Source organism: Phyllobates terribilis, unplaced genomic scaffold (assembly GCF_046119375.1).
Source record: "Phyllobates terribilis strain yellow unplaced genomic scaffold, ASM4611937v1 Scaffold_1__5_contigs__length_1240528914, whole genome shotgun sequence".
Taxonomy (NCBI): domain Eukaryota; kingdom Metazoa; phylum Chordata; class Amphibia; order Anura; family Dendrobatidae; genus Phyllobates; species Phyllobates terribilis.
In genome coordinates, this window is record NW_027362761.1 from 241,367,607 (window position 1) to 241,511,785 (window position 144,179).

A 144,179-nucleotide genomic window follows, 5' to 3' on the forward strand; every position below is an offset into this window, starting at 1 on the left:
TTATGGCCAAGCACTAACCAGCTATATCTGATAGTAGACTATGAGACATTTTACTTATGACCAAGCACTAACCAGCTATATCTGATAGTAGACTATGAGACATTTTACTTATGACCAAGCACTGACCAGCTATATCTGATAGTAGACTATGAGACATTTTACTTATGACCAAGCACTAACCAGCTATATCTGATAGTAGACTATGAGACATTTTACTTATGACCAAGCACTGACCAGCTATATCTGATAGTAGACGATGAGACATTTTACTTATGGCCAAGCACTAACCAGCTATATCTGATAGTCGACTATGAGACATTTTACTTATGACCAAGCACTAACCAGCTATATCTGATAGTAGACTATGAGACATTTTACTTATGACCAAGCACTAACCAGCTATATCTGATAGTAGACTATGAGACATTTTACTTATGACCAAGCACTAACCAGCTATATATGATATTAGACTATGAGACATTTTACTTATGACCAAGCACTAACCAGCTATATCTGACAGTAGACTATGAGACATTTTACTTATGACCAAGCACTAACCAGCTATATCTGATAGTAGACTATGAAACATTTTACTTATGACCAAGCACTGACCAGCTATATCTGATAGTAGACTATGAGACATTTTACTTATGGCCAAGCACTAACCAGCTACATCGGATAGAAGACTATGGGACATTTTACTAATGACCGATAACTAACCAGCTATATCTGATAGTAGACTATGAGACATTTTACTTATGACCAAGCACTGACCAGCTATATCTGATAGTAGACTATGAGACACTTTACTTATGGAAAAGCACTGACCAGCTATATCTGATAGTAGAGTATGAGACATTTTACTTATGACCAAGCACTAACTATCTATATATATTAGTAGACTATGAGACATTTTACTTATGGCCAAGCACTGACCAGCTATATCTGATAGTAGACTATGAGACATTTTACTTATGACCAAGCACTGACCGGCTATATCTGATAGTAGACTATGAGACATTTTACTTATGGCCAAGCACTAACCAGCTATATCTGATAGTAGACTGTGAGACATTTTACTTATGGCCAAGCACTAACTATCTATATATATTAGTAGACTATGAGACATTTTACTTATGGCCAAGCACTGACCAGCTATATCTGAGAGTAGACTATGAGACATTTTACTTATGACCAAGCACTAACCAGCTATATCTGATAGTAGACTATGAGACATTTTACTTATGACCAAGCACTAACCAGCTATATCTGATATTAGACTATGAGACATTTTACTTATGACCAAGCACTAACCAGCTATATCTGATAGTAGACTATGAGACATTTTACTTATGACCAAGCACTAACCAGCTATATCTGATAGTAGACTATGAGACATTTTACTTATGACCAAGCACTGACCAGCTATATCTGATAGTAGACTATGAGACATTTTACTTATGGCCAAGCACTAACCAGCTATATCGGATAGAAGACTATGGGACATTTTACTAATGACCAATAACTAACCAGCTATATCTGATAGTAGACTATGAGACATTTTACTTATGACCAAGCACTGACCAGCTATATCTGATAGTAGACTATGAGACACTTTACTTATGGAAAAGCACTGACCAGCTATATCTGATAGTAGACTATGAGACATTTTACTTATAGCCAAGCACTAACCAGCTATATCTGATAGTAGACTATGAGACATTTTACTTATGGCCAAGAACTGACCAGCTATATCTGATAGTAGACTATGAGACATTTTACTTATGGCCAAGCACTAACCAGCTATATCTGATAGTAGACTATGAGACATTTTACTTATGACCAAGCACTAACCAGCTATATCTGATAGTAGACTATGAGACATTTTACTTATGACCAAGCACTGACCAGCTATATCTGATAGTAGACTATGAGACATTTTACTTATGACCATGCACTAACCAGCTATATCTGATAGTAGACTATGAGACATTTTACTTATGACCAAGCACTGACCAGCTATATCTGATAGTAGACTATGAGACATTTTACTTATGACCAAGCACTAACCAGCTATATCTGATAGTAGACTATGAGACATTTTACTTATGACCAAGCACTGACCAGCTATATCTGATAGTAGACGATGAGACATTTTACTTATGGCCAAGCACTAACCAGCTATATCTGATAGTCGACTATGAGACATTTTACTTATGACCAAGCACTAACCAGCTATATCTGATAGTAGACTATGAGACATTTTACTTATGACCAAGCACTAACCAGCTATATCTGATAGTAGACTATGAGACATTTTACTTATGACCAAGCACTAACCAGCTATATATGATATTAGACTATGAGACATTTTACTTATGGCCAAGCACTAACCGGCTATATCTGATAGTAGACTATGAGACATTTTACTTATGACCAAGCACTAACCAGCTATATCTGATAGTAGACTGTGAGACATTTTACTTATGGCCAAGCACTGACCAGCTATATCTGATAGTAGACTATGAGACATTTTACTTATGGCCAAGCACTAACCAGCTATATCGGATAGAAGACTATGGGACATTTTACTAATGACCGATAACTAACCAGCTATATCTGATAGTAGACTATGAGACATTTTACTTATGACCAAGCACTGACCAGCTATATCTGATAGTAGACTATGAGACACTTTACTTATGGAAAAGCACTGACCAGCTATATCTGATAGTAGAGTATGAGACATTTTACTTATGACCAAGCACTAATTATCTATATATATTAGTAGACTATGAGACATTTTACTTATGGCCAAGCACTGACCAGCTATATCTGATAGTAGACTATGAGACATTTTACTTATGACCAAGCACTGACCGGCTATATCTGATAGTAGACTATGAGACATTTTACTTATGGCCAAGCACTGACCAGCTATATCTGATAGTAGACTGTGAGACATTTTACTTATGGCCAAGCACTAGCTATCTATATATATTAGTAGACTATGAGACATTTTACTTATGGCCAAGCACTGACCAGCTATATCTGATAGTAGACTATGAGACATTTTACTTATGACCAAGCACTAACCAGCTATATCTGATAGTAGACTATGAGACATTTTACTTATGACCAAGCACTAACCAGCTATATCTGATATTAGACTATGAGACATTTTACTTATGACCAAGCACTAACCAGCTATATCTGATAGTAGACTATGAGACATTTTACTTATGACCAAGCACTAACCAGCTATATCTGATAGTAGACTATGAGACATTTTACTTATGACCAAGCACTGACCAGCTATATCTGATAGTAGACTATGAGACATTTTACTTATGGCCAAGCACTAACCAGCTATATCGGATAGAAGACTATGGGACATTTTACTAATGACCAATAACTAACCAGCTATATCTGATAGTAGACTATGAGACATTTTACTTATGACCAAGCACTGACCAGCTATATCTGATAGTAGACTATGAGACACTTTACTTATGGAAAAGCACTGACCAGCTATATCTGATAGTAGACTATGAGACATTTTACTTATGACCAAGCACTAACTATCTATATATATTAGTAGACTATGAGACATTTTACTTATGGCCAAGCACTGACCAGCTATATCTGATAGTAGACTATGAGACATTTTACTTATGACCAAGCACTGACCGGCTATATCTGATAGTAGACTATGAGACATTTTACTTATGGCCAAGCACTAACCAGCTATATCTGATAGTAGACTGTGAGACATTTTACTTATGGCCAAGCACTGACCAGCTATATCTGATAGTAGACTATGAGACATTTTACTTATGACCAAGCACTAACCAGCTATATCTGATAGTAGACTATGAGACATTTTACTTATGGCCAAGCACTAACCAGCTATATCTGATAGTAGACTATGAGACATTTTACTTATGGCCAAGCACTAACCAGCTATATCTGATAGTAGACTATGAGACATTTTACTTATGACCAAGCACTGACCGGCTATATCTGATAGTAGACTATGAGACATTTTACTTATAGCCAAGCACTAACCAGCTATATCTGATAGTAGACTATGAGACATTTTACTTATGGCCAAGAACTGACCAGCTATATCTGATAGTAGACTATGAGACATTTTACTTATGACCAAGCACTGACCAGCTATATCTGATAGTAGACTATGAGACATTTTACTTATGACCAAGCACTGACCGGCTATATCTGATAGTAGACTATGAGACATTTTACTTATGACCAAGCACTGACCAGCTATATCTGATAGTAGACTATGAGACATTTTACTTATGGCCAAGCACTAACCAGCTATATCGGATAGAAGACTATGGGACATTTTACTAATGACCAATAACTAACCAGCTATATCTGATAGTAGACTATGAGACATTTTACTTATGACCAAGCACTGACCAGCTATATCTGATAGTAGACTATGAGACACTTTACTTATGGAAAAGCACTGACCAGCTATATCTGATAGTAGACTATGAGACATTTTACTTATGACCAAGCACTAACTATCTATATATATTAGTAGACTATGAGACATTTTACTTATGGCCAAGCACTGACCAGCTATATCTGATAGTAGACTATGAGACATTTTACTTATGACCAAGCACTGACCGGCTATATCTGATAGTAGACTATGAGACATTTTACTTATGGCCAAGCACTAACCAGCTATATCTGATAGTAGACTGTGAGACATTTTACTTATGGCCAAGCACTGAAGAGCTATATCTGAGAGTAGACTATGAGACATTTTACTTATGACCAAGCACTAACCAGCTATATCTGATAGTAGACTATGAGACATTTTACTTATGGCCAAGCACTAACCAGCTATATCTGATAGTAGACTATGAGACATTTTACTTATGGCCAAGCACTAACCAGCTATATCTGATAGTAGACTATGAGACATTTTACTTATGACCAAGCACTGACCGGCTATATCTGATAGTAGACTATGAGACATTTTACTTATAGCCAAGCACTAACCAGCTATATCTGATAGTAGACTATGAGACATTTTACTTATGGCCAAGAACTGACCAGCTATATCTGATAGTAGACTATGAGACATTTTACTTATGACCAAGCACTGACCAGCTATATCTGATAGTAGACTATGAGACATTTTACTTATGACCAAGCACTGACCGGCTATATCTGATAGTAGACTATGAGACATTTTACTTATGACCAAGCACTAACCGGCTATATCTGATAGTAGACTATGAGACATTTTACTTATAGCCAAGCACTAGCCAGCTATATCTGATAGTAGACTATGAGACATTTTACTTATGGCCAAGAACTGACCAGCTATATCTGATAGTAGACTATGAGACATTTTTCTTATGACCAAGCACTGACCAGCTATATCTGATAGTAGACTATGAGACATTTTACTTATGACCAAGCACTGACCGGCTATATCTGATAGTAGACTATGAGACATTTTACTTATGGCCAAGCACTAACCAGCTATATCTGATAGTAGACTGTGAGACATTTTACTTATGGCCAAGCACTAACCAGCTATATCTGATAGTAGACTATGAGACATTTTACTTATGGCCAAGCACTGACCAGCTATATCTGATAGTAGACTATGAGACATTTTACTTATGACCAAGCACTAACCAGCTATATCTGATAGTAGACTATGAGACATTTTACTTATGGCCAAGCACTAACCAGCTATATCTGATAGTAGACTATGAGACATTTTACTTATGGCCAAGCACTAACCAGCTATATCTGATAGTAGACTATGAGACATTTTACTTATGACCAAGCACTGACCGGCTATATCTGATAGTAGACTATGAGACATTTTACTTATAGCCAAGCACTAACCAGCTATATCTGATAGTAGACTATGAGACATTTTACTTATGGCCAAGAACTGACCAGCTATATCTGATAGTAGACTATGAGACATTTTACTTATGACCAAGCACTGACCAGCTATATCTGATAGTAGACTATGAGACATTTTACTTATGACCAAGCACTGACCGGCTATATCTGATAGTAGACTATGAGACATTTTACTTATGACCAAGCACTGACCGGCTATATCTGATAGTAGACTATGAGACATTTTACTTATAGCCAAGCACTAACCAGCTATATCTGATAGTAGACTATGAGACATTTTACTTATGGCCAAGAACTGACCAGCTATATCTGATAGTAGACTATGAGACATTTTACTTATGACCAAGCACTGACCAGCTATATCTGATAGTAGACGATGAGACATTTTACTTATGACCAAGCACTGACCGGCTATATCTGATAGTAGACTATGAGACATTTTACTTATGGCCAAGCACTAACCAGCTATATCTGATAGTAGACTGTGAGACATTTTACTTATGGCCAAGCACTAACCAGCTATATCTGATAGTAGACTATGAGACATTTTACTTATGGCCAAGCACTGACCAGCTATATCTGATAGTAGACTATGAGACATTTTACTTATGGCCAAGCACTGACCAGCTATATTTGATAGTAGACTATGAGACATTTTACTTATGGCCAAGCACTAACCAGCTATATCTGATAATAGACTGTGAGACATTTTACTTATGGCCAAGCACTAACCGGCTATATCTGATAGTAGACTGTGAGACATTTTACTTATGGCCAAGCACTAACCAGCTATATCTGATAGTAGACTGTGAGACATTTTACTTATGGCCAAGCACTGACCAGCTATATCTGATAGTAGACTATGAGACATTTTACTTATGGCCAAGCACTAACCAGCTATATCTGATAGTAGACTATGAGACATTTTACTTATGACCAAGCACTGACCAGCTATATCTGATAGTAGACTATGAGACATTTTACTTATGACCAAGCACTAACCAGCTATATCTGATAGTAGACTATGAGACATTTTACTTATGACCAAGCACTGACCAGCTATATCTGATAGTAGACGATGAGACATTTTACTTATGGCCAAGCACTAACCAGCTATATCTGATAGTCGACTATGAGACATTTTACTTATGACCAAGCACTAACCAGCTATATCTGATAGTAGACTATGAGACATTTTACTTATGGCCAAGCACTAACCAGCTATATCTGATAGTAGACTATGAGACATTTTACTTATGACCAAGCACTAACCAGCTTTATCTGATAGTAGACTATGAGACATTTTACTTATGACCAAGCACTAACCAGCTATATCTGATAGTAGACTATGAGACATTTTACTTATGACCAAGCACTAACCAGCTATATCTGATAGTAGACTATGAGACATTTTACTTATGACCAAGCACTAACCAGCTATATCTGATAGTAGACTATGAGACATTTTACTTATGGCCAAGCACTAACCAGCTATATCTGATAGTAGACTATGCGACATTTTACTTATGGCCAAGCACTAACCAGCTATATCTGATAGTAGACTATGAGACATTTTACTTATGACCAAGCACTGACCGGCTATATCTGATAGTAGACTATGAGACATTTTACTTATAGCCAAGCACTAACCAGCTATATCTGATAGTAGACTATGAGACATTTTACTTATGGCCAAGAACTGACCAGCTATATCTGATAGTAGACTATGAGACATTTTACTTATGACCAAGCACTGACCAGCTATATCTGATAGTAGACTATGAGACATTTTACTTATGACCAAGCACTGACCGGCTATATCTGATAGTAGACTATGAGACATTTTACTTATGGCCAAGCACTAACCAGCTATATCTGATAGTAGACTGTGAGACATTTTACTTATGGCCAAGCACTAACCAGCTATATCTGATAGTAGACTATGAGACATTTTACTTATGGCCAAGCACTGACCAGCTATATCTGATAGTAGACTATGAGACATTTTACTTATGGCCAAGCACTGACCAGCTATATTTGATAATAGACTATGAGACATTTTACTTATGGCCAAGCACTAACCAGCTATATCTGATAGTAGACTGTGAGACATTTTACTTATGGCCAAGCACTAACCGGCTATATCTGATAGTAGACTGTGAGACATTTTACTTATGGCCAAGCACTAACCAGCTATATCTGATAGTAGACTGTGAGACATTTTACTTATGGCCAAGCACTGACCAGCTATATCTGATAGTAGACTATGAGACATTTTACTTATGACCAAGCACTAACCAGCTATATCTGATAGTAGACTATGAGACATTTTACTTATGACCAAGCATTAACCAGCTATATCTGATAGTAGACTATGAGACATTTTACTTATGACCAAGCACTAACCAGCTATATCTGATAGTAGACTATGAGACATTTTACTTATGACCAAGCACTGACCAGCTATATCTGATAGTAGACGATGAGACATTTTACTTATGGCCAAGCACTAACCAGCTATATCTGATAGTCGACTATGAGACATTTTACTTATGACCAAGCACTAACCAGCTATATCTGATAGTAGACTATGAGACATTTTACTTATGGCCAAGCACTAACCAGCTATATCTGATAGTAGACTATGAGACATTTTACTTATGACCAAGCACTAACCAGCTTTATCTGATAGTAGACTATGAGACATTTTACTTATGACCAAGCACTAACCAGCTATATCTGATAGTAGACTATGAGACATTTTACTTATGACCAAGCACTAACCAGCTATATCTGATATTAGACTATGAGACATTTTACTTATGACCAAGCACTAACCAGCTATATCTGATAGTAGACTATGAGACATTTTACTTATGACCAAGCACTAACCAGCTATATCTGATAGTAGACTATGAGACATTTTACTTATGACCAAGCACTGACCAGCTATATCTGATAGTAGACTATGAGACATTTTACTTATGGCCAAGCACTAACCAGCTATATCGGATAGAAGACTATGGGACATTTTACTAATGACCAATAACTAACCAGCTATATCTGATAGTAGACTATGAGACATTTTACTTATGACCAAGCACTGACCAGCTGTATCTGATAGTAGACTATGAGACACTTTACTTATGGAAAAGCACTGACCAGCTATATCTGATAGTAGACTATGAGACATTTTACTTATGACCAAGCACTAACTATCTATATATATTAGTAGACTATGAGACATTTTACTTATAGCCAAGCACTAACCAGCTATATCTGATAGTAGACTATGAGACATTTTACTTATGGCCAAGAACTGACCAGCTATATCTGATAGTAGACTATGAGACATTTTACTTATGACCAAGCACTGACCAGCTATATCTGATAGTAGACTATGAGACATTTTACTTATGACCAAGCACTGACCGGCTATATCTGATAGTAGACTATGAGACATTTTACTTATGACCAAGCACTGACCAGCTATATCTGATAGTAGACTATGAGACATTTTACTTATGGCCAAGCACTAACCAGCTATATCGGATAGAAGACTATGGGACATTTTACTAATGACCAATAACTAACCAGCTATATCTGATAGTAGACTATGAGACATTTTACTTATGACCAAGCACTGACCAGCTATATCTGATAGTAGACTATGAGACACTTTACTTATGGAAAAGCACTGACCAGCTATATCTGATAGTAGACTATGAGACATTTTACTTATGACCAAGCACTAACTATCTATATATATTAGTAGACTATGAGACATTTTACTTATGGCCAAGCACTGACCAGCTATATCTGATAGTAGACTATGAGACATTTTACTTATGACCAAGCACTGACCGGCTATATCTGATAGTAGACTATGAGACATTTTACTTATGGCCAAGCACTAACCAGCTATATCTGATAGTAGACTGTGAGACATTTTACTTATGGCCAAGCACTGACCAGCTATATCTGAGAGTAGACTATGAGACATTTCACTTATGACCAAGCACTAACCAGCTATATCTGATAGTAGACTATGAGACATTTTACTTATGGCCAAGCACTAACCAGCTATATCTGATAGTAGACTATGAGACATTTTACTTATGGCCAAGCACTAACCAGCTATATCTGATAGTAGACTATGAGACATTTTACTTATGACCAAGCACTGACCGGCTATATCTGATAGTAGACTATGAGACATTTTACTTATAGCCAAGCACTAACCAGCTATATCTGATAGTAGACTATGAGACATTTTACTTATGGCCAAGAACTGACCAGCTATATCTGATAGTAGACTATGAGACATTTTACTTATGACCAAGCACTGACCAGCTATATCTGATAGTAGACTATGAGACATTTTACTTATGACCAAGCACTGACCGGCTATATCTGATAGTAGACTATGAGACATTTTACTTATGACCAAGCACTAACCGGCTATATCTGATAGTAGACTATGAGACATTTTACTTATAGCCAAGCACTAGCCAGCTATATCTGATAGTAGACTATGAGACATTTTACTTATGGCCAAGAACTGACCAGCTATATCTGATAGTAGACTATGAGACATTTTTCTTATGACCAAGCACTGACCAGCTATATCTGATAGTAGACTATGAGACATTTTACTTATGACCAAGCACTGACCGGCTATATCTGATAGTAGACTATGAGACATTTTACTTATGGCCAAGCACTAACCAGCTATATCTGATAGTAGACTGTGAGACATTTTACTTATGGCCAAGCACTAACCAGCTATATCTGATAGTAGACTATGAGACATTTTACTTATGGCCAAGCACTGACCAGCTATATCTGATAGTAGACTATGAGACATTTTACTTATGACCAAGCACTAACCAGCTATATCTGATAGTAGACTATGAGACATTTTACTTATGGCCAAGCACTAACCAGCTATATCTGATAGTAGACTATGAGACATTTTACTTATGGCCAAGCACTAACCAGCTATATCTGATAGTAGACTATGAGACATTTTACTTATGACCAAGCACTGACCGGCTATATCTGATAGTAGACTATGAGACATTTTACTTATAGCCAAGCACTAACCAGCTATATCTGATAGTAGACTATGAGACATTTTACTTATGGCCAAGAACTGACCAGCTATATCTGATAGTAGACTATGAGACATTTTACTTATGACCAAGCACTGACCAGCTATATCTGATAGTAGACTATGAGACATTTTACTTATGACCAAGCACTGACCGGCTATATCTGATAGTAGACTATGAGACATTTTACTTATGACCAAGCACTGACCGGCTATATCTGATAGTAGACTATGAGACATTTTACTTATAGCCAAGCACTAACCAGCTATATCTGATAGTAGACTATGAGACATTTTACTTATGGCCAAGAACTGACCAGCTATATCTGATAGTAGACTATGAGACATTTTACTTATGACCAAGCACTGACCAGCTATATCTGATAGTAGACGATGAGACATTTTACTTATGACCAAGCACTGACCGGCTATATCTGATAGTAGACTATGAGACATTTTACTTATGGCCAAGCACTAACCAGCTATATCTGATAGTAGACTGTGAGACATTTTACTTATGGCCAAGCACTAACCAGCTATATCTGATAGTAGACTATGAGACATTTTACTTATGGCCAAGCACTGACCAGCTATATCTGATAGTAGACTATGAGACATTTTACTTATGGCCAAGCACTGACCAGCTATATTTGATAGTAGACTATGAGACATTTTACTTATGGCCAAGCACTAACCAGCTATATCTGATAGTAGACTGTGAGACATTTTACTTATGGCCAAGCACTAACCGGCTATATCTGATAGTAGACTGTGAGACATTTTACTTATGGCCAAGCACTAACCAGCTATATCTGATAGTAGACTGTGAGACATTTTACTTATGGCCAAGCACTGACCAGCTATATCTGATAGTAGACTATGAGACATTTTACTTATGGCCAAGCACTAACCAGCTATATCTGATAGTAGACTATGAGACATTTTACTTATGACCAAGCACTGACCAGCTATATCTGATAGTAGACTATGAGACATTTTACTTATGACCAAGCACTAACCAGCTATATCTGATAGTAGACTATGAGACATTTTACTTATGACCAAGCACTGACCAGCTATATCTGATAGTAGACGATGAGACATTTTACTTATGGCCAAGCACTAACCATCTATATCTGATAGTCGACTATGAGACATTTTACTTATGACCAAGCACTAACCAGCTATATCTGATAGTAGACTATGAGACATTTTACTTATGGCCAAGCACTAACCAGCTATATCTGATAGTAGACTATGAGACATTTTACTTATGACCAAGCACTAACCAGCTTTATCTGATAGTAGACTATGAGACATTTTACTTATGACCAAGCACTAACCAGCTATATCTGATAGTAGACTATGAGACATTTTACTTATGACCAAGCACTAACCAGCTATATCTGATAGTAGACTATGAGACATTTTACTTATGACCAAGCACTAACCAGCTATATCTGATAGTAGACTATGAGACATTTTACTTATAGCCAAGCACTAACCAGCTATATCTGATAGTAGACTATGAGACATTTTACTTATGGCCAAGCACTAACCAGCTATATCTGATAGTAGACTATGAGACATTTTACTTATGACCAAGCACTGACCGGCTATATCTGATAGTAGACTATGAGACATTTTACTTATAGCCAAGCACTAACCAGCTATATCTGATAGTAGACTATGAGACATTTTACTTATGGCCAAGAACTGACCAGCTATATCTGATAGTAGACTATGAGACATTTTACTTATGACCAAGCACTGACCAGCTATATCTGATAGTAGACTATGAGACATTTTACTTATGACCAAGCACTGACCGGCTATATCTGATAGTAGACTATGAGACATTTTACTTATGACCAAGCACTGACCGGCTATATCTGATAGTAGACTATGAGACATTTTACTTATAGCCAAGCACTAACCAGCTATATCTGATAGTAGACTATGAGACATTTTACTTATGGCCAAGAACTGACCAGCTATATCTGATAGTAGACTATGAGACATTTTACTTATGACCAAGCACTGACCAGCTATATCTGATAGTAGACTATGAGACATTTTACTTATGACCAAGCACTGACCGGCTATATCTGATAGTAGACTATGAGACATTTTACTTATGGCCAAGCACTAACCAGCTATATCTGATAGTAGACTGTGAGACATTTTACTTATGGCCAAGCACTAACCAGCTATATCTGATAGTAGACTATGAGACATTTTACTTATGGCCAAGCACTGACCAGCTATATCTGATAGTAGACTATGAGACATTTTACTTATGGCCAAGCACTGACCAGCTATATTTGATAATAGACTATGAGACATTTTACTTATGGCCAAGCACTAACCAGCTATATCTGATAGTAGACTGTGAGACATTTTACTTATGGCCAAGCACTAACCGGCTATATCTGATAGTAGACTGTGAGACATTTTACTTATGGCCAAGCACTAACCAGCTATATCTGATAGTAGACTGTGAGACATTTTACTTATGGCCAAGCACTGACCAGCTATATCTGATAGTAGACTATGAGACATTTTACTTATGACCAAGCACTAACCAGCTATATCTGATAGTAGACTATGAGACATTTTACTTATGACCAAGCATTAACCAGCTATATCTGATAGTAGACTATGAGACATTTTACTTATGACCAAGCACTAACCAGCTATATCTGATAGTAGACTATGAGACATTTTACTTATGACCAAGCACTGACCAGCTATATCTGATAGTAGACGATGAGACATTTTACTTATGGCCAAGCACTAACCAGCTATATCTGATAGTCGACTATGAGACATTTTACTTATGACCAAGCACTAACCAGCTATATCTGATAGTAGACTATGAGACACTTTACTTATGGCCAAGCACTAACCAGCTATATCTGATAGTAGACTATGAGACATTTTACTTATGACCAAGCACTAACCAGCTTTATCTGATAGTAGACTATGAGACATTTTACTTATGACCAAGCACTAACCAGCTATATCTGATAGTAGACTATGAGACATTTTACTTATGACCAAGCACTAACCAGCTATATCTGATATTAGACTATGAGACATTTTACTTATGACCAAGCACTAACCAGCTATATCTGATAGTAGACTATGAGACATTTTACTTATGACCAAGCACTAACCAGCTATATCTGATAGTAGACTATGAGACATTTTACTTATGACCAAGCACTGACCAGCTATATCTGATAGTAGACTATGAGACATTTTACTTATGGCCAAGCACTAACCAGCTATATCGGATAGAAGACTATGGGACATTTTACTAATGACCAATAACTAACCAGCTATATCTGATAGTAGACTATGAGACATTTTACTTATGACCAAGCACTGACCAGCTGTATCTGATAGTAGACTATGAGACACTTTACTTATGGAAAAGCACTGACCAGCTATATCTGATAGTAGACTATGAGACATTTTACTTATGACCAAGCACTAACTATCTATATATATTAGTAGACTATGAGACATTTTACTTATGGCCAAGCACTGACCAGCTATATCTGATAGTAGACTATGAGACATTTTACTTATGACCAAGCACTGACCGGCTATATCTGATAGTAGACTATGAGACATTTTACTTATGGCCAAGCACTAACCAGCTATATCTGATAGTAGACTGTGAGACATTTTACTTATGGCCAAGCACTGACCAGCTATATCTGATAGTAGACTATGAGACATTTTACTTATGACCAAGCACTAACCAGCTATATCTGATAGTAGACTATGAGACATTTTACTTATGGCCAAGCACTAACCAGCTATATCTGATAGTAGACTATGAGACATTTTACTTATGGCCAAGCACTAACCAGCTATATCTGATAGTAGACTATGAGACATTTTACTTATGACCAAGCACTGACCGGCTATATCTGATAGTAGACTATGAGACATTTTACTTATAGCCAAGCACTAACCGGCTATATCTGATAGTAGACTATGAGACATTTTACTTATGGCCAAGAACTGACCAGCTATATCTGATAGTAGACTATGAGACATTTTACTTATGACCAAGCACTGACCAACTATATCTGATAGTAGACTATGAGACATTTTACTTATGACCAAGCACTGACCGGCTATATCTGATAGTAGACTATGAGACATTTTACTTATGACCAAGCACTGACCGGCTATATCTGATAGTAGACTATGAGACATTTTACTTATAGCCAAGCACTAACCAGCTATATCTGATAGTAGACTATGAGACATTTTACTTTTGGCCAAGAACTGACCAGCTATATCTGATAGTAGACTATGAGACATTTTACTTATGACCAAACACTGACCGGCTATATCTGATAGTAGACTATGAGACATTTTACTTATGGCCAAGCACTAACCAGCTATATCTGATAGTAGACTGTGAGACATTTTACTTATGGCCAAGCACTAACCGGCTATATCTGATAGTAGACTGTGAGACATTTTACTTATGGCCAAGCACTAACCAGCTATATCTGATAGTAGACTGTGAGACATTTTACTTATGGCCAAGCACTGACCAGCTATATCTGATAGTAGACTATGAGACATTTTACTTATGGCCAAGCACTAACCAGCTATATCTGATAGTAGACTATGAGACATTTTACTTATGGCCAAGCACTAACCAGCTATATCTGATAGTAGACTGTGAGACATTTTACTTATGGCCAAGCACTAACCGGCTATATCTGATAGTAGACTGTGAGACATTTTACTTATGGCCAAGCACTGACCAGCTATATCTGATAGTAGACTATGAGACATTTTACTTATGGCCAAGCACTAACCAGCTATATCTGATAGTAGACTATGAGACATTTTACTTATGACCAAGCACTGACCAGCTATATCTGACAGTAGACTATGAGACATTTTACTTATGGCCAAGCACTAACCAGCTATATCTGATAGTAGACTATGAGACATTTTAAGAAGGAAGGAACTTACCCTGATACTGGTTTTAAAGTAATGTTGAGGGAAACAGGATAAGTTAGGGGGTAGATGCAGGTGAGGTTGGCCGTGGCGTTATTCCTAGTGATGATCGTGTGCTGCTCAGCATAAATATGCAGGATATTGGAATAAATGGCGTGAGTTGCATTTACCTGGGAAGAAACGAATAATGGCTGTGTCATACATTTTATCTGGGGTGATGGAGAAATATTGGAATAGCGTTTCCTCATTACTATTGGCCTACATGTGAAATTATAATTACAATATAAAACTTAGCTGCAACATTACAAGTGTAAATAGGAACAAAGAAAATGTCAGTTCATCTTCCATCCAGTCTGTGTAATGTATCCGCAGGAACTCTCCCTACAGTACGGGCACATAGTGGTGTCACTGTACACCGGACTCGGGCACATTTATAAAGCCAAACAATTTAGGTTACTTATAAAATCCTACAGAATGACCTGCATTAGCTGCGGACACAGACAAGAAGGGAGCCGATAAAATGCAAGGTTAACCCCTTCACCCGATTTTACAGGTTTTGTTTTTGTTTTTGATTTTTATTGCTTGTGCTATACATAGCAGAGCATCAGGTAAAAGCCCAAATCATCATGACAAGCACGGAGGTCTCCAGCAGAACAATGGCTGCCATGGCAATCGGTCACGTCACGGGTGAGCCGATGGGCAATGGGGAATGACGCACCCTCTGCCGGAGTGTGATAACTGTTGCTGTCAGATATTCGCAGTGAATTTAACTGCTCTGCTTCACCCGCGGCTGTTAAAGGCACATGATGGCTGCTTAAATCAGCCATTAAATGATGGGAAAGATGTGGGCTCAGAGTACAAGCCTGCAATGAAGGCAGTGACATGACATATGATGTACATGTATATTGTGAAGGGGTTAATTGATGTAAAGTAATACACCAAGGCTCCAAAAATATTATTGCATATCAATAGAAGACATCTGTGTATACAAGACAGGAACCTGAGTCCTCTGCTTACAGGTAAGCTCAGCAGCAGTACTCAATGTCAAGCAGTAGCTGCAAAAGCAGTATATAAAAAGAGGACAAAAGCCTATTTACAAATGAAATATTACAAAAAATGTAAATGTGTATAAAACAGCAGAAGAAGATTTGCATTCTCTCCAATAATGAGAGGTCACAAATATTGGGCTTCCTAAGGTCAGAAAAATACATTTTAGTGGTGATCTAAATATGTGTACTTAATACAAAGAACGCAAACATCATTCATTACAGAACTGTACGGTGGACCAGGAATCATTGATGATGTGATGAAGAAAGGCAAATCAGACATCAATATATAACAAAGCAGCATTACAGTAACAGCAATCACATGATGGAATTCTGTACCACAAATTAGTAATTAAAGATACAATGTCAACATTGATAACAAGGCATCTTATCTATTGAAAAATGGCATTGAGGGTCCTACTTGAGCTTGGTAGACATGCGCCTGTTTTCATCATACATTGAAGCATGTTTTACTTGTACTCACTGTTAAACTGTTGCCGCACTTTGCGGAGCTCATTGGATTATGGAAGGCGACTTGAAACTCTCCATCTACCGAGTATTCTTTACTTGCACAGTCGGGATCAGTGTTATTAAGCAGTGCCAAGTTAGAGATGTTGAACAGGCTCGCTTCCAGTTGGCATTTTGAAATGTAAATGGTCATCACTCCATTTGAGCAGTTAATAGTTGGAGTTGGTGGTGTCACTAAATGGGGAAACAACGGATAAACTTCTTTTACACACAGAAATGCACACAGAAAACCATTCGAAGTCAAATACAAGCGGGTTCATTAACAATTTACAAGTGTATTATAAGATTATTTGTACTATAACCATCTTATCACTGGAATTCACCAATTATAACGAATTATAATGAATAATTAGATAATCCTCCGCCATGTGTAGGAGGTGGCATCAATGTTACATGGAGCTAAAAGGACTCCATGTGGGGCTCCATGGCCTTCTGTGGGGGCTGCAGAGATCTTCTTTCTTTGGAAGCAATGCTGCTGCAATGTAACAATTGCTGAGAACGCTCACGCTCTGTATTCCTTACCTGAAGAATTGTAGTTACTGAGGTCACAGGTACAATTGGCCGGTGGATCACAAGATTCGGTTACTGCATGCACTACATGAAGAGAAAATAATAATGTGGTAAGACATGTTACACTTCTACAATCCCCGCTAACACTTTGTGAAATGAATAAATCTTTAAATAAAATTTCCTTGATTTTATACAATATATGAATTTTTCTTACCTGATAAAAAAGCGCACAGCGCCAGAAGTAATCCTAGTAAAATCTTCATTGTGCCTACAAGACAAAGGAAACAGTTAATCATTAAGATTTGTTTTTAGTCCTTTGACAAATTGATTTAATTTCCCACTAAGTGTTAGAATAAGATGTGTCCTTCCTTTTTATTATCTTCACACAAGAAATCCTCCAAAGAGTGGTGTCAGATGGGCAGGTTTGGATAAAAGAGGTAAAGGAAGGAGGGATACGGCTGATGAATTCATCCTAGAAATCGTGCCCATACTGTACCGCGTCTAGAATATTACATGGGGAAATAAAATGTTTTTCTATAAGATGTGAACATGAGCTGCTTCATGTCCTGCCTCGCTCCTCCCGGCAGCTCCATCACACAGTGCTAGGCCTCTATACAGATTCATGCATGAAGGATTTTTTTCAGTAACATTAGGGGTTTGTTTTTCTTACAGCCACTGTGGATATGGAGGATATGATCTTGTCAATGATCTAAGAAAGATTTTGAAGTATTTCATTAACTTTAACAGTTCTGTCGCTGGTTCTGTCTCAATTCCATTGGAGATATTTAAGAAACCATGTTAAGAATATAAGATATTTGGATTTTCTCAAGTTACAGGTAAGTGGCTCCCTGTAAGGGCTCGTTCACATGAGCGTATACATCGGACGAGTGCTATCTAGTGTTTTATCGGATAGCGCTCAGCCCAATGTTATACTATGAGGCATTGCTGAAACCGATTCGACATGAGAAAAAAATTGCAGCATGTTAAAAGATTCTGCTCAAATCGGATCACACTAACCCATTCAAGTCTATGGGTGTGTTGAAACCTTTGGACTGCATTTGTATGACATCTGAGTGCAGTTCGATTTCTCCCGGATCACAGAATGGAGAAGATGGAGAAATCTTGATCTTGATCTTCTCCTCGCCTGTGTTATGATTCTCTCATTTAAGAAAATCAGATCACACTAAGTTGACACTTGGCTCAAGCTCTGTTCAGAGTTTGATCTTAGTGTCTTTTACATAATCAATCCAAATCTCTCACATGAGAGAATCTATGCTTGTGTGACCTGAAAGTATGTGCAAACAACATTATTGAGGACAGTGATTGGCTGCAGTAGTAACTTAAATGATGGATGAGACATCATCACAGCTGGATTGGAGGTCACCACTAAGTGACAACTCCAGAGCCGCTGCAAATCCAGCGCATACGTAATGGTTATGTATTTATTTTATAATATTACATACTTTTGGGCTGATTTTTTAAAATATGAGCAAACCTCTTATATAATGTACATTAACTAAACATTTATGGACTGCATTATGGGTATCTAAGTAATACAAACTAAAATGTATACAAACATAAGAACATCAATCAAGAAATACAAAGTTACCAACAGAAAAAATATTGCAGAATATTTGATGTGATTAGTTGCCATGCTTTATGTATTTGGAGTTTACAAACAAGAAAATGCAAAGTGATATCTCAGCATATAAATATTACTGTGCATTATAATACATACCCGTATATTTTATATGAAATTATCAAGAATATATCTAGAAAAATCTGTCCACCATATCAAACATGATCTAAAAGCATCATTGAATTAAACAAGTATGTAATAATAATAATAATAGTAGTAAAAAGGTATAATTCACATTAGTTTCTGAAACTATCTGCTTAAGAGTACTTAGTAGTCTGGATAAGCATGGAGAAGCTTGGTGGTTTACCTTGATGAGAAGATCAGGTGAAGCTTGTAGATGTTTAGGACTGGTTGGAGCTGCTTATATACTGCTTGTTCTTGTGCCGCTGGTCCAGCCAGAGGATGTACGGTGACAGGGTGTGTATGTGGTGACACAAGTGTCCGCGACAGTACCCAACCCTGATACTAAAAATTCAGCTATTTTAGCCTAAAGTGATTTTGTGGCACCCCAGGGGTCTGGTTTTCCACAGTAATGTAATGTTATGTCTGAGAGCAGGTGGGAGGTCCTTTGGTCAGGGATCCTGTGCATGCCACACCTCCTGCCCAGTCTTGGGAGGGGAAGAACTTCCCCTGTATAAACCCGGGGCTGAGGCAGGGTGAGTCAGACAAGGAGAGTGGAGAAGAGAAGCAGCATAGGAAACAGCAGAGTTACAAGGAGTCAGGGGCTGGCAGCTACAGAGCTCGCCCTGACTAAGAAGATTCTTTACCGGACCCGGAGTCCGAGGCTGTGGGGACTAACTCCTACCCAGCAGCAGAATCCGTCGGGCAGGGGATTTCAGGTCCTCTGGCCCAGAAGCCCGAAGGCACGGTCACACGCGTGGGACCAGCACCGCCATCGTGGAGCGGAAGCCATTAGAAGGCCCCGAGTCACCGGCCATACGGGTGAGCACCACACGGTACACTCAGGGACGTGGGCTACTTACATCAGCTTCTAGCAAGGTAGCCAGAAGAGTACAGTCAGTTTGGGAGGCCTACAACTACGCCTGGCCAGGGGAGATCCCATCTGCTCAAAGACTGACCAGGCCCCGTTTGCTAGCAAGTACTCCGGGAGGGTCTGTCGTTGTTACCAGTAAAGACCCTGAACTACACCGTACCGTCTCTGAGTGGTTCCTGCTACCCCCATCATCCACGTCGGCTGCCCTGAGGCCATACCCCTCCCGTTGGGGGTTATACTATCACGCTGCACAATCCTACCACCGGCCTCAGCGGTCTGCCCTGCAGCAGCAGCTTCCTGGCTGCACTCAACGGGTGGCGTAGTCATCAACTATTTACTACTAATAGACTGCTGTCTAGTTTGACTCCCTGGGCACGGACCGGGTCACCGCCACGAGATTACAACCCTCCACGGATCCGGCTCCGGGTAAGCTCCCGCGTGCGCACCGCAGCGCGACACAGGCCCAGGGGCGCGTCAACTTTGGCGTAGTCGGCAGGATTTCGTGCCCGCAACCACCGGGTACTGCGTGCCTGAAAAGCAAAGACTGTTCAAACTTACCAGTGGTGAAGATTCCCGCTATCCGTGGAGGTTTCCCGCCATCCGGCGCCATCTTCTACCTTCTTCCCGCCATCCGCGAAGTTTTCCCGCCATCCGGCGCCATCTTCGACCTTCTTCCCGCCATCCGTGGAGTTTTCCCGCCATTGGACGCCATCTTGAGGACGCCGCGCGGGAAGAAGAGGGGCGTGGACTCCGAAAGTGCGCGAGAACTGAAGCCCCGCCTCACGTCCGGACGTTGCGTAAGGTCCTGGAAGGAGCCCAGCAGACGCCGACGTCACAGGAGCGCGACGGAAGGTCCTCAACCCTGACGATCCACTGCAGAGCCGCGGCCTACGGAAGAGGATCATCGCAAGGTAGGCCACGGTCCACTAGGGGGGAGGAAGATGTCGGATACGGAGGAGAGCTTCACTGCCTCAACCCCCGCCAGCGCTACCGCTGCTGCAGTTATGCCCTTCACCATGCCCTATATCCCGGGAGCAGCTTGGCTACCCCAGTACTCAGGGGAGTCACATACCCTGCATGACTTTAGAGAAAAGCTGGATAGCCTCTTCCAGGTGTACCCCCTCACAGAAGAGCAAAAAGTGAGCATCCTGGTGGCCCAACTAACAGGGGCAGCCAAAAGGGAAGTAAAATCCTGGCCACCTGGGAGGAAGACTGTCGCAGGGATACTAACCCGGCTGAAGGACACCTTTGATACCCGCACCTCAGCCGAGATTAAGCTTAGATTCTACGGGTGCAAGCAGCGAGCGCATGAGAGTATAAGGGACTATGCACTAAACCTACAAGAGGCCCTGAGGGCCATAAAGCAGACCGACCCTGATGGGGTGGGAAACGAGGACAGGCTGTTGACTGAACAATTTATAGAGGGTTTATATTGCAATGCCCACCGAACCCAGTTGCGGGCAATGGCCTTACAGGATCCCCATCTGGACTTTGCACAGTTCAAGGACAGAGCCATCCGGGTGCTCCGAGAACCGGCACCAGGTGGCGTTGTGACCCACAGACGCCCCACTACCACTTACTACCAGGAGGCGGCGCCCTTGTCAGCAGGGCCTGTGGGAGCTGATGCGCAGGCTTTGGACAATGACCCGGCTCCAGACCTACACCATCAGGTCCAAGAGCTAGCTAAGAGCGTTGCTGCGCTAACCCGAACTGTGCAGTCTTTACAGGTTTCCACCCCAGGGAAGATCCAGCTGGCATCCGGACCGGAGGACATCCCGTGGCGTCGACCAAGGAGGACCCCACCGGCCAGAGGAAGACCCAGTGACCGATACAGTGAGGACGGACGACCCATCTGCCGCCGCTGCAATCAACCCGGACATATGGCAAGGTACTGTTCTTTAAACGGGCACAACCTGGGGTAGAGGGCCAACCCCCAGGAAAAAGATCACCAGGCCCATCGAACTGGCGCGACAGATATGTGGGAGGACGTCCAGTCTTGCCTGTGGTACTGGATGGCATTCCCATGAGTGCCCTACTGGATACCGGGTCACAGGTCACCACCATCCCGTACGTGCTCTTCAAGCAGTACTGGAATGACTCGGATATTACCCACTACCCTGACGACGACTTGAGTATCATCGCCAGCAATGGCCAGCCCGTGCCACAGATCGGATTTAAAGAGGTGGCCCTCAAAATCGGTAGAGTCGAACTGGCCGCACAGGGACTGATCATTGTAGATATTGATAAACATGAGAGTCACCCAAAAATAACTCTAGGAACTAACGTAATTGAAAATTGTCTTGCAGAGGTGATTTTCCTTTTACAGCAGGTTGCCAAGAACGCCAGCTCCGGCGAGCAGCGGGTGCTCCAGAAAGAGATCCGGGCACTGATGCAACGGCAACAAGTGGAACTCTCCGGCGGTGAGATTGGTAGCGTAAGAATGTGTGACCCTTTTCCTATTGCCATGCCCCCAAAAAGTGAAATGATGATTTGGTGCCGGGCAGCTATTGGTCTGATAGGAAGAGATTACCAGGCAATGGTAGAACCAGTTTACTCAGACAGTAGGCCCACCATTTTGACAGCACGGGGGGTGGTCAATGTACGCCATGGGAGGGTGCCCATTCGCATAATAAATATCGGGGAGAGGGAAGTGTACCTGCCCCGGTATGCCACGCTAGCCAAATTATATACCACTAATCAAAATTCTATACAATCTGTAGAACCCTTGCCTCCATCTCACCCGGAGGAAGGTAACGGCTCTAAGAAAGACATGGAGGACTGGTGTCAGCAACTACATTTGGGTACTGATTCCACTCCCTCACATCAGAAACAAGGAGTCTATCGGGTGGTTCAAGAGTATGAGAGAGTGTTTAGTAAACACCCGTTAGACTTTGGGCGGGTCAAGGGGGTAGAACACCGCATCCCCACGGGAGATCATCCTCCCATAAAAGAGAGGTATCGACCCGTACCCCCTGCACACTACCAACACGCCAAGGGGATGCTTCGAGACATGAAGGAGGCTGGGGTAATCCGGGATAGCTGTAGCCCCTGGGCAGCCCCACTAGTTTTAGTCAAAAAGAAAGACAACACCATGAGGATGTGTGTAGATTACCGGAAAATCAACCGTATCACACACAAGGATGCGTACCCCTTACCAAGGATAGAGGAGTCATTGGCTGCTTTAAGATCTGCTAACTTCTTCTCTACCTTGGATCTCACTAGCGGGTACTGGCAGGTTCCTGTAGCAGAGGCGGACCGGGAGAAGACCGCATTCACCACCCCGATGGGACTTAGCGAGTTCACCTGCATGCCGTTCGGACTCTGCAACGCCCCAGGAACCTTCCAACGATTAATGGAGTGCTGTCTGGGCCACAGAAACTTCGAGACGGTCCTGTTGTACCTGGACGATGTCATCGTATACTCCAAAACTTATGAGGACCACCTGAAACACCTGGCGGAGGTGTTCGAAGCTCTGGCGAGTTACGGCCTAAAGGTGAAACCCTCCAAGTGTCACCTCCTGAAACCAAAGGTGCAATACCTGGGACACGTGGTGAGCGCTGACGGAGTGGCTCCCGACCCCGATAAGATCACCGCAATTAAGGGATGGCCAAGCCCCTCCAGCGTAAAAGAAGTGCGGCAGTTCCTAGGGTTGGTAGGCTACTACCGAAGGTTTATTCCCGGTTTCACCAAAAAGGCAGCGCCTATGCAGGACCTCCTGATAGGCCAGTCCCGGAAGGCCAAGAACCAGAAGCCGCCCTTCAAATGGGAAGAGCTAAAAGAAGAGTCCTTCCGCCAGCTGAAGATGGCCCTCACGGGGGATGAAATCTTGGCGTACCCGGACTATAGCCAGCCCTTCATCCTCTACACCGACGCCAGTAACATCGGGCTAGGAGCCGTACTGTCCCAGATTCAGCAGGGGAGAGAACGAGTAATCTCCTATGCCAGCCGAAAACTGCGACCCACCGAAAGGAACCCCGAGAATTACAGCTCATTTAAGCTAGAGTTCCTGGCCGTGGTATGGGCAGTCACCGAGCGCTTTAGGCATTACCTCGCTTCTTCCCGGTTCACCGTATACACGGATAACAACCCGTTGATACACCTGGACACGGCAAGACTCGGTGCCCTGGAGCAGAGGTGGATGGCCCGTCTGTCCAACTACGAGTTCACAATCAAATACCGGGCAGGACGCTCCAATACTAACGCGGATGCCCTGTCCAGGATGCCCAACCTGCCGGACGAAGGAGAAGATCCGGAGGGACTGGAAGAAGTTGAACTCCCTGCGTTCCACCGTCATGGGACTATCCAGTATTCCCACCGGGTAAGGGGTAAGCAGGCTGCTACGTTGAACCCCTTACCCCACTACAACTGGGCGGAAACGCAAGACAGCGACCCTGCCGTCCGACTAGTGAAGGAGATGCTGACTCGGCCGGAGGCTCGCCTTGAACCAGACGCTCCGGAGGAAGCCAAACAACTATGGGCGGAGAAGAGTCGACTATTCCTTTACAAGGGGAAGTTGTGCCGCAGAATGGTCAACTCCCGGATGCATGAACTACTCTGGCAAGTAGTGGTGCCACGAAGAGACGCAGCCATGGTGATGGAGGCATACCACGACGGAGCTGGACACTTCGGGTGGAAAAAGCTGGAGTTCCTGCTGCGCGAGCGGTTCCACTGGGTAGGCATGAGGGGAACCATCGAGAAGTGGTGCAGAGACTGTGGCCCGTGCAATCTGAGAAGGAAGGACCGGGCCAGCCAGAAGACTCCCCTGCAGTCCATCGTCACCCGGCAACCGTTGGAACTGGTAGCCTTGGATCATGTAAAACTGACCCCAAGCAGAAGTGGCTACGTCTACGCGTTAACCATCGTGGATCATTACTCCCGGTTCTTGGTTGTCGTCCCCGTCAAGGACTTAACGGCTCAAACAGCAGCTAGAGCCTTCCAGCAGCACTTCTGCCGTCCACACGGGTACCCGGACCAAGTGCTGACGGACCAGGGACCTGCCTTTGAAGCGGAGGTCTTCCAGGAATTCTGCAATCTGTATGGCTGCCGGAAGATAAGGACGACACCCTACCATCCGCAAACTAATGGACTTTGTGAAAAAATGAACCAGGTGGTAATGGATCTTCTAAAAACATTGCCCCTGGAAGAACGCAGTCTGTGGCCTGAGAAGTTGCCCGATCTGGTGGACCTATACAACCACATCCCGGTAGGTTCCACCAACTGTACCCCGGCTTACCTAATGAGGGCGAGACCTGGTAAGTTACCTGTTGACCTGGAAATGGGAGTTCTGACACCTGAGGACACTTCACCAGAAACAGACTGGGACACAGAGAGGCAGCAGCAGTACCGGAGAGTACAAGAGAGCGTGGAGCGAAGTCTCTGTCAGGCTAGGGAAAGACAAGAGAAGACTTACAACCAGTATGCTCCCGCTGTTCCCCTGGTACCCGGAGAGCAGGTCTTGAAGAGGAAAAGACGGCTCCACAAGTTGGATGACCAGTGGGAGAAGGACCCGTACACCGTACTGCCCTCAAGCCACGAGAACCCGAAGGTCTGTACCATCAGTAAAGACGGAGGGGAAACCACAGCCATTGTGTCCCGGGACCACCTGAAGAAGTGTCCCGAACAACTGAGGAACCCTGAAGAGGAACAAGAAAACCATCGACCCGTGGGAGAAAGGGAAGATATGGTTAGTACCGTGCTCGGGGACTTCCCTCGGTCTTGGACTCAAGTCAATGGTGCAGTTGTGGTACCCGTACTCACCTTCCTCCAACCATCATCCCAAGAACTAACGGAGCAACGGGTAGAGCTGGAAGAACAGCCGGTCCAGGAGGCAGAAGACTCCACACGAGTAGAACAGGAGAATCAACCCTCTGCTTATAGTGAGCCTGCCGTACCCCTAGTGAGACAAAGAGCCGGTAGACAGCTGCCCAGTTTACCCTTGACAGCTCCTACACCCTGTAGTTCGGGGCCAGACAGTCAGCTCCGTAGGTCCACTAGGGCCACTAGAGGCCAGTTACCCGCACGCTGGAGAATTTGAAGTGTAAAAATAGTTTTATTTATGTTTATCTGTGTATTGTTGCTTGTGTATAATTTTGTGTTTCCAGTTGTTTTTAGGAAACCTTGGTGGATTTACCGGGAATCCTTGTATATAGTTGGAGCGTAACCCAGGATGGACTAGAGACTGTTAAGGACTCGGGGTAGGACAGACCCCTACCTGGTTACGTCTCCCTGTGTTGGTGAAATGGACACCTTTGCTTTTCTTCAAAGACTGCACCCGGTTGCGGACACGCCGTAACCATCTTATGTGTTTTTCTTATTGTGTTGTTATTGTTATACTTTGTTATGTTTTTCTAAATGTGTTTAGTCCCGGAGTACTAAATTTCACTAGGGGGGAATGTGGCACCCCAGGGGTCTGGTTTTCCACAGTAATGTAATGTTATGTCTGAGAGCAGGTGGGAGGTCCTTTGGTCAGGGATCCTGTGCATGCCACACCTCCTGCCCAGTCTTGGGAGGGGAAGAACTTCCCCTGTATAAACCCGGGGCTGAGGCAGGGTGAGTCAGACAAGGAGAGTGGAGAAGAGAAGCAGCATAGGAAACAGCAGAGTTACAAGGAGTCAGGGGCTGGCAGCTACAGAGCTCGCCCTGACTAAGAAGATTCTTTACCGGACCCGGAGTCCGAGGCTGTGGGGACTAACTCCTACCCAGCAGCAGAATCCGTCGGGCAGGGGATTTCAGGTCCTCTGGCCCAGAAGCCCGAAGGCACGGTCACACGCGTGGGACCAGCACCGCCATCGTGGAGCGGAAGCCATTAGAAGGCCCCGAGTCACTGGCCATACGGGTGAGCACCACACGGTACACTCAGGGACGTGGGCTACTTACATCAGCTTCTAGCAAGGTAGCCAGAAGAGTACAGTCAGTTTGGGAGGCCTACAACTACGCCTGGCCAGGGGAGATCCCATCTGCTCAAAGACTGACCAGGCCCCGTTTGCTAGCAAGTACTCCGGGAGGGTCTGTCGTTGTTACCAGTAAAGACCCTGAACTACACCGTACCGTCTCTGAGTGGTTCCTGCTACCCCCATCATCCACGTCGGCTGCCCTGAGGCCATACCCCTCCCGTTGGGGGTTATACTATCACGCTGCACAATCCTACCACCGGCCTCAGCGGTCTGCCCTGCAGCAGCAGCTTCCTGGCTGCACTCAACGGGTGGCGTAGTCATCAACTATTTACTACTAATAGACTGCTGTCTAGTTTGACTCCCTGGGCACGGACCGGGTCACCGCCACGAGATTACAACCCTCCACGGATCCGGCTCCGGGTAAGCTCCCGCGTGCGCACCGCAGCGCGACACAGGCCCAGGGGCGCGTCAATTTATTTCTGCAATATCAAGCAAAACTAAAGTTCAGTTTGCTTGTCCATGGCAACAATTGACAAACATGCTAATGTATGTCGTCAAGATCATTATGAAGACAATAGATTACCTCCCATAAGCATCATGTAGATCTACATACTTGAGATGTCAATAAAGAAAATAATGCTCACATCAAATAGAGCTATGAGAGCTCAGAGTTTTGCTAATTTTGGGTACTCATGAAAGGAAGATGATGTATCTATCTGCACTAGTGATGAGCGAGCACGAAAATGCTCGGGTGCTCATTGCTCGAGTCGAGCAAATTAAAATGCGCGAGTGCTCTGTCGAGTAACGAGCCCAATGTAAGTCTATAGGAAACTCGAGCATTTTTCTGGCGGCCCCCCCGGCGGTCTGCAGAGGGGACTAAAAATTGTCCAAATCGATGAGAACAGTGCTCAAATGACATGGGAACAGCATGGGGAAGACGCCTGGAAGCATTTCTGACTCCCAGATCACTGCTGTCAACAACGCTGTCAGAGTATTACGCCACTTTTACGGACTCACAATAAAACATACAAAAACGAAACCAAAATGGATTTTCCTGGGAAATATGTTAAGGAACATCCTTTCCAGGATAATGACTTGTATATAAGGCAAAATAAATAACCAAAAATAAAAATGCTCCTCCACACCTTGGGCTATGTTCACACGTAGTGTTTTTGATGCGTTTTTGCACTTTTGCATTGCTTTCAACCAAGACAAATGTATTCACCGGGAAATGTAATTTTAACATTTTACAACCTTATCTGGCCATGTGGTGTGTGAGATATCATCAGACATATCCTGTTTCATTTATGAAGGAAGGATTGTGAAAGTCACAAACACTATTTTTACAGCCTTACTATTCTTAAAGGGCCAGCAGTCGGCTATGCTCTGTTGCTCCCACTATTAAAGAGTGGGTCTCCTATACTGTTATTGCGTATGCAGAGACTGCAAGGGCTGCCAAAAATTTGCACGCACCCCACTACCTCTTTGAAGAGACATAGAGAAGGGTCTCAGTAAAAAAAATGTTCCCATTATAAAGGAGTGGGTCTCCTATAGTGGTAATACCAATGCAGTGACTTCAAGGGTTGCCAAAATTTGGAAAAAACCTCAATAACAATTTATAGACAAATAGAGGTGGGCCTCAGAAACAACATGTTCCCATTAGAAAGGAGCGGGTCTGCTATCCAGTTATAGGGTATGCAGTGAGTCCAACGGCTGACAAAATTTAGGAAAAACCCCACTAACAATTTAAAGACACATAGAGCTGGACCACAGTAATGACATGTTCCCATTAGAAAGGAGAGGGTCTGCTATCAAGATATAGGGTATGCAGTGAGTCCAAAAGCTGCCAAAATTTAGGAAAAACCCACTAACAATTTAAAGACACATAGAGCTGGGCCACAGTAAAAACATATTCCCATTAGAAAGGAGAGGGTCTACTATCCAGTTATAGGGTATGCAGTGAGTCCAACGACAGCCAAAATTTTGTAAAAACCCTACTAACAATTTAAAGACACATGGAGCTGGGCTACAGTAACAAGTACGACATATTCCCATTAAAAAGGAGAGGGTCTCCCATACTGTTTTCCTATAGAGTGAATGCAACGGCTGCCAAAAATTTGGAGGCATTTCAATGCCCCTTGCAAGAGACATAGAGGTCGGACGGCCTCCTGAAAACAATGTTCCCATTATTAGGAAGTGGGTCTCCCATACTGTTTGCCTATGCAGTGAATGCAACGGCTGCCAAATACTTGGAGGAACTCCAATGTGTCTCGCAAAAGACGTAGATATGGCAGATAAGGTGGTGATATGGAGGATGATGTGGAGGATGAGGAAAAGGAGGAGGACAAAAACAAATAGTCAAAATGAGGAAGCATATACCCATGTCTGGGTGTGAAGACAGAGGTGCATGGGAATAGAGTTAGACCTCCCAAAAAAAAAAACACTGTATTTGAGTTTTTGTTATGCTGCTACCATTCAGTGTTGTTGAGAAGTCTGGCTCAATCCAGCCCTTGTTCATTTTTATAAGAGTCAGCCTGTCAGCATTTTCAATTGACAGGCGGATGCGCCTATCGGTTAAAATTCCACAGCTGGCAATAAAAACCCGCTCAGACAAAACGCTAGCGGCAGGGCAGGCAAGGACCTACATGGCATAGAGAATCAGTTCATACCATGTGTCCAGCTTGGATACCCAATAATTATAAGGCACAGAGGAATCACGAAGGATGTTGGTACGGTCGGCAAGGTACTCTCACACCATTTTCCAAAACTTTTCCCTCCTTGCGAGAATACCCCACACCTCAGGGCCTGTGCGATGGAAGGGGTTGAGAAAATTCTCCCAGAACTTTGACAGTGTTCCCCGGCCTCTACTGGATTGCATTTGTGTCTCTCTCGCCTATGCTCCTTGGTTGTCCAACAAACTGTAACCTCTGTTGCCAGCATTTTCAGATGAGAATTTCTAAATAATTCCGGAACAAGGGCCTTCTCATACTGCACCATTTTAATAGGCCTTTCCTGCGCGGGAATAAGAGACAGAAAGCTCTCCTTGTAGCATGGATCTTGAAGTGTCACCAACCAGTAATGACTGTCACCCAAAATTTGGTCACGGGAAAGGCAGCGTAACATAAACTCAGCGACGTGTGCCACATTGCAAAGAGGCAAGACTTCTGTGTCCTCACCAAGAGGATGACTGAACATGCTCTCCTCCTCATCCTCCTCCTACTCCACCCTGTCCTCAGGCCATCCACGCTGAACAGACGGTATGACAGTTGTGCAGGTAGTACCATCTATAGCGCAGAAAACTAGCTCTTATTTTTCCTCCTCCTTCTCCTCTTTCTCATTGTCACCCAATCCACGTTGGGATGAGATGAGGCTGGGCTTTGTGGAATCACCCACTATGGCTCCATCTCATAGTTCTCCACCTGCAATGCATCCTCTTTAATTGTGAGTAGAGAGCATTTCAGAAGACAGAGAAGCGGAATGGTGATGCTAGTTATGGCATAATCGCCGCTCACCATCTTGGTGGAGTCCTTTTGGAGGATGGTACATATGTCTGACATCCATGTCCACTCCTAAGGTATTATGTCTGGAGTCTGACCTGACTACCCTCTTCTGATCACAAATCCTTCCTAACATCTGCATTGTAGAGTTCCAATGCGTGGGCAAGATCAGTCAGTGAGCTGGAAGCTGCAAAGAAGCTGAAGCACGGCAAGGGCGGCGGAAGCTGTAGCTGAGTCTCTAAAATGGGCACACAAGCGGCGTACTTTAACAAGCAGATCCAGCAGATCCAGGTAAGTTTTGAGAAACTGATTAACCACGTGGTTAAGCACATGGGCCAGGCATGGTACGTGTGTGAGCTCTACTCGCCTCAGAGCCGCCACCAGGTTCCGGAATTTGTCACACACGACCATGCCTGGCTGTATGGTAAGCGGTGTTAGCCACGGATCTGACTGCTCTTTCAGAGCTGTCCACAACTCTTTAGCATTGTGCGGTTTTTCACCTAAGCATATTAGCTTCAGCACAGCCTGTTACTGCTTGGCCGAGGCAGTGCTGCAGTGCTTCCAGATTGCGACTGATGTGATCATTTCAGAGATGGTGGCTGAAGAGGAGGAAGTGCAGGAGCTGTAGAATGTGGGGGCAACACTGATTTACCCAGGGCCTCCAATCCTCGGCGTCGGGAGGATGTGTTCCGTCCCAAGGTCTGATTCTGTCCCTGCTTCCACTATGTTAACCCAGTGTGCCATCAGCAAGATGTAACGTCCCTGCCCACAAACACTTGTCCACGTGTCCGTGGTTAGGTGGACTTTCCCAATAACTGCGTTGTTGAGGGCACGTCTAATGTTGTGGGACACGTGCTCTTGTAATGCGGGGATGGCACACCGGGACAAATAGTGGTGGCTGGGGACCGAGTGCCAAGGGACGGCCGCCGCCATCAGGTTGCAGAAAGCTTCCGTCTCTACGAGCCTAGAAGGCAACATTTCGAGCGCAAGCATTCACAAAATGTGTGAATTCAGTAGTGTGGCCTATGGGCCGTTGGCTGCGCATTTGCGCTTGCGTTCCAAGGACTGGAGTAGGGACAGCCGAACACTGCGCTGGGAAAAGGACGTGCTTCCTGATGGTGCTACTTGAGAGTGTGCAACGACAGGTGCAGGGCAGGAGGCATCATGGCTTGCACCATGGACAGGGGATTGGCGTGCACGCACAACAGCCGAAGAAGCAGTGGTGTCACCCGCAGACACTGTCGCTGGACCCTGGGGTTCGGCCCACAAAGTCGGGTGCTTTGCTGCCATGTGCCTTATCATGCTGGTGGTGGTCAGGCTGCTAGCTTTGCTACCCCTGCTGATGCTGGCCTGGCAGGTTGTGCAAATGGCCTTTTTGGGGTTATCTGCAGAGTCTTTAAAAATAACCAGACTTAGGAAGACCTAACAGTTGTACTGGCAACTTTCGTCGTGTTGGTGTTACGAGGAACACTTTCCCACCTTGTGTCTGTGGCCACCATGCTGCTTCTTCCTGCCTGTTGTGGTGCCACGCCACCCTCCCCCTGTCTGCTGCTTTCCTTGCTCTGTATGTCCTCCTGCCAGGTTGGGTCAGTTACTATATCATCCACCCGCTCGTCTTCCACTTCCGCACATTAGTCCCACTCCTGACTTTCTGGCAATTGTGTCTCATCATCATCATCATCCACCACCACTTGCAACAGTAATTGCACTTTCCCACCATCGCCTTCGTGTGTCCGTTGCTGCTCCAATATTTGGGCATTGCTACAAGCGTTCTCCTCTTGACTCACTTGATTCGCTGGCCGGGCGAGAGGCCCGAATCTACAAGTAGAAAAGTGAACAGCTCTTCTGAGTGTCCAAGTGTGGGATCAGCTGTCTCCGGGCACTTGGCATGGTGGGAGTAAGGAGGATCAGGGTGAGGAATATGCGGTCCATACTCACGGGTACTGAGACTTGACCGTGTGGAAGACAGGGTGGCGGTGGTGGCTAAGTGACTGGAAGCATTATCTGCTATGCAACCAATAACCTTTTGACACTGCTCTGTGTTCAATAGTGGTGTTCTGGGGTCCCCTAGTAAATGGAACAGGAATGTCGATCGACAAGATGTGGGTGTTTGTTGTGGCACAATTTCAGATGGGCTACGTCCTCGTTCTCTGCATGCACCATCACCATCACGTCCACTTCCCCGTCCCTTTCCCATTTTTAATGGAGGACAATATTTTCCACGTTCACGAGAAATGGCTGATTTTGGAATGCAGTTATATGTGATACCTCTGACAGAGAATCACGGTTTTAAAAAGCAGGCCTGTTATTTGCTAATATTATCCTTCACAGGCACCTGGTGTGAATAGCTTGACCGACACATTGCACTAGAATGGAAAAGGAGGAGAATATTTTCCACGTTCATTTTAAATTTCTGGATTTTTATTGCTGAAATATGGAACAGATCTGGCTTTATTCTGCAGTGAGAACAAGCAAATTGAGCAGAAAAATTGTGTACTCTGGATTGCTTTTTAAGCAAATAACCAGGATTAAGATAAAAAAAAAATTTGCCCTGGCACCTGATATCTGGGGCTATGTCTAAAAATATCTGTAAGAACAGCAGCAGCAGGAACTTTAAATGGACCCTTTTGCACTATATGCACTGCAGTCTGCCACATACACTGGTTGCCTGCCTAATTCCTGCTATCACCACTGAATATAAGCAGTTGGATTAGTCCTCAGAAGGACTGTTAGTTCATTTGGATATATATACAGTATGTTGTGGAATACCTATACTAACTATGAAGAAGCAAATCTCTCTATGACGCAGTAGCAACTCTCCCTACTCTGCCTGGTTCCGGAGTAGACTGTGACGAGCATGGCGGCACCCGGTCTTATATACACCTGATGATGCTGTGCGGCCAACCAATCACTGTAATGCCCACAACCAACATGGCTACGGCATTACAGTGCATGGCAGGCAATCCCTGCATGTTCATTGGCTTTCTAAAGAGCACCAAACATGCAGGAAGGGGACCCGAGATCCCGCCTGAGCAACCCGGAAATACTCGTCGAGAGCCGAGCTTGTCGATCACAGTGATGCTCGGGCGAGTACCAAGCAGTGGCAAGCGTGTTCGCTCATCACTACTAAGTTTCAATTTATATTGCAAACGTGTCCTGAAACATGAAACAATGCATCTGATTGACAAATTGTGAGCCACTTTTGTGAGCCATCAATCATTAGTAATGCCCTAATGCCGAAATGGTCAGTTAATCTCTGACTGAAATATTTTATTTGCTACATATTGAACAAAACTTTAACGTTCTTAAATCTAAAAAACAAATTTGTACTGAATAAAAACACAAACTATATTATTGCAGTGATATTTATTATATTGTAGAAAGCTTTACATTGGTTAATAAGATAAAAACATACATATGTATGTTGTATTTATATTTTTACAGGTCAAAGTGCACAAAGTGTTTTACAGGAGATATTGTAATGGTACAAAAAGAGCTCAGAGTGCAAAAGTGCTTAATATTAGTCAAATGCTACAAAAAAGTTCTATGTCCAAGTAGCTTAAAGCCAAAAGTTTCCATAGTCCATAAATAAGAATGGTGCAATAAGTAATAATGCTATATGGGGCCGGGTGCTTAGGTGCAATATACTGAAAAGCCACTCACACAGTTCTCATTAATGACGGGGGTGGGTGGCTTTATAGGGGACATGGTAACTTTTGACGCTCCATGTCAGCTTACAGTCTATTAGTAATGCACATACTGTTAGATCCAGTGGCGTTACGTGAAGCTCAATGGACCCAATGGAAAAGCTCCAACTTGGACCTCAATGATTGTAAATGTTTAATAGTCTTTAATAATATTAGTCTTTTCATATGGGTCATGAAAAGAGGCTCCAGGGCCCAGGTGCTATTTCAACCCCTTCACCTATCGTAGTTACGCCCCTGGTTAGATCTAAGAAGCTGACTAGCACCTTCCATGTGTTCTTCACAGAGTACTGTAGCACCTTCCTCCACCAGAATCACAAAGCCTAACTGTATCCCGTGAAATGATGAACATGAGGTGTTATTTAATATTTTGTCCAAAATACCCAACTGGCCTCATCTGTTCATCGGTATATTCCACCTCTGCCACCTCCATATACTAATGTAGTGTCTGCTTGCTGCTGGGAATCGGTGGATGTATCTGTAGTAATTATGGCCTCTTTCTGTGATCTTAGATACATTTGATTCCATATTCTGTTACTTAGACAGTTCTTATTTGTGCCTTATTTTTGAATTGTTTAATAATTTAGGAAAATAAAGAATAAAATCTAAGGAAAGCGCACAAAATCTTTAGCTATCCATTTGACAAAGCAGATTTCTCCTGTTTTCCGACTTTAGAGATGCGAAAGGGAAATTCTTTACATAAACTTGGCAATAAGCAGTGAGATGAGTGATACCAAGGTCCATGACATGGAGGAACCTACAGGAAAACATACAGAGCAGTTTTGTTAGTATCCATGGCTATGTAGGATCTGCTTACTTCTTAAATGACCATATAGGGAATATGAACATATTACCAAATTTGTAAAAAGGGCAATGACTACAAAACATTTTACCAAAAAAATTTTTGCAAAAATTACTGTAGCCAGGCTTTAACTAAAAGTCAGTACGAATGTAATAATAATAATAATTTTATAGGAATGCATTACAGCGTGTTTTTAAAGTTAGTTGTATGGGATTTTGTTTTACGTTTCTAAAGAGCAGTAAACTTTAGGTGTGTTTTTTGTTAATTTTATTCTCATAGGCTTTTATAAAGGAAGTAAAAAACAACATAAAAAATATATCTGACGAAAAAATCCAATTTCAAATTAAGCAAAAAAAAATAATGCTTTCAAAAAATAGTTTGCACTAAATCTAATATGGATAAAACTAATCAGCCAATAACTAAAACCTCTTTGGGCTCCTGTAATCCTAATTTAGAAACACATTGGATCAGAAATTATGAGGGGAAATATGAGAAAAATCTGTTGTGTAGTAAAAATGGCCTCAGGGATTACATATACACTCTTTTCCTCAACTTCTAAGCATTAATATAAATAATAAAAAAAATGAAAAACAAATATTTTCCTTGTAATGTGATTCAGAAAAATTAAAGTAATTTATAAATTGACAGATAACAAAACAGAATTAGAGCTTAAGGTTTCATTGTAAATGTATAAAAATATATAAAGTTACATTTTATATATGATCTTGAAAAATCACATCAGATATAAATAAAAACTTACAGCTCATGGCTCCAGAAAGAGGATTGCTGTCTGTAAAAAGGAAACACAACAAGGTTAATCAAGATACATTCATCACAAACTGATCCATCCAATATTAAACAAAGAAATGATGCTAAGCAATAAGAGAACAAAACAAAATAAAGTGTCCATACTGTGTCTGTATATATATAAATATATAGAGAAATAAGAGATTTAATATTGACCTGGGCCCTCTCACAATAGTCCATCTAGACCCAAGTGATCAGCGGAAAATATCCCTATTTAGGATCGGTTTGAGTCAATCACTGACACTAAAGTCTTTTTCTCTTGGGTGGATTCACGAGTTACCTATTAGAGGTCATTGATAACAGGTAATATTCTGTATGGAGGATAGGTGCTTAGAAACCTGAGCTCTGGTTGGCCTAAGAAAGTCTAGTCTGACACTGCAATACTATGGCTCAGCACACTTTAATGCATTATGGCCCCAATTCAATAACATATTTTCTACAGTTCCCTAATACACCTACAAGTGTCATAAAGTTTTTGTGCAACTTACAAGATGCGTTGAAATTTTGTGACTTTTGTTTTTTTCACGTCTGTACCAGTCAGATTCTTTAAAATGGGTGGAAGATGTGCAGGGCAGGGCATGAATGAGGCAGCATGAGGTAGTGGCTGAGGCACGGATTTCAGCTATGTCTCACTTATTAGGCTGTGTGCATTTGTTTCCATACAGTGAATGTTTTATCACTAGTACATTATCACTGCACAGATTAGCTCCCTGGTGCCAAGTTGTCAGACTCCGCCCCCCCTTCTCATACCCACTGTGAATAGACAATGTACATAGAGAGCCTGGTGTGGGTGGGGCTAGCTTTCTCAGCTCTGCTGCATTCTATCTATAAGAACTCTGATTGTGTCACAATAGCTGCACCCAGTAAACTGTGATACATCACTGGACTCGGGGTCTCTTTTCCTACATTACACTCCTGTTAGATGAGGCAGCAACAACCTGCTGACAGTTTCCCTTTAAGCCTGACGTGCACACCACCAGTCTCAACGATTCTGACCCATTGTTTCAGCACATATTATAGCAGTAAAATCTGGAGATTTTCCTTACCAGCAATTAGCTCCACGTTTAAAGTTGCCACATTATCTGGTGTTGATGATTTACCACTTTTTTGATTGCAGTTCTGCGCAAAGTAGAAAAGAACATTGTTTAATTGAGAATTTTTGAAAAGAGGAATGTAAGGGATCAATCACATGTTGTTGTACAGTCACAACTGATTTTTACTGAAGCAGTAAACTAAGGCCACATGCACAAAATGAGCATTTAGAGAGGTTTGGACCTCAGTATTTGTAAGCCAAAACCAGGATTATGTAAAAAATACAGAAGTGGTGACGAGTTTCTAATATACTTTTCCTCTGATTGTTCCACTCCTGGTTTTGCCTTACAAATACTGATGTAACATACTGACCAAATACTGACCGTGTACACGTGACCTATCAGTAATATAGGAGACATTTACAGTTATCTATGAAATAACAGCACTCCGCTATTGTTTTATCTCTTACTTTTGGCTTTACTGTATCAGAGCTTAGGATTCAGGAATAATGGATGAAACGCTCTTACCACTATGCAGGTCGAGTTGCAGATCGTGACATCGGCGTACAGCTGTACATAGTCATTGTTAGTGATCTTGAAGACTTTCATTGCGAATCTTGCTTCAGTGCCATTACCATTATTAAGGACAGAAATGAGGCCAACACCATATTGAGGGTCCGGGCACCTAAACATAATGGATGTAGATGTAAGAATCACAGAGTCCCTACTCATACTGGCGTCACTCATGCTTATTGAGTTGCAGCTCATTAGCCCTGTACAATGGCCTCTGTATCAGTGTAGGGTTATATTATTGGGAGTTAAGTATCTAGAAGTGATGGAACAGATTAATTTTTATTTTATGATGAAGGTGCTATATCACAATGAAAAAATGTTATGCTCCCATATTAAAGGGAATCTGTCACCAAGTTTTTCTACCCCATCTGAGAGCCGGATTATGTAAGGGCAGAGACCTTGATGTTCCACTTACTTTACTGGTTGCTGCAGTCGGATATTGATGCTATGGCAACTCCATTTTGTCTGCTTGCTTCAAAATCATGTTATTATACTCTTTCCATAACATACATTCTTTCCTTCTTTCCTCTTGATTCACATGCAACTTTCCCACACTAACCTTTTCTCTCAGGAACATTCTATGAGACACCCTGCTTCTATTATCTAGCTAGTCTGAGCCGGGATGTACGACCTTGTAACTTTCCACCATGCACCGAACTAACGATAACATGACCATATGTGCATTTCTGTAATAATTGTACTAACATTGGTTCAAGCTTGTAGTATGGTTGAAGGTGATTGGATATTAATAAATTCAAAACAATATAAAATGCTAAGTAGAAATAAACGGGGTTAGAGATTCTTTGAATCTCCCCATACAGAGCTTTGCCTCCGTCTGGTTTTCTATTGGATTGCGCAATCACCCTTGTAACATAATAATTTGACACTCACTTGGTCATCCGAGAAGGGTCATTACTGCCCTCCCTCAACACCACCACTGACTGACAGCTTTCTGTGTACACTGCATAGGCAGAAAGCTGCCAATCAGTGATGATGGCATGGCTGGAAAGCAGGTTTATTAGTCCACCAATAATAATCTCCTGCTGATAAAACTGTGTTTTTATAAAAACTATACTAAGTAGTCCAGTAAGTGACATATCAGAATATCTGCCCCTACATTATGCTGCTCTCACATTAGGAAGCAAAAACCTGGTGACCGATTCCCTTTAAGTAATATGGACTGAAAAAATAACCCCTTTATGTTGTCTCATTTTCTGGAACTATTTGAAATCTAAGTTTCTTTTATGTGAGCAAAATGTAATGGGAAATCTAACTATAACAAATAGTAAAGACTAGTGTACAAGAGTCCCCATGGCATTAATTTTTTCATTAAGTGTTTATATATATACAGTACAGACCAAAAGTTTGGACACACCATCTCATTTAAAGATTTTTCTGTATTTTCATGACTATAAAAATTGTTCATTCACACTGAAGGCGTCAAAACTATGAATTAACACATGTGGAATTTTATACTTAACAAAAAATGTGAAACAACTGAAAATATGTCTTATATTCTAGGTTCTTCAAAGTAGCCACCTTTTGCTTTGATGACTGCTTTGCACACTCTTGGCATTCTCTTGATGAGCTTAAAGAGGTAGTCACCGGAAATGGTCTTCCAACAATCTTGAAGGAGTTCCCAGAGATGCTTAGCACTTGTTGGCCCTTTTGCCTTCACTCTGCGGTCCAGCTCACCCCAAACCATCTCGATTGGGTTCAGGTCTGGTGACTGTGGAGGCCAGGTCATCTGGCGTAGCACCCCATCACTCTCCTTTTTGGTCAAATAGCCCTTACACAGCCTGGAGGTGTGTCTGGGGTTATTGTCCTGTTGAAAAATAAATGATGGTCCAACTAAATGCAAACCGGATGGAATAGCATGCCGCTGCAAGATTCTGTGGTAGCTATGCTGGTTCAGTATGCCTTCAATTTTGAATAAATCCCCAATAGTGTCACCAGCAAAGCACCCCCACACCATCACACCTCCTCCTCCATGCTTCACGGTGGGAACCAGGCATGTAGAGTCCATCTGTTCACCTTTTCTGCGTCGCACAAAGACACGGTGGTTGAAACCAAAGATCTCATATTTGGACTCATCAGACTAAAGCACAGATTTCCACTGGTCTAATGTCCATTCCTTGTGTTCTTTAGCCCAAACATGTCTCTTCTGCTTGTTGCCTGTCCTTAGCGGTGGTTTCATAGCAGCTATTTTACCATGAAGGCCTGATGCACAAAGTCTCCTCTTAACAGTTGTTGTAGAGATGACCTGGTCTCTAATCTGAGCAGCTGTTAACCTGCGATTTCTGAGGCTGGTCACTCGGATAAACTTATCCTCAGAAGCAGAGGTGACTCTTGGTCTTCCTTTCCTGGGGCGGTCCTCATGTGAGCCAGTTTCTTTGTAGCGCTTGATGGTTTTTGCAACTGCAATTGGGGACACTTTCAAAGATTTCCCAATTTTTCGCACTGACTGACCTTCATTTCTTAAAGTAATGATGGCCACTCATTTTTCTTTACTTAGCTGCTTTTTTCTTGCCATAATACAAATTCTAACAGTCTATTCAGTAGGACTATCTGCTGAGTATCCACCAAACTTCTGCACAACACAACTGATGGTCCCAACCCCATTTATAAGGCAAGAAATCTCACTCATTAAACCTGACAGGGCACACCTGTGAAGTGAAAACCTTTTCCGGTGACTACCTCTTGAAGCTCATCAAGAGAATGCCAAGAGTGTGCAAAGCAGTCATCAAAGTAAAAGGTGGCTACTTTGAAGAACCTAGAATATAAGAAATATTTTCAGTTGTTTCACACTTTTTTGTTAAGTATGTAATTCAACATGTGTTAATCCATAGTTTTGATGCCTTCAGTGTGAATGCACAATTTTCATAGTCATGAAAATACAGAAAAGTCTTTAAATGAGAAGGTGTGTCCAAACTTTTGGTTTGTACTGTATATATATATATATATGTAGCACCCTGAGGATTCGGCTGCTACAGGGGTATTGCACCTCAAACCAGAGGTGTGATATTCCACTCCCGGGTAAGGATGGAGTGTGGGACTGAGCCCAGAAAGCTGCATGCACTACACACATCCCATTTCCGAGGAACAGACCAACGGTACTCCCACTTAGAAATGTGCAGGTACGACCGAGTCTGTTCCTGGCTGGAGTGGGAGGGGGGTGGTACATCCCAGTAGTGTAGGGGCAGATAGGGGGAGCAGCCTGGGTAAAGATAGGAGCTCATTGGGTGCTGGTCACCTGAGCTCACACATAGAGGGAGTATTTAAGGTGGGCACCATCTAAGATCAGGGTCAGTCTTTGCAGAGGAGTCAGTCTGTCAGTCTTTGCAGAGGAGTCAGTCTGTCAGTCTGCCACAGTCGGTCAGTCTGTGAGAAGCCAGAGGAGGAGAGCAGAAGAGCAGAGCTGCCCCAGAGAGAGAGAGAGGAGAAAGAAAGAAAGACCCAGAGGGGGTGAAAGAAAAGGACTCTGAGAACCCAAAGTCCATCATCGGGTGAAGATTTGGCAAAAGGGTACCGGATCCCAAACTGGTGGGGGCTAAAGCACACCCTAGCCAGAGACCGGAGGCCATGGGCAGGATCTGCCACGGCCACCCACCACATCCACCCTGAAGGCAAACCACATGTAGGGTCAGGGAACCCAAGGCCAAGGGTTTCCCAACAGAAGGCCCGAGGGAGCTGGACCTAGGTGGATCCCTGGTGGGGACGGCCAGAAGACAGGACAGGAAGGAGGGCTCAGGGTCACGCTCCGGACTTGCTTGGGGGTTGGCTGAATCCAGGACCTGGTGGACGCAGCACGGCTCGGGTGGTCACTTGAAGCTGGAGTGACCGGAACATCAGCAGTAAGTAAATACCCTAAACTGCACAACCCGACTCTGTCTTTAATTACTACCTATGCTGCACCACCACAACCCCCATCCTCTGCACCTGACCCCCTGAGGCTATACCCTACCCGTTGGGGGTTATACTATCAAAAGCTGCACCAACACCATCAGCCTCAGCGGACCCTGCTGCAGCGGCGGCCGTAGTGACCGCAATACAACGGGTGGCGTAGTCGACATAAAGAACTTTATAACATCTGTAGGACTGCCACATACTCTGAGCTTGACACCCTGGGCACGGACCGGGTCACAGCCACTCGGAAGACTACAACTCCCATCTGATCCGGCTCCGGGTATTCCCCTAAAGAATATGGCCCAGGGGGCGCGTCATATATATATATATATATATATATATATATATATATACATATATATATAAATGTAGGCTGGGTTTTTGCAGCTTGGGCTTAGATCAAGACACTGGGTGCAGCATTCTTCAGTCACGTCATTGCGCCTATGAAGCCGGTTGTACGCTTCCCTGCTGCAGAGGCTCACTGCGCTGACCGGAAGTGCAGATGGAGGCTCACATACATCTTCAGTCATGTGCAGTGCGCCTCTGAAGGAGAGTGATAACTTGCAAAGTGGGACAACTATTCTGGGGAAACTAACGCCTCATCAGCTAGTCAGATTAATTTGCATACGAAAAAACGGAAATTATAGATACTTTTTTTCAACATGTGTTTGAGTGACTCATAGTATAAAGGGCTGGTTATGAAGCAAATTTAACAAGAAAGACACAAATACTGGTGGGTTGGAGGACATGGGGGACCTGCCACGTTCCCTTTACTCTTAACTTTTTATTTCTACATTATAGCAGTGAGAATGACTGAGAAGTTTTTGTGCCTCATTTTAAAGACAAGCAGAGCTTAGAAAGCAGGGGAAGCTTACCCATCTGATCCACTTGTTAGATTAAATACCGGCCCATTTGTAGGATCAACCCCACCTGGGGTGGCGTATAGTCTTATCACTTTAATGTTAAATTGGTTTGCATCCAATTCTGGCATCACTACTCGAATATAAACCGTTTGTTCCACGGTTAGCGATGTGTCGGCTGTAACTTGTTGGGTAAATGCATCATCTGTATACACTGTCATAATTACATTCATTGTTCCTGTTACTCCTGGCACTGCGATGTCTGTGCTCCTGAAAAATACACAAAACACATTAGTAGTATGGCATTTATTCATGGCCGAGCACTAACCAGCTATATCTGATAGTAGACTATGAGACATTTTACTTATGACCAAGCACTGACCAGCTATATCTGATAGTAGACTATGAGACATTTTAACATTGACCAAGCACTGACCAGCTATATCTGATAGTAGACTATGAGACATTTTACTTATGACCAAGCACTGACCAGCTATATCTGATAGTAGACTATGAGACATTTTACTTATGGCCGAGCACTAACCAGCTATATCTGATAGTAGACTATGAGACATTTTACTTATGACCAAGCACTAACCAGCTATATCTGATAGTAGACTATGAGACATTTTACTTATGACCAAGCACTGACCAGCTATATCTGATAGTAGACTATGAGACATTTTACTTATGACCAAGCACTGACCAGCTATATCTGATAGTAGACTATGAGACATTTTACTTATGACAAGCACTGACCAGCTATATCTGATAGTAGACTTTGAGACATTTTACTTATGGTCGAGCACTAACCAGCTATATCTGATAGTAGACTATGAGACATTTTACTTATGGCCAAGCACTGACCAGCTATATCTGATAGTAGACTATGAGACATTTTACTTATGACCAAGCACTAACCAGCTATATCTGATAGTAAACTATGAGACATTTTACTTATGACCAAGCACTGACCAGCTATATCTGATAGTAGACTATGAGACATTTTACTTATGACCAAGCACTGACCAGCTATATCTGATAGTAGACTATGATACATTTTACTTATGGCCAAGCACTAACCAGCTATATCTGATAGTAGACTATGAGACATTTTACTTATGACCAAGCACTAACCAGCTATATCTGATAGTAGACTATGAGACAATTTACTTATGACCAAGCACTGACCAGCTATATCTGATAGTAGACTATGAGACATTTTACTTATGGCCAAGCACTAACCAGCTATATCTGATAGTAGACTATGAGACATTTTACTTATGACCAAGCACTAACCAGCTATATCTGATAGTAGACTATGAGACATTTTACTTATGACCAAGCACTGACCAGCTATATCTGATAGTAGACTATGAGACATTTTACTTATGACCAAGCACTAACCAGCTATATCTGATAGTAGACTATGAGACATTTTACTTATGACCAAGCACTGACCAGCTATATCTGATAGTAGACTATGAGACATTTTACTTATGACCAAGCACTAACCAGCTATATCTGATAGTAGACTATGAGACATTTTACTTATGACCAAGCACTGACCAGCTATATCTGATAGTAGACGATGAGACATTTTACTTATGGCCAAGCACTAACCAGCTATATCTGATAGTAGACTATGAGACATTTTACTTATGACCAAGCACTAACCAGCTATATCTGATAGTAGACGATGAGACATTTTACTTATGGCCAAGCACTGACCAGCTATATCTGATAGTCGACTATGAGACATTTTACTTATGACCAAGCACTAACCAGCTATATCTGATAGTAGACTATGAGACATTTTACTTATGACCAAGCACTAACCAGCTATATCTGATAGTAGACTATGAGACATTTTACTTATGACCAAGCACTAACCAGCTATATCTGATATTAGACTATGAGACATTTTACTTATGACCAAGCACTAACCAGCTCTATCTGATAGTAGACTATGAGACATTTTACTTATGACCAAGCACTAACCAGCTATATCTGATAGTAGACTATGAGACATTTTACTTATGGCCAAGCACTAACCAGCTATATCGGATAGAAGACTATGGGACATTTTACTAATGACCAATAACTAACCAGCTATATCTGATAGTAGACTATGAGATATTTTACTTATGACGAAGCACTGACCAGCTATATCTGATAGTAGACTATGAGACACTTTACTTATGGAAAAGCACTGACCAGCTATATCTGATAGTAGACTATGAGACATTTTACTTATGGCCAAGCACTGACCAGCTATATCTGATAGTAGACTATGAGACATTTTACTTATGACCAAGCACTGACCGGCTATATCTGATAGTAGACTATGAGACATTTTACTTATGGCCAAGCACTAACCAGCTATATCTGATAGTAGACTGTGAGACATTTTACTTATGGCCAAGCACTGACCAGCTATATCTGATAGTAGACTATGAGACATTTTACTTATGACCAAGCACTAACCAGCTATATCTGATAGTAGACTATGAGACATTTTACTTATGGCCAAGCACTAACCAGCTATATCTGATAGTAGACTATGAGACATTTTACTTATGGCCAAGCACTAACCAGCTATATCTGATAGTAGACTATGAGACATTTTACTTATGACCAAGCACTGACCGGCTATATCTGATAGTAGACTATGAGACATTTTACTTATAGCCAAGCACTAACCAGCTATATCTGATAGTAGACTATGAGACATTTTACTTATGGCCAAGAACTGACCAGCTATATCTGATAGTAGACTATGAGACATTTTACTTATGACCAAGCACTGACCAGCTATATCTGATAGTAGACTATGAGACATTTTACTTATGACCAAGCACTGACCGGCTATATCTGATAGTAGACTATGAGACATTTTACTTATGACCAAGCACTGACCGGCTATATCTGATAATAGACTATGAGACATTTTACTTATAGCCAAGCACTAACCAGCTATATCTGATAGTAGACTATGAGACATTTTACTTATGGCCAAGAACTGACCAGCTATATCTGATAGTAGACTATGAGACATTTTACTTATGACCAAGCACTGACCAGCTATATCTGATAGTAGACTATGAGACATTTTACTTATGGCCAAGCACTAACCAGCTATATCTGATAGTAGACTGTGAGACATTTTACTTATGGCCAAGCACTAACCGGCTATATCTGATAGTAGACTGTGAGACATTTTACTTATGGCCAAGCACAAACCAGCTATATCTGACAGTAGACTGTGAGACATTTTACTTATGGCCAAGCACTGACCAGCTATATCTGATAGTAGACTATGAGACATTTTACTTATGGCCAAGCACTAACCAGCTATATCTGATAGTAGACTATGAGACATTTTACGTATGACCAAGCACTGACCAGCTATATCTGATAGTAGACTATGAGACATTTTACTTATGACCAAGCACTAACCAGCTATATCTGATAGTAGACTATGAGACATTTTACTTATGACCAAGCACTGACCAGCTATATCTGATAATAGACGATGAGACATTTTACTTATGGCCAAGCACTAACCAGCTATATCTGATAGTCGACTATGAGACATTTTACTTATGACCAAGCACTAACCAGCTATATCTGATAGTAGACTATGAGACATTTTACTTATGACCAAGCACTAACCAGCTATATCTGATAGTAGACTATGAGACATTTTACTTATGACCAAGCACTAACCAGCTATATCTGATAGTAGACTATGAGACATTTTACTTATGACCAAGCACTGACCAGCTATATCTGATAGTAGACTATGAGACATTTTACTTATGGCCAAGCACTAACCAGCTATATCTGATAGTAGACTATGAGACACTTTACTTATGGAAAAGCACTGACCAGCTATATCTGATAGTAGACTATGAGACATTTTACTTATGACCAAGCACTAACTATCTATATATATTAGTAGACTATGAGACATTTTACTTATGGCCAAGCACTGACCAGCTATATCTGATAGTAGACTATGAGACATTTTACTTATGACCAAGCACTGACCGGCTATATCTGATAGTAGACTATGAGACATTTTACTTATGGCCAAGCACTAACCAGCTATATCTGATAGTAGACTGTGAGACATTTTACTTATGGCCAAGCACTGACCAGCTATATCTGATAGTAGACTATGAGACATTTTACTTATGACCAAGCACTAACCAGCTATATCTGATAGTAGACTATGAGACATTTTACTTATGGCCAAGCACTAACCAGCTATATCTGATAGTAAACTATGAGACATTTTACTTATGGCCAAGCACTAACCAGCTATATCTGATAGTAGACTATGAGACATTTTACTTATGACCAAGCACTGACCGGCTATATCTGATAGTAGACTATGAGACATTTTACTTATAGCCAAGCACTAACCAGCTATATCTGATAGTAGACTATGAGACATTTTACTTATGGCCAAGAACTGACCAGCTATATCTGATAGTAGACTATGAGACATTTTACTTATGACCAAGCACTGACCAGCTATATCTGATAGTAGACTATGAGACATTTTACTTATGACCAAGCACTGACCGGCTATATCTGATAGTAGACTATGAGACATTTTACTTATGGCCAAGCACTAACCAGCTATATCTGATAGTAGACTGTGAGACATTTTACTTATGGCCAAGCACTAACCAGCTATATCTGATAGTAGACTATGAGACATTTTACTTATGGCCAAGCACTGACCAGCTATATCTGATAGTAGACTATGAGACATTTTACTTATGGCCAAGCACTGACCAGCTATATCTGATAGTAGACTATGAGACATTTTACTTATGGCCAAGCACTAACCAGCTATATCTGATAGTAGACTGTGAGACATTTTACTTATGGCCAAGCACTAACCGGCTATATCTGATAGTAGACTGTGAGACATTTTACTTATGGCCAAGCACTGACCAGCTATATCTGATAGTAGACTATGAGACATTTTACTTATGGCCAAGCACTAACCAGCTATATCTGATAGTAGACTATGAGACATTTTACTTATGGCCAAGCACTAACCAGCTATATCTGATAGTAGACTGTGAGACATTTTACTTATGGCCAAGCACTAACCGGCTATATCTGATAGTAGACTGTGAGACATTTTACTTATGGCCAAGCACTGACCAGCTATATCTGATAGTAGACTGTGAGACATTTTACTTATGGCCAAGCACTAACCAGCTATATCTGATAGTAGACTATGAGACATTTTACTTATGGCCAAGCACTGACCGGCTATATCTGATAGTAGACTATGAGACATTTTACTTATGGCCAAGCACTAACCAGCTATATCTGACAGTAGACTATGAGACATTTTACTTATGGCCAAGCACTAACCAGCTATATCTGACAGTAGACTATGAGACATTTTACTTATTGACAAGCACTGACCAGCTATATCTGATAGTAGACTATGAGACATTTTACTTATGGCCAAGCACTGACCAGCTATATCTGACAGTAGACTATGAGACATTTTACTTATTGACAAGCACTGACCAGCTATATCTGACAGTAGACTATGAGACATTTTACTTATGGCCAAGCACTAACCAGCTATATCTGACAGTAGACTATGAGACATTTTACTTATTGACAAGCACTGACCAGCTATATCTGATAGTAGACTATGAGACATTTTACTTATGGCCAAGCACTGACCAGCTATATCTGACAGTAGACTATGAGACATTTTACTTATGATCAAGCACTGACCAGCTATATCTGATAGTAGACTATGAGACATTTTACTTATGATCAAGCACTGACCAGCTATATCTGATAGTAGACTATGAGACATTTTACTTATGGCCAAGCACTGACCAGCTATATCTGACAGTAGACTATGAGACATTTTACTTATTGACAAGCACTGACCAGCTATATCTGACAGTAGACTATGAGACATTTTACTTATGGCCAAGCACTAACCAGCTATATCTGACAGTAGACTATGAGACATTTTACTTAATGAGAAGCACTGACCAGCTATATCTGATAGTAGACTATGAGACATTTTACTTATGACCAAGCACTGACCAGCTATATCTGACAGTAGACTATGAGACATTTTACTTATGATCAAGCACTGACCAGCTATATCTGATAGTAGACTATGAGACATTTTACTGATGGCCAAGCACTAACCAGCTATATCTGATAGTAGACTATGAGACATTTTACTTATGATCAAGCACTGACCAGCTATATCTGATAGTAGACTATGAGACATTTTACTTATGATCAAGCACTGACCAGCTATATCTGATAGTAGACTATGAGACATTTTACTTATGGCCAAGCACTGACCAGCTATATCTGATAGTAGACTATGAGACATTTTAAGAAGGAAGGAACTTACCCTGATACTGGTTTTAAAGTAATGTTGAGGGAAACAGGATAAGTTAGGGGGTAGATGCAGGTGAGGTTGGCCGTGGCGTTATTCCTAGTGATGATCGTGTGCTGCTCAGCATAAATATGCAGGATATTGGAATAAATGGCGTGAGTTGCATTTACCTGAGAAGAAACGAATAATGGCTGTGTCATACATTTTATCTGGGGTGATGGAGAAATATTGGAATAGCGTTTCCTCATTACTATTGGCCTACATGTGAAATTATAATTACAATATAAAACGTATCTGCAACATTACAAGTGTAAATAGGAACAAAGAAAATGTCAGTTCATCTTCCATCCAGTCTGTGTAATGTATCCGCAGGAACTCTCCCTACAGTACGGGCACATAGTGGTGTCACTGTACACCGGACTCGGGCACATTTATAAAGCCAAACAATTTAGGAGGTTACTTATAAAATCCTTCAGAATGACCTGCATTAGCTGCGGACACAGACAAGAAGGGAGCCGATAAAATGCAAGGTTAACCCCTTCACCCGATTTTACAGGTTTTGTTTTTGTTTTTGATTTTTATTGCTTGTGCTATACATAGCAGAGCATCAGGTAAAAGCCCAAATCATCATGACAAGCACGGAGGTCTCCAGCAGAACAATGGCTGCCATGGCAATCGGTCACGTCACGGGTGAGCCGATGGGCAATGGGGAATGACGCACCCTCTGCCGGAGTGTGATAACTGTTGCTGTCAGATATTCGCAGTGGAATTTAACTGCTCTGCTTCACCCGCGGCTGTTAAAGGCACATGATGGCTGCTTAAATCAGCCATTAAATGATGGGAAAGATGTGGGCTCAGAGTACAAGCCTGCAATGAAGGCAGTGACATGACATATGATGTACATGTATATTGTGAAGGGGTTAATTGATGTAAAGTAATACACCAAGGCTCCAAAAATATTATTGCATATCAATAGAAGACATCTGTGTATACAAGACAGGAACCTGAGTCCTCTGCTTACAGGTAAGCTCAGCAGCAGTACTCAATGTCAAGCAGTAGCTGCAAAAGCAGTATATAAAAAGAGGACAAAAGCCTATTTACAAATGAAATATTACAAAAAATGTAAATGTGTATAAAACAGCAGAAGAAGATTTGCATTCTCTCCAATAATGAGAGGTCACAAATATTGGGCTTCCTAAGGTCAGAAAAATACATTTTAGTGGTGATCTAAATATGTGTACTTAATACAAAGAACGCAAACATCATTCATTACAGAACTGTACGGTGGACCAGGAATCATTGATGATGTGATGAAGAAAGGCAAATCAGACATGAATGTATAACAAAACAGCATTACAGTAACAGCAATCACATTATGGAATTCTGTACCACAAATTAGTAATTAAAGATACAATGTCAACATTGATAACAAGGCATCTTATCTATTGAAAAATGGCATTGAGGGTCCTACTTGAGCTTGGTAGACATGCGCCTGTTTTCATCATACATTGAAGCATGTTTTACTTGTACTCACTGTTAAACTGTTGCCGCACTTTGCGGAGCTCATTGGATTATGGAAGGCGACTTGAAACTCTCCATCTACCGAGTATTCTTTACTTGCACAGTCGGGATCAGTGTTATTAAGCAGTGCCAAGTTAGAGGTGTTGAACAGGCTCGCTTCCAGTTGGCATTTTGAAATGTAAATGGTCATCACTCCATTTGAGCAGTTAATAGTTGGAGTTGGTGGTGTCACTAAATGGGGAAACAACGGACAAACTTCTTTTACACACAGAAATGCACACAGAAAACCATTCGGAGTCAAATACAAGCGGGTTCATTAACAATTTACAAGTGTATTATAAGATTATTTGTACTATAACCATCTTATCACTGGAATTCACCAATTATAACGAATTATAATGAATAATTAGATAATCCTCCGCCATGTGTAGGAGGTGGCATCAATGTTACATGCAGCTAAAAGGACTCCATGTGGGGCTCCATGGCCTTCTGTGGGGGCTGCAGAGATCTTCTTTCTTTGGAAGCAATGCTGCTGCAATGTAACAATTGCTGAGAACGCTCACGCTCTGTATTCCTTACCTGAAGAATTGTAGTTACTGAGGTCACAGGTACAATTGGCCGGTGGATCACAAGATTCGGTTACTGCATGCACTACATGAAGAGAAAATAATAATGTGGTAAGACATGTTACACTTCTACAATCCCCGCTAACACTTTGTGAAATGAATAAATCTTTAAATAAAATTTCCTTGATTTTATACAATATATGAATTTTTCTTACCTGATAAAAAAGCGCACAGCGCCAGAAGTAATCCTAGTAAAATCTTCATTGTGCCTACAAGACAAAGGAAACAGTTAATCATTAAGATTTGTTTTTAGTCCTTTGACAAATTGATTTAATTTCCCACTAAGTGTTAGAATAAGATGTGTCCTTCCTTTTTATTATCTTCACACAAGAAATCCTCCAAAGAGTGGTGTCAGATGGGCAGGTTTGGATAAAAGAGGTAAAGGAAGGAGGGATACGGCTGATGAATTCATCCTAGAAATCGTGCCCATACTGTACCGCGTCTAGAATATTACATGGGGAAATAAAATGTTTTTCTATAAGATGTGAATATGAGCTGCTTCATGTCCTGCCTCGCTCCTCCCGGCAGCTCCATCACACAGTGCTAGGCCTCTATACAGATTCATGCATGAAGGATTTTTTTCAGTAACATTAGGGGTTTGTTTTTCTTATAGCCACTGTGGATATGGAGGATATGATCTTGTCAATGATCTAAGAAAGATTTTGAAGTATTTCATTAACTTTAACAGTTCTATCGCTGGTTCTGTCTCAATTCCATTGGAGATATTTAAGAAACCATGTTAAGAATATAAGAGATTTGGATTTTCTCAAGTTACAGGTAAGTGGCTCCCTGTAAGGGCTCGTTCACATGAGCGTATACATCGGATGAGTGCTATCTAGTGTTTTATCGGATAGCGCTCAGCCCAATGTTATACTATGAGGCATTGCTGAAACCGATTCGACATGAGAAAAAAATTGCAGCATGTTAAAAGATTCTGCTCAAATCGGATCACACTAACCCATTCAAGTCTATGGGTGTGTTGAAACCTTTGGACTGCATTTGTATGACATCTGAGTGCAGTTCGATTTCTCCCGGATCACAGAATGGAGAAGATGGAGAAATCTTGATCTTGATCTTCTCCTCGCCTGTGTTATGATTCTCTCATTTAAGAAAATCAGATCACACTAAGTTGACACTTGGCTCAAGCTCTGTTCAGAGTTTGATCTTAGTGTCTTTTACATAATCAATCCAAATCTCTCACATGAGAGAATCTATGCTTGTGTGACCTGAAAGTATGTGCAAACAACATTATTGAGGACAGTGATTGGCTGCAGTAGTAACTTAAATGATGGATGAGACATCATCACAGCTGGATTGGAGGTCACCACTAAGTGACAACTCCAGAGCCGCTGCAAATCCAGCGCATACGTAATGGTTATGTATTTATTTTATAATATTACATACTTTTGGGCTGATTTTTTAAAATATGAGCAAACCTCTTATATAATGTACATTAACTAAACATTTATGGACTGCATTATGGGTATCTAAGTAATACAAACTAAAATGTATACAAACATAAGAACATCAATCAAGAAATACAAAGTTACCAACAGAAAAAATATTGCAGAATATTTGATGTGATTAGTTGCCATGCTTTATGTATTTGGAGTTTACAAACAAGAAAATGCAAAGTGATATCTCAGCATATAAATATTACTGTGCATTATAATACATACCCGTATATTTTATATGAAATTATCAAGAATATATCTAGAAAAATCTGTCCACCATATCAAACATGATCTAAAAGCATCATTGAATTAAACAAGTATGTAATAATAATAATAATAGTAGTAAAAAGGTATAATTCACATTAGTTTCTGAAACTATCTGCTTAAGAGTACTTAGTAGTCTGGATAAGCATGGAGAAGCTTGGTGGTTTACCTTGATGAGAAGATCAGGTGAAGCTTGTAGATGTTTAGGACTGGTTGGAGCTGCTTATATACTGCTTGTTCTTGTGCCGCTGGTCCAGCCAGAGGATGTACGGTGACAGGGTGTGTATGTGGTGACACAAGTGTCCACGACAGTGCCCAACCCTGATACTAAAAATTCAGCTATTTTAGCCTAAAGTGATTTATTTCTGCAATATCAAGCAAAACTAAAGTTCAGTTTGCTTGTCCATGGCAACAATTGACAAACATGCTAATGTATGTCGTCATGATCATTATGAAGACAATAGATTACCTCCCATAAGCATCATGTAGATCTACATACTTGAGATGTCAATAAAGAAAATAATGCTCACATCAATTAGAGCTATGAGAGCTCAGAGTTTTGCTAATTTTGGGTACTCATGAAAGGAAGATGATGTATCTATCTGCACTAGTGATGAGCGAGCACGAAAATGCTCGGGTGCTCATTGCTCGAGTCGAGCAAATTAAAATGCGCGAGTGCTCTGTCGAGTAACGAGCCCAATGTAAGTCTATAGGAAACTCGAGCATTTTTCTGGCGCCCCCCCCGGCGGTCTGCAGAGGGGACTAAAAATTGTCCAAATCGATGAGAACAGTGCTCAAATGACATGGGAACAGCATGGGGAAGACGCCTGGAAGCATTTCTGACTCCCAGATCACTGCTGTCAACAACGCTGTCAGAGTATTACGCCACTTTTACGGACTCACAATAAAACATACAAAAACGAAACCAAAATGGATTTTCCTGGGAAATATGTTAAGGAACATCCTTTCCAGGATAATGACTTGTATATAAGGCAAAATAAATAACCAAAAATAAAAATGCTCCTCCACACCTTGGGCTATGTTCACACGTAGTGTTTTTGATGCGTTTTTGCACTTTTGCATTGCTTTCAACCAAGACAAATGTATTCACCGGGAAATGTAATTTTAACATTTTACAACCTTATCTGGCCATGTGGTGTGTGAGATATCATCAGACATATCCTGTTTCATTTATGAAGGAAGGATTGTGAAAGTCACAAACACTATTTTTACAGCCTTACTATTCTTAAAGGGCCAGCAGTCGGCTATGCTCTGTTGCTCCCACTATTAAAGAGTGGGTCTCCTATACTGTTATTGCGTATGCAGAGACTGCAAGGGCTGCCAAAAATTTGCACGCACCCCACTACCTCTTTGAAGAGACATAGAGAAGGGTCTCAGTAAAAAAAATGTTCCCATTATAAAGGAGTGGGTCTCCTATAGTGGTAATACCAATGCAGTGACTTCAAGGGTTGCCAAAATTTGGAAAAAACCTCAATAACAATTTATAGACAAATAGAGGTGGGCCTCAGAAACAACATGTTCCCATTAGAAAGGAGCGGGTCTGCTATCCAGTTATAGGGTATGCAGTGAGTCCAACGGCTGACAAAATTTAGGAAAAACCCCACTAACAATTTAAAGACACATAGAGCTGGACCACAGTAATGACATGTTCCCATTAGAAAGGAGAGGGTCTGCTATCAAGATATAGGGTATGCAGTGAGTCCAAAAGCTGCCAAAATTTAGGAAAAACCCACTAACAATTTAAAGACACATAGAGCTGGGCCACAGTAAAAACATATTCCCATTAGAAAGGAGAGGGTCTGCTATCCAGTTATAGGGTATGCAGTGAGTCCAACGACAGCCAAAATTTTGTAAAAACCCTACTAACAATTTAAAGACACATGGAGCTGGGCTACAGTAACAAGTACGACATATTCCCATTAAAAAGGAGAGGGTCTCCCATACTGTTTTCCTATAGAGTGAATGCAATGGCTGCCAAAAATTTGGAGGCATTTCAATGCCCCTTGCAAGAGACATAGAGGTCGGACGGCCTCCTGAAAACAATGTTCCCATTATTAGGAAGTGGGTCTCCCATACTGTTTGCCTATGCAGTGAATGCAACGGCTGCCAAATACTTGGAGGAACTCCAATGTGTCTCGCAAAAGACGTAGATATGGCAGATAAGGTGGTGATATGGAGGATGATGTGGAGGATGAGGAAAAGGAGGAGGACAAAAACAAATAGTCAAAATGAGGAAGCATATACCCATGTCTGGGTGTGAAGACAGAGGTGCATGGGAATAGAGTTAGACCTCCCAAAAAAAAAAACACTGTATTTGAGTTTTTGTTATGCTGCTATCATTCAGTGTTGTTGAGAAGTCTGGCTCAATCCAGCCCTTGTTCATTTTTATAAGAGTCAGCCTGTCAGCATTTTCAATTGACAGGCGGATGCGCCTATCGGTTAAAATTCCACAGCTGGCAATAAAAACCCGCTCAGACAAAACGCTAGCGGCAGGGCAGGCAAGGACCTACAAGGCATAGAGAATCAGTTCATACCATGTGTCCAGCTTGGATACCCAATAATTATAAGGCACAGAGGAATCACGAAGGATGTTGGTACGGTCGGCAAGGTACTCCCACACCATTTTCCAAAACTTTTCCCTCCTTGCGAGAATACCCCACACCTCAGGGCCTGTGCGATGGAAGGGGTTGAGAAAATTCTCCCAGAACTTTGACAGTGTTCCCCGGCCTCTACTGGATTGCATTTGTGTCTCTCTCGCCTATGCTCCTTGGTTGTCCAACAAACTGTAACCTCTGTTGCCAGCATTTTCAGATGAGAATTTCTAAATAATTCCGGAACAAGGGCCTTCTCATACTGCACCATTTTAATAGGCCTTTCCTGCGCGGGAATAAGAGACAGAAAGTTCTCCTTGTAGCATGGATCTTGAAGTGTCACCAACCAGTAATGACTGTCACCCAAAATTTGGTCACGGGAAAGGCAGCGTAACATAAACTCAGCGACGTGTGCCACATTGCAAAGAGGCAAGACTTCTGTGTCCTCACCAAGAGGATGACTGAACATGCTCTTCTCCTCATCCTCCTCCTACTCCACCCTGTCCTCAGGCCATCCACGCTGAACAGACGGTATGACAGTTGTGCAGGTAGTACCATCTATAGCGCAGAAAACTAGCTCTTATTTTTCCTCCTCCTTCTCCTCTTTCTCATTGTCACCCAATCCACGTTGGGATGAGATGAGGCTGGGCTTTGTGGAATCACCCACTATGGCTCCATCTCATAGTTCTCCACCTGCAATGCATCCTCTTTAATTGTGAGTAGAGAGCATTTCAGAAGACAGAGAAGCGGAATGGTGATGCTAGTTATGGCATAATCGCCGCTCACCATCTTGGTGGAGTCCTTTTGGAGGATGGTACATATGTCTGACATCCATGTCCACTCCTAAGGTATTATGTCTGGAGTCTGACCTGACTACCCTCTTCTGATCACAAATCCTTCCTAACATCTGCATTGTAGAGTTCCAATGCGTGGGCAAGATCAGTCAGTGAGCTGGAAGCTGCAAAGAAGCTGAAGCACGGCAAGGGCGGCGGAAGCTGTAGCTGAGTCTCTAAAATGGGCACACAAGCGGCGTACTTTAACAAGCAGATCCAGCAGATCCAGGTAAGTTTTGAGAAACTGATTAACCACGTGGTTAAGCACATGGGCCAGGCATGGTACGTGTGTGAGCTCTACTCGCCTCAGAGCCGCCACCAGGTTCCGGAATTTGTCACACACGACCATGCCTGGCTGTATGGTAAGCGGTGTTAGCCACGGATCTGACTGCTCTTTCAGAGCTGTCCACAACTCTTTAGCATTGTGCGGTTTGTCACCTAAGCATATTAGCTTCAGCACAGCCTGTTGCTGCTTGGCCGAGGCAGTGCTGCAGTGCTTCCAGATTGCGACTGATGTGATCATTTCAGAGATGGTGGCTGAAGAGGAGGAAGTGCAGGAGCTGTAGAATGTGGGGGCAACACTGATTTACCCAGGGCCTCCAATCCTCGGCGTCGGGAGGACGTGTTCCGTCCCAAGGTCTGATTCTGTCCCTGCTTCCACTATGTTAACCCAGTGTGCCATCAGCAAGATGTAATGTCCCTGCCCACAAACACTTGTCCACGTGTCCGTGGTTAGGTGGACTTTCCCAATAACTGCGTTGTTGAGGGCACGTCTAATGTTGTGGGACACGTGCTCTTGTAATGCGGGGATGGCACACCGGGACAAATAGTGGTGGCTGGGGACCGAGTGCCAAGGGACGGCCGCCGCCATCAGGTTGCAGAAAGCTTCCGTCTCTACGAGCCTAGAAGGCAACATTTCGAGCGCAAGCATTCACAAAATGTGTGAATTCAGTAGTGTGGCCTGTGGGCCGTTGGCTGCGCATTTGCGCTTGCGTTCCAAGGACTGGAGTAGGGACAACCGAACACTGCGCTGGGACAAGGACGTGCTTCCTGATGGTGCTACTTGAGAGTGTGCAACGACAGGTGCAGGGCAGGAGGCATCATGGCTTGCACCATGGACAGGGGATTGGCGTGCACGCACAACAGCCGAAGAAGCAGTGGTGTCACCCGCAGACACTGTCGCTGGACCCTGGGGTTCGGCCCACAAAGTCGGGTGCTTTGCTGCCATGTGCCTTATCATGCTGGTGGTGGTCAGGCTGCTAGCTTTGCTACCCCTGCTGATGCTGGCCTGGCAGGTTGTGCAAATGGCCTTTTTGGGGTTATCTGCAGAGTCTTTAAAAATAACCAGACTTAGGAAGACCTAACAGTTGTACTGGTAACTTTCGTCGTGTTGGTGTTACGAGGAACACTTTCCCACCTTGTGTCTGTGGCCACCATGCTGCTTCTTCCTGCCTGTTGTGGTGCCACGCCACCCTCCCCCTGTCTGCTGCTTTCCTTGCTCTGTATGTCCTCCTGCCAGGTTGGGTCAGTTACTATATCATCCACCCGCTCGTCTTCCACTTCCGCACATTAGTCCCACTCCTGACTTTCTGGCAATTGTGTCTCATCATCATCATCATCCACCACCACTTGCAACAGTAATTGCACTTTCCCACCATCGCCTTCGTGTGTCCGTTGCTGCTCCAATATTTGGGCATTGCTACAAGCGTTCTCCTCTTGACTCACTTGATTCGCTGGCCGGGCGAGAGGCCCGAATCTACAAGTAGAAAAGTGAACAGCTCTTCTGAGTGTCCAAGTGTGGGATCACCTGTCTCCGGGCACTTGGCATGGTGGGAGTAAGGAGGATCAGGGTGAGGAATATGCGGTCCATACTCACGGGTACTGAGACTTGACCGTGTGGAAGACAGGGTGGCGGTGGTGGCTAAGTGACTGGAAGCATTATCTGCTATGCAACCAATAACCTTTTGACACTGCTCTGTGTTCAATAGTGGTGTTCTGGGGTCCCCTAGTAAATGGAACAGGAATGTCGATCGACAAGATGTGGGTGTTTGTTGTGGCACAATTTCAGATGGGCTACGTCCTCGTTCTCTGCATGCACCATCACCATCACGTCCACTTCCCCGTCCCTTTCCCATTTTTAATGGAGGACAATATTTTCCACGTTCACGAGAAATGGCTGATTTTGGAATGCAGTTATATGTGATACCTCTGACAGAGAATCACGGTTTTAAAAAGCAGGCCTGTTATTTGCTAATATTATCCTTCACAGGCACCTGGTGTGAATAGCTTGACCGACACATTGCACTAGAATGGAAAAGGAGGAGAATATTTTCCACGTTCATTTTAAATTTCTGGATTTTTATTGCTGAAATATGGAACAGATCTGGCTTTATTCTGCAGTGAGAACAAGCAAATTGAGCAGAAAAATTGTGTACTCTGGATTGCTTTTTAAGCAAATAACCAGGATTAAGATAAAAAAAAAATTTGCCCTGGCACCTGATATCTGGGGCTATGTCTAAAAATATCTGTAAGAACAGCAGCAGCAGGAACTTTAAATGGACCCTTTTGCACTATATGCACTGCAGTCTGCCACATACACTGGTTGCCTGCCTAATTCCTGCTATCACCACTGAATATAAGCAGTTGGATTAGTCCTCAGAAGGACTGTTAGTTCATTTGGATATATATACAGTATGTTGTGGAATACCTATACTAACTATGAAGAAGCAAATCTCTCTATGACGCAGTAGCAGCTCTCCCTACTCTGCCTGGTTCCGGAGTAGACTGTGACGAGCATGGCGGCACCCGGTCTTATGTACACCTGATGATGCTGTGCGGCCAACCAATCACTGTAATGCCCACAACCAACATGGCTACGGCATTACAGTGCATGGCAGGCAATCCCTGCATGTTCATTGGCTTTCTAAAGAGCACCAAACATGCAGGAAGGGGACCCGAGATCCCGCCTGAGCAACCCGGAAATACTCGTCGAGAGCCGAGCTTGTCGATCACAGTGATGCTCGGGCGAGTACCAAGCAGTGGCAAGCGTGTTCGCTCATCACTACTAAGTTTCAATTTATATTGCAAACGTGTCCTGAAACATGAAACAATGCATCTGATTGACAAATTGTGAGCCACTTTTGTGAGCCATCAATCATTAGTAATGCCCTAATGCCGAAATGGTCAGTTAATCTCTGACTGAAATATTTTATTTGCTACATATTGAACAAAACTTTAACGTTCTTAAATCTAAAAAACAAATTTGTACTGAATAAAAACACAAACTATATTATTGCAGTGATATTTATTATATTGTAGAAAGCTTTACATTGGTTAATAAGATAAAAACATACATATGTATGTTGTATTTATATTTTTACAGGTCAAAGTGCACAAAGTGTTTTACAGGAGATATTGTAATGGTACAAAAAGAGCTCAGAGTGCAAAAGTGCTTAATATTAGTCAAATGCTACAAAAAAGTTCTATGTCCAAGTAGCTTAAAGCCAAAAGTTTCCATAGTCCATAAATAAGAATGGTGCAATAAGTAATAATGCTATATGGGGCCGGGTGCTTAGGTGCAATATACTGAAAAGCCACTCACACAGTTCTCATTAATGACGGGGGTGGGTGGCTTTATAGGGGACATGGTAACTTTTGACGCTCCATGTCAGCTTACAGTCTATTAGTAATGCACATACTGTTAGATCCAGTGGCGTTACGTGAAGCTCAATGGACCCAATGGAAAAGCTCCAACTTGGACCTCAATGATTGTAAATGTTTAATAGTCTTTAATAATATTAGTCTTTTCATATGGGTCATGAAAAGAGGCTCCAGGGCCCAGGTGCTATTTCAACCCCTTCACCTATGGTAGTTACGCCCCTGGTTAGATCTAAGAAGCTGACTAGCACCTTCCATGTGTTCTTCACAGAGTACTGTAGCACCTTCCTCCACCAGAATCACAAAGCCTAACTGTATCCCGTGAAATGATGAACATGAGGTGTTATTTAATATTTTGTCCAAAATACCCAACTGGCCTCATCTGTTCATCGGTATATTCCACCTCTGCCACCTCCATATACTAATGTAGTGTCTGTTTGCTGCTGGGAATCGGTGGATATATCTGTAGTAATTATGGCCTCTTTCTGTGATCTTAGATACATTTGATTCCATATTCTGTTACTTAGACAGTTCTTATTTGTGCCTTATTTTTGAATTGTTTAATAATTTAGGAAAATAAAGAATAAAATCTAAGGAAAGCGCACAAAATCTTTAGCTATCCATTTGACAAAGCAGATTTCTCCTGTTTTCCGACTTTAGAGATGCGAAAGGGAAATTCTTTACATAAACTTGGCAATAAGCAGTGAGATGAGTGATACCAAGGTCCATGACATGGAGGAACCTACAGGAAAACATACAGAGCAGTTTTGTTAGTATTCATGGCTATGTAGGATCTGCTTACTTCTTAAATGACCATATAGGGAATATGAACATATTACCAAATTTGTAAAAAGGGCAATGACTACAAAACATTTTACCAAAAAAATTTTTGCAAAAATTACTGTAGCCAGGCTTTAACTAAAAGTCAGTATGAATGTAATAATAATAATAATTTTATAGGAATGCATTACAGCGTGTTTTTAAAGTTAGTTGTATGGGATTTTGTTTTACGTTTCTAAAGAGCAGTAAACTTTAGGTGTGTTTTTTGTTAATTTTATTCTCATAGGCTTTTATAAAGGAAGTAAAAAACAACATAAAAAATATATCTGACGAAAAAATCCAATTTCAAATTAAGCAAAAAAAAATAATGCTTTCAAAAAATAGTTTGCACTAAATCTAATATGGATAACACTAATCAGCCAATAACTAAAACCTCTTTGGCCTCCTGTAATCCTAATTTAGAAACACATTGGATCAGAAATTATGAGGGGAAATATGAGAAAAATCTGTTGTGTAGTAAAAATGGCCTCAGGGATTACATATACACTCTTTTCCTCAACTTCTAAGCATTAATATAAATAATAAAAAAAATGAAAAACAAATATTTTCCTTGTAATGTGATTCAGAAAAATTAAAGTAATTTATAAATTGACAGATAACAAAACAGAATTAGAGCTTAAGGTTTCATTGTAAATGTATAAAAATATATAAAGTTACATTTTATATATGATCTTGAAAAATCACATCAGATATAAATAAAAACTTACAGCTCATGGCTCCAGAAAGAGGATTGCTGTCTGTAAAAAGGAAACACAACAAGGTTAATCAAGATACATTCATCACAAACTGATCCATCCAATATTAAACAAAGAAATGATGCTAAGCAATAAGAGAACAAAACAAAATAAAGTGTCCATACTGTGTCTGTATATATATAAATATATAGAGAAATAAGAGATTTAATATTGACCTGGGCCCTCTCACAATAGTCCATCTAGACCCAAGTGATCAGCAGAAAATATCCCTATTTAGGATCGGTTTGAGTCAATCACTGACACTAAAGTCTTTTTCTCTTGGGTGGATTCACGAGTTACCTATTAGAGGTCATTGATAACAGGTAATATTCTGTATGGAGGATAGGTGCTTAGAAACCTGAGCTCTGGTTGGCCTAAGAAAGTCTAGTCTGACACTGCAATACTATGGCTCAGCACACTTTAATGCATTATGGCCCCAATTCAATAACATATTTTCTACAGTTCTCTAATACACCTACAAGTGTCATAAAGTTTTTGTGCAACTTACAAGATGCGTTGAAATTTTGTGACTTTTGTTTTTTTCACGTCTGTACCAGTCAGATTCTTTAAAATGGGTGGAAGATGTGCAGGGCAGGGCATGAATGAGGCAGCATGAGGTAGTGGCTGAGGCACGGATTTCAGCTATGTCTCACTTATTAGGCTGTGTGCATTTGTTTCCATACAGTGAATGTTTTATCACTAGTACATTATCACTGCACAGATTAGCTCCCTGGTGCCAAGTTGTCAGACTCCGCCCCCCCTTCTCATACCCACTGTGAATAGACAATGTACATAGAGAGCCTGGTGTGGGTGGGGCTAGCTTTCTCAGCTCTGCTGCATTCTATCTATAAGAACTCTGATTGTGTCACAATAGCTGCACCCAGTAAACTGTGATACATCACTGGACTCGGGGTCTCTTTTCCTACATTACACTCCTGTTAGATGAGGCAGCAACAACCTGCTGACAGTTTCCCTTTAAGCCTGACGTGCACACCACCAGTCTCAACGATTCTGACCCATTGTTTCAGCACATATTATAGCAGTAAAATCTGGAGATTTTCCTTACCAGCAATTAGCTCCACGTTTAAAGTTGCCACATTATCTGGTGTTGATGATTTACCACTTTTTTGATTGCAGTTCTGCGCAAAGTAGAAAAGAACATTGTTTAATTGAGAATTTTTGAAAAGAGGAATGTAAGGGATCAATCACATGTTGTTGTACAGTCACAACTGATTTTTACTGAAGCAGTAAACTAAGGCCACATGCACAAAATGAGCATTTAGAGAGGTTTGGACCTCAGTATTTGTAAGCCAAAACCAGGATTATGTAAAAAATACAGAAGTGGTGACGAGTTTCTAATATACTTTTCCTCTGATTGTTCCACTCCTGGTTTTGCCTTACAAATACTGATGTAACATACTGACCAAATACTGACCGTGTACACGTGACCTATCAGTAATATAGGAGACATTTACAGTTATCTATGAAATAACAGCACTCCGCTATTGTTTTATCTCTTACTTTTGGCTTTACTGTATCAGAGCTTAGGATTCAGGAATAATGGATGAAACGCTCTTACCACTATGCAGGTCGAGTTGCAGATCGTGACATCGGCGTACAGCTGTACATAGTCATTGTTAGTGATCTTGAAGACTTTCATTGCGAATCTTGCTTCAGTGCCATTACCATTATTAAGGACAGAAATGAGGCCAACACCATATTGAGGGTCCGGGCACCTAAACATAATGGATGTAGATGTAAGAATCACAGAGTCCCTACTCATACTGGCGTCACTCATGCTTATTGAGTTGCAGCTCATTAGCCCTGTACAATGGCCTCTGTATCAGTGTAGGGTTATATTATTGGGAGTTAAGTATCTAGAAGTGATGGAACAGATTAATTTTTATTTTATGATGAAGGTGCTATATCACAATGAAAAAATGTTATGCTCCCATATTAAAGGGAATCTGTCACCAAGTTTTTCTACCCCATCTGAGAGCCGGATTATGTAAGGGCAGAGACCTTGATGTTCCACTTACTTTACTGGTTGCTGCAGTCGGATATTGATGCTATGGCAACTCCATTTTGTCTGCTTGCTTCAAAATCATGTTATTATACTCTTTCCATAACATACATTCTTTCCTTCTTTCCTCTTGATTCACATGCAACTTTCCCACACTAACCTTTTCTCTCAGGAACATTCTATGAGACACCCTGCTTCTATTATCTAGCTAGTCTGAGCCGGGATGTACGACCTTGTAACTTTCCACCATGCACCGAACTAACGATAACATGACCATATGTGCATTTCTGTAATAATTGTACTAACATTGGTTCAAGCTTGTAGTATGGTTGAAGGTGATTGGATATTAATAAATTCAAAACAATATAAAATGCTAAGTAGAAATAAACGGGGTTAGAGATTCTTTGAATCTCCCCATACAGAGCTTTGCCTCCGTCTGGTTTTCTATTGGATTGCGCAATCACCCTTGTAACATAATAATTTGACACTCACTTGGTCATCCGAGAAGGGTCATTACTGCCCTCCCTCAACACCACCACTGACTGACAGCTTTCTGTGTACACTGCATAGGCAGAAAGCTGCCAATCAGTGATGATGGCATGGCTGGAAAGCAGGTTTATTAGTCCACCAATAATAATCTCCTGCTGATAAAACTGTGTTTTTATAAAAACTATACTAAGTAGTCCAGTAAGTGACATATCAGAATATCTGCCCCTACATTATGCTGCTCTCACATTAGGAAGCAAAAACCTGGTGACCGATTCCCTTTAAGTAATATGGACTGAAAAAATAACCCCTTTATGTTGTCTCATTTTCTGGAACTATTTGAAATCTAAGTTTCTTTTATGTGAGCAAAATGTAATGGGAAATCTAACTATAACAAATAGTAAAGACTAGTGTACAAGAGTCCCCATGGCATTAATTTTTTCATTAAGTGTTTATATATATACAGTACAGACCAAAAGTTTGGACACACCATCTCATTTAAAGATTTTTCTGTATTTTCATGACTATAAAAATTGTTCATTCACACTGAAGGCGTCAAAACTATGAATTAACACATGTGGAATTTTATACTTAACAAAAAATGTGAAACAACTGAAAATATGTCTTATATTCTAGGTTCTTCAAAGTAGCCACCTTTTGCTTTGATGACTGCTTTGCACACTCTTGGCATTCTCTTGATGAGCTTAAAGAGGTAGTCACCGGAAATGGTCTTCCAACAATCTTGAAGGAGTTCCCAGAGATGCTTAGCACTTGTTGGCCCTTTTGCCTTCACTCTGCGGTCCAGCTCACCCCAAACCATCTCGATTGGGTTCAGGTCTGGTGACTGTGGAGGCCAGGTCATCTGGCGTAGCACCCCATCACTCTCCTTTTTGGTCAAATAGCCCTTACACAGCCTGGAGGTGTGTCTGGGGTTATTGTCCTGTTGAAAAATAAATGATGGTCCAACTAAATGCAAACCGGATGGAATAGCATGCCGCTGCAAGATTCTGTGGTAGCTATGCTGGTTCAGTATGCCTTCAATTTTGAATAAATCCCCAATAGTGTCACCAGCAAAGCACCCCCACACCATCACACCTCCTCCTCCATGCTTCACGGTGGGAACCAGGCATGTAGAGTCCATCTGTTCACCTTTTCTGCGTCGCACAAAGACACGGTGGTTGAAACCAAAGATCTCATATTTGGACTCATCAGACTAAAGCACAGATTTCCACTGGTCTAATGTCCATTCCTTGTGTTCTTTAGCCCAAACATGTCTCTTCTGCTTGTTGCCTGTCCTTAGCGGTGGTTTCATAGCAGCTATTTTACCATGAAGGCCTGATGCACAAAGTCTCCTCTTAACAGTTGTTGTAGAGATGACCTGGTCTCTAATCTGAGCAGCTGTTAACCTGCGATTTCTGAGGCTGGTCACTCGGATAAACTTATCCTCAGAAGCAGAGGTGACTCTTGGTCTTCCTTTCCTGGGGCGGTCCTCATGTGAGCCAGTTTCTTTGTAGCGCTTGATGGTTTTTGCAACTGCAATTGGGGACACTTTCAAAGATTTCCCAATTTTTCGCACTGACTGACCTTCATTTCTTAAAGTAATGATGGCCACTCATTTTTCTTTACTTAGCTGCTTTTTTCTTGCCATAATACAAATTCTAACAGTCTATTCAGTAGGACTATCTGCTGAGTATCCACCAAACTTCTGCACAACACAACTGATGGTCCCAACCCCATTTATAAGGCAAGAAATCTCACTCATTAAACCTGACAGGGCACACCTGTGAAGTGAAAACCTTTTCCGGTGACTACCTCTTGAAGCTCATCAAGAGAATGCCAAGAGTGTGCAAAGCAGTCATCAAAGTAAAAGGTGGCTACTTTGAAGAACCTAGAATATAAGAAATATTTTCAGTTGTTTCACACTTTTTTGTTAAGTATGTAATTCAACATGTGTTAATCCATAGTTTTGATGCCTTCAGTGTGAATGCACAATTTTCATAGTCATGAAAATACAGAAAAGTCTTTAAATGAGAAGGTGTGTCCAAACTTTTGGTTTGTACTGTATATATATATATATATGTAGCACCCTGAGGATTCGGCTGCTACAGGGGTATTGCACCTCAAACCAGAGGTGTGATATTCCACTCCCGGGTAAGGATGGAGTGTGGGACTGAGCCCAGAAAGCTGCATGCACTACACACATCCCATTTCCGAGGAACAGACCAACGGTACTCCCACTTAGAAATGTGCAGGTACGACCGAGTCTGTTCCTGGCTGGAGTGGGAGGGGGGTGGTACATCCCAGTAGTGTAGGGGCAGATAGGGGGAGCAGCCTGGGTAAAGATAGGAGCTCATTGGGTGCTGGTCACCTGAGCTCACACATAGAGGGAGTATTTAAGGTGGGCACCATCTAAGATCAGGGTCAGTCTTTGCAGAGGAGTCAGTCTGTCAGTCTTTGCAGAGGAGTCAGTCTGTCAGTCTGCCACAGTCGGTCAGTCTGTGAGAAGCCAGAGGAGGAGAGCAGAAGAGCAGAGCTGCCCCAGAGAGAGAGAGAGGAGAAAGGAAGAAAGACCCAGAGGGGGTGAAAGAAAAGGACTCTGAGAACCCAAAGTCCATCATCGGGTGAAGATTTGGCAAAAGGGTACCGGATCCCAAACTGGTGGGGGCTAAAGCACACCCTAGCCAGAGACCGGAGGCCGTGGGCAGGATCTGCCACGGCCACCCACCACATCCACCCTGAAGGCAAACCACATGTAGGGTCAGGGAACCCAAGGCCAAGGGTTTCCCAACAGAAGGCCCGAGGGAGCTGGACCTAGGTGGATCCCTGGTGGGGACGGCCAGAAGACAGGACAGGAAGGAGGGCTCAGGGTCACGCTCCGGACTTGCTTGGGGGTTGGCTGAATCCAGGACCTGGTGGACGCAGCACGGCTCGGGTGGTCACTTGAAGCTGGAGTGACCGGAACATCAGCAGTAAGTAAATACCCTAAACTGCACAACCCGACTCTGTCTTTAATTACTACCTATGCTGCACCACCACAACCCCCATCCTCTGCACCTGACCCCCTGAGGCTATACCCTACCCGTTGGGGGTTATACTATCAAAAGCTGCACCAACACCATCAGCCTCAGCGGACCCTGCTGCAGCGGCGGCCGTAGTGACCGCAATACAACGGGTGGCGTAGTCGACATAAAGAACTTTATAACATCTGTAGGACTGCCACATACTCTGAGCTTGACACCCTGGGCACGGACCGGGTCACAGCCACTCGGAAGACTACAACTCCCATCTGATCCGGCTCCGGGTATTCCCCTAAAGAATATGGCCCAGGGGGCGCGTCATATATATATATATATATATATATATATATATATACATATATATATAAATGTAGGCTGGGTTTTTGCAGCTTGGGCTTAGATCAAGACACTGGGTGCAGCATTCTTCAGTCACGTCATTGCGCCTATGAAGCCGGTTGTACGCTTCCCTGCTGCAGAGGCTCACTGCGCTGACCGGAAGTGCAGATGGAGGCTCACATACATCTTCAGTCATGTGCAGTGCGCCTCTGAAGGAGAGTGATAACTTGCAAAGTGGGACAACTATTCTGAGGAAACTAACGCCTCATCAGCTAGTCAGATTAATTTGCATACGAAAAAACGGAAATTATAGATACTTTTTTTCAACATGTGTTTGAGTGACTCATAGTATAAAGGGCTGGTTATGAAGCAAATTTAACAAGAAAGACACAAATACTGGTGGGTTGGAGGACATGGGGGACCTGCCACGTTCCCTTTACTCTTAACTTTTTATTTCTACATTATAGCAGTGAGAATGACTGAGAAGTTTTTGTGCCTCATTTTAAAGACAAGCAGAGCTTAGAAAGCAGGGGAAGCTTACCCATCTGATCCACTTGTTAGATTAAATACCGGCCCATTTGTAGGATCAACCCCACCTGGGGTGGCGTATAGTCTTATCACTTTAATGTTAAATTGGTTTGCATCCAATTCTGGCATCACTACTCGAATATAAACCGTTTGTTCCACGGTTAGCGATGTGTCGGCTGTAACTTGTTGGGTAAATGCATCATCTGTATACACTGTCATAATTACATTCATTGTTCCTGTTACTCCTGGCACTGCGATGTCTGTGCTCCTGAAAAATACACAAAACACATTAGTAGTATGGCATTTATTCATGGCCGAGCACTAACCAGCTATATCTGATAGTAGACTATGAGACATTTTACTTATGACCAAGCACTGACCAGCTATATCTGATAGTAGACTATGAGACATTTTAACATTGACCAAGCACTGACCAGCTATATCTGATAGTAGACTATGAGACATTTTACTTATGACCAAGCACTGACCAGCTATATCTGATAGTAGACTATGAGACATTTTACTTATGGCCGAGCACTAACCAGCTATATCTGATAGTAGACTATGAGACATTTTACTTATGACCAAGCACTAACCAGCTATATCTGATAGTAGACTATGAGACATTTTACTTATGACCAAGCACTGACCAGCTATATCTGATAGTAGACTATGAGACATTTTACTTATGACCAAGCACTGACCAGCTATATCTGATAGTAGACTATGAGACATTTTACTTATGACAAGCACTGACCAGCTATATCTGATAGTAGACTTTGAGACATTTTACTTATGGTCGAGCACTAACCAGCTATATCTGATAGTAGACTATGAGACATTTTACTTATGGCCAAGCACTGACCAGCTATATCTGATAGTAGACTATGAGACATTTTACTTATGACCAAGCACTAACCAGCTATATCTGATAGTAAACTATGAGACATTTTACTTATGACCAAGCACTGACCAGCTATATCTGATAGTAGACTATGAGACATTTTACTTATGACCAAGCACTGACCAGCTATATCTGATAGTAGACTATGATACATTTTACTTATGGCCAAGCACTAACCAGCTATATCTGATAGTAGACTATGAGACATTTTACTTATGACCAAGCACTAACCAGCTATATCTGATAGTAGACTATGAGACAATTTACTTATGACCAAGCACTGACCAGCTATATCTGATAGTAGACTATGAGACATTTTACTTATGGCCAAGCACTAACCAGCTATATCTGATAGTAGACTATGAGACATTTTACTTATGACCAAGCACTAACCAGCTATATCTGATAGTAGACTATGAGACATTTTACTTATGACCAAGCACTGACCAGCTATATCTGATAGTAGACTATGAGACATTTTACTTATGACCAAGCACTAACCAGCTATATCTGATAGTAGACTATGAGACATTTTACTTATGACCAAGCACTGACCAGCTATATCTGATAGTAGACTATGAGACATTTTACTTATGACCAAGCACTAACCAGCTATATCTGATAGTAGACTATGAGACATTTTACTTATGACCAAGCACTGACCAGCTATATCTGATAGTAGACGATGAGACATTTTACTTATGGCCAAGCACTAACCAGCTATATCTGATAGTAGACTATGAGACATTTTACTTATGACCAAGCACTAACCAGCTATATCTGATAGTAGACGATGAGACATTTTACTTATGGCCAAGCACTGACCAGCTATATCTGATAGTCGACTATGAGACATTTTACTTATGACCAAGCACTAACCAGCTATATCTGATAGTAGACTATGAGACATTTTACTTATGACCAAGCACTAACCAGCTATATCTGATAGTAGACTATGAGACATTTTACTTATGACCAAGCACTAACCAGCTATATCTGATATTAGACTATGAGACATTTTACTTATGACCAAGCACTAACCAGCTATATCTGATAGTAGACTATGAGACATTTTACTTATGACCAAGCACTAACCAGCTATATCTGATAGTAGACTATGAGACATTTTACTTATGGCCAAGCACTAACCAGCTATATCGGATAGAAGACTATGGGACATTTTACTAATGACCAATAACTAACCAGCTATATCTGATAGTAGACTATGAGACATTTTACTTATGACGAAGCACTGACCAGCTATATCTGATAGTAGACTATGAGACACTTTACTTATGGAAAAGCACTGACCAGCTATATCTGATAGTAGACTATGAGACATTTTACTTATGGCCAAGCACTGACCAGCTATATCTGATAGTAGACTATGAGACATTTTACTTATGACCAAGCACTGACCGGCTATATCTGATAGTAGACAATGAGACATTTTACTTATGGCCAAGCACTAACCAGCTATATCTGATAGTAGACTGTGAGACATTTTACTTATGGCCAAGCACTGACCAGCTATATCTGATAGTAGACTATGAGACATTTTACTTATGACCAAGCACTAACCAGCTATATCTGATAGTAGACTATGAGACATTTTACTTATGGCCAAGCACTAACCAGCTATATCTGATAGTAGACTATGAGACATTTTACTTATGGCCAAGCACTAACCAGCTATATCTGATAGTAGACTATGAGACATTTTACTTATGACCAAGCACTGACCGGCTATATCTGATAGTAGACTATGAGACATTTTACTTATAGCCAAGCACTAACCAGCTATATCTGATAGTAGACTATGAGACATTTTACTTATGGCCAAGAACTGACCAGCTATATCTGATAGTAGACTATGAGACATTTTACTTATGACCAAGCACTGACCAGCTATATCTGATAGTAGACTATGAGACATTTTACTTATGACCAAGCACTGACCGGCTATATCTGATAGTAGACTATGAGACATTTTACTTATGACCAAGCACTGACCGGCTATATCTGATAATAGACTATGAGACATTTTACTTATAGCCAAGCACTAACCAGCTATATCTGATAGTAGACTATGAGACATTTTACTTATGGCCAAGAACTGACCAGCTATATCTGATAGTAGACTATGAGACATTTTACTTATGACCAAGCACTGACCAGCTATATCTGATAGTAGACTATGAGACATTTTACTTATGGCCAAGCACTAACCAGCTATATCTGATAGTAGACTGTGAGACATTTTACTTATGGCCAAGCACTAACCAGCTATATCTGATAGTAGACTATGAGACATTTTACTTATGGCCAAGCACTGACCAGCTATATCTGATAGTAGACTATGAGACATTTTACTTATGGCCAAGCACTGACCATCTATATCTGATAGTAGACTATGAGACATTTTACTTATGGCCAAGCACTAACCAGCTATATCTGGTAGTAGACTGTGAGACATTTTACTTATGGCCAAGCACTAACCGGCTATATCTGATAGTAGACTGTGAGACATTTTACTTATGGCCAAGCACTAACCAGCTATATCTGATAGTAGACTGTGAGACATTTTACTTATGGCCAAGCACTGACCAGCTATATCTGATAGTAGACTATGAGACATTTTACTTATGGCCAAGCACTAACCAGCTATATCTGATAGTAGACTGTGAGACATTTTACTTATGGCCAAGCACTAACCAGCTATATCTGATAGTAGACTATGAGACATTTTACTTATGGCCAAGCACTGACCAGCTATATCTGATAGTAGACTATGAGACATTTTACTTATGGCCAAGCACTGACCAGCTATATCTGATAGTAGACTATGAGACATTTTACTTATGGCCAAGCACTAACCAGCTATATCTGATAGTAGACTGTGAGACATTTTACTTATGGCCAAGCACTAACCGGCTATATCTGATAGTAGACTGTGAGACATTTTACTTATGGCCAAGCACAAACCAGCTATATCTGACAGTAGACTGTGAGACATTTTACTTATGGCCAAGCACTGACCAGCTATATCTGATAGTAGACTATGAGACATTTTACTTATGGCCAAGCACTAACCAGCTATATCTGATAGTAGACTATGAGACATTTTACGTATGACCAAGCACTGACCAGCTATATCTGATAGTAGACTATGAGACATTTTACTTATGACCAAGCACTAACCAGCTATATCTGATAGTAGACTATGAGACATTTTACTTATGACCAAGCACTGACCAGCTATATCTGATAATAGACGATGAGACATTTTACTTATGGCCAAGCACTAACCAGCTATATCTGATAGTCGACTATGAGACATTTTACTTATGACCAAGCACTAACCAGCTATATCTGATAGTAGACTATGAGACATTTTACTTATGACCAAGCACTAACCAGCTATATCTGATAGTAGACTATGAGACATTTTACTTATGACCAAGCACTAACTATCTATATATATTAGTAGACTATGAGACATTTTACTTATGGCCAAGCACTGACCAGCTATATCTGATAGTAGACTATGAGACATTTTACTTATGGCCAAGCACTAACCAGCTATATCTGATAGTAGACTGTGAGACATTTTACTTATGGCCAAGCACTGACCAGCTATATCTGATAGTAGACTATGAGACATTTTACTTATGACCAAGCACTAACCAGCTATATCTGATAGTAGACTATGAGACATTTTACTTATGACCAAGCACTGACCGGCTATATCTGATAATAGACTATGAGACATTTTACTTATAGCCAAGCACTAACCAGCTATATCTGATAGTAGACTATGAGACATTTTACTTATGGCCAAGAACTGACCAGCTATATCTGATAGTAGACTATGAGACATTTTACTTATGACCAAGCACTGACCAGCTATATCTGATAGTAGACTATGAGACATTTTACTTATGGCCAAGCACTAACCAGCTATATCTGATAGTAGACTGTGAGACATTTTACTTATGGCCAAGCACTAACCAGCTATATCTGATAGTAGACTATGAGACATTTTACTTATGGCCAAGCACTGACCAGCTATATCTGATAGTAGACTATGAGACATTTTACTTATGGCCAAGCACTGACCATCTATATCTGATAGTAGACTATGAGACATTTTACTTATGGCCAAGCACTAACCAGCTATATCTGGTAGTAGACTGTGAGACATTTTACTTATGGCCAAGCACTAACCGGCTATATCTGATAGTAGACTGTGAGACATTTTACTTATGGCCAAGCACTAACCAGCTATATCTGATAGTAGACTGTGAGACATTTTACTTATGGCCAAGCACTGACCAGCTATATCTGATAGTAGACTATGAGACATTTTACTTATGGCCAAGCACTAACCAGCTATATCTGATAGTAGACTGTGAGACATTTTACTTATGGCCAAGCACTAACCAGCTATATCTGATAGTAGACTATGAGACATTTTACTTATGGCCAAGCACTGACCAGCTATATCTGATAGTAGACTATGAGACATTTTACTTATGGCCAAGCACTGACCAGCTATATCTGATAGTAGACTATGAGACATTTTACTTATGGCCAAGCACTAACCAGCTATATCTGATAGTAGACTGTGAGACATTTTACTTATGGCCAAGCACTAACCGGCTATATCTGATAGTAGACTGTGAGACATTTTACTTATGGCCAAGCACAAACCAGCTATATCTGACAGTAGACTGTGAGACATTTTACTTATGGCCAAGCACTGACCAGCTATATCTGATAGTAGACTATGAGACATTTTACTTATGGCCAAGCACTAACCAGCTATATCTGATAGTAGACTATGAGACATTTTACGTATGACCAAGCACTGACCAGCTATATCTGATAGTAGACTATGAGACATTTTACTTATGACCAAGCACTAACCAGCTATATCTGATAGTAGACTATGAGACATTTTACTTATGACCAAGCACTGACCAGCTATATCTGATAATAGACGATGAGACATTTTACTTATGGCCAAGCACTAACCAGCTATATCTGATAGTCGACTATGAGACATTTTACTTATGACCAAGCACTAACCAGCTATATCTGATAGTAGACTATGAGACATTTTACTTATGACCAAGCACTAACCAGCTATATCTGATAGTAGACTATGAGACATTTTACTTATGACCAAGCACTAACTATCTATATATATTAGTAGACTATGAGACATTTTACTTATGGCCAAGCACTGACCAGCTATATCTGATAGTAGACTATGAGACATTTTACTTATGGCCAAGCACTAACCAGCTATATCTGATAGTAGACTGTGAGACATTTTACTTATGGCCAAGCACTGACCAGCTATATCTGATAGTAGACTATGAGACATTTTACTTATGACCAAGCACTAACCAGCTATATCTGATAGTAGACTATGAGACATTTTACTTATGGCCAAGCACTAACCAGCTATATCTGATAGTAAACTATGAGACATTTTACTTATGGCCAAGCACTAACCAGCTATATCTGATAGTAGACTATGAGACATTTTACTTATGACCAAGCACTGACCGGCTATATCTGATAGTAGACTATGAGACATTTTACTTATAGCCAAGCACTAACCAGCTATATCTGATAGTAGACTATGAGACATTTTACTTATGGCCAAGAACTGACCAGCTATATCTGATAGTAGACTATGAGACATTTTACTTATGACCAAGCACTGACCAGCTATATCTGATAGTAGACTATGAGACATTTTACTTATGACCAAGCACTGACCGGCTATATCTGATAGTAGACTATGAGACATTTTACTTATGGCCAAGCACTAACCAGCTATATCTGATAGTAGACTGTGAGACATTTTACTTATGGCCAAGCACTAACCAGCTATATCTGATAGTAGACTATGAGACATTTTACTTATGGCCAAGCACTGACCAGCTATATCTGATAGTAGACTATGAGACATTTTACTTATGGCCAAGCACTGACCAGCTATATCTGATAGTAGACTATGAGACATTTTACTTATGGCCAAGCACTAACCAGCTATATCTGATAGTAGACTGTGAGACATTTTACTTATGGCCAAGCACTAACCGGCTATATCTGATAGTAGACTGTGAGACATTTTACTTATGGCCAAGCACTGACCAGCTATATCTGATAGTAGACTATGAGACATTTTACTTATGGCCAAGCACTAACCAGCTATATCTGATAGTAGACTATGAGACATTTTACTTATGGCCAAGCACTAACCAGCTATATCTGATAGTAGACTGTGAGACATTTTACTTATGGCCAAGCACTAACCGGCTATATCTGATAGTAGACTGTGAGACATTTTACTTATGGCCAAGCACTGACCAGCTATATCTGATAGTAGACTGTGAGACATTTTACTTATGGCCAAGCACTAACCAGCTATATCTGATAGTAGACTATGAGACATTGTACTTATGGCCAAGCACTGACCGGCTATATCTGATAGTAGACTATGAGACATTTTACTTATGGCCAAGCACTAACCAGCTATATCTGACAGTAGACTATGAGACATTTTACTTATGGCCAAGCACTAACCAGCTATATCTGACAGTAGACTATGAGACATTTTACTTATTGACAAGCACTGACCAGCTATATCTGATAGTAGACTATGAGACATTTTACTTATGGCCAAGCACTGACCAGCTATATCTGACAGTAGACTATGAGACATTTTACTTATTGACAAGCACTGACCAGCTATATCTGACAGTAGACTATGAGACATTTTACTTATGGCCAAGCACTAACCAGCTATATCTGACAGTAGACTATGAGACATTTTACTTATTGACAAGCACTGACCAGCTATATCTGATAGTAGACTATGAGACATTTTACTTATGGCCAAGCACTGACCAGCTATATCTGACAGTAGACTATGAGACATTTTACTTATGATCAAGCACTGACCAGCTATATCTGATAGTAGACTATGAGACATTTTACTTATGATCAAGCACTGACCAGCTATATCTGATAGTAGACTATGAGACATTTTACTTATGGCCAAGCACTGACCAGCTATATCTGACAGTAGACTATGAGACATTTTACTTATTGACAAGCACTGACCAGCTATATCTGACAGTAGACTATGAGACATTTTACTTATGGCCAAGCACTAACCAGCTATATCTGACAGTAGACTATGAGACATTTTACTTAATGACAAGCACTGACCAGCTATATCTGATAGTAGACTATGAGACATTTTACTTATGACCAAGCACTGACCAGCTATATCTGACAGTAGACTATGAGACATTTTACTTATGATCAAGCACTGACCAGCTATATCTGATAGTAGACTATGAGACATTTTACTGATGGCCAAGCACTAACCAGCTATATCTGATAGTAGACTATGAGACATTTTACTTATGATCAAGCACTGACCAGCTATATCTGATAGTAGACTATGAGACATTTTACTTATGATCAAGCACTGACCAGCTATATCTGATAGTAGACTGTGAGACATTTTACTTATGGCCAAGCACTAACCGGCTATATCTGATAGTAGACTGTGAGACATTTTACTTATGGCCAAGCACTGACCAGCTATATCTGATAGTAGACTATGAGACATTTTAAGAAGGAAGGAACTTACCCTGATACTGGTTTTAAAGTAATGTTGAGGGAAACAGGATAAGTTAGGGGGTAGATGCAGGTGAGGTTGGCCGTGGCGTTATTCCTAGTGATGATCGTGTGCTGCTCAGCATAAATATGCAGGATATTGGAATAAATGGCGTGAGTTGCATTTACCTGAGAAGAAACGAATAATGGCTGTGTCATACATTTTATCTGGGGTGATGGAGAAATATTGGAATAGCGTTTCCTCATTACTATTGGCCTACATGTGAAATTATAATTACAATATAAAACATATCTGCAACATTACAAGTGTAAATAGGAACAAAGAAAATGTCAGTTCATCTTCCATCCAGTCTGTGTAATGTATCCGCAGGAACTCTCCCTACAGTACGGGCACATAGTGGTGTCACTGTACACCGGACTCGGGCACATTTATAAAGCCAAACAATTTAGGAGGTTACTTATAAAATCCTTCAGAATGACCTGCATTAGCTGCGGACACAGACAAGAAGGGAGCCGATAAAATGCAAGGTTAACCCCTTCACCCGATTTTACAGGTTTTGTTTTTGTTTTTGATTTTTATTGCTTGTGCTATACATAGCAGAGCATCAGGTAAAAGCCCAAATCATCATGACAAGCACGGAGGTCTCCAGCAGAACAATGGCTGCCATGGCAATCGGTCACGTCACGGGTGAGCCGATGGGCAATGGGGAATGACGCACCCTCTGCCGGAGTGTGATAACTGTTGCTGTCAGATATTCGCAGTGGAATTTAACTGCTCTGCTTCACCCGCGGCTGTTAAAGGCACATGATGGCTGCTTAAATCAGCCATTAAATGATGGGAAAGATGTGGGCTCAGAGTACAAGCCTGCAATGAAGGCAGTGACATGACATATGATGTACATGTATATTGTGAAGGGGTTAATTGATGTAAAGTAATACACCAAGGCTCCAAAAATATTATTGCATATCAATAGAAGACATCTGTGTATACAAGACAGGAACCTGAGTCCTCTGCTTACAGGTAAGCTCAGCAGCAGTACTCAATGTCAAGCAGTAGCTGCAAAAGCAGTATATAAAAAGAGGACAAAAGCCTATTTACAAATGAAATATTACAAAAAATGTAAATGTGTATAAAACAGCAGAAGAAGATTTGCATTCTCTCCAATAATGAGAGGTCACAAATATTGGGCTTCCTAAGGTCAGAAAAATACATTTTAGTGGTGATCTAAATATGTGTACTTAATACAAAGAACGCAAACATCATTCATTACAGAACTGTACGGTGGACCAGGAATCATTGATGATGTGATGAAGAAAGGCAAATCAGACATGAATATATAACAAAACAGCATTACAGTAACAGCAATCACATTATGGAATTCTGTACCACAAATTAGTAATTAAAGATACAATGTCAACATTGATAACAAGGCATCTTATCTATTGAAAAATGGCATTGAGGGTCCTACTTGAGCTTGGTAGACATGCGCCTGTTTTCATCATACATTGAAGCATGTTTTACTTGTACTCACTGTTAAACTGTTGCCGCACTTTGCGGAGCTCATTGGATTATGGAAGGCGACTTGAAACTCTCCATCTACCGAGTATTCTTTACTTGCACAGTCGGGATCAGTGTTATTAAGCAGTGCCAAGTTAGAGGTGTTGAACAGGCTCGCTTCCAGTTGGCATTTTGAAATGTAAATGGTCATCACTCCATTTGAGCAGTTAATAGTTGGAGTTGGTGGTGTCACTAAATGGGGAAACAACGGACAAACTTCTTTTACACACAGAAATGCACACAGAAAACCATTCGGAGTCAAATACAAGCGGGTTCATTAACAATTTACAAGTGTATTATAAGATTATTTGTACTATAACCATCTTATCACTGGAATTCACCAATTATAACGAATTATAATGAATAATTAGATAATCCTCCGCCATGTGTAGGAGGTGGCATCAATGTTACATGGAGCTAAAAGGACTCCATGTGGGGCTCCATGGCCTTCTGTGGGGGCTGCAGAGATCTTCTTTCTTTGGAAGCAATGCTGCTGCAATGTAACAATTGCTGAGAACGCTCACGCTCTGTATTCCTTACCTGAAGAATTGTAGTTACTGAGGTCACAGGTACAATTGGCCGGTGGATCACAAGATTCGGTTACTGCATGCACTACATGAAGAGAAAATAATAATGTGGTAAGACATGTTACACTTCTACAATCCCCGCTAACACATTGTGAAATGAATAAATCTTTAAATAAAATTTCCTTGATTTTATACAATATATGAATTTTTCTTACCTGATAAAAAAGCGCACAGCGCCAGAAGTAATCCTAGTAAAATCTTCATTGTGCCTACAAGACAAAGGAAACAGTTAATCATTAAGATTTGTTTTTAGTCCTTTGACAAATTGATTTAATTTCCCACTAAGTGTTAGAATAAGATGTGTCCTTCCTTTTTATTATCTTCACACAAGAAATCCTCCAAAGAGTGGTGTCAGATGGGCAGGTTTGGATAAAAGAGGTAAAGGAAGGAGGGATACGGCTGATGAATTCATCCTAGAAATCGTGCCCATACTGTACCGCGTCTAGAATATTACATGGGGAAATAAAATGTTTTTCTATAAGATGTGAATATGAGCTGCTTCATGTCCTGCCTCGCTCCTCCCGGCAGCTCCATCACACAGTGCTAGGCCTCTATACAGATTCATGCATGAAGGATTTTTTTCAGTAACATTAGGGGTTTGTTTTTCTTATAGCCACTGTGGATATGGAGGATATGATCTTGTCAATGATCTAAGAAAGATTTTGAAGTATTTCATTAACTTTAACAGTTCTATCGCTGGTTCTGTCTCAATTCCATTGGAGATATTTAAGAAACCATGTTAAGAATATAAGAGATTTGGATTTTCTCAAGTTACAGGTAAGTGGCTCCCTGTAAGGGCTCGTTCACATGAGCGTATACATCGGATGAGTGCTATCTAGTGTTTTATCGGATAGCGCTCAGCCCAATGTTATACTATGAGGCATTGCTGAAACCGATTCGACATGAGAAAAAAATTGCAGCATGTTAAAAGATTCTGCTCAAATCGGATCACACTAACCCATTCAAGTCTATGGGTGTGTTGAAACCTTTGGACTGCATTTGTATGACATCTGAGTGCAGTTCGATTTCTCCCGGATCACAGAATGGAGAAGATGGAGAAATCTTGATCTTGATCTTCTCCTCGCCTGTGTTATGATTCCCTCATTTAAGAAAATCAGATCACACTAAGTTGACACTTGGCTCAAGCTCTGTTCAGAGTTTGATCTTAGTGTCTTTTACATAATCAATCCAAATCTCTCACATGAGAGAATCTATGCTTGTGTGACCTGAAAGTATGTGCAAACAACATTATTGAGGACAGTGATTGGCTGCAGTAGTAACTTAAATGATGGATGAGACATCATCACAGCTGGATTGGAGGTCACCACTAAGTGACAACTCCAGAGCCGCTGCAAATCCAGCGCATACGTAATGGTTATGTATTTATTTTATAATATTACATACTTTTGGGCTGATTTTTTAAAATATGAGCAAACCTCTTATATAATGTACATTAACTAAACATTTATGGACTGCATTATGGGTATCTAAGTAATACAAACTAAAATGTATACAAACATAAGAACATCAATCAAGAAATACAAAGTTACCAACAGAAAAAATATTGCAGAATATTTGATGTGATTAGTTGCCATGCTTTATGTATTTGGAGTTTACAAACAAGAAAATGCAAAGTGATATCTCAGCATATAAATATTACTGTGCATTATAATACATACCCGTATATTTTATATGAAATTATCAAGAATATATCTAGAAAAATCTGTCCACCATATCAAACATGATCTAAAAGCATCATTGAATTAAACAAGTATGTAATAATAATAATAATAGTAGTAAAAAGGTATAATTCACATTAGTTTCTGAAACTATCTGCTTAAGAGTACTTAGTAGTCTGGATAAGCATGGAGAAGCTTGGTGGTTTACCTTGATGAGAAGATCAGGTGAAGCTTGTAGATGTTTAGGACTGGTTGGAGCTGCTTATATACTGCTTGTTCTTGTGCCGCTGGTCCAGCCAGAGGATGTACGGTGACAGGGTGTGTATGTGGTGACACAAGTGTCCACGACAGTGCCCAACCCTGATACTAAAAATTCAGCTATTTTAGCCTAAAGTGATTTATTTCTGCAATATCAAGCAAAACTAAAGTTCAGTTTGCTTGTCCATGGCAACAATTGACAAACATGCTAATGTATGTCGTCATGATCATTATGAAGACAATAGATTACCTCCCATAAGCATCATGTAGATCTACATACTTGAGATGTCAATAAAGAAAATAATGCTCACATCAAATAGAGCTATGAGAGCTCAGAGTTTTGCTAATTTTGGGTACTCATGAAAGGAAGATGATGTATCTATCTGCACTAGTGATGAGCGAGCACGAAAATGCTCGGGTGCTCATTGCTCGAGTCGAGCAAATTAAAATGCGCGAGTGCTCTGTCGAGTAACGAGCCCAATGTAAGTCTATAGGAAACTCGAGCATTTTTCTGGCGCCCCCCCCGGCGGTCTGCAGAGGGGACTAAAAATTGTCCAAATCGATGAGAACAGTGCTCAAATGACATGGGAACAGCATGGGGAAGACGCCTGGAAGCATTTCTGACTCCCAGATCACTGCTGTCAACAACGCTGTCAGAGTATTACGCCACTTTTACGGACTCACAATAAAACATACAAAAACGAAACCAAAATGGATTTTCCTGGGAAATATGTTAAGGAACATCCTTTCCAGGATAATGACTTGTATATAAGGCAAAATAAATAACCAAAAATAAAAATGCTCCTCCACACCTTGGGCTATGTTCACACGTAGTGTTTTTGATGCGTTTTTGCACTTTTGCATTGCTTTCAACCAAGACAAATGTATTCACCGGGAAATGTAATTTTAACATTTTACAACCTTATCTGGCCATGTGGTGTGTGAGATATCATCAGACATATCCTGTTTCATTTATGAAGGAAGGATTGTGAAAGTCACAAACACTATTTTTACAGCCTTACTATTCTTAAAGGGCCAGCAGTCGGCTATGCTCTGTTGCTCCCACTATTAAAGAGTGGGTCTCCTATACTGTTATTGCGTATGCAGAGACTGCAAGGGCTGCCAAAAATTTGCACGCACCCCACTACCTCTTTGAAGAGACATAGAGAAGGGTCTCAGTAAAAAAAATGTTCCCATTATAAAGGAGTGGGTCTCCTATAGTGGTAATACCAATGCAGTGACTTCAAGGGTTGCCAAAATTTGGAAAAAACCTCAATAACAATTTATAGACAAATAGAGGTGGGCCTCAGAAACAACATGTTCCCATTAGAAAGGAGCGGGTCTGCTATCCAGTTATAGGGTATGCAGTGAGTCCAACGGCTGACAAAATTTAGGAAAAACCCCACTAACAATTTAAAGACACATAGAGCTGGACCACAGTAATGACATGTTCCCATTAGAAAGGAGAGGGTCTGCTATCAAGATATAGGGTATGCAGTGAGTCCAAAAGCTGCCAAAATTTAGGAAAAACCCACTAACAATTTAAAGACACATAGAGCTGGGCCACAGTAAAAACATATTCCCATTAGAAAGGAGAGGGTCTGCTATCCAGTTATAGGGTATGCAGTGAGTCCAACGACAGCCAAAATTTTGTAAAAACCCTACTAACAATTTAAAGACACATGGAGCTGGGCTACAGTAACAAGTACGACATATTCCCATTAAAAAGGAGAGGGTCTCCCATACTGTTTTCCTATAGAGTGAATGCAACGGCTGCCAAAAATTTGGAGGCATTTCAATGCCCCTTGCAAGAGACATAGAGGTCGGACGGCCTCCTGAAAACAATGTTCCCATTATTAGGAAGTGGGTCTCCCATACTGTTTGCCTATGCAGTGAATGCAACGGCTGCCAAATACTTGGAGGAACTCCAATGTGTCTCGCAAAAGACGTAGATATGGCAGATAAGGTGGTGATATGGAGGATGATGTGGAGGATGAGGAAAAGGAGGAGGACAAAAACAAATAGTCAAAATGAGGAAGCATATACCCATGTCTGGGTGTGAAGACAGAGGTGCATGGGAATAGAGTTAGACCTCCCAAAAAAAAAAACACTGTATTTGAGTTTTTGTTATGCTGCTATCATTCAGTGTTGTTGAGAAGTCTGGCTCAATCCAGCCCTTGTTCATTTTTATAAGAGTCAGCCTGTCAGCATTTTCAATTGACAGGCGGATGCGCCTATCGGTTAAAATTCCACAGCTGGCAATAAAAACCCGCTCAGACAAAACGCTAGCGGCAGGGCAGGCAAGGACCTACAAGGCATAGAGAATCAGTTCATACCATGTGTCCAGCTTGGATACCCAATAATTATAAGGCACAGAGGAATCACGAAGGATGTTGGTACGGTCGGCAAGGTACTCTCACACCATTTTCCAAAACTTTTCCCTCCTTGCGAGAATACCCCACACCTCAGGGCCTGTGCGATGGAAGGGGTTGAGAAAATTCTCCCAGAACTTTGACAGTGTTCCCCGGCCTCTACTGGATTGCATTTGTGTCTCTCTCGCCTATGCTCCTTGGTTGTCCAACAAACTGTAACCTCTGTTGCCAGCATTTTCAGATGAGAATTTCTAAATAATTCCGGAACAAGGGCCTTCTCATACTGCACCATTTTAATAGGCCTTTCCTGCGCGGGAATAAGAGACAGAAAGTTCTCCTTGTAGCATGGATCTTGAAGTGTCACCAACCAGTAATGACTGTCACCCAAAATTTGGTCACGGGAAAGGCAGCGTAACATAAACTCAGCGACGTGTGCCACATTGCAAAGAGGCAAGACTTCTGTGTCCTCACCAAGAGGATGACTGAACATGCTCTCCTCCTCATCCTCCTCCTACTCCACCCTGTCCTCAGGCCATCCACGCTGAACAGACGGTATGACAGTTGTGCAGGTAGTACCATCTATAGCGCAGAAAACTAGCTCTTATTTTTCCTCCTCCTTCTCCTCTTTCTCATTGTCACCCAATCCACGTTGGGATGAGATGAGGCTGGGCTTTGTGGAATCACCCACTATGGCTCCATCTCATAGTTCTCCACCTGCAATGCATCCTCTTTAATTGTGAGTAGAGAGCATTTCAGAAGACAGAGAAGCGGAATGGTGATGCTAGTTATGGCATAATCGCCGCTCACCATCTTGGTGGAGTCCTTTTGGAGGATGGTACATATGTCTGACATCCATGTCCACTCCTAAGGTATTATGTCTGGAGTCTGACCTGACTACCCTCTTCTGATCACAAATCCTTCCTAACATCTGCATTGTAGAGTTCCAATGCGTGGGCAAGATCAGTCAGTGAGCTGGAAGCTGCAAAGAAGCTGAAGCACGGCAAGGGCGGCGGAAGCTGTAGCTGAGTCTCTAAAATGGGCACACAAGCGGCGTACTTTAACAAGCAGATCCAGCAGATCCAGGTAAGTTTTGAGAAACTGATTAACCACGTGGTTAAGCACATGGGCCAGGCATGGTACGTGTGTGAGCTCTACTCGCCTCAGAGCCGCCACCAGGTTCCGGAATTTGTCACACACGACCATGCCTGGCTGTATGGTAAGCGGTGTTAGCCACGGATCTGACTGCTCTTTCAGAGCTGTCCACAACTCTTTAGCATTGTGCGGTTTGTCACCTAAGCATATTAGCTTCAGCACAGCCTGTTGCTGCTTGGCCGAGGCAGTGCTGCAGTGCTTCCAGATTGCGACTGATGTGATCATTTCAGAGATGGTGGCTGAAGAGGAGGAAGTGCAGGAGCTGTAGAATGTGGGGGCAACACTGACTTACCCAGGGCCTCCAATCCTCGGCGTCGGGAGGACGTGTTCCGTCCCAAGGTCTGATTCTGTCCCTGCTTCCACTATGTTAACCCAGTGTGCCATCAGCAAGATGTAATGTCCCTGCCCACAAACACTTGTCCACGTGTCCGTGGTTAGGTGGACTTTCCCAATAACTGCGTTGTTGAGGGCACGTCTAATGTTGTGGGACACGTGCTCTTGTAATGTGGGGATGGCACACCGGGACAAATAGTGGTGGCTGGGGACCGAGTGCCAAGGGACGGCCGCCGCCATCAGGTTGCAGAAAGCTTCCGTCTCTACGAGCCTAGAAGGCAACATTTCGAGCGCAAGCATTCACAAAATGTGTGAATTCAGTAGTGTGGCCTGTGGGCCGTTGGCTGCGCATTTGCGCTTGCGTTCCAAGGACTGGAGTAGGGACAACCGAACACTGCGCTGGGACAAGGACGTGCTTCCTGATGGTGCTACTTGAGAGTGTGCAACGACAGGTGCAGGGCAGGAGGCATCATGGCTTGCACCATGGACAGGGGATTGGCGTGCACGCACAACAGCCGAAGAAGCAGTGGTGTCACCCGCAGACACTGTCGCTGGACCCTGGGGTTCGGCCCACAAAGTCGGGTGCTTTGCTGCCATGTGCCTTATCATGCTGGTGGTGGTCAGGCTGCTAGCTTTGCTACCCCTGCTGATGCTGGCCTGGCAGGTTGTGCAAATGGCCTTTTTGGGGTTATCTGCAGAGTCTTTAAAAATAACCAGACTTAGGAAGACCTAACAGTTGTACTGGTAACTTTCGTCGTGTTGGTGTTACGAGGAACACTTTCCCACCTTGTGTCTGTGGCCACCATGCTGCTTCTTCCTGCCTGTTGTGGTGCCACGCCACCCTCCCCCTGTCTGCTGCTTTCCTTGCTCTGTATGTCCTCCTGCCAGGTTGGGTCAGTTACTATATCATCCACCCGCTCGTCTTCCACTTCCGCACATTAGTCCCACTCCTGACTTTCTGGCAATTGTGTCTCATCATCATCATCATCCACCACCACTTGCAACAGTAATTGCACTTTCCCACCATCGCCTTCGTGTGTCCGTTGCTGCTCCAATATTTGGGCATTGCTACAAGCGTTCTCCTCTTGACTCACTTGATTCGCTGGCCGGGCGAGAGGCCCGAATCTACAAGTAGAAAAGTGAACAGCTCTTCTGAGTGTCCAAGTGTGGGATCACCTGTCTCCGGGCACTTGGCATGGTGGGAGTAAGGAGGATCAGGGTGAGGAATATGCGGTCCATACTCACGGGTACTGAGACTTGACCGTGTGGAAGACAGGGTGGCGGTGGTGGCTAAGTGACTGGAAGCATTATCTGCTATGCAACCAATAACCTTTTGACACTGCTCTGTGTTCAATAGTGGTGTTCTGGGGTCCCCTAGTAAATGGAACAGGAATGTCGATCGACAAGATGTGGGTGTTTGTTGTGGCACAATTTCAGATGGGCTACGTCCTCGTTCTCTGCATGCACCATCACCATCACGTCCACTTCCCCGTCCCTTTCCCATTTTTAATGGAGGACAATATTTTCCACGTTCACGAGAAATGGCTGATTTTGGAATGCAGTTATATGTGATACCTCTGACAGAGAATCACGGTTTTAAAAAGCAGGCCTGTTATTTGCTAATATTATCCTTCACAGGCACCTGGTGTGAATAGCTTGACCGACACATTGCACTAGAATGGAAAAGGAGGAGAATATTTTCCACGTTCATTTTAAATTTCTGGATTTTTATTGCTGAAATATGGAACAGATCTGGCTTTATTCTGCAGTGAGAACAAGCAAATTGAGCAGAAAAATTGTGTACTCTGGATTGCTTTTTAAGCAAATAACCAGGATTAAGATAAAAAAAAAATTTGCCCTGGCACCTGATATCTGGGGCTATGTCTAAAAATATCTGTAAGAACAGCAGCAGCAGGAACTTTAAATGGACCCTTTTGCACTATATGCACTGCAGTCTGCCACATACACTGGTTGCCTGCCTAATTCCTGCTATCACCACTGAATATAAGCAGTTGGATTAGTCCTCAGAAGGACTGTTAGTTCATTTGGATATATATACAGTATGTTGTGGAATACCTATACTAACTATGAAGAAGCAAATCTCTCTATGACGCAGTAGCAGCTCTCCCTACTCTGCCTGGTTCCGGAGTAGACTGTGACGAGCATGGCGGCACCCGGTCTTATGTACACCTGATGATGCTGTGCGGCCAACCAATCACTGTAATGCCCACAACCAACATGGCTACGGCATTACAGTGCATGGCAGGCAATCCCTGCATGTTCATTGGCTTTCTAAAGAGCACCAAACATGCAGGAAGGGGACCCGAGATCCCGCCTGAGCAACCCGGAAATACTCGTCGAGAGCCGAGCTTGTCGATCACAGTGATGCTCGGGCGAGTACCAAGCAGTGGCAAGCGTGTTCGCTCATCACTACTAAGTTTCAATTTATATTGCAAACGTGTCCTGAAACATGAAACAATGCATCTGATTGACAAATTGTGAGCCACTTTTGTGAGCCATCAATCATTAGTAATGCCCTAATGCCGAAATGGTCAGTTAATCTCTGACTGAAATATTTTATTTGCTACATATTGAACAAAACTTTAACGTTCTTAAATCTAAAAAACAAATTTGTACTGAATAAAAACACAAACTATATTATTGCAGTGATATTTATTATATTGTAGAAAGCTTTACATTGGTTAATAAGATAAAAACATACATATGTATGTTGTATTTATATTTTTACAGGTCAAAGTGCACAAAGTGTTTTACAGGAGATATTGTAATGGTACAAAAAGAGCTCAGAGTGCAAAAGTGCTTAATATTAGTCAAATGCTACAAAAAAGTTCTATGTCCAAGTAGCTTAAAGCCAAAAGTTTCCATAGTCCATAAATAAGAATGGTGCAATAAGTAATAATGCTATATGGGGCCGGGTGCTTAGGTGCAATATACTGAAAAGCCACTCACACAGTTCTCATTAATGACGGGGGTGGGTGGCTTTATAGGGGACATGGTAACTTTTGACGCTCCATGTCAGCTTACAGTCTATTAGTAATGCACATACTGTTAGATCCAGTGGCGTTACGTGAAGCTCAATGGACCCAATGGAAAAGCTCCAACTTGGACCTCAATGATTGTAAATGTTTAATAGTCTTTAATAATATTAGTCTTTTCATATGGGTCATGAAAAGAGGCTCCAGGGCCCAGGTGCTATTTCAACCCCTTCACCTATGGTAGTTACGCCCCTGGTTAGATCTAAGAAGCTGACTAGCACCTTCCATGTGTTCTTCACAGAGTACTGTAGCACCTTCCTCCACCAGAATCACAAAGCCTAACTGTATCCCGTGAAATGATGAACATGAGGTGTTATTTAATATTTTGTCCAAAATACCCAACTGGCCTCATCTGTTCATCGGTATATTCCACCTCTGCCACCTCCATATACTAATGTAGTGTCTGTTTGCTGCTGGGAATCGGTGGATGTATCTGTAGTAATTATGGCCTCTTTCTGTGATCTTAGATACATTTGATTCCATATTCTGTTACTTAGACAGTTCTTATTTGTGCCTTATTTTTGAATTGTTTAATAATTTAGGAAAATAAAGAATAAAATCTAAGGAAAGCGCACAAAATCTTTAGCTATCCATTTGACAAAGCAGATTTCTCCTGTTTTCCGACTTTAGAGATGCGAAAGGGAAATTCTTTACATAAACTTGGCAATAAGCAGTGAGATGAGTGATACCAAGGTCCATGACATGGAGGAACCTACAGGAAAACATACAGAGCAGTTTTGTTAGTATTCATGGCTATGTAGGATCTGCTTACTTCTTAAATGACCATATAGGGAATATGAACATATTACCAAATTTGTAAAAAGGGCAATGACTACAAAACATTTTACCAAAAAAATTTTTGCAAAAATTACTGTAGCCAGGCTTTAACTAAAAGTCAGTACGAATGTAATAATAATAATAATTTTATAGGAATGCATTACAGCGTGTTTTTAAAGTTAGTTGTATGGGATTTTGTTTTACGTTTCTAAAGAGCAGTAAACTTTAGGTGTGTTTTTTGTTAATTTTATTCTCATAGGCTTTTATAAAGGAAGTAAAAAACAACATAAAAAATATATCTGACGAAAAAATCCAATTTCAAATTAAGCAAAAAAAAATAATGCTTTCAAAAAATAGTTTGCACTAAATCTAATATGGATAACACTAATCAGCCAATAACTAAAACCTCTTTGGCCTCCTGTAATCCTAATTTAGAAACACATTGGATCAGAAATTATGAGGGGAAATATGAGAAAAATCTGTTGTGTAGTAAAAATGGCCTCAGGGATTACATATACACTCTTTTCCTCAACTTCTAAGCATTAATATAAATAATAAAAAAAATGAAAAACAAATATTTTCCTTGTAATGTGATTCAGAAAAATTAAAGTAATTTATAAATTGACAGATAACAAAACAGAATTAGAGCTTAAGGTTTCATTGTAAATGTATAAAAATATATAAAGTTACATTTTATATATGATCTTGAAAAATCACATCAGATATAAATAAAAACTTACAGCTCATGGCTCCAGAAAGAGGATTGCTGTCTGTAAAAAGGAAACACAACAAGGTTAATCAAGATACATTCATCACAAACTGATCCATCCAATATTAAACAAAGAAATGATGCTAAGCAATAAGAGAACAAAACAAAATAAAGTGTCCATACTGTGTCTGTATATATATAAATATATAGAGAAATAAGAGATTTAATATTGACCTGGGCCCTCTCACAATAGTCCATCTAGACCCAAGTGATCAGCAGAAAATATCCCTATTTAGGATCGGTTTGAGTCAATCACTGACACTAAAGTCTTTTTCTCTTGGGTGGATTCACGAGTTACCTATTAGAGGTCATTGATAACAGGTAATATTCTGTATGGAGGATAGGTGCTTAGAAACCTGAGCTCTGGTTGGCCTAAGAAAGTCTAGTCTGACACTGCAATACTATGGCTCAGCACACTTTAATGCATTATGGCCCCAATTCAATAACATATTTTCTACAGTTCTCTAATACACCTACAAGTGTCATAAAGTTTTTGTGCAACTTACAAGATGCGTTGAAATTTTGTGACTTTTGTTTTTTTCACGTCTGTACCAGTCAGATTCTTTAAAATGGGTGGAAGATGTGCAGGGCAGGGCATGAATGAGGCAGCATGAAGTAGTGGCTAAGGCACGGATTTCAGCTATGTCTCACTTATTAGGCTGTGTGCATTTGTTTCCATACAGTGAATGTTTTATCACTAGTACATTATCACTGCACAGATTAGCTCCCTGGTGCCAAGTTGTCAGACTCCGCCCCCCCTTCTCATACCCACTGTGAATAGACAATGTACATAGAGAGCCTGGTGTGGGTGGGGCTAGCTTTCTCAGCTCTGCTGCATTCTATCTATAAGAACTCTGATTGTGTCACAATAGCTGCACCCAGTAAACTGTGATACATCACTGGACTCGGGGTCTCTTTTCCTACATTACACTCCTGTTAGATGAGGCAGCAACAACCTGCTGACAGTTTCCCTTTAAGCCTGACGTGCACACCACCAGTCTCAACGATTCTGACCCATTGTTTCAGCACATATTATAGCAGTAAAATCTGGAGATTTTCCTTACCAGCAATTAGCTCCACGTTTAAAGTTGCCACATTATCTGGTGTTGATGATTTACCACTTTTTTGATTGCAGTTCTGCGCAAAGTAGAAAAGAACATTGTTTAATTGAGAATTTTTGAAAAGAGGAATGTAAGGGATCAATCACATGTTGTTGTACAGTCACAACTGATTTTTACTGAAGCAGTAAACTAAGGCCACATGCACAAAATGAGCATTTAGAGAGGTTTGGACCTCAGTATTTGTAAGCCAAAACCAGGATTATGTAAAAAATACAGAAGTGGGGACGAGTTTCTAATATACTTTTCCTCTGATTGTTCCACTCCTGGTTTTGCCTTACAAATACTGATGTAACATACTGACCAAATACTGACCGTGTACACGTGACCTATCAGTAATATAGGAGACATTTACAGTTATCTATGAAATAACAGCACTCCGCTATTGTTTTATCTCTTACTTTTGGCTTTACTGTATCAGAGCTTAGGATTCAGGAATAATGGATGAAACGCTCTTACCACTATGCAGGTCGAGTTGCAGATCGTGACATCGGCGTACAGCTGTACATAGTCATTGTTAGTGATCTTGAAGACTTTCATTGCGAATCTTGCTTCAGTGCCATTACCATTATTAAGGACAGAAATGAGGCCAACACCATATTGAGGGTCCGGGCACCTAAACATAATGGATGTAGATGTAAGAATCACAGAGTCCCTACTCATACTGGCGTCACTCATGCTTATTGAGTTGCAGCTCATTAGCCCTGTACAATGGCCTCTGTATCAGTGTAGGGTTATATTATTGGGAGTTAAGTATCTAGAAGTGATGGAACAGATTAATTTTTATTTTATGATGAAGGTGCTATATCACAATGAAAAAATGTTATGCTCCCATATTAAAGGGAATCTGTCACCAAGTTTTTCTACCCCATCTGAGAGCCGGATTATGTAAGGGCAGAGACCTTGATGTTCCACTTACTTTACTGGTTGCTGCAGTCGGATATTGATGCTATGGCAACTCCATTTTGTCTGCTTGCTTCAAAATCATGTTATTATACTCTTTCCATAACATACATTCTTTCCTTCTTTCCTCTTGATTCACATGCAACTTTCCCACACTAACCTTTTCTCTCAGGAACATTCTATGAGACACCCTGCTTCTATTATCTAGCTAGTCTGAGCCGGGATGTACGACCTTGTAACTTTCCACCATGCACCGAACTAACGATAACATGACCATATGTGCATTTCCGTAATAATTGTACTAACATTGGTTCAAGCTTGTAGTATGGTTGAAGGTGATTGGATATTAATAAATTCAAAACAATATAAAATGCTAAGTAGAAATAAACGGGGTTAGAGATTCTTTGAATCTCCCCATACAGAGCTTTGCCTCCGTCTGGTTTTCTATTGGATTGCGCAATCACCCTTGTAACATAATAATTTGACACTCACTTGGTCATCCGAGAAGGGTCATTACTGCCCTCCCTCAACACCACCACTGACTGACAGCTTTCTGTGTACACTGCATAGGCAGAAAGCTGCCAATCAGTGATGATGGCATGGCTGGAAAGCAGGTTTATTAGTCCACCAATAATAATCTCCTGCTGATAAAACTGTGTTTTTATAAAAACTATACTAAGTAGTCCAGTAAGTGACATATCAGAATATCTGCCCCTACATTATGCTGCTCTCACATTAGGAAGCAAAAACCTGGTGACCGATTCCCTTTAAGTAATATGGACTGAAAAAATAACCCCTTTATGTTGTCTCATTTTCTGGAACTATTTGAAATCTAAGTTTCTTTTATGTGAGCAAAATGTAATGGGAAATCTAACTATAACAAATAGTAAAGACTAGTGTACAAGAGTCCCCATGGCATTAATTTTTTCATTAAGTGTTTATATATATACAGTACAGACCAAAAGTTTGGACACACCATCTCATTTAAAGATTTTTCTGTATTTTCATGACTATAAAAATTGTTCATTCACACTGAAGGCGTCAAAACTATGAATTAACACATGTGGAATTTTATACTTAACAAAAAATGTGAAACAACTGAAAATATGTCTTATATTCTAGGTTCTTCAAAGTAGCCACCTTTTGCTTTGATGACTGCTTTGCACACTCTTGGCATTCTCTTGATGAGCTTAAAGAGGTAGTCACCGGAAATGGTCTTCCAACAATCTTGAAGGAGTTCCCAGAGATGCTTAGCACTTGTTGGCCCTTTTGCCTTCACTCTGCGGTCCAGCTCACCCCAAACCATCTCGATTGGGTTCAGGTCTGGTGACTGTGGAGGCCAGGTCATCTGGCGTAGCACCCCATCACTCTCCTTTTTGGTCAAATAGCCCTTACACAGCCTGGAGGTGTGTCTGGGGTTATTGTCCTGTTGAAAAATAAATGATGGTCCAACTAAATGCAAACCGGATGGAATAGCATGCCGCTGCAAGATTCTGTGGTAGCTATGCTGGTTCAGTATGCCTTCAATTTTGAATAAATCCCCAATAGTGTCACCAGCAAAGCACCCCCACACCATCACACCTCCTCCTCCATGCTTCACGGTGGGAACCAGGCATGTAGAGTCCATCTGTTCACCTTTTCTGCGTCGCACAAAGACACGGTGGTTGAAACCAAAGATCTCATATTTGGACTCATCAGACTAAAGCACAGATTTCCACTGGTCTAATGTCCATTCCTTGTGTTCTTTAGCCCAAACATGTCTCTTCTGCTTGTTGCCTGTCCTTAGCGGTGGTTTCATAGCAGCTATTTTACCATGAAGGCCTGATGCACAAAGTCTCCTCTTAACAGTTGTTGTAGAGATGACCTGGTCTCTAATCTGAGCAGCTGTTAACCTGCGATTTCTGAGGCTGGTCACTCGGATAAACTTATCCTCAGAAGCAGAGGTGACTCTTGGTCTTCCTTTCCTGGGGCGGTCCTCATGTGAGCCAGTTTCTTTGTAGCGCTTGATGGTTTTTGCAACTGCAATTGGGGACACTTTCAAAGATTTCCCAATTTTTCGCACTGACTGACCTTCATTTCTTAAAGTAATGATGGCCACTCATTTTTCTTTACTTAGCTGCTTTTTTCTTGCCATAATACAAATTCTAACAGTCTATTCAGTAGGACTATCTGCTGAGTATCCACCAAACTTCTGCACAACACAACTGATGGTCCCAACCCCATTTATAAGGCAAGAAATCTCACTCATTAAACCTGACAGGGCACACCTGTGAAGTGAAAACCTTTTCCGGTGACTACCTCTTGAAGCTCATCAAGAGAATGCCAAGAGTGTGCAAAGCAGTCATCAAAGTAAAAGGTGGCTACTTTGAAGAACCTAGAATATAAGAAATATTTTCAGTTGTTTCACACTTTTTTGTTAAGTATGTAATTCAACATGTGTTAATCCATAGTTTTGATGCCTTCAGTGTGAATGCACAATTTTCATAGTCATGAAAATACAGAAAAGTCTTTAAATGAGAAGGTGTGTCCAAACTTTTGGTTTGTACTGTATATATATATATATATGTAGCACCCTGAGGATTCGGCTGCTACAGGGGTATTGCACCTCAAACCAGAGGTGTGATATTCCACTCCCGGGTAAGGATGGAGTGTGGGACTGAGCCCAGAAAGCTGCATGCACTACACACATCCCATTTCCGAGGAACAGACCAACGGTACTCCCACTTAGAAATGTGCAGGTACGACCGAGTCTGTTCCTGGCTGGAGTGGGAGGGGGGTGGTACATCCCAGTAGTGTAGGGGCAGATAGGGGGAGCAGCCTGGGTAAAGATAGGAGCTCATTGGGTGCTGGTCACCTGAGCTCACACATAGAGGGAGTATTTAAGGTGGGCACCATCTAAGATCAGGGTCAGTCTTTGCAGAGGAGTCAGTCTGTCAGTCTTTGCAGAGGAGTCAGTCTGTCAGTCTGCCACAGTCGGTCAGTCTGTGAGAAGCCAGAGGAGGAGAGCAGAAGAGCAGAGCAGCCCCAGAGAGAGAGAGAGGAGAAAGGAAGAAAGACCCAGAGGGGGTGAAAGAAAAGGACTCTGAGAACCCAAAGTCCATCATCGGGTGAAGATTTGGCAAAAGGGTACCGGATCCCAAACTGGTGGGGGCTAAAGCACACCCTAGCCAGAGACCGGAGGCCGTGGGCAGGATCTGCCACGGCCACCCACCACATCCACCCTGAAGGCAAACCACATGTAGGGTCAGGGAACCCAAGGCCAAGGGTTTCCCAACAGAAGGCCCGAGGGAGCTGGACCTAGGTGGATCCCTGGTGGGGACGGCCAGAAGACAGGACAGGAAGGAGGGCTCAGGGTCACGCTCCGGACTTGCTTGGGGGTTGGCTGAATCCAGGACCTGGTGGACGCAGCACGGCTCGGGTGGTCACTTGAAGCTGGAGTGACCGGAACATCAGCAGTAAGTAAATACCCTAAACTGCACAACCCGACTCTGTCTTTAATTACTACCTATGCTGCACCACCACAACCCCCATCCTCTGCACCTGACCCCCTGAGGCTATACCCTACCCGTTGGGGGTTATACTATCAAAAGTTGCACCAACACCATCAGCCTCAGCGGACCCTGCTGCAGCGGCGGCCGTAGTGACCGCAATACAACGGGTGGTGTAGTCGACATAAAGAACTTTATAACATCTGTAGGACTGCCACATATTCTGAGCTTGACACCCTGGGCACGGACCGGGTCACAGCCACTCGGAAGACTACAACTCCCATCTGATCCGGCTCCGGGTATTCCCCTAAAGAATATGGCCCAGGGGGCGCGTCATATATATATATATATATATATATATATATATATATATATATATATACATATATATATAAACGTAGGCTGGGTTTTTGCAGCTTGGGCTTAGATCAAGACACTGGGTGCAGCATTCTTCAGTCACGTCATTGCGCCTATGAAGCCGGTTGTACGCTTCCCTGCTGCAGAGGCTCACTGCGCTGACCGGAAGTGCAGATGGAGGCTCACATACATCTTCAGTCATGTGCAGTGCGCCTCTGAAGGAGAGTGATAACTTGCAAAGTGGGACAACTATTCTGGGGAAACTAACGCCTCATCAGCTAGTCAGATTAATTTGCATACGAAAAAACGGAAATTATAGATACTTTTTTTCAACATGTGTTTGAGTGACTCATAGTATAAAGGGCTGGTTATGAAGCAAATTTAACAAGAAAGACACAAATACTGGTGGGTTGGAGGACATGGGGGACCTGCCACGTTCCCTTTACTCTTAACTTTTTATTTCTACATTATAGCAGTGAGAATGACTGAGAAGTTTTTGTGCCTCATTTTAAAGACAAGCAGAGCTTAGAAAGCAGGGGAAGCTTACCCATCTGATCCACTTGTTAGATTAAATACCGGCCCATTTGTAGGATCAACCCCACCTGGGGTGGCGTATAGTCTTATCACTTTAATGTTAAATTGGTTTGCATCCAATTCTGGCATCACTACTCGAATATAAACCGTTTGTTCCACGGTTAGCGATGTGTCGGCTGTAACTTGTTGGGTAAATGCATCATCTGTATACACTGTCATAATTACATTCAATGTTCCTGTTACTCCTGGCACTGCGATGTCTGTGCTCCTGAAAAATACACAAAACACATTAGTAGTATGGCATTTATTCATGGCCGAGCACTAACCAGCTATATCTGATAGTAGACTATGAGACATTTTACTTATGACCAAGCACTGACCAGCTATATCTGATAGTAGACTATGAGACATTTTAACATTGACCAAGCACTGACCAGCTATATCTGATAGTAGACTATGAGACATTTTACTTATGACCAAGCACTGACCAGCTATATCTGATAGTAGACTATGAGACATTTTACTTATGGCCGAGCACTAACCAGCTATATCTGATAGTAGACTATGAGACATTTTACTTATGACCAAGCACTAACCAGCTATATCTGATAGTAGACTATGAGACATTTTACTTATGACCAAGCACTGACCAGCTATATCTGATAGTAGACTATGAGACATTTTACTTATGACCAAGCACTGACCAGCTATATCTGATAGTAGACTATGAGACATTTTACTTATGACAAGCACTGACCAGCTATATCTGATAGTAGACTATGAGACATTTTACTTATGGTCGAGCACTAACCAGCTATATCTGATAGTAGACTATGAGACATTTTACTTATGGCCAAGCACTGACCAGCTATATCTGATAGTAGACTATGAGACATTTTACTTATGACCAAGCACTAACCAGCTATATCTGATAGTAAACTATGAGACATTTTACTTATGACCAAGCACTGACCAGCTATATCTGATAGTAGACTATGAGACATTTTACTTATGACCAAGCACTGACCAGCTATATCTGATAGTAGACTATGATACATTTTACTTATGGCCAAGCACTAACCAGCTATATCTGATAGTAGACTATGAGACATTTTACTTATGACCAAGCACTAACCAGCTATATCTGATAGTAGACTATGAGACAATTTACTTATGACCAAGCACTGACCAGCTATATCTGATAGTAGACTATGAGACATTTTACTTATGACCAAGCACTGACCAGCTATATCTGATAGTAGACTATGAGACATTTTACTTATGACCAAGCACTGACCAGCTATATCTGATAGTAGACTATGAGACATTTTACTTATGACAAGCACTGACCAGCTATATCTGATAGTAGACTATGAGACATTTTACTTATGGTCGAGCACTAACCAGCTATATCTGATAGTAGACTATGAGACATTTTACTTATGGCCAAGCACTGACCAGCTATATCTGATAGTAGACTATGAGACAATTTACTTATGACCAAGCACTAACCAGCTATATCTGATAGTAGACTATGAGACATTTTACTTATGACCAAGCACTGACCAGCTATATCTGATAGTAGACTATGAGACATTTTACTTATGACCAAGCACTGACCAGCTATATCTGATAGTAGACTATGAGACATTTTACTTATGACAAGCACTGACCAGCTATATCTGATAGTAGACTATGAGACATTTTACTTATGGTCGAGCACTAACCAGCTATATCTGATAGTAGACTATGAGACATTTTACTTATGGCCAAGCACTGACCAGCTATATCTGATAGTAGACTATGAGACATTTTACTTATGACCAAGCACTAACCAGCTATATCTGATAGTAAACTATGAGACATTTTACTTATGACCAAGCACTGACCAGCTATATCTGATAGTAGACTATGAGACATTTTACTTATGACCAAGCACTGACCAGCTATATCTGATAGTAGACTATGATACATTTTACTTATGGCCAAGCACTAACCAGCTATATCTGATAGTAGACTCTGAGACATTTTACTTATGACCAAGCACTAACCAGCTATATCTGATAGTAGACTATGAGACAATTTACTTATGACCAAGCACTGACCAGCTATATCTGATAGTAGACTATGAGACATTTTACTTATGGCCAAGCACTAACCAGCTATATCTGATAGTAGACTATGAGACATTTTACTTATGACCAAGCACTAACCAGCTATATCTGATAGTAGACTATGAGACATTTTACTTATGACCAAGCATTAACCAGCTATATCTGATAGTAGACTATGAGACATTTTACTTATGACCAAGCACTGACCAGCTATATCTGATAGTAGACGATGAGACATTTTACTTATGGCCAAGCACTAACCAGCTATATCTGATAGTCGACTATGAGACATTTTACTTATGACCAAGCACTAACCAGCTATATCTGATAGTAGACTATGAGACATTTTACTTATGACCAAGCACTAACCAGCTATATCTGATAGTAGACTATGAGACATTTTACTTATGACCAAGCACTAACCAGCTATATCTGATATTAGACTATGAGACATTTTACTTATGACCAAGCACTAACCAGCTATATCTGATAGTAGACTATGAGACATTTTACTTATGACCAAGCACTAACCAGCTATATCTGATAGTAGACTATGAGACATTTTACTTATGGCCAAGCACTAACCAGCTATATCGGATAGAAGACTATGGGACATTTTACTAATGACCAATAACTAACCAGCTATATCTGATAGTAGACTATGAGACATTTTACTTATGACCAAGCACTGACCAGCTATATCTGATAGTAGACTATGAGACACTTTACTTATGGAAAAGCACTGACCAGCTATATCTGATAGTAGACTATGAGACATTTTACTTATGACCAAGCACTAACTATCTATATATATTAGTAGACTATGAGACATTTTACTTATGGCCAAGCACTGACCAGCTATATCTGAAAGTAGACTATGAGACATTTTACTTATGACCAAGCACTGACCGGCTATATCTGATAGTAGACTATGAGACATTTTACTTATGGCCAAGCACTAACCAGCTATATCTGATAGTAGACTGTGAGACATTTTACTTATGGCCAAGCACTGACCAGCTATATCTGATAGTAGACTATGAGACATTTTACTTATGACCAAGCACTAACCAGCTATATCTGATAGTAGACTATGAGACATTTTACTTATGGCCAAGCACTAACCAGCTATATCTGATAGTAGACTATGAGACATTTTACTTATGGCCAAGCACTAACCAGCTATATCTGATAGTAGACTATGAGACATTTTACTTATGACCAAGCACTGACCGGCTATATCTGATAGTAGACTATGAGACATTTTACTTATAGCCAAGCACTAACCAGCTATATCTGATAGTAGACTATGAGACATTTTACTTATGGCCAAGAACTGACCAGCTATATCTGATAGTAGACTATGAGACATTTTACTTATGACCAAGCACTGACCAGCTATATCTGATAGTAGACTATGAGACATTTTACTTATGACCAAGCACTGACCGGCTATATCTGATAGTAGACTATGAGACATTTTACTTATGACCAAGCACTGACCGGCTATATCTGATAATAGACTATGAGACATTTTACTTATAGCCAAGCACTAACCAGCTATATCTGATAGTAGACTATGAGACATTTTACTTATGGCCAAGAACTGACCAGCTATATCTGATAGTAGACTATGAGACATTTTACTTATGACCAAGCACTGACCAGCTATATCTGATAGTAGACTATGAGACATTTTACTTATGGCCAAGCACTAACCAGCTATATCTGATAGTAGACTGTGATACATTTTACTTATGGCCAAGCACTAACCAGCTATATCTGATAGTAGACTATGAGACATTTTACTTATGGCCAAGCACTGACCAGCTATATCTGATAGTAGACTATGAGACATTTTACTTATGGCCAAGCACTGACCATCTATATCTGATAGTAGACTATGAGACATTTTACTTATGGCCAAGCACTAACCAGCTATATCTGATAGTAGACTGTGAGACATTTTACTTATGGCCAAGCACTAACCGGCTATATCTGATAGTAGACTGTGAGACATTTTACTTATGGCCAAGCACTGACCAGCTATATCTGATAGTAGACTATGAGACATTTTACTTATGGCCAAGCACTAACCAGCTATATCTGATAGTAGACTATGAGACATTTTACTTATGGCCAAGCACTAACCAGCTATATCTGATAGTAGACTGTGAGACATTTTACTTATGACCAAGCACTGACCGGCTATATCTGATAGTAGACTATGAGACATTTTACTTATGACCAAGCACTGACCAGCTATATCTGATAGTAGACTATGAGACACTTTACTTATGGAAAAGCACTGACCAGCTATATCTGATAGTAGACTATGAGACATTTTACTTATGACCAAGCACTAACTATCTATATATATTAGTAGACTATGAGACATTTTACTTATGGCCAAGCACTGACCAGCTATATCTGAAAGTAGACTATGAGACATTTTACTTATGACCAAGCACTGACCGGCTATATCTGATAGTAGACTATGAGACATTTTACTTATGGCCAAGCACTAACCAGCTATATCTGATAGTAGACTGTGAGACATTTTACTTATGGCCAAGCACTGACCAGCTATATCTGATAGTAGACTATGAGACATTTTACTTATGACCAAGCACTAACCAGCTATATCTGATAGTAGACTATGAGACATTTTACTTATGGCCAAGCACTAACCAGCTATATCTGATAGTAGACTATGAGACATTTTACTTATGGCCAAGCACTAACCAGCTATATCTGATAGTAGACTATGAGACATTTTACTTATGACCAAGCACTGACCGGCTATATCTGATAGTAGACTATGAGACATTTTACTTATAGCCAAGCACTAACCAGCTATATCTGATAGTAGACTATGAGACATTTTACTTATGGCCAAGAACTGACCAGCTATATCTGATAGTAGACTATGAGACATTTTACTTATGACCAAGCACTGACCAGCTATATCTGATAGTAGACTATGAGACATTTTACTTATGACCAAGCACTGACCGGCTATATCTGATAGTAGACTATGAGACATTTTACTTATGACCAAGCACTGACCGGCTATATCTGATAATAGACTATGAGACATTTTACTTATAGCCAAGCACTAACCAGCTATATCTGATAGTAGACTATGAGACATTTTACTTATGGCCAAGAACTGACCAGCTATATCTGATAGTAGACTATGAGACATTTTACTTATGACCAAGCACTGACCAGCTATATCTGATAGTAGACTATGAGACATTTTACTTATGGCCAAGCACTAACCAGCTATATCTGATAGTAGACTGTGATACATTTTACTTATGGCCAAGCACTAACCAGCTATATCTGATAGTAGACTATGAGACATTTTACTTATGGCCAAGCACTGACCAGCTATATCTGATAGTAGACTATGAGACATTTTACTTATGGCCAAGCACTGACCATCTATATCTGATAGTAGACTATGAGACATTTTACTTATGGCCAAGCACTAACCAGCTATATCTGATAGTAGACTGTGAGACATTTTACTTATGGCCAAGCACTAACCGGCTATATCTGATAGTAGACTGTGAGACATTTTACTTATGGCCAAGCACTGACCAGCTATATCTGATAGTAGACTATGAGACATTTTACTTATGGCCAAGCACTAACCAGCTATATCTGATAGTAGACTATGAGACATTTTACTTATGGCCAAGCACTAACCAGCTATATCTGATAGTAGACTGTGAGACATTTTACTTATGACCAAGCACTGACCAGCTATATCTGATAGTAGACTATGAGACATTTTACTTATGACAAGCACTGACCAGCTATATCTGATAGTAGACTATGAGACATTTTACTTATGGTCGAGCACTAACCAGCTATATCTGATAGTAGACTATGAGACATTTTACTTATGGCCAAGCACTGACCAGCTATATCTGATAGTAGACTATGAGACATTTTACTTATGACCAAGCACTAACCAGCTATATCTGATAGTAAACTATGAGACATTTTACTTATGACCAAGCACTGACCAGCTATATCTGATAGTAGACTATGAGACATTTTACTTATGACCAAGCACTGACCAGCTATATCTGATAGTAGACTATGATACATTTTACTTATGGCCAAGCACTAACCAGCTATATCTGATAGTAGACTATGAGACATTTTACTTATGACCAAGCACTAACCAGCTATATCTGATAGTAGACTATGAGACAATTTACTTATGACCAAGCACTGACCAGCTATATCTGATAGTAGACTATGAGACATTTTACTTATGACCAAGCACTGACCAGCTATATCTGATAGTAGACTATGAGACATTTTACTTATGACCAAGCACTGACCAGCTATATCTGATAGTAGACTATGAGACATTTTACTTATGACAAGCACTGACCAGCTATATCTGATAGTAGACGATGAGACATTTTACTTATGGCCAAGCACTAACCAGCTATATCTGATAGTCGACTATGAGACATTTTACTTATGACCAAGCACTAACCAGCTATATCTGATAGTAGACTATGAGACATTTTACTTATGACCAAGCACTAACCAGCTATATCTGATAGTAGACTATGAGACATTTTACTTATGACCAAGCACTAACCAGCTATATCTGATAGTAGACTATGAGACATTTTACTTATGGCCAAGCACTAACCAGCTATATCTGATAGTAGACTATGAGACATTTTACTTATGGCCAAGCACTAACCAGCTATATCTGATAGTAGACTATGAGACATTTTACTTATGACCAAGCACTGACCGGCTATATCTGATAGTAGACTATGAGACATTTTACTTATAGCCAAGCACTAACCAGCTATATCTGATAGTAGACTATGAGACATTTTACTTATGGCCAAGAACTGACCAGCTATATCTGATAGTAGACTATGAGACATTTTACTTATGACCAAGCACTGACCAGCTATATGTGATAGTAGACTATGAGACATTTTACTTATGACCAAGCACTGACCGGCTATATCTGATAGTAGACTATGAGACATTTTACTTATGACCAAGCACTGACCGGCTATATCTGATAATAGACTATGAGACATTTTACTTATAGCCAAGCACTAACCAGCTATATCTGATAGTAGACTATGAGACATTTTACTTATGGCCAAGAACTGACCAGCTATATCTGATAGTAGACTATGAGACATTTTACTTATGACCAAGCACTGACCAGCTATATCTGATAGTAGACTATGAGACATTTTACTTATGGCCAAGCACTAACCAGCTATATCTGATAGTAGACTGTGATACATTTTACTTATGGCCAAGCACTAACCAGCTATATCTGATAGTAGACTATGAGACATTTTACTTATGGCCAAGCACTGACCAGCTATATCTGATAGTAGACTATGAGACATTTTACTTATGGCCAAGCACTGACCATCTATATCTGATAGTAGACTATGAGACATTTTACTTATGGCCAAGCACTAACCAGCTATATCTGATAGTAGACTGTGAGACATTTTACTTATGGCCAAGCACTAACCGGCTATATCTGATAGTAGACTGTGAGACATTTTACTTATGGCCAAGCACTGACCAGCTATATCTGATAGTAGACTATGAGACATTTTACTTATGGCCAAGCACTAACCAGCTATATCTGATAGTAGACTATGAGACATTTTACTTATGGCCAAGCACTAACCAGCTATATCTGATAGTAGACTGTGAGACATTTTACTTATGACCAAGCACTGACCAGCTATATCTGATAGTAGACTATGAGACATTTTACTTATGACAAGCACTGACCAGCTATATCTGATAGTAGACTATGAGACATTTTACTTATGGTCGAGCACTAACCAGCTATATCTGATAGTAGACTATGAGACATTTTACTTATGGCCAAGCACTGACCAGCTATATCTGATAGTAGACTATGAGACATTTTACTTATGACCAAGCACTAACCAGCTATATCTGATAGTAAACTATGAGACATTTTACTTATGACCAAGCACTGACCAGCTATATCTGATAGTAGACTATGAGACATTTTACTTATGACCAAGCACTGACCAGCTATATCTGATAGTAGACTATGATACATTTTACTTATGGCCAAGCACTAACCAGCTATATCTGATAGTAGACTATGAGACATTTTACTTATGACCAAGCACTAACCAGCTATATCTGATAGTAGACTATGAGACAATTTACTTATGACCAAGCACTGACCAGCTATATCTGATAGTAGACTATGAGACATTTTACTTATGACCAAGCACTGACCAGCTATATCTGATAGTAGACTATGAGACATTTTACTTATGACCAAGCACTGACCAGCTATATCTGATAGTAGACTATGAGACATTTTACTTATGACAAGCACTGACCAGCTATATCTGATAGTAGACGATGAGACATTTTACTTATGGCCAAGCACTAACCAGCTATATCTGATAGTCGACTATGAGACATTTTACTTATGACCAAGCACTAACCAGCTATATCTGATAGTAGACTATGAGACATTTTACTTATGACCAAGCACTAACCAGCTATATCTGATAGTAGACTATGAGACATTTTACTTATGACCAAGCACTAACCAGCTATATCTGATAGTAGACTATGAGACATTTTACTTATGACCAAGCACTGACCAGCTATATCTGATAGTAGACTATGAGACATTTTACTTATGGCCAAGCACTAATAGCTATATCGGATATAAGACTATGGGACATTTTACTAATGACCAATAACTAACCAGCTATATCTGATAGTAGACTATGAGACATTTTACTTATGACCAAGCACTGACCAGCTATATCTGATAGTAGACTATGAGACACTTTACTTATGGAAAAGCACTGACCAGCTATATCTGATAGTAGACTATGAGACATTTTACTTATGACCAAGCACTAACTATCTATATATATTAGTAGACTATGAGACATTTTACTTATGGCCAAGCACTGACCAGCTATATCTGATAGTAGACTATGAGACATTTTACTTATGACCAAGCACTGACCGGCTATATCTGATAGTAGACTATGAGACATTTTACTTATGGCCAAGCACTAACCAGCTATATCTGATAGTAGACTGTGAGACATTTTACTTATGGCCAAGCACTGACCAGCTATATCTGATAGTAGACTATGAGACATTTTACTTATGACCAAGCACTAACCAGCTATATCTGATAGTAGACTATGAGACATTTTACTTATGGCCAAGCACTAACCAGCTATATCTGATAGCAAACTATGAGACATTTTACTTATGGCCAAGCACTAACCAGCTATATCTGATAGTAGACTATGAGACATTTTACTTATGACCAAGCACTGACCGGCTATATCTGATAGTAGACTATGAGACATTTTACTTATAGCCAAGCACTAACCAGCTATATCTGATAGTAGACTATGAGACATTTTACTTATGGCCAAGAACTGACCAGCTATATCTGATAGTAGACTATGAGACATTTTACTTATGACCAAGCACTGACCAGCTATATCTGATAGTAGACTATGAGACATTTTACTTATGACCAAGCACTGACCGGCTATATCTGATAGTAGACTATGAGACATTTTACTTATGGCCAAGCACTAACCAGCTATATCTGATAGTAGACTGTGAGACATTTTACTTATGGCCAAGCACTGACCAGCTATATCTGATAGTAGACTATGAGACATTTTACTTATGGCCAAGCACTGACCAGCTATATCTGATAGTAGACTATGAGACATTTTACTTATGGCCAAGCACTAACCAGCTATATCTGATAGTAAACTGTGAGACATTTTACTTATGGCCAAGCACTAACCGGCTATATCTGATAGTAGACTGTGAGACATTTTACTTATGGCCAAGCACTAACCAGCTATATCTGATAGTAGACTGTGAGACATTTTACTTATGGCCAAGCACTAACCAGCTATATCTGATAGTAGACTGTGAGACATTTTACTTATGGCCAAGCACTAACCGGCTATATCTGATAGTAGACTGTGAGACATTTTACTTATGGCCAAGCACTGACCAGCTATATCTGATTGTAGACTGTGAGACATTTTACTTATGGCCAAGCACTAACCAGCTATATCTGATAGTAGACTATGAGACATTTTACTTATGGCCAAGCACTGACCGGCTATATCTGATAGTAGACTATGAGACATTTTACTTATGGCCAAGCACTAACCAGCTATATCTGACAGTAGACTATGAGACATTTTACTTATGGCCAAGCACTAACCAGCTATGTCTGACAGTAGACTATGAGACATTTTACTTATTGACAAGCACTGACCAGCTATATCTGATAGTAGACTATGAGACATTTTACTTATGGCCAAGCACTGACCAGCTATATCTGACAGTAGACTATGAGACATTTTACTTATTGACAAGCACTGACCAGCTATATCTGACAGTAGACTATGAGACATTTTACTTATGGCCAAGCACTAACCAGCTATATCTGACAGTAGACTATGAGACATTTTACTTATTGACAAGCACTGACCAGCTATATCTGATAGTAGACTATGAGACATTTTACTTATGGCCAAGCACTGACCAGCTATATCTGACAGTAGACTATGAGACATTTTACTTATGATCAAGCACTGACCAGCTATATTTGATAGTAGACTATGAGACATTTTACTTATGATCAAGCACTGACCAGCTATATCTGATAGTAGACTATGAGACATTTTACTTATGGCCAAGCACTGACCAGCTGTATCTGACAGTAGACTATGAGACATTTTACTTATTGACAAGCACTGACCAGCTATATCTGACAGTAGACTATGAGACATTTTACTTATGGCCAAGCACTAACCAGCTATATCTGACAGTAGACTATGAGACATTTTACTTATTGACAAGCACTGACCAGCTATATCTGATAGTAGACTATGAGACATTTTACTTATGACCAAGCACTGACCAGCTATATCTGACAGTAGACTATGAGACATTTTACTTATGATCAAGCACTGACCAGCTATATCTGATAGTAGACTATGAGACATTTTATTTATGATCAAGCACTGACCAGCTATATCTGATAGTAGACTATGAGACATTTTACTTATGGCCAAGCACTGACCAGCTATATCTGATAGTAGACTATGAGACATTTTACTTATGGCCAAGCACTAACCAGCTATATCTGATAGTAGACTGTGAGACATTTTAAGAAGGAAGGAACTTACCCTGATACTGGTTTTAAAGTAATGTTGAGGGAAACAGGATAAGTTAGGGGGTAGATGCAGGTGAGGTTGGCCGTGGCGTTATTCCTAGTGATGACCGCTTGCTGCTCAGCATAAATATGCAGGATATTGGAATAAATGGCGTGAGTTGCATTTACCTGAGAAGAAACGAATAATGGCTGTGTCATACATTTTATCTGGGGTGATGGAGAAATATTGGAATAGCGTTTCCTCATTACTATTGGCCTACATGTGAAATTATAATTACAATATAAAACGTATGTGCAACATTACAAGTGTAAATAGGAACAAAGAAAATGTCAGTTCATCTTCCATACAGTCTGTGTAATGTATCCGCAGGAACTCTCCCTACAGTACGGGCACATAGTGGTGTCACTGTACACCGGACTCGGGCACATTTATAAAGCCAAACAATTTAGGTTACTTATAAAATCCTTCAGAATGACCTGCATTAGCTGCGGACACAGACAAGAAGGGAGCCGATAAAATGCAAGGTTAACCCCTTCACCCGATTTTACAGGTTTTGTTTTTGTTTTTGATTTTTATTGCTTGTGCTATACATAGCAGAGCATCAGGTAAAAGCCCAAATCATCATGACAAGCACGGAGGTCTCCAGCAGAACAATGGCTGCCATGGCAATCGGTCACGTCACGGGTGAGCCGATGGGCAATGGGGAATGACGCACCCTCTGCCGGAGTGTGATAACTGTTGCTGTCAGATATTCGCAGTGGAATTTAACTGCTCTGCTTCACCCGCGGCTGTTAAAGGCACATGATGGCTGCTTAAATCAGCCATTAAATGATGGGAAAGATGTGGGCTCAGAGTACAAGCCTGCAATGAAGGCAGTGACATGACATATGATGTACATGTATATTGTGAAGGGGTTAATTGATGTAAAGTAATACACCAAGGCTCCAAAAATATTATTGCATATCAATAGAAGACATCTGTGTATACAAGACAGGAACCTGAGTCCTCTGCTTACAGGTAAGCTCAGCAGCAGTACTCAATATCAAGCAGTAGCTGCAAAAGCAGTATATAAAAAGAGGACAAAAGCCTATTTACAAATGAAATATTACAAAAAATGTAAATGTGTATAAAACAGCAGAAGAAGATTTGCATTCTCTCCAATAATGAGAGGTCACAAATATTGGGCTTCCTAAGGTCAGAAAAATACATTTTAGTGGTGATCTAAATATGTGTACTTAATACAAAGAACGCAAACATCATTCATTACAGAACTGTACGGTGGACCAGGAATCATTGATGATGTGATGAAGAAAGGCAAATCAGACATCAATATATAACAAAGCAGCATTACAGTAACAGCAATCACATTATGGAATTCTGTACCACAAATTAGTAATTAAAGATACAATGTCAACATTGATAACAAGGCATCTTATCTATTGAAAAATGGCATTGAGGGTCCTACTTGAGCTTGGTAGACATGCGCCTGTTTTCATCATACATTGAAGCATGTTTTACTTGTACTCACTGTTAAACTGTTGCCGCACTTTGCGGAGCTCATTGGATTAAGGAAGCCGACTTGAAACTCTCCGTCTACCGAGTATTCTTTACTTGCACAGTCGGGATCAGTGTTATTAAGCAGTGCCAAGTTAGAGATGTTGAACAGGCTCGCTTCCAGTTGGCATTTTGAAATGTAAATGGTCATCACTCCATTTGAGCAGTTAATAGTTGGAGTTGGTGGTGTCACTAAATGGGGAAACAACGGACAAACTTCTTTTACACACAGAAATGCACACAGAAAACCATTCGAAGTCAAATACAAGCGGGTTCATTAACAATTTACAAGTGTATTATAAGATTATTTGTACTATAACCATCTTATCACTGGAATTCACCAATTATAACGAATTATAATGAATAATTAGATAATCCTCCGCCATGTGTAGGAGGTGGCATCAATGTTACATGCAGCTAAAAGGACTCCATGTGGGGCTCCATGGCCTTCTGTGGGGGCTGCAGAGATCTTCTTTCTTTGGAAGCAATGCTGCTGCAATGTAACAATTGCTGAGAACGCTCACGCTCTGTATTCCTTACCTGAAGAATTGTAGTTACTGAGGTCACAGGTACAATTGGCCGGTGGATCACAAGATTCGGTTACTGCATGCACTACATGAAGAGAAAATAATAATGTGGTAAGACATGTTACACTTCTACAATCCCCGCTAACACATTGTGAAATGAATAAATCTTTAAATAAAATTTCCTTGATTTTATACAATATATGAATTTTTCTTACCTGATAAAAAAGCGCACAGCGCCAGAAGTAATCCTAGTAAAATCTTCATTGTGCCTACAAGACAAAGGAAACAGTTAATCATTAAGATTTGTTTTTAGTCCTTTGACAAATTGATTTAATTTCCCACTAAGTGTTAAAATAAGATGTGTCCTTCCTTTTTATTATCTTCACACAAAAAATCCTCCAAAGAGTGGTGTCAGATGGGCAGGTTTGGATAAAAGAGGTAAAGGAAGGAGGGATACGGCTGATGAATTCATCCTAGAAATCGTGCCCATACTGTACCGCGTCTAGAATATTACATGGGGAAATAAAATGTTTTTCTATAAGATGTGAATATGAGCTGCTTCATGTCCTGCCTCGCTCCTCCCGGCAGCTCCATCACACAGTGCTAGGCCTCTATACAGATTCATGCATGAAGGATTTTTTTCAGTAACATTAGGGGTTTGTTTTTCTTACAGCCACTGTGGATATGGAGGATATGATCTTGTCAATGATCTAAGAAAGATTTTGAAGTATTTCATTAACTTTAACAGTTCTATCGCTGGTTCTGTCTCAATTCCATTGGAGATATTTAAGAAACCATGTTAAGAATATAAGATATTTGGATTTTCTCAAGTTACAGGTAAGTGGCTCCCTGTAAGGGCTCGTTCACATGAGCGTATACATCGGATGAGTGCTATCTAGTGTTTTATCGGATAGCGCTCAGCCCAATGTTATACTATGAGGCATTGCTGAAACCGATTCGACATGAGAAAAAAATTGCAGCATGTTAAAAGATTCTGCTCAAATCGGATCACACTAACCCATTCAAGTCTATGGGTGTGTTGAAACCTTTGGACTGCATTTGTATGACATCTGAGTGCAGTTCGATTTCTCCCGGATCACAGAATGGAGAAGATGGAGAAATCTTGATCTTGATCTTCTCCTCGCCTGTGTTATGATTCTCTCATTTAAGAAAATCAGATCACACTAAGTTGACACTTGGCTCAAGCTCTGTTCAGAGTTTGATCTTAGTGTCTTTTACATAATCAATCCAAATCTCTCACATGAGAGAATCTATGCTTGTGTGACCTGAAAGTATGTGCAAACAACATTATTGAGGACAGTGATTGGCTGCAGTAGTAACTTAAATGATGGATGAGACATCATCACAGCTGGATTGGAGGTCACCACTAAGTGACAACTCCAGAGCCGCTGCAAATCCAGCGCATACGTAATGGTTATGTATTTATTTTATAATATTACATACTTTTGGGCTGATTTTTTAAAATATGAGCAAACCTCTTATATAATGTACATTAACTAAACATTTATGGACTGCATTATGGGTATCTAAGTAATACAAACTAAAATGTATACAAACATAAGAACATCAATCAAGAAATACAAAGTTACCAACAGAAAAAATATTGCAGAATATTTGATGTGATTAGTTGCCATGCTTTATGTATTTGGAGTTTACAAACAAGAAAATGCAAAGTGATATCTCAGCATATAAATATTACTGTGCATTATAATACATACCTGTATATTTTATATGAAATTATCAAGAATATATCTAGAAAAATCTGTCCACCATATCAAACATGATCTAAAAGCATCATTGAATTAAACAAGTATGTAATAATAATAATAATAGTAGTAAAAAGGTATAATTCACATTAGTTTCTGAAACTATCTGCTTAAGAGTACTTAGTAGTCTGGATAAGCATGGAGAAGCTTGGTGGTTTACCTTGATGAGAAGATCAGGTGAAGCTTGTAGATGTTTAGGACTGGTTGGAGCTGCTTATATACTGCTTGTTCTTGTGCCGCTGGTCCAGCCAGAGGATGTACGGTGACAGGGTGTGTATGTGGTGACACAAGTGTCCACGACAGTGCCCAACCCTGATACTAAAAATTCAGCTATTTTAGCCTAAAGTGATTTATTTCTGCAATATCAAGCAAAACTAAAGTTCAGTTTGCTTGTCCATGGCAACAATTGACAAACATGCTTATGTATGTCGTCATGATCATTATGAAGACATAGATTACCTCCCAAGGGCACCAGGTACCTCCCAAGGTTTGTAAAAACCCTACTAACAATTTAAAGACACATGGAGCTGGGCTACAGTAACAAGTACAACATATTCCCATTAAAAAGGAGAGGGTCTCCCATACTGTTTGCCTATAGAGTGAATGCAACGGCTGCCAAAAATTTGGAGGCATTCCAATGCCCCTTGCAAGAGACATAGAGGTCCGACGGCCTCCTGAAAGCAATGTTCCCATTATTAGGAAGTGGGTCTCCCATACTGTTTGCCTATGCAGTGAATGCAACGGCTGCCAAAAATTTGGTGGAACTCCAATGCTTCTTGCAAGAGACGTAGATATGGAGGAGGATGTAAAGGATGAGGAGAAGGAGGAGGACAAGAGCAAATAGACAAAATGAGGAATCATATACCCATGTCTGGGTGTGAAGACAGAGTTGCATGGGAATAGAGTTAGACCTTCCAAAAAAAACCACTGTATTTGAGTTTATGTTACGCTGCTATCATTCGGCGGTGTTGAGAAGTCTGGCCTATTCCAGCCTTTGTTCATTTTTCTAAGAGTCAGCCTGTCAGCATTTTCAGTTGACAGGCGAATGCGTCTATCGGTTATAATTCCACTGGCGGCACTAAAAACCTGCTCTGACAAAATGCTAGCGGCAGGGCAGGCAAGGAACTCCAAGGCGTAGAGAGCCAGTTCATGCCACGTGTCCAGCTTAGATACCCAATAAATATAAGGCACAGAAGAATCACAAAGGACGTTGGTACGGTCGGCAAGGTACTCCCTCAACATTTTCAGAAACTTTTCCTTCCTTTGGAGAGTACCCCACACAGCAGGGCCTGTGCGATGGGAGGGTCTGAGAAAACTGTCCCGGAACTTTGACAGTGTTCCCCTGCTTCTGCTGGATTGCATTTGTGTTTCTCTTGCCTGTACTCCTTGGTTGTTCAACTAACTGTGACCTCTGCTGCCAGCGTTTTCAGATAGGATTTTTTTAAATAATTCTGCAACAAGGTCCTTCTTGTACTGCACCATTTTATTAGGCCTGTCCTGTGCGGGAATAAGAGACAGAAAGTTCTCCTTGTAGCATGGGTCCAGAATTGTCACAAACCAGTAATGACTGTCACCCAAAATTTGAACAACGCGAGAGTCACGGGAAAGGCTGCGTAACATAAACTCAGCCATGTGTGCCAGACTGCTAACAGGCAAGACTTCTGTGTCCTCACCAAGAGGACGACTGACCATGCTCTCCTCCTCATCCTCCTCCTACTCCTCCCTGTCCTCAGGCCATCCACGCTGAACAGACGGTATGACAGTTGTGCAAGTAGTACCATCTATAGTGCAGGAAACTAGCTCCTGTTCTTGCTCCTCCTCCTCTTCCTCATTGTCACCCACTCAACGTTTTGATGAGATGAGGCTGGGCAGTGTGGAATCACCCTCTATGGTTCCTTGCTCCATCTCATCGTGCTACTCCTGCAATGCATCCTCTTTAATAGTGAGCAGACATCGTTTCAGAAGACAGAGAAGCGGGATGGTGACGCTAATTATGGCATCATCGACGCTCACCATCTTGGTGGAGTCCTTTTGGAGGATGGTACATATGTCTGACATCCATGTGCACTCTTGAGGTTTTATGTGTGGAGTCTGACATGACTACCGACGGCCTTGTTGATGCTGGTACTCAACAACTGCCCTCTTCTGCTCACAAATACTTCTCAACATCTGCAATGTAGAGTTCCAACGCGTGGGGACATCACAGATCAGTGAGCTGGAAGATGCAAATGCTGCTGAAGCACGGCAAGGACAGCGGAAGCTGTGGCTGACCCTCTAAAATGGACACACAGGCGGTGTACTTTAACAAGCAGATTAGGCAGATCCAGGTAGGTTTTGAGAAGCTGCTGAACCACGAGGTTAACTACATGTGCCAGGCATGGTACATGTGTGAGCTCGCATCACCTCAGAGCCGCCACTAGGTTCCAGCCATTGTCACACATAACCATGCCTGGCTGTAGGGTCAGCGGTATCAGCCACGGATCCGCCTGCTCTTTCAGAGCTGTCCACAACTCTTTAGCATTTTAGTTTCAGCACAGCCTGTTGCCGCTTGGCCGAGGCAGTGCTGCAGTGCTTCCAGTTTGCAACTGATGTGGTCATTTCGGAGATGGAGGCTGAAGAGGAGAAGGAGGTGCAGGAGCTGTAGAATGTGGGGGCAACCCTGATTGACCCAGGGCCCGCAATCCTCAGTTTGGGGAGGACGTGTTCTGTCTCAAGGTCCGACTGGGTCCTGGCTTTCTCTATATTAAACCAGTGTTCCATCAGCGAGATGTACAGTCCCTGCCCACAAGCACTTGTCTATGAGTCCGTTGTTTGGTGGACTTTCCCAGTAACTACTTTGTTGAGGACATGGCTTTTGTTGTGGGACACATGCTTGTGTAATGCAGGGATGGCATACCAGGAGAAATAGTGGCGACTGGGGACCGAGTACCAAGGGACGGCTGCCGCCATCATGTTGCGGAAAGCTTCCATCTCCACGAGCCTAAAAGGAAACATTTCAAGCACAAGTATTCGCAAAATGTATGAATTTAGTAGTGTGGCCTGTGGGGCGTTGGCTGCATGTTTGCACTTGCGTTCCAAGGACTGGGGTAGGAACAACTGAACGCTGCGCTGGGACAAGGAAGTGGACGCACTTGCTGATGGTGCTAGTTGAGAGTGTGCAATGACACTTGCAAGGCGGGAGGAATCTTGGCATGCGCCATGGACAAGGGATTTGCGTGCACGTACCACAGCGGAAGAAGCAGTGGTGACACCCACAGACACTGTTGCTGGACCCTGGGGTTCGGCCCACTTAGTCGGGTGTTTTGCTGCCTGATCATGTTGGTGGTGGTCAAGCTTCTGTTTTGCTACCCCTACTAATGCTGGCCTGGAAGGTGGTACAAATGGCCTTTTTTGGGTTATCTGCGGAGTCTTTAAAAAACAATCAGACTGGGGAAGACCTAACAGTTGTACTGGCAACTTCCGTCGTGTTGGCGTTACGAGGAACACTTTCCCACCTGCGGCCACAGCACTGCTTCTTCCTACCTGTTGTGGTGCTACGCATCCCTCCCCCTGTGTGCTGCGGTCTTCGCTATGTATGTCCCCCTGCTAGGTTGGGTCAGTTACTATATCATCCACCACCTCGTCTTCCACTTCCGCACCCTAGTCCTCCTCCTGACTTTCTGACAATTGTGTCTCATCATCATCATCATCCACCTCTTGCAACCGCAATTGCACTTTCCCACCGTTGCCTTCATGTGACCATGGCTGCTCCAATATTTGGGCATCGCTACATGCGTTCTCCTCTTTACTCGCTTGAAGCTGGCCGGGACAGGGCCCAAATATACAAATAGAAAAGTGAACAGCTCTTCGGAGTGTCCAAGTGTGGGATCAGTTGTCTCTGGGCACTCGGCATGGTAGGAGGAGGGAGGATGAGGGTGAGGAATATGCAGTCCAGACTCACAGCTACTGAGACTGGACCATGTGGAGGTGGTGGTGGTGGCAAAGTGACTGGAAGCATTATCTGCTATCCAACCAACAACCTTTTGACACTGCTTGGGTTAAAAAGAGGTGTACTGCGGTCTCCTAGTAATTGGGACAGGAAGGTCGAGAGACAAGATGTGGGTGTTTGTTGTGGCACAATTTCAGCTTGCCCACGGGAACGTCCTTGGCCTCTGCGTGCACCATCACATCTACTTACCCGTCCCTTTCCATGCACCTTGCGCATTTAAAATGGAGGACAATATTTTCCACAATAACGAGAAATTTCTGATTTTGGAACACTCTTATAGGTGATATGTCTGACAGAGAACCACAATTTTAAATAGCAGGCCTGTAATTTACTAATACTTTTCTTCACAGACAACTAGTGCGAATAGCTTGACCGACACACTGCAACAAAATGAAAGTTGAAGAAATGGCTGATTTTGGAACACTCTTATAGGTGATATGTCATAGAATCATAGAATCATAGAATCATAGAATGGTAGAGTTGGAAGGGACCTCCTGGGTCATCTGGTCCAACCCCCTGCTCAAAGCAGGATTCACTAGATCATCTCAGACAGATGTCTGTCCAGCCTCTGTTTGAAGACGTCCATTGAAGGGGAACTCACCACCTCTCGTGGCAGCCTGTTCCACTCATTAATCACCCTGTCAAAAAGTTTTTTCTAATATCTAATCTGTGTCTCCTCCCATTTAGTTTCATCCCATTGCTTCTAGTCTTTCCTTGTGCAAATGAGAATAAAGATGATCCTTCTACAATGTGACAGCCCTTGACATATTTGTAGACAGCTATTAAGTCTCCTCTCAGTCTTCTTTTTTGCAAGCTAAACATTCCCAAATCCTGCAACCGTTTCTCATAGGACATGGTTTGCAGACCAGTCACCATTCTGGTCGCTCTTCTCTGAACTTGCTCCAGTTTGTCTATGTCTTTTTTAAAATGTGGTGCCCAAAACTGTACACAGTATTCCAGATGAGGTCTGACCAAAGAGGAGTAAAGACCGATAATGACTTCACGTGATCTAGACTGTATGCTTCTGTTAATACATCCCAGAATTGTATTTGCCTTTTTTGCTGCTGCATCACACTGTTGACTCATGTTCAGTTTATGATCTATTAGTATACCTAAGTCTTTTTCACATGTACTGTTGCTTAGCTCTATTCCTCCCATTCTGTATATGCTTTTTTCATTTTTATTGCCCAGATGTAGTACTTTGCATTTTTCCCTGTTAAAAACCATTCTGTTGGTTGCTGCCCACTGCTCCAGTTTATTTAGGTCTTTTTGAATCCTCTCTCTCTCTTCTCTAGTATTAGCTATCCCTCCTAGCTTTGTGTCATCAGCAAATTTAATCAGTTTACCCTCAATTCCTTCATCTAAATCATTGATAAAGATGTTGAACAATACAGGTCCCAGGACGGAGCCCTGTGGTACCCCACTTGAGACAATCATCCAGCTGGATGTGAAGCCATTTACAACCACCCTTTGAGTCCGATCACTAAGCCAGTTATGAATCCACCTAACAGTTGCCTGGTCCATTGCATACTTGGTCATTTTTTCAATAAGGATGGTGTGAGATACTTTGTCAAATGCTTTGCTGAAGTCAAGATATACTATATCTACAGCATTTCCCTGATCCACCCAGTCAGTGATTCTGTCATAGAAGGAAATTAAGTTAGTCTGACATGACTTGTTAGTTACAAACCCATGCTGACTCTGGTTAATCACTTCATTCTTATCCATGTACTTACATACATGTTGTTTAATAATTTGTTCAAAGATCTTTCCTGGTATAGAAGTCAGACTCACCGGCCTATAGTTCCCTGGGTCCACCTTCTTCCCCTTTTTGAAGATAGGAACAACATTTGCTCTTCTCCAGTCTTCTGGGACTTCTCCTGTTCTCCAAGAATTTTCAAAGATTATGGAGAGTGGTTCTAAAATTTCTTCTACGATCTCCTTCAGTACTCTGGGGTGTAATTCATCTGGACCTGGAGACTTGAACTCATTTATGTTAGCTAAATATTCCCTCACAATCTTTCTGTTTACAGATAACTTGGATTCCTCTATTCCTTTAAAAGGACAGTGAAGATCAGTTGATGTTACATTTTCTTTCTGAGAGAAAACAGATGCAAAATAGGAATTAAAAAGTTCGGCCTTCTCAACATCCTCTCTTACCATTTCTCCATTTTCATCCTGTAAAAATCCTATAGCATCTTTGACTTTTCTTTTACTTTTGACATACCCCCAAAATCCTTTTTTATTGCTTTTGACATCTCTTGCAAGCCTTAATTCATTGTCAGCTTTAGCTAACCTGATACGTGCCCTACAGGATCTGCAGACTGCATTATAATCTTCTTTAGATATGCCTCCCTCTTTCCATTTAATAAACATTTCTTTCTTTCTTTTTAGCATGTGTTTAAGTTCTGTGTTCATCCATCCTGGTTTCCTTAAATGCTTCCCATTCTTCCTACTTTTCGGGATTGTTAACGATTGTGCTTTGAGAATTTCATTTTTAAAAATTTCCCATCCTTCCTGGACATTTTTGTCCTTAAGGACATCCAGCCATTGGATCCCTCCTATTCTCTTTCTGAGTCTCTTAAAATCTGCCTTTCTAAAATCTAACCTTGAAGTTTGAGTCTTCACATGTCTTCCTCCTCTAGTTATCCAAAATTCTATAATAGCATGATCGCTGCCTCCTAGGGTCCCAGCCACCTTTACCTCCTCAACCATTTCCTCCCTGTTTATAAGGATTAGATCCAAAGTAGCAGATCCCCTTGTTTTCTCCCCTACCTTTTGGAAGATAAAGTTGTCAGCAAGAGAGGATAAGAATTTGCTTGACCTGTTAGTTTTACTTGAGAGAGATTCCCAACAAATGTCTGGATAGTTGAAATCTCCCATGACCACTACGTCATATTTTTTGGAGAACTTGGTCATTTGATACATAAAGAGTTCATCCATATCTTCAGCTTGCCCAGGTGGCCTGTAGTAAATGCCTACAATGGTGTCCTTTCCGTTGTTCTCTCCTTGTATTCTTACCCAAACAGTTTCCACAGAACTCCCAGTCTCTGAAGCTTCAATCTCTGTGCAGATATACACTTTTCTAACATACAATGCAACACCTCCTCCTCGTTTATCAAGTCTGTTTCTTGCAAATAAGTTGTATCCTTTTAGCCTTTTATTCCAATCATGTTTATCGTCCCACCAAGTTTCAGTGATTCCAATGACATCATATTCCTTTTCCTGCATTAGTAGTTCCAATTCTCCTTGTTTGTTGCCCATGCTTTGTGCATTTGTATAAAAACATTTTAGTTTGTGATTGGTTTCTCTTCCTCCCATATTTTTATTATTTAAATTGTTTTGTCTTTGTTCTTCCTTTCCACTTCCAGTAGCAGAGATCTCAATAGTATTTGTCAGCTGTATGGCTTTTTCTGGCCTTTTGCTTCCCTTCCCACATTGTTCTAGTTTAAAGCTTTTCTGATGAGTGTAGCAAGGCGACTTCCAAATACATGTTTTCCAGTCTTCGTAAGGTGCACCCCATCTCTAGCAAGTAGTCCATCGTATAGGTAATTCATTCCGTGATCCAGAAATCCAAATCCTTGTTGACGGCACCATCGACGTAGCCAGTTGTTCACCTGTAGAATCTTATTCCACCTCATTGTTCCATGGCCATCCACTGGGAGGATGGATGAGAAGACCACCTGCGCTCCCAATTCTTTCACTTTCTTGCCTAAGCCTTCAAAGTCACTGCAGATGGTTTCCAGGTCCTTTCTTGCGGTGTCATTTGTCCCCACATGTATTAACAGGAATGGGTAGTGATCTGTAGGTCTGAAGAGTCTTGATATCCTGTCAGACACATCTTTAATTTTTGCTCCTGGAAGACAGCACATTTCTCTTGAGGTTATGTCTGGTCTGCAGATAGCGGCCTCTGTTCCTCTTAACAGGGAATCCCCCATGACTAGAGATGAGCGTTGTTCTACTCGAACTGTTCGCCAATCTCAAATTCGAGCTGTTTTGGGCGGTGTTCGAGCCGGTCGGCGAACACGAACAATTTGAGAAAAATTCGGCTGTTCGAGGTTATGTTCGATAACTGTTCGTGCACCAAAATCATAACTGGATTTTTTCTCAGTAATGATGAAAATTAATGTTAATACGCAGTTTGAGTGTACAGCGGGGTGGGGGGAGGGGCAGGGGATGGATCTCTGCAGGAACAATGAAGATCTCCATTTTTTTTTCTCTTTCCCGCATTTGCAGTGGGGAGGTGCAATCTGTCAGCCTATCAGCAGCGCACACACGGAGCGAAGTGCTTTTTTTCACACAAGCAAGGGCATGTGTGATTGGCAGTGTATGTCACATGTCCTTGCCCTATAAGACCAAGCCATTTTCCCCGTCGCCACCATTTTCTCACTGCTGCAGCTGCGTGTTAGACGGCACCACTGTTGCTGTGTGCGCTATACCTTGTTAATTTCAAGCCAATTTTCGCACAAATATACAGATAGCTTGGGAGTAGGGAATAGTTGTGATTGCAGTCCTTTTAAGGACTAGGTTACAGCATTTCCTACGACTTTTATCAGGCAGGTCTGTGCTCTTAAATAGATAGATCGTGGGAGTAAAGACTAATTGTAATTGGAGTCCTTTTCAGGACTAGGTTACATCAGTTCCTATCAGTTTTTGCCAGGCAGGTCTGTGCCAGTGCTGTGCAAGTTTTTTTCACAGCATTTGGCTGAATCTAGCAAAGCTAATCCTTTTTGGCCTATTGCAGAGTGTGTTAGTCAGTGGAGTAGCCTATCTGTGTTGCAAGATATACCACCTGTGTATAGAATACCAATTTTTTTACTGTACCTAGTGAAGTAAAATCTTTTGGGCATAGCATCATTCTATTAGTCCATCTATACTGACCTCCATCAGGTTGCAAACTGAATATAATTTTTTTCTGCATCTAGCTCTGAAAAAATATTTGGGCTTCTAGCAGTGTGTGGGACTTGGTCTATTAGTCCATCTATACTGACCTCCATCAGGTTGCAAATTGAATAAAAAAAATTTCTGCATCTAGCTCTGAAAAAATATTTGGGCTTCTAGCAGTGTGTGGGACTTGGTCTATTAATCCATCTATACTGACCTCCATCAGGTTGCAAATTAAAAATAATTTTTTTCTGCATCTAGCTCTGAAAAAATATTTGGGCTTCTAGCAGTGTGTGGGACTTGGTCTATTAGTCCATCTATACTGACCTCCATCAGGTTGCAAATTAAAAATATTTTTTTTCTTCATTTAGCTCTGAAAAAATATTTGGGCTTCTAGCAGTGTGTGGGACTTGTTCTATTAGTCCTTCTATACTGACGTCCAGCAGGTTGCAAATTGAATATAATTTTTTTCTGCATCTAGCTCTGAAAAAATATTTGGGCTTCTAGCGGTGTGTGGGACTTGGTCTATTAGTCCATCTATACTGACCTCCATCAGGTTGCAAATTAAAAATAATTTTTTTCTGCATCTAGCTCTGAAAAAATATTTGGGCTTCTAGCAGTGTGTGGGACTTGGTCTATTAGTCCATCTATACTGACCTCCATCAGGTTGCAAATTAAAAATAATTTTTTTCTGCATCTAGCTCTGAAAAAATATTTGGGCTTCTAGCAGTGTGTGGGACTTGGTCTATTAGTCCATCTATACTGACCTCCATCAGGTTGCAAATTGAATAAAAAATTTTTCTGCATCTAGCTCTGAAAAAATATTTGGGCTTCTAGCGGTGTGTGGGACTTGGTCTATTAGTCCATCTATACTGACCTCCATCAGGTTGCAAATTAAAAATAATTTTTTTCTGCATCTAACCCAGCCAATAGTTTTGGCCTAATACCACAGTTTGGCCACTCAGCTCTGCTCGGTTACCATCCATTGTTTTTTTGTGCAAACAACTCCAGAGTTGTGAATTAGTTAACCACCAAAATGAGTGGAAAAAGGCCTGCTGCTGGTGGAAAGGGGAATAGGCGTGTTGGGAAGGGGAAAAAAGGTTGTGTCCGTGGGGTAGGTGCAGAAGAAAGACCATCTTCCAGCCAAACTAAAATGTCTACTTCTTTTAGCGGACAATGTGATAAGATCCCTTTCTTACGGCCACGCCAATCGCTACAAATTCCAGATGAGGCACAAAAACAGCAGGTGCTTCAACGGATATCAAGTGCTCCTTTAAGTGGGCTCTCCTCCACATCAACTTCAACATCACAAATACTCCAGTCCTCAAAGGTGTCACCCAAATCGCACTTGCTTCCTCACAGCTCCCAAATCTCCAGCTGCCCGTCTGAGTATGAGGTAGAACAGATGGTTGAGTCTGCAGAGCTGTTTACTCATACTATAGCCTGGGAATCAGAGGTCGACTCCAGCGCTTCTGTGAATCCAGACGAGGAAATGATCTGCACTGATGCCCAGAATCTTTATGAGTCGGATCCAGGACCAGACGCAGAAGGTTCTGACCATAATGTAGACCCTCATTCCCAAACTGTAACTCCTGTTGGTGGAGACAATGAGGAAGACGATGATAAGACTCAAATACCTGATTGGAGCGACAACTTTAGTTTTTTGTCAGGGCAGGAACAGGCTCTGAGGACGACGGGTGTGATAACGCACAGGGTGATGATGATGAGGTCGGAGATCCCACTTACTGTCAACCCACAGTCAGCCAAGAGATGAGGTCAGCAGAGGAGGTGGAGGAAGATGCTAGTGACGACGAGGTCAGGTTGCGCCTTCCTGGACAGAGACGTAGTACTGGAAGCACGTCAACAACTGCATCCTCAAACACAACTCTGCCTCTCACCACAAGTCGTGGTGGCTCTTCAGGTCGCATGGGTGCTAAGCCTTGCATAGCCTGGGCATTTTTTCAGATCGATAAAGATGACCCAACTCGTGTTATCTGTAACATTTGTCAGCAAAAGCTAAGTAGAGGCCAAAAAATACATAGTTTGAGTACTTCATGCATGAACCGGCACATGGACATGAAGCATAAGTTGCAGTGGGAAGCTCAGTGTGCTACAATGCGGTCTAGCCGGCCGGGCCAACCACCGTCTGCCATATCTTGTGCATCCGCGGCCTCTTCATCCTCTGTGACTGGGGGGACAGCAGTCACACCTGTTTTGGGGCGCAGACCTGCCACCTCTTTACCCGCAACAGCCAGCGTGATTGGCAGGTCATCATTTTCTTTGGAGGTGGTAACACCAGCTGGTCTTGAGCGCTGTCCGACATCGATAGCACCACCTTTGGATCAAGGCAACCTAACATGTCCGCCTGCATCTTCCTCACAGACCGGCAGTTTGCCGGGGACACCCTTATCAACCCCGTCTAAGCACAATAGCCAGCCCTCGGTCCCTCAGATGTGGACAAGTAAAAGACCATTTCCTCCTAGCCATGAGAAAGCTAAGAGGTTGAATTTCACCATCTGCAAGCTCTTGGCTACAGAAATGCTGCCTTTCCGCCTGGTGGACACAGAGGATTTTCGAGACCTTATGTCCGTCGCAGTGCCCCAGTACCAGATGCCCAGTCGGCACTACTTCTCAAAGAAAGGTGTGCCTGCGCTCCACCAGCATGTCGCACACATCACCGCTTCTTTGAGAAACTCTGTGTGTGACAGGGTGCATTTCACCACAGACACTTGGACGAGTAGGCATGGACAGGGGCGTTACATGTCGCTGACTGGGCACTGGGTAACTATGGTGACAGCAGGACAAGGGGCTGCTGTCCAAGTCTTGCCGTCCCCACGAGTTGTGCGTCAATCCTCTTTATGTCATTTTTCCTCCACTGCTTCTGCCTCCTCAACCTCCTCTCGGTCTTCCACCTGCACCCAAAGCCTGTCTGGTCATGCCACAAGCTTTCTAACTGCGCAGAAGGGATCCTGCACACCTCCTTACTATGTTGGCAGTAGGGCTCAACGTCATCAGGCGGTTTTTACATTGAAATGTCTGGGAAATGTGAGTCACACAGCTGAGGAGTTGTGGTCAGCTCTGGAGAACCAATTTCATGAATGGTTGTCTCCACTTGTTTCAGGGAAGGCCGTGTGCGACAATGCTGCAAACCTGGGTGCGGCCCTTCGCCGGGGCAATGTCACACACGTGCCTTGTATGGCTCACGTGTTGAACCTGGTTGTCCAGCAATTTTTAGCCCACTATCCCAGACTAGATGGCCTTCTGCAGAGGGCACGGTCGCTGTGTGCTCACTTCCGCCGTTCGCATCCCGCAGCTCAGCGACTTACATCTCTACAGAAGTCGTTGGGCCTGCCACTTCACCGGCTAAAATGCGATGTGCCTACCCGGTGGAATTCAACTCTGCACATGTTGCAGCGACTGTGGCAGCACCGACAAGCCCTGGTGCAATACGTTCTGACGTATAGCCTGGGCCAACGAGATTCAGAGGTGGGGCAAATCACGCTGGAGGAGTGGTCTCAGATCAGGGACCTATGCACCCTTCTGCACAGTTTTGAAATGGCGACGAAGATGTTTAGTGCTGACGATGCCATTATCAGCATGACTATTCCGGTGATTTACATGCTGGAGCACATGTTAAACAGAATTCGGAGTCAGGTGGTGGCACAAGAGGAGGTGGAGGAAGTAGAGGAGGAGGAGTTGTATGCGGAAGGGCTAACATCTGCAAGGTCCAGACGGTCGGGAGCACCAGGGCGGCAGACATGTGAGGGTGGGGGAGATGATTTTACCAGGGCGCATGGTAGCAGCCAAACTAGTGAGGAAGGTGCAGGAGCCCAGGAAGAAGTGGAGGACGAACTGATGGAAGACTCATCAGATGAGGGAGACCTTGATCACATTTCTGTTGTGCGAGGTTGGGGGGAGAGGACAGAGGAAGGAAGCATGATTGTTACCTCGCCACCAACACAACAGGGACTTGGTGCTCCTGGATGCGCAACACACATGAGTGCCTTCTTGCTGCACTACCTGCAACATGACCCTCGAATTGTGAGAATTAGAAATAATCCTGACTACTGGGTTGCCACACTGTTAGATCCCCGGTACAAAAGTAAATTTGCAGAAATTATTCCTGCCATAGAAAGGGATGCACGCATGCAGGAGTATCAGCAGAGACTGTTGCAGAATCTTACATGTGCTTTTCCACAAAATACCAGTGGTGCACGTAGTGAATCTCACAGTTCCAACTTGCCAACCGTGGTCTGTATGGAATTGTTCAATAAAGGGCCCAAAATTAAGATAACATAGATGGGAGAGGTCTCTATGAATAGGAATTCCTAAGTATTTGATACCCTGTGAGGGCCAGGCAAAGGGAAAGTTGGACTGGATGGAATCCTATATGGATTTAGGGAGGGAGACATCGAGGGCCTCAGACTTCGCTGCATTGATTTTAAAATTTTACCATGTAACAAAGTGATCTATTTCAGCCATAACAGCAGGGATGGATATATGTGATTGAGTGATATATACTAGGACATCATCAGCAAATAGAGAGCACTTGTACTCGGTGCCTCCCACCTCAATCCACCTAATATTGGGGTTATGGCGAATTGATGAGAGCAGGTGCTCCGTCACTAGGATGTATAAGAGAGGGGACAGAGGACATCCCTGCCTTGTCCCATTGGTGATTGTGAAAGGTGATGAAAATGTTCTGACGCACCCCCTGGGCCTTGGGACACCCGGAGCCGGACCCTTTTTGGTGGATGCTGGTGGTTGTAGTCTTCGTGGCGGCGATCCGGTTCCGTGGCTCAGGGCGGTCAAACCAGTGGCGGAACTATTTATGTGGTTTTGATGTTTAAATGTCCGACTACGCCACCCGTGGATTGCGGTCAGAGTGAACCGCCGCTACAGGGCAGACCGCTAAGGCTGGTGTTGTGGGTGCAGCAGAGCGTAGCATAACTCCCCACGGGAGGAGTATAGCCTCAGGGCAGTGTATGCGGAGGATGGGGGTGATGGTGCAGGGCAGCAGCAGTAACGACACGGAGTCAGTGATGCAGTTCAGGGCCTTTACTCACAGTGCTTATTAGCCAGACCACGTCTGCAGGTAACGGCTGCCCACGTCGTACTGTGCTCACCAGGTGAGGGGCTCAGACAACTCCCAGATAACTTTGGAGCGCTTCACAGGACCCCCTTTGTGTGTCCTTTGTCTGGCCTTTCTTACCAACACTTCTGTCCGGCTGCCTCGGGCCTCCTCTTGGTAAACTTGGCGCCAGTTTCCCTGACCCTATGTGGTGCCTTCCTAGCGGGTGGAGCAAGGGGCTGCGCCACATAAAATGTCAGAGCCTCCGGTTTCTAGCTGAGGGTCGTTTCCTGCCTCCACTAGTTCGGGGACCGGTCTCCCCCTTTGGCCTGACCCCTCCACGCAGGTGGATTCGGGCGTGCGGTGGCAACTCGCCCGTCCGCACCCCTGGGATCCCTTCATTCCTCGTTCCTGGAGCCTTCTCCGCTCCTCTTCCTTCCTTCTCCCTCTTGCAGGCCTGGGCCTCTGTTACTAGACCCGCCTCCGGAGCAGAGCTCATGCAGAGCCCCTGCTCCCTGCCACTTCTGCTCAGACTTCTCTGCACTGAACTAAGATGGTGCCCACCTTTTATACTCCCTTCTCAATGCACCCAGGAACTGCTTCCTCCCTGCTCCTGCACTGCAGGGTTCCCCTTCCTCAGTGTTCCCTCCCCCCACTCCAGCCAGGGACAGGGACTGTCGTGCCCATCTCAGGGGCATATTGGTCGCCCTGCCCCACGGCAATGTGGTGTAATGCATGCAGGTGTCGGGTCCTGATCCACACTCCATCCTTATCTGAGAGTGAGATGTCACACCTCTGGGTGAGGTGCAATACGTCTGTAGCAACCGAGCCCTCGGTGCTACAGTTCCATTTATCTTCAGCCTAGGTGACGTATTGTGATACAGGGCCGTGATTTTGGCTATAAAAGGGTCCCCTAGACCCCTACCCCAAGCTTTTTAAGAGAATCATATATGGCGTGCCAGGAGACTCTATGGAATGCTTTCTCAGCATCCAACGAGAGTATCTACTTACAAATTTTTAACTGCATCTAGCCCAGGAAATACTTTGTGCCTAGTAGCAGTGTCTGCTAGTCAGCGGATTATCCCGGCTGTTAAGCAAGCTACACCACCTGTAGTTTGGACACTTAATTTTTTCAAAGGAAATGCTTCGGGACCACGGGATACTTAGTGAAGAGCATCAGGAGGCACCCCAAGGCATAGGGGCTGGGACTGGCACTAGGATGCCTTGCGGTGGACAGCCGAGCTCGATCCTTATAAAAGCTTTTTAACTGCAGCAGCTTTAGTGGACGCTACTGGAGCTGGAATTACGCGGCTGCTGGCATGAGACTTGCCCTCCAATAGATCCTTGTAAATGGATTTAAAGTGTATTCATTCAAATTAGAGGGACAATTTAAATTAAAAAGCTTAGAGCTGCCTCCACCACAGGGGGGCTCTCTCGACCCACCAGCGGACAGGCACCAGTATTGGGAGAGGGGGGCTGGCCGTCAGGGTTCACCGCGGCTCTGGCACAAACCCGGCGACACGGAGGTGGCACGGGCAGGAGCGGACTGGCCGTCTCGGCTTCTCACTTTTTGGATTTTAGAAGGGCATGACATGCCTATATCTGTGTCTCCCCCTCCTTTTACTCCTCCACCTCTTTTCTTTTCGCATGACTATATGTACTTGTCACTTTTCCCTGTGTTAGTTGTGTCTTCTGAGCAGTTTGTCAGCTTTTGGACACCTTTGAAGGTGTTTTCTATGTGTTTCTATGTGTTTTTGTTTGCCTGCCATTGGTTTTAACGGTGTTCGAAGGTGTTCGACGAACAGTTCGACGAACAGTTCGGCGAACACACGGGTGTTCGACGAACCGAACCGAACTCGAACACTACGGGGGTGGCTCAACACTACCCATGACCACCACTCTCCGTTTTTTCTTCACAACATTCTTCTTTCTCCATCCAGGAGGATTCTGAGGGCTTACAAGGTTATTCATTGCTGGCAAAGTCTTATTTTGCTGTATTTCTTCATGGTTCTCCTGCGTGAGAGCCTGGTACTGGTTCCTGAGCAGTATGGGTGCTGACTGCCTCTCGATCCTCCTGCTTCTGTGGGTCACATGCTTCCATTCCTCTGTTTCGTCAGGTGCAGTTCGAATTTCTTCTCTTTCTGAATCATGAAGAGATAATTCTGCTCTGTCTAAGAACTCTTCACCTTCCTTAATGATTTTCAAGGTAGTTAACCTCTCTTCTAGATTTCGCAACTTTTCTCCAACAGGGACACAAGCTTGCATTTCTGGCATGTGAAGTTTGGCTTTTCCACTGGCAAGTCTGTGAACATGTAGCAGGATATGCAGCTCACCAAATGGCTCCTGGACTCTTCCATGTTCTTATTGTTAATGTTCTGAAAACAGTGAAAAAAGCTTAAAAAAAAAAGGTTTACCGATGTCCTCTTTTCAGCTCCAACAGCCAAAATCCAATGTTCTTTGAGCTCGCGGAGACTCTTCACTTACCCCAAAATGCAGTGGGAATATGCAAATTATCTCCTCAGGACTCCTCCCCTGGTTTGCCGATGTCCTCTTTTCAGCTCCAACAGCCAAAATCCAGTGTTCTTTGAGCTCGCGGAGACTCTTCACTTACCCCAAAATGCAGTGGGAATATGCAAATTATCTCCTCAGGACTCCTCCCCTGGTTGTCTCACAGAGAACCACAGTCTTAAATAGCAGGCCTGTAATTTACTAATACTATTCTACAGAGACCTAGTGTGAATAGCTTGACCAACACAACGCAACGAAATGAAAATGGAAAAAATGGTTGATTTTGGAACACTCTTAAAAAGTGGGTACGGAAAGTATTCAGACCCCTTTAAATTTTTCACTCTTTATTTCATTGCAGCCATTTGATAAATTCTAAAAAGTTCATTTTTTTCTCATTAAAGTACACTCTATCCCCAATATTCACTGAAACAAAACAGAAATGTAGACATTTTTTCCAATTTATTAAAAAAGAAAAACTGAAATATCACATGGTCATAAGTATTCAGACCCTTTGCTCAGTTTTGAGTAGAACCATCCTTTTGAGCTAGTACAGCCATGAGTCTTCTTGGGAATGATGCAACAAGTTTTTAACACCTGGATTTGGGGATTCTCTGCCATTCTTCCTTGCAGATCCTCTCCAGTTCATTTAATTTCGATGGTGAACGTTGGTGGACAGCCACTTTCAGGTCTCTCCAGAGATGCTCAATTGGGTTTAGGTCAGGGCTCTGGCTGGGCCACTCCAGAATGGTCACAGAGTTGTTCTGAAGCCACTCCTTTGTTATTTTAGCTGTGTGCTTAGGGTCATTGTCTTGTTGGAAGGTGAACCTTCGGCCAAGTCTGAGATCCAGAGCACTCTAGAAGAGGTTTTCATCCAGGATATCTCTGTACTTGGCCGCATTCATGTTTCCTTAAATTGCAACCAGTTATTCTGTCCCTGCAGCTGAAAAAGACCCCCATAGCATGATGCTGCCACCACCAGGTTTCACTGTTGGGATTGTATTGGGCAGGTGATGAGCAGTGCCTGGTTTTCTCCACACATGCCGCTTAGAATTATCACCAAAAAGTTCTATTTTCGTCTCATCAGACCAGAGAATCTTATTTCTCATACTCTGGGAGTCCTTCATGTGTTTTTGAGCAAACTCTTTGCGGGCTTTCATATGTCTTGCACTGATGAGAGGCTTCCGTCGGGCCACTCTGCCATAAAGGCCCGACTGGTGGAGGTCTGCAGTGATAGTTGACTTTGTGGAACTTTCTCCCATCTCCCTACTGCATCTCTGGAGCTCACCCACAGTGATCTTGGGGTTCTTATTTACCTCTCTTACCAAGGCTCTTCTCCCACGATTGCTCAGTTTGGCTGGATGGCCAGGTCTAGGAAGACTTCTGTTGGTCCCAAACTTCTTCCATTTAAGGATTGTGGAGGCCACTGTGCTCTTAGGAACCTTGAGTAATGCAGAAATTCTTTTGTAATCTTGGACAGATCTGTGCCTTGCCACAATTCTGTCTTTGAGCTCATTGGGCAGTTCCTTTGAGTTCATGATTCTCATTTGGTCTGACATGCACTGGGAGCTGTGAGGTCTTATATAGACAGGTGTGTGCCTTTCCACATCAAGTCATATCAGTTTAATTAAACACAGCTAGACTCCAATGAAAGAGTAGAAACATCTCAAGGAGCATCACAAGGAAATGGACTGCATGTGACTTAAATATGAGTGTCTGAGCAAAGGGTCTGAATGACCATGTGATATTTCAGTTTTTATTTTTTAATAAATTTGCAAAAAAATTCTGTTTCTTTTCAGTCAAGATGGGGGCAGAGTGTACTTTAACTAGAAAAAAAATGAAATTTTTAGAATTTACCAAATGGCTGCAAAGAAACAAAGAGTAAAAAATTTAAAGGGGTCTGAATACATTCCGTACCCACTGTAGGTGATATGTCTGACAGAGAACCATGGTTTTAAATAGGAGGCCTGCTATTTACTAATTTTATCCTTCACAGACACCTAGTGTGAATAGCTTGACCGACACACTGCAACAAAATGAAAATGAAAGAAATGGTTGATTTTTGAACTCTCTTATAGGTGATATGTCTGACAGAGAACCATGGTTTTAAATAGCAGGCCTGTAATTTACTAATATTATTCTACACAGACACCTAGTGTGAATAGCTTGACTGACACAATGCAGCAAAATGAAAATGGAAGAAATGGCTGATTTAGGGACACTCTTATACAGTAGGTGATATGTCTGACAGAGAACCACGGTTTTAAATAGCAGGCCTGTAATTTACTAATACTATTCTTCACAGACACCTAGTGTGAATGGCTTGACTGACACACTGCAACGAAATGAAAATAGAAGAAATGGCTGATTTGTTATATATCAACAAATGATATATAACAAAGTATTGAGATGAACTTTAGTAATTGACCAAATACTTATTTTCCACCAAAATTTGAAAAAAAATTCTATCCAAATCAGACAATGTGATTTTCAGGATTTGTTTTCTCGTTTTGTCTCTCATAGTTGAGGTCTACCTATGATGTCAATTACAGGCCTCTCTCATCTTTTTAAGTGGGAGAACTTGCACAATTGGTGGCTGACTAAATATTTTTTTCCCCCACTGTATATATATCTATATATATATATATAGATATATATATATATATATATATTTATATATATATGTTGTGGAATACCTATACTAACAGGACTTTCAATGGACCATCTTACACTATATGCGCTGCAGTCTGCCACATACCCTGCCTGCCTGCCTAACTCCTGCTATCACCACTGAATATATGCAGCTGGATTAGTCCTCAGAAGGACTGTTAGTTCAGATGGATATATATATATATATATATATCTGTTGTGGAATACCTATACTTACTATAAACAAGCAAATCTCTCCCTGAATCAGCAGCAGCTGTCCCTACTCTGCCTGATTACGGAGTAGACTGTGACAAGCATAGCGGCACCAGGTCTTGTAAAGACCTAATGAAGCTGTGCGGCCAGCCAATCACTGTAATGACAGCAACCAACATGGCTACGGCAATACAGTACGTGGCAAGCAATCCCTGTATGTTTATTGGCTCTCTAAAGAGCGCCAAACATGAAGGGAGAGGACATGAATTCCTGCCCGAACAACCTGGAAATACTCGCCGAGCTTGTCGAGCACTGTGATGCTCGGGCGAGTACCGAGCAGTGGCGAGCACGTTTGCTCATCACTAATCTGCACAAGTTTTTAATAGTTCAGATGGTGTTCAGGAGATACAGCATGATGATTTAGGCAGAATTCACTTATATGCTTACAGTGTTTTTTTATGGGATGTAAAATGGCATTTTTTCAATCTATCTTTTTAAGGTCCAAATTGCTGCATCTTTACATTACTTTAAAGTCTACATAAGCTATTAAAAATTCTGCAGTAACAGAGCTTTGGCTTTTAGCATTTTTTTTGTGGTCACTGGTCAATACTGACATGACCTCTGGCTTGACCTTGTAGGCTTCCTCATAGTGTCTTATAAGTACCACTTAAAATTGTGTAGCACAGCCAATATGGAGGGACTAACATAAGACTGTAAAAAACTAGTGTAGCACCCTGAGGATTCGGCTGCTACAGGGGTATTACACCTCAAGCCAGAGGTGTGGTATTCCACTCCCGGGTAAGGATGGAGTGTGGAACTGAGCTAGTAGGCTGCATGCACTACATACATCCCATTTCCGGGGGACAGAACAACGGTACTCCCACCAGTATATGTGCAGGTACGACAGCGTCTGTCCCTGGCTGGAGTGGGAGGGGGGTGGAACATCCCAGTAGTGTAGGGGCAGATAGGGGGAGTAGTCTGGGTAAAGCTAGGAGCTCATTGGGTGCTGGTCACCTGGGCTCACACATAGAGGGAGTATATAAGGTGGGCACCATCTTAGATCAGTGTTGAGTTTAGGCAGGAGGAGAAGAGCAGAGGAGCTCAGCCAGAAGGGCTGACAGGGAGCTGTGGCTCCGGCTGGGCCCAGCTCCAGAACAGAGCCTGCTGAGAGAGAGAGAGAGAGGAGTCAGAAGGACCCAGAGAGGAAACAAGGAGAGAACCCCAAGAACCCAGAAACAGACCAGAAAGGGTGAAGGGTTGGCGGACACGGGTACCGGATCCCAAGCTGGCAGAGACCAAAACAAACCTTAGCCAGGAACCGGAGGTCGTGGTCAGGATCTGCCACGACCCTCACCAAATCCACTAGAAAGGCACACCAAGTATAGGGTCAGGGAGCCCAGAGGAGGCTTGACCACCAAGAGACCCGAGGGAGCCGGCCAAAAGTGGATCCCTGGTGGGAACGGCCAGAGGAAGGGAGAGTCAGAAAGGAGCTCAGGACCACGCTCCGGAATTGCCTGGGGGTTGGCCGAGTCCAGGACCTGGTGGACGCAGCACGGCTCGGGTGGTCACTCAAGGCCAGAGTGACTAAAAGGACACCAGTAAGTAAAAAACCCTGAAACTGCATCTCCTGACTCTGCCTCTCCTTCCTGCATCATCACAACCCCCATCATCCACACCTGCTGCCCTGAGGCCATACCCCTCCCGTTGGGGGTTATACCATCACTGCTGCACATATACCACCGGCCTCAGCGGACTGATCTGCAGCGGCGGCTTCAAAGCCGCACTCAACGGGTGGCGTAGTCGACACATCAAATTAACATCTACTGCCATAGACTGCCACTTAGTTTGACACCCTGGGCACGGACCGGGTCACAGCCACAAGGACTACTACCCCCATACAGATCCGGCTCCGGGTATCCCTTGCACACGGCCCAGGGGGCGCGTCAACTTTTGGCGTAGTCGGCAGGATCACGTGCCCGCAACCACCGGGTACTGCGTGCCTGAAGAAAAGTTCGCATTTACCTCAAAAAGAAGTCTCCCGCCGGTTCCGGAGGGTCCCCGCCATCGGACGCCATCTCGGATCGGTTCCCGCCATTTGCCCGTCATCTGCAGTCTTTTCCCGCCATCTGCAGTGTTTCCCGCCACTGGGAAGCGGTTCCCGCCATCTGAGAAGATTTCCCGCCCTGGCAGAGCGGACGCCATTATGGGCGTGCCAGAGGGAGGCAAGAGGCCACCTCCCATCGTGGGCCAGGACCAAGAATGGCGCCAAAAACGAAGACCACCCCCACCAGCAGAGACTGCAATGATTGAGATGTCCATCAGCGTGGGGGGTCTGCCCCTGGAACTGACAATCACCAAGTTACCCCAGGACCGCCCTCAGTGTGGGCGGACCAAGAACAAAACAGAGAAGATGGGAGCAGCTTGGAGGAGTCTGGAGAGGAGTCTGGAGAGGAGTCCGGAGAAGTCGCACCCGGAGATGGAGGGGGAGGCAGGCAGCACCGACCCAGCGGTCAGGAGCCTGTTGCAAGCGACAACCCCAGAAGGCCTGGTGGAGATCCTGGCGCAGCTCCCCAGAGATCGGGAGCATGCACGGACTGCACTGGAGGGCTTGGCTCAGAGGATGGCCCGAGTGCAGCGAGACGTACTGGCCACATGGAGCAGAGAGATGGCCCTGCAGGCAGGAACCCGCCAACGGAGCACGCCACCCGAGACGAGGAGTCAGACCGCCTCTGAGGATGGCGCAGGAGGAATCAAGGCCGGAGACGACGCCGAGGAAGGAGCTAAAGAAACGGAGGCAGGTAAAGGGGACGTCACTACCCCGAGCCGAGAAGCCGTGAGCCTGCCCCAGCTCCCCGTCGCAGAGCCCGAAATTTCCCCTGCCGTGCCCGTCGTTGCACCGTCACCGCTCCCGACTAGGCCTCAAACAGAAGCCGCGGCCGCGCTCCCCGTGACGTCACGCGCCTCAACCCTGAGCGCGGCCAAGCGGGAGACGCCACCGGCCTGGTCGCAAGGCCGAGTGCCCCCGGGCGCCGCAGTGTCAACAGCGCCCTCTACCTCTGCTGAGTCACCGGCCTGGTCGCTGGGCCAAGTAACCCCGGGCGCCGCCGTCTTCACGGTGCCCTTTACATTCAGGGTGCCCCAAGCCTGGTCGCAAGGCCTGGTAAACCCGGGCGCCGCTACCACCACCGCGCCCTCAACGTCCACAGCGCCACACCTGGGTGAAGACCTATTTGCCCAGCACACTTGCCCGGATGGGCAGCCCTTTGTGTGGCCACCGGAGTACCACCATCCCCGACTCCGGAAAGAAAGACCTCTGGATGAACCCCTGACCCCGGCTCCGGCGCCCGTCAAGATGACCCCGCTCTCATTAGAGGAGGCGCAGTTCGAGTGGGACCCCGCAGGAGGAGACCTCATCGGGTTCACTCAGGAGACCCGGGCGGCCGCAGCTGAGCGTGCGGAGTGCTGTCGCCAGCAGTTAGAGGTCTTTGACAGAGAAAGGAGAGAGAGGCGGGTCCGTGAGCAGCGGCTGCAAATAAAAAGTGCAGAGCAGAAAAGCCGGACCCGAAGGAACCCCCGTGCAGCCCACGGTCCCCGTGCCACCGGGACTGTAATTAAATTCCAGTTGCAGCACGGTTGGGGCTTCATCAGAGATCATCACACCCCCGGCGACGTCTTCGTGACCAGAAGAGATGTTGAGTCCCACCTACCGGAGGGACACAGAGGTCGTGACCTATACCTGGGTGACGAGGTCACATTCACCCGGCACCAGTGTGCCAAAGGACCCTATGCCCTTCATGTACATCGCCTGACGGAAGAAGAGCTGCGGTGTGAGGAGGAACAAGAGGACCCGGACGGGTCTGAAGCCTACCCTCAGGAAGGAGCAGGAGGGCATCGTCACCATTAAGAGGTGAACTGAAACTGTATATAGTTACCCGTAAGGGTATATGCCATGCTGCTTAATTAAAATGAGTTCCCCGTTGGGACAAGTGTGAACGGTTCCAGTGTGTCCCATCTCCCCACAGGCTGAGGACTGTGAACAGCCATCCCTTTTCCCCACTGGCCGAGGACTGAGAGCGGCCATACCTCCCCTTGTATATAGTTGCGCTTCCTAAAGCGCCCCCTACTGGTTTTAGAGGAAACTGTTTTTTCCAGAAGAGACTGTTGCACTTTACCCGGTCACAATTTGCACCGTGGCCGGAGGAACAAGAATGTTTACTATGAAAAGTTTTATATGAAAAGTTTTTGCTGATGATATATATGATGTTTTATATGTTTATGATGCTTTTGAAAAAATTTGTATGTTTGTGGATGTTTTTGTTCTTTTACAGCCCGAGGACGTGCTGTGATTTACCAGGGGGGAATGTAGCACCCTGAGGATTCGGCTGCTACAGGGGTATTACACCTCAAGCCAGAGGTGTGGTATTCCACTCCCGGGTAAGGATGGAGTGTGGAACTGAGCTAGTAGGCTGCATGCACTACATACATCCCATTTCCGGGGGACAGAACAACGGTACTCCCACCAGTATATGTGCAGGTACGACAGCGTCTGTCCCTGGCTGGAGTGGGAGGGGGGTGGAACATCCCAGTAGTGTAGGGGCAGATAGGGGGAGTAGTCTGGGTAAAGCTAGGAGCTCATTGGGTGCTGGTCACCTGGGCTCACACATAGAGGGAGTATATAAGGTGGGCACCATCTTAGATCAGTGTTGAGTTTAGGCAGGAGGAGAAGAGCAGAGGAGCTCAGCCAGAAGGGCTGACAGGGAGCTGTGGCTCCGGCTGGGCCCAGCTCCAGAACAGAGCCTGCTGAGAGAGAGAGAGAGAGGAGTCAGAAGGACCCAGAGAGGAAACAAGGAGAGAACCCCAAGAACCCAGAAACAGACCAGAAAGGGTGAAGGGTTGGCGGACACGGGTACCGGATCCCAAGCTGGCAGAGACCAAAACAAACCTTAGCCAGGAACCGGAGGTCGTGGTCAGGATCTGCCACGACCCTCACCAAATCCACTAGAAAGGCACACCAAGTATAGGGTCAGGGAGCCCAGAGGAGGCTTGACCACCAAGAGACCCGAGGGAGCCGGCCAAAAGTGGATCCCTGGTGGGAACGGCCAGAGGAAGGGAGAGTCAGAAAGGAGCTCAGGACCACGCTCCGGAATTGCCTGGGGGTTGGCCGAGTCCAGGACCTGGTGGACGCAGCACGGCTCGGGTGGTCACTCAAGGCCAGAGTGACTAAAAGGACACCAGTAAGTAAAAAACCCTGAAACTGCATCTCCTGACTCTGCCTCTCCTTCCTGCATCATCACAACCCCCATCATCCACACCTGCTGCCCTGAGGCCATACCCCTCCCGTTGGGGGTTATACCATCACTGCTGCACATATACCACCGGCCTCAGCGGACTGATCTGCAGCGGCGGCTTCAAAGCCGCACTCAACGGGTGGCGTAGTCGACACATCAAATTAACATCTACTGCCATAGACTGCCACTTAGTTTGACACCCTGGGCACGGACCGGGTCACAGCCACAAGGACTACTACCCCCATACAGATCCGGCTCCGGGTATCCCTTGCACACGGCCCAGGGGGCGCGTCAACTTTTGGCGTAGTCGGCAGGATCACGTGCCCGCAACCACCGGGTACTGCGTGCCTGAAGAAAAGTTCGCATTTACCTCAAAAAGAAGTCTCCCGCCGGTTCCGGAGGGTCCCCGCCATCGGACGCCATCTCGGATCGGTTCCCGCCATTTGCCCGTCATCTGCAGTCTTTTCCCGCCATCTGCAGTGTTTCCCGCCACTGGGAAGCGGTTCCCGCCATCTGAGAAGATTTCCCGCCCTGGCAGAGCGGACGCCATTATGGGCGTGCCAGAGGGAGGCAAGAGGCCACCTCACATCGTGGGCCAGGACCAAGAATGGCGCCAAAAACGAAGACCACCCCCACCAGCAGAGACTGCAATGATTGAGATGTCCATCAGCGTGGGGGGTCTGCCCCTGGAACTGACAATCACCAAGTTACCCCAGGACCGCCCTCAGTGTGGGCGGACCAAGAACAAAACAGAGAAGATGGGAGCAGCTTGGAGGAGTCTGGAGAGGAGTCTGGAGAGGAGTCCGGAGAAGTCGCACCCGGAGATGGAGGGGGAGGCAGGCAGCACCGACCCAGCGGTCAGGAGCCTGTTGCAAGCGACAACCCCAGAAGGCCTGGTGGAGATCCTGGCGCAGCTCCCCAGAGATCGGGAGCATGCACGGACTGCACTGGAGGGCTTGGCTCAGAGGATGGCCCGAGTGCAGCGAGACGTACTGGCCACATGGAGCAGAGAGATGGCCCTGCAGGCAGGAACCCGCCAACGGAGCACGCCACCCGAGACGAGGAGTCAGACCGCCTCTGAGGATGGCGCAGGAGGAATCAAGGCCGGAGACGACGCCGAGGAAGGAGCTAAAGAAACGGAGGCAGGTAAAGGGGACGTCACTACCCCGAGCCGAGAAGCCGTGAGCCTGCCCCAGCTCCCCGTCGCAGAGCCCGAAATTTCCCCTGCCGTGCCCGTCGTTGCACCGTCACCGCTCCCGACTAGGCCTCAAACAGAAGCCGCGGCCGCGCTCCCCGTGACGTCACGCGCCTCAACCCTGAGCGCGGCCAAGCGGGAGACGCCACCGGCCTGGTCGCAAGGCCGAGTGCCCCCGGGCGCCGCAGTGTCAACAGCGCCCTCTACCTCTGCTGAGTCACCGGCCTGGTCGCTGGGCCAAGTAACCCCGGGCGCCGCCGTCTTCACGGTGCCCTTTACATTCAGGGTGCCCCAAGCCTGGTCGCAAGGCCTGGTAAACCCGGGCGCCGCTACCACCACCGCGCCCTCAACGTCCACAGCGCCACACCTGGGTGAAGACCTATTTGCCCAGCACACTTGCCCGGATGGGCAGCCCTTTGTGTGGCCACCGGAGTACCACCATCCCCGACTCCGGAAAGAAAGACCTCTGGATGAACCCCTGACCCCGGCTCCGGCGCCCGTCAAGATGACCCCGCTCTCATTAGAGGAGGCGCAGTTCGAGTGGGACCCCGCAGGAGGAGACCTCATCGGGTTCACTCAGGAGACCCGGGCGGCCGCAGCTGAGCGTGCGGAGTGCTGTCGCCAGCAGTTAGAGGTCTTTGACAGAGAAAGGAGAGAGAGGCGGGTCCGTGAGCAGCGGCTGCAAATAAAAAGTGCAGAGCAGAAAAGCCGGACCCGAAGGAACCCCCGTGCAGCCCACGGTCCCCGTGCCACCGGGACTGTAATTAAATTCCAGTTGCAGCACGGTTGGGGCTTCATCAGAGATCATCACACCCCCGGCGACGTCTTCGTGACCAGAAGAGATGTTGAGTCCCACCTACCGGAGGGACACAGAGGTCGTGACCTATACCTGGGTGACGAGGTCACATTCACCCGGCACCAGTGTGCCAAAGGACCCTATGCCCTTCATGTACATCGCCTGACGGAAGAAGAGCTGCGGTGTGAGGAGGAACAAGAGGACCCGGACGGGTCTGAAGCCTACCCTCAGGAAGGAGCAGGAGGGCATCGTCACCATTAAGAGGTGAACTGAAACTGTATATAGTTACCCGTAAGGGTATATGCCATGCTGCTTAATTAAAATGAGTTCCCCGTTGGGACAAGTGTGAACGGTTCCAGTGTGTCCCATCTCCCCACAGGCTGAGGACTGTGAACAGCCATCCCTTTTCCCCACTGGCCGAGGACTGAGAGCGGCCATACCTCCCCTTGTATATAGTTGCGCTTCCTAAAGCGCCCCCTACTGGTTTTAGAGGAAACTGTTTTTTCCAGAAGAGACTGTTGCACTTTACCCGGTCACAATTTGCACCGTGGCCGGAGGAACAAGAATGTTTACTATGAAAAGTTTTATATGAAAAGTTTTTGCTGATGATATATATGATGTTTTATATGTTTATGATGCTTTTGAAAAAATTTGTATGTTTGTGGATGTTTTTGTTCTTTTACAGCCCGAGGACGTGCTGTGATTTACCAGGGGGGAATGTAGCACCCTGAGGATTCGGCTGCTACAGGGGTATTACACCTCAAGCCAGAGGTGTGGTATTCCACTCCCGGGTAAGGATGGAGTGTGGAACTGAGCTAGTAGGCTGCATGCACTACATACATCCCATTTCCGGGGGACAGAACAACGGTACTCCCACCAGTATATGTGCAGGTACGACAGCGTCTGTCCCTGGCTGGAGTGGGAGGGGGGTGGAACATCCCAGTAGTGTAGGGGCAGATAGGGGGAGTAGTCTGGGTAAAGCTAGGAGCTCATTGGGTGCTGGTCACCTGGGCTCACACATAGAGGGAGTATATAAGGTGGGCACCATCTTAGATCAGTGTTGAGTTCAGGCAGGAGGAGAAGAGCAGAGGAGCTCAGCCAGAAGGGCTGACAGGGAGCTGTGGCTCCGGCTGGGCCCAGCTCCAGAACAGAGCCTGCTGAGAGAGAGAGAGAGAGGAGTCAGAAGGACCCAGAGAGGAAACAAGGAGAGAACCCCAAGAACCCAGAAACAGACCAGAAAGGGTGAAGGGTTGGCGGACACGGGTACCGGATCCCAAGCTGGCAGAGACCAAAACAAACCTTAGCCAGGAACCGGAGGTCGTGGTCAGGATCTGCCACGACCCTCACCAAATCCACTAGAAAGGCACACCAAGTATAGGGTCAGGGAGCCCAGAGGAGGCTTGACCACCAAGAGACCCGAGGGAGCCGGCCAAAAGTGGATCCCTGGTGGGAACGGCCAGAGGAAGGGAGAGTCAGAAAGGAGCTCAGGACCACGCTCCGGAATTGCCTGGGGGTTGGCCGAGTCCAGGACCTGGTGGACGCAGCACGGCTCGGGTGGTCACTCAAGGCCAGAGTGACTAAAAGGACACCAGTAAGTAAAAAACCCTGAAACTGCATCTCCTGACTCTGCCTCTCCTTCCTGCATCATCACAACCCCCATCATCCACACCTGCTGCCCTGAGGCCATACCCCTCCCGTTGGGGGTTATACCATCACTGCTGCACATATACCACCGGCCTCAGCGGACTGATCTGCAGCGGCGGCTTCAAAGCCGCACTCAACGGGTGGCGTAGTCGACACATCAAATTAACATCTACTGCCATAGACTGCCACTTAGTTTGACACCCTGGGCACGGACCGGGTCACAGCCACAAGGACTACTACCCCCATACAGATCCGGCTCCGGGTATCCCTTGCACACGGCCCAGGGGGCGCGTCAACTTTTGGCGTAGTCGGCAGGATCACGTGCCCGCAACCACCGGGTACTGCGTGCCTGAAGAAAAGTTCGCATTTACCTCAAAAAGAAGTCTCCCGCCGGTTCCGGAGGGTCCCCGCCATCGGACGCCATCTCGGATCGGTTCCCGCCATTTGCCCGTCATCTGCAGTCTTTTCCCGCCATCTGCAGTGTTTCCCGCCACTGGGAAGCGGTTCCCGCCATCTGAGAAGATTTCCCGCCCTGGCAGAGCGGACGCCATTATGGGCGTGCCAGAGGGAGGCAAGAGGCCACCTCCCATCGTGGGCCAGGACCAAGAATGGCGCCAAAAACGAAGACCACCCCCACCAGCAGAGACTGCAATGATTGAGATGTCCATCAGCGTGGGGGGTCTGCCCCTGGAACTGACAATCACCAAGTTACCCCAGGACCGCCCTCAGTGTGGGCGGACCAAGAACAAAACAGAGAAGATGGGAGCAGCTTGGAGGAGTCTGGAGAGGAGTCTGGAGAGGAGTCCGGAGAAGTCGCACCCGGAGATGGAGGGGGAGGCAGGCAGCACCGACCCAGCGGTCAGGAGCCTGTTGCAAGCGACAACCCCAGAAGGCCTGGTGGAGATCCTGGCGCAGCTCCCCAGAGATCGGGAGCATGCACGGACTGCACTGGAGGGCTTGGCTCAGAGGATGGCCCGAGTGCAGCGAGACGTACTGGCCACATGGAGCAGAGAGATGGCCCTGCAGGCAGGAACCCGCCAACGGAGCACGCCACCCGAGACGAGGAGTCAGACCGCCTCTGAGGATGGCGCAGGAGGAATCAAGGCCGGAGACGACGCCGAGGAAGGAGCTAAAGAAACGGAGGCAGGTAAAGGGGACGTCACTACCCCGAGCCGAGAAGCCGTGAGCCTGCCCCAGCTCCCCGTCGCAGAGCCCGAAATTTCCCCTGCCGTGCCCGTCGTTGCACCGTCACCGCTCCCGACTAGGCCTCAAACAGAAGCCTTGGCCGCGCTCCCCGTGACGTCACGCGCCTCAACCCTGAGCGCGGCCAAGCGGGAGACGCCACCGGCCTGGTCGCAAGGCCGAGTGCCCCCGGGCGCCGCAGTGTCAACAGCGCCCTCTACCTCTGCTGAGTCACCGGCCTGGTCGCTGGGCCAAGTAACCCCGGGCGCCGCCGTCTTCACGGTGCCCTTTACATTCAGGGTGCCCCAAGCCTGGTCGCAAGGCCTGGTAAACCCGGGCGCCGCTACCACCACCGCGCCCTCAACGTCCACAGCGCCACACCTGGGTGAAGACCTATTTGCCCAGCACACTTGCCCGGATGGGCAGCCCTTTGTGTGGCCACCGGAGTACCACCATCCCCGACTCCGGAAAGAAAGACCTCTGGATGAACCCCTGACCCCGGCTCCGGCGCCCGTCAAGATGACCCCGCTCTCATTAGAGGAGGCGCAGTTCGAGTGGGACCCCGCAGGAGGAGACCTCATCGGGTTCACTCAGGAGACCCGGGCGGCCGCAGCTGAGCGTGCGGAGTGCTGTCGCCAGCAGTTAGAGGTCTTTGACAGAGAAAGGAGAGAGAGGCGGGTCCGTGAGCAGCGGCTGCAAATAAAAAGTGCAGAGCAGAAAAGCCGGACCCGAAGGAACCCCCGTGCAGCCCACGGTCCCCGTGCCACCGGGACTGTAATTAAATTCCAGTTGCAGCACGGTTGGGGCTTCATCAGAGATCATCACACCCCCGGCGACGTCTTCGTGACCAGAAGAGATGTTGAGTCCCACCTACCGGAGGGACACAGAGGTCGTGACCTATACCTGGGTGACGAGGTCACATTCACCCGGCACCAGTGTGCCAAAGGACCCTATGCCCTTCATGTACATCGCCTGACGGAAGAAGAGCTGCGGTGTGAGGAGGAACAAGAGGACCCGGACGGGTCTGAAGCCTACCCTCAGGAAGGAGCAGGAGGGCATCGTCACCATTAAGAGGTGAACTGAAACTGTATATAGTTACCCGTAAGGGTATATGCCATGCTGCTTAATTAAAATGAGTTCCCCGTTGGGACAAGTGTGAACGGTTCCAGTGTGTCCCATCTCCCCACAGGCTGAGGACTGTGAACAGCCATCCCTTTTCCCCACTGGCCGAGGACTGAGAGCGGCCATACCTCCCCTTGTATATAGTTGCGCTTCCTAAAGCGCCCCCTACTGGTTTTAGAGGAAACTGTTTTTTCCAGAAGAGACTGTTGCACTTTACCCGGTCACAATTTGCACCGTGGCCGGAGGAACAAGAATGTTTACTATGAAAAGTTTTATATGAAAAGTTTTTGCTGATGATATATATGATGTTTTATATGTTTATGATGCTTTTGAAAAAATTTGTATGTTTGTGGATGTTTTTGTTCTTTTACAGCCCGAGGACGTGCTGTGATTTACCAGGGGGGAATGTAGCACCCTGAGGATTCGGCTGCTACAGGGGTATTACACCTCAAGCCAGAGGTGTGGTATTCCACTCCCGGGTAAGGATGGAGTGTGGAACTGAGCTAGTAGGCTGCATGCACTACATACATCCCATTTCCGGGGGACAGAACAACGGTACTCCCACCAGTATATGTGCAGGTACGACAGCGTCTGTCCCTGGCTGGAGTGGGAGGGGGGTGGAACATCCCAGTAGTGTAGGGGCAGATAGGGGGAGTAGTCTGGGTAAAGCTAGGAGCTCATTGGGTGCTGGTCACCTGGGCTCACACATAGAGGGAGTATATAAGGTGGGCACCATCTTAGATCAGTGTTGAGTTCAGGCAGGAGGAGAAGAGCAGAGGAGCTCAGCCAGAAGGGCTGACAGGGAGCTGTGGCTCCGGCTGGGCCCAGCTCCAGAACAGAGCCTGCTGAGAGAGAGAGAGAGAGAGAGAGGAGTCAGAAGGACCCAGAGAGGAAACAAGGAGAGAACCCCAAGAACCCAGAAACAGACCAGAAAGGGTGAAGGGTTGGCGGACACGGGTACCGGATCCCAAGCTGGCAGAGACCAAAACAAACCTTAGCCAGGAACCGGAGGTCGTGGTCAGGATCTGCCACGACCCTCACCAAATCCACTAGAAAGGCACACCAAGTATAGGGTCAGGGAGCCCAGAGGAGGCTTGACCACCAAGAGACCCGAGGGAGCCGGCCAAAAGTGGATCCCTGGTGGGAACGGCCAGAGGAAGGGAGAGTCAGAAAGGAGCTCAGGACCACGCTCCGGAATTGCCTGGGGGTTGGCCGAGTCCAGGACCTGGTGGACGCAGCACGGCTCGGGTGGTCACTCAAGGCCAGAGTGACTAAAAGGACACCAGTAAGTAAAAAACCCTGAAACTGCATCTCCTGACTCTGCCTCTCCTTCCTGCATCATCACAACCCCCATCATCCACACCTGCTGCCCTGAGGCCATACCCCTCCCGTTGGGGGTTATACCATCACTGCTGCACATATACCACCGGCCTCAGCGGACTGATCTGCAGCGGCGGCTTCAAAGCCGCACTCAACGGGTGGCGTAGTCGACACATCAAATTAACATCTACTGCCATAGACTGCCACTTAGTTTGACACCCTGGGCACGGACCGGGTCACCGCCACAAGGACTACTACCCCCATACAGATCCGGCTCCGGGTATCCCTTGCACACGGCCCAGGGGGCGCGTCACTAGGAAGAGAATGCAGGGAAAAAAAAAACATTTTAGGATGGAGGCGTACATAAAGATCATGGGGCCCCATAGCAGAAGTTCTAATTGATCCCCTCCTTAAAAAATGAATATTCGACGTGGTCACAAAAGAGCACATCTCACAACTTTGCAGGTCTTGCAAAGCAATTTTCCTACAAATGAAGCCCCCAGATTCTCCCTCCCCTTTAATTGCCCCCATGAAGTAGGATGCAAACAAAAGTGCCCCCCAAACACAGTATGATACCCCCACAGTGAATTTCTCCACGGTACCCTCCACACACACAGTATGATGACCCTACTTTACCCCCCTTGCAAAGTAAGGTGACCATAACACAGTATGGTGCCCAAGTTTTGACCCTAACACAGCCCTCCATACAATATAATGACCCCAACACAGACCTCTATTCATTAAAAAAGCCCCAACATAATCCTTAATACTATATGATTGCCCCACTTGCCCTCCAAACAGTATAATGCCCCAACACAGCCCTGTAAACAGTATAATTGTCCCCACACAGCCCTCCAAACAGCATAATGGTCCCCACACAGCCCTTCAAACAGCCTAATGGCCCCCACTCAGCCCACCAAACAGAATAATGGCCCCCACTCAGCTGCCAACACAGTATGAGAAACCCCACACATCTTCATACTGTATAATTGCCTCACTAGCCCTCCAAACAGTATAATGCCCCCCCACAAAGCCCTGCAGACACTATAATGGCCCATTACATAGACCTGCAGACACTATAATGGACCCCCACATAGCCCTGCAAACAGAATAACGGTCTTCCAAATAGCCATGCAAACAGTATAATGTACTGTACCTCACATAGACTTCCATAAAGTATAAAGATTAAAGACTTGAACATAGCTCTCCAAATATTATGATGGCCCCCATATAGTCCGCCAAATATTATAATGTCCCCCACATAGTATAATGGCCCCTACATAGAACTTGAAATAGTTATATGACCCCATAAAGCCTTCCATATGGTATAATGGACCCACATAGCTCTCTATAATGCACCCCGTATCATTTCATGTAGTATAATACACTTCCATA

At 43.1% G+C, this 144,179-nt stretch overlaps 4 protein-coding genes across 4 annotated transcripts in view; all 4 read right to left on the bottom strand.

Moving 5' to 3' along the window:
* The window catches only part of LOC141234092 (pancreatic secretory granule membrane major glycoprotein GP2-like), a 25,599-nt gene extending 7,213 nt beyond the window's left edge, over window positions 1-18,386 (bottom strand). The window contains exons 1-4 of the mRNA XM_073668026.1: window positions 18,338-18,386; window positions 18,136-18,207; window positions 17,570-17,787; window positions 16,055-16,209 (exon numbers count right to left, since the gene is read on the bottom strand). Coding sequence (XP_073524127.1) covers window positions 16,055-16,209; window positions 17,570-17,787; window positions 18,136-18,207; window positions 18,338-18,386 — 494 coding nt within the window. The remainder of the gene's footprint in view (window positions 1-16,054; window positions 16,210-17,569; window positions 17,788-18,135; window positions 18,208-18,337) is intronic.
* A 17,159-nt stretch (window positions 18,387-35,545) lies between these two features.
* LOC141235594 (pancreatic secretory granule membrane major glycoprotein GP2-like) lies at window positions 35,546-51,592 on the bottom strand. The gene is made up of 9 exons (XM_073668220.1): window positions 51,544-51,592; window positions 51,342-51,413; window positions 50,776-50,993; window positions 49,257-49,411; window positions 42,845-43,099; window positions 38,019-38,175; window positions 37,506-37,578; window positions 36,413-36,442; window positions 35,546-35,607 (listed from the first exon to the last, which is right to left on the bottom strand). Exons 1-9 carry the CDS (start codon window positions 51,590-51,592, stop codon window positions 35,546-35,548), a joined length of 1,071 nt encoding a protein of 356 aa, XP_073524321.1.
* Window positions 51,593-60,888: 9,296 nt separating this feature from the next.
* On the bottom strand, window positions 60,889-79,093 carry LOC141237120 (pancreatic secretory granule membrane major glycoprotein GP2-like). Its single transcript, XM_073668354.1, has 9 exons — window positions 79,045-79,093; window positions 78,843-78,914; window positions 78,277-78,494; window positions 76,758-76,912; window positions 68,186-68,440; window positions 63,362-63,518; window positions 62,849-62,921; window positions 61,756-61,785; window positions 60,889-60,950 (listed from the first exon to the last, which is right to left on the bottom strand). The coding sequence occupies exons 1-9, from the start codon at window positions 79,091-79,093 to the stop codon at window positions 60,889-60,891; spliced, it is 1,071 nt and encodes a 356-aa protein (XP_073524455.1).
* A 9,296-nt stretch (window positions 79,094-88,389) lies between these two features.
* On the bottom strand, window positions 88,390-109,404 carry LOC141238659 (pancreatic secretory granule membrane major glycoprotein GP2-like). Its single transcript, XM_073668516.1, has 9 exons — window positions 109,356-109,404; window positions 109,154-109,225; window positions 108,588-108,805; window positions 107,072-107,226; window positions 95,699-95,953; window positions 90,863-91,019; window positions 90,350-90,422; window positions 89,257-89,286; window positions 88,390-88,451 (listed from the first exon to the last, which is right to left on the bottom strand). The coding sequence occupies exons 1-9, from the start codon at window positions 109,402-109,404 to the stop codon at window positions 88,390-88,392; spliced, it is 1,071 nt and encodes a 356-aa protein (XP_073524617.1).
* Between the last annotated feature and the right edge of the window lie 34,775 nt (window positions 109,405-144,179).

What these genes read in the sequence shown, in the direction of transcription:
- LOC141235594 (XM_073668220.1), bottom strand. Translation starts at nt 51,592, where the DNA reads ATGAAGATTTTACTAGGATTACTTCTGGCGCTGTGCGCTTTTTTATCA. An exon ending in ACTTTAAAACCAGTATCAGG is followed by an intron (nt 43,100 to 49,256) that starts GTAAGTTCCTTC and finishes TGTATTTTTCAG; the next exon opens with GAGCACAGACATCGCAGTGC. An exon ending in AAACGTGGAGCTAATTGCTG is followed by an intron (nt 36,443 to 37,505) that starts GTAAGGAAAATC and finishes TCCTTTTTACAG; the next exon opens with ACAGCAATCCTCTTTCTGGA.
- LOC141237120 (XM_073668354.1), bottom strand. Translation starts at nt 79,093, where the DNA reads ATGAAGATTTTACTAGGATTACTTCTGGCGCTGTGCGCTTTTTTATCA. An exon ending in AGTGCGGCAACAGTTTAACA is followed by an intron (nt 76,913 to 78,276) that starts GTGAGTACAAGT and finishes GTTTCTTCTCAG; the next exon opens with GTAAATGCAACTCACGCCAT. An exon ending in TCTTTCTGGAGCCATGAGCT is followed by an intron (nt 60,951 to 61,755) that starts GTAAGTTTTTAT and finishes GTTTTCCTGTAG; the next exon opens with GTTCCTCCATGTCATGGACC.
- LOC141238659 (XM_073668516.1), bottom strand. Translation starts at nt 109,404, where the DNA reads ATGAAGATTTTACTAGGATTACTTCTGGCGCTGTGCGCTTTTTTATCA. An exon ending in AGTGCGGCAACAGTTTAACA is followed by an intron (nt 107,227 to 108,587) that starts GTGAGTACAAGT and finishes GTTTCTTCTCAG; the next exon opens with GTAAATGCAACTCACGCCAT. An exon ending in AAACGTGGAGCTAATTGCTG is followed by an intron (nt 89,287 to 90,349) that starts GTAAGGAAAATC and finishes TCCTTTTTACAG; the next exon opens with ACAGCAATCCTCTTTCTGGA.